Consider the following 131,118-nt stretch of genomic DNA (forward strand, 5'->3'; position numbering starts at 1 on the left):
AAGACTACATTAATGTATACCATATGCCCAATTACCATTTACATGACTAACATCCTTACACTAGGCCTACCATTAGGCAAACAGGCAGGTACATTGTACATATAGTCAGGCATATATGTATATTATTTTATCTCTACAAAACATATAAGCTCTAATCCATGATCTGTAAGAGTTATATTAGCATGAAAGTGGCACATTCTATGCGGCTTTCACAGTACCACCGTGAATAGTTACAAAGGTCGTTAATTTCCACATTTAGTCACGAGATGGCGTGAATTGTCATTAGGCCTCTAATGTACCAATTCTCGTTTTAACTGTAGCACACGTGAGATACGTCAATCATTCATTAATGTAATGTGTTACTCGTCTTGTCTTATGTAATGGTAATGATAGGGTTCTACAATGCACCTCTGCTTCCTCCTAAGCATTCATAACGGGAAGGGAGATGTAATGTTAATATTATGATACACACTTAAGAATAATCCTACTGAAACAGAACAACTCATTTTGTATATACATACTAGTGATGGTGTTGTACTTTTTTGCCAATATCTTTCCGCGAAAAAGTTCCAGTGACATTATGGAACGGCAATGGCATTGGCAAGTGGATTTTTAAAATAAATAAATAAATTTAATAATTAGTTACAATCCTTAAGCAGCGTCGCTCCCTTGTCAAATCTGACGTAACTTATATGGGTCTGACAGATGTTTGTACCAGTTTGACCGCAGCAATGCTCTACAAACTCACTTTCCTCGTGGAAATACTGGATTTATATGTGAAGTCCAGAATACCCCTACACTACTCCATGGTCTTTGCAACCATAAAGGAACCACTAAACATCATGCAGGTTACAACTGTGCAAACAGCACTGCGATAATACAAAGAACACCCAGTGTGTGAAGCAAAGAGTGCAGGGGTCAAGCTTCGTACTAAGTAAGGCTTGTTTTGTAGAGAACATTAGTATTTTATTTATTTATATACACTTTGTTGTATATAAAAACACAGTTACAAATTATAAAGTTAGAAATAAGTTGGCAATAATTAGTTACAATTTATTCCAGCAAATCTTTGATTGTACATTTTGTTACAGAAATCACATGCTGATACTGTAAAAATATATCTATTCATAGCAGAATATACATAAAAACACTACTTAATTACTTTTTGTCAGCCCTATATTTCAGATCATGATGAAAACGCGCTTCTTCTATTACAAGTCAGTCACCTTAATCAGAGAGAGAATTATCTCTGTGAAGTATTTTGTAGGTATGTTTACAAACAGATGCACATTAGTTTGACTTCTGTACGCTCTCTGGAACGACAAAGCCGAGCAAGCATGTTTAGTAGCTGACAATTGCAGAGCAAATAATCTGTTTGCTTTAGTGGTTGAGCTCAGTCTGTTTACAGTGAATGTTGAAAGATCTGATGATGGTTTGTATTATGTTTCGTGTTTCCACAGTCCGAAACTTACGTTTAATTTATTTAATTCACAGATTCTCTGACACAAGAACTGAAATGTAGACAAGAAATGGATCTTGTGTGGTGCTAATTGTGTTCCTTTTCCACTCACACTGTATCTATTGTGTTTGTAAAACTGTTTCACCGTAGTGTTCAGCCGACGGCACGGGCTGTTCTGAGCGCTGAAACAAGCGAGGCGACCGGTGTGACCGGTGTCGATCGCCCGCTGAAACGCCGAAGGCACCTTTTACCCTCATTTAGTATTTTTATTTGTTTATTCTGCATTAAGACCAAATTATTGTATACATGCTTGCATTATATATTATGTGTATGTTTTTTATGATTGTTATTATATTATCCAGTATTGGTATTTAAGTATAAAATTGATGTATAACCGTATACCTATATACAATATATTTTTATAACAGTAGGTCAAATGACAGTCACTCTAGGACGCGACTGAAAACCAGTGCCGCGTCAGGTGGGTGGATGCCACCTCATCTGTAGCGGTGTAAGCTGAGGCGCGTGCCTTTTCGGTGCTGGACAACTCACACCATTATATATATATATTTTTTAATTATTCTTAATGTTCTTTTGTTTGTTTCACTTTTAATTTTTATTTCGTTTTTAAGTTATATCTAGAGTCTAAAACTTACGTTAAATTTTTATAATTCACTGATTCCCTTACACAAAACAAGAAATATACAGAAAAGAAGGTCCTTTTGAACTGAAATTGTGATTTTTTTTTTTTGTCTCTTCCATGGATTATCGAATTGCCCAATCCATGCTAGATGTGCAATAGATCTAATTTCGGATTATCAGCTAAACAAGTTCCCTATAAAAAAATCACTCCAACTCAGCTCCATACACAAACAAATCCCAAAAACACTCCACAATCCCAGTAATAACATCAAACAAGATCTCGCTTTAATCAATTAAGCCTAAAATCTGGGATAAGGCGATTCGTACAAGTACCAATCGTAAGAGGACGCGGGAACGTGTGGTGCAAGTGACAAGAAAACAACGGTTTATCCTTAAATAGTCCCAAAGGGTTGATGGAGGTCCGAGTGGCTTGAAAACTCTTCCAGTAAGTTGTCGAGTAATTCGAACCGCGGAGTGCCTTTGCATTTAAAAGCTCTTTGATGTGGAGCTTTGCCTAGAAAAATTTCGGCACTCAAGTGGGGCAGCTGAGGATTACAAAAAGTGTTCTTAATTTAAAAGATTTTTTTTTGTTGTGTATTTAGGTCTTTATTAAGTACTTATTGATTGTTGTGCGGTGTACACAGGTAAGATTGTGTTGATGGATATTTAAGAGTAGGAATGAGCAACATAACTCTTCTCTGTCATGCATTCGATACCTGTAATGCAACTAGATGAGATAAGTATAGTTAAGTACGTAAATTGACGATTTATTTTGTTTTGTGAATGCATGTTTACCTTTAGTTTGTTTGTGCATCTAGTATGTATTCAGATATAATATTTGTAAAAGTGTTGATGTGACAAAAGTCGTGGCTCCGTAACATAAGAGAATGGACGGGAGTGGTCGGCGTAGAACAGCTGATGCGCTTGGCGAACAATAGAGAGTAGTATGCAGAACTGACCGCCAACCTCCAGTAGTGGATAGATATATAAGAAACTTCGTATTTCACCAAGCAAGTGTAGCCTCTTGTGTCTTGCGGCTAGTTGTAATCCAGGAGTAGAGCTTCTGGACGTACAGGATTGCATTTCAAGAGCTATTATCACTCGCTCGCTCAAATGCGCCGTTTTTATCTAACCTAAGAATCTTATTTTATTTCAGCATTCCCGTATACGAATGTCGGCTCAATAGCCGCCAGGTGAAATGTGGAAAAGATTCAGGGAACGTTTTTAAGTTAAATGAGAATTTTCTCATTCAGCGGCCCCCTCGAAATCTTTATGAATGCTTCTTTTAAACGGACTATTTAAGCTCGCGTTTTCAGGAATCGGGTAAGCGCATTTCAGTTTTTTTTGTCTGAAATGTTCTTATCCGCATAAAGAGTTTATTTTTCTACTTTACTAGGTACGTGCTAATTTAATAGGTATCAATTTAACATTTGACTATCGACATTATTTTAACTACATAATTGTTTTATTTTAACTACATAATTGTACCATTTTCAATTGATAAAATATTAAATCTACATTTCCTGGTATAAGAATATGTATTATGTCAATGAGAGGTCGATTATGTAGGCAGAAAAGGGCCAGCTTCTTACGTAAGTAGGTGGAGGTTAACTCTGCGATATACTGGCTTCTCAGTGAAAGTACATCGAGGTGGGAATATGCCATTACAACTCGCTGCAATAGTATGAACTTTAGGTACTCATGAATATCCTAACTAATATTATAAATGCGGAAGTAACTGTGTCTGTCTGTTACTCTTTCACGCCAAAACTACTGAACGGATTTGAATGAAATTTGGTATACATATGGTCTATATCATTGGTACTCAACCTTTTTTATATAAGGGCCACAAACACGTTCAAGTCATGCTGTCGCGGGCCGCAAGCAATTTTTTTTGAACTATTATAAAGCGATGTATACTAATATAAAAAAACACATGCATATACTATTAGACCCAAAAACAAAAAAATATTGTTATTCATCCAAATTTATATATCTATCACCTTCAATATATGCTCCTTTAGGAACGATACACATACGCCAATGAATTATCCAATCATCACAACATTTTTAAACGCTTTTTGCAGAATTGTGTTTAGTACTCGCGGCGAATTTTCCTTTTTGTTTTCTATCGATTGTTATTTAAAGTCATGTTGACTGTTTTCTTTGACTATTGTGGTGTTGTGCACTCGGAATTCTTGCCAGAAAGTCAAACGGTAGGAAAATAGTATTATTTGCGGGTTATGTAAAATTTAATACAGCAAATTCGACGAAGAATTGTGGAAATAAACCTAGAAAGATTTTGCACCACGATATCGCACCTTTCGCACAATAAAATTGTGAATGAATATTTCAACAAATACCATCGAGCATCCACCATATTAACCAGATATGGCTGCAGCTCACGGCTATAGCTTCTTTTTTTCCTAAACATAAAATACCACTTCGAGGCACTGTTTTCAATCGATAGAAGACAATAAGGTAAAATCGCCGCGAGTACTAAACACAACTCTGAAAACAGCGTTTAAAAAAATGTTGTGATGATTGGATAATTCGTTGGCGTATGAGTATCGTTTCTTAAGGAGCAAACTTTGAAGGTGATTAAATAAATTTGCATGAATAACAATATTTTTTTGTTTTTTATATGGATATAATCCCGATACTTTTTACATATAATGTTATTATCTATTATCTCTCATGGCACGCGGGCCACTGATAAAGGCCCGGCGGGCCACATGCGGCCCGCGGGCCGCAGTTTGAGTATAGCTGGTCTATATAGACCCCGAGAAAGAACATAGGCTACTTTTTATCCCGGAGTTCCCACGGGAAAACTTTTTAATGGGTCCGCGACACGATCAAGTCGACTTGACAAGTGCCGTCAAGTGAAACCGTCAAGTCAACGTAGACTTGTCAAGTCGACTTGATCGTCTCGCGGACCCACGAATGGTATAAAATGGCCGCAAATTAATAAAACTTGTCAAGTCGCGTCAAGTCGCATCAAGCGCAAGTGCCGTCAATCAATTTTTTGTCAAGTATGGTCAAGCCCGTAGATATTGACGGGACTTGTCAAGTCAACGCTGTAAACGATCAATATTCACTTCAAGCACGTAGACTTATCAAGTCGACTTGACCGTCTCGCGGACCCATAAGGCGAAGCGAAGCTCGCGGGAACAGCTAGTTATAAATAAAGGTAATGATACAAACGCGTCAACAGGAGTTTGTTATACAAATCATCAATCACAATAGGCAAATTTGTATAAAAAAAGTAAACAACGATAGCCAGATTGAAAGCCTTAAAATTTAGAGAGCAGGTTAATAACAAATTACAGGTTATTTTTCACAAAAGAAATTACGACATCAAACAGCCCTTAGGTTTTTTTTTACCCTAATACTTACGCTTTCATCTTAAATTGCTGTAAAGGAGGTCGTTTAACTTTGCTTACCTGAAAAGAGGAAAAGATAAATTAGTCTTGAATTAAGTATACTGAAATTTAAAAAAAATACACTTGAGTTCAATGTCTCTGTGTAAAAAGATTCCTAGTTTAGACAGTGAATTCAATGTCTCTATAGATTCCTAGGTATTTGTATTTGTAATTTAATGTAACAATTTTGAAAAACGTATTCTGGAGTGGAGACAGCTACTATAGAGCTTCCACTATGTTATTGTATTTTTGACGTTTCCTTATCTCTGGTAAGTAAAGTTGGTTTTCCTTTGCAGTCGTCAAATATGTATGGGATTTCGAATGTCTAAAAACCAATAATATAATGGACAGAGTATAGGCAAACATATTTGCCTTACAATTTGTCCGGCTAGATGGGGTGACGACTTCAGAAAGATGGCTGGTAATGATTGGATGCGGAAAGCTATAGATCGCATCCAGTGGCGTGCTTTGGGGGAGGCCAACGTCCAGCAGTGGACTGATATTGGCTGATGATGATGCTTTTGATAGATAGTGGCTGGAGGTGGTTCCTCTAAGGCTAGCATCACAGTCTAGCTAGGAAACTGGTGGACTTTGCCTCTTCTTAGGCGGGGATCTTGTCCTAGGTCTTCCTCACACGACAGTAAGGGGCTACGGGCGTCCCACGCTGCCTTTCTAACTAGATAAGCAAATCGTACCATTTTTTTTATTCGATGAATGTAAGAAACATATTTTAAAAGAGAGAGATATGTTCTGACCTTTTCTCGAAATTTTAAATTCATTTTCACATATTATTTCGTATTTTATAAGAGAGCGCCATAAAATCCATTTTTGTTTTCATTTCGTTAAAAGGGTGAGCGTGGGCTTTTCATTAATTTACAGCAGAAAACTTTTTTTTACAAGTAAATTGACAAAGAATCGGTCCTTTCAGCTGAAAGGTTCTGAAATCCACTAACGATAGCAGATTAAGTCGAGCCATTATTGTTTTTACTCCATTGAAAGGAAATTAATCACAACTGAATCCAGTTTATCTTTTGATCGACAGTTGATTGGAGAGTTTATTTTGTTTCATTGTGTTTTTAATACGAGTATGACGATTGTCGAGTTTTTCGATGCTATGTATTTGAACTGAATTTTCGTTTGTTTCATTACAATTCGTTGATTAAAATTCAGACTGTCCTATTTTCAGGGGTAGTTCAAAACTCGTTCAGACTTAAAGGTAGGCACCGGAAGTGATTTAAATTCACCATTAAATTTGTTTAAATTATCATAAAGAGTTACAACGACCTTACATTTGCAGCCGAATTCCGTATGTGAGTATGCTAAACACACTGTGCGGGTTCCGAAAATTGCACTATTCCGTGATTGCAGGCATTTACAGTTACCTCCTTTTCTGGCAAGCATTTCATATTTTGTTTAGGCGAATACCTATGTTTAAGAGTGCGTAGGTAGTGTAGGTACGGCACAGAATCTTACGGTAAATTTATGAAATTAATTTTTACTCTAGAGACTTGCGTCTACTTACTTATATGCCAAGTTTCGGTATCACAACCTTTCGAACGTGGGATAACATAACTGCCTCTTGTAATATTATATCTCAATATCTATCGGTAATTGGTGGTTTCCCTTCTTAAGATTTTCACATACACAAAGAACAATCTGATAAAATCGTACAAAATTAACTGTCATCATCATATACCTACAGTAATTGTGGTTGGTATTGAATGAACTAACGAATCACTTCAACATTCGACAGTCTGTCAAGACTGATTTCCAGGAACTCTTCAACAGCAGATATGTTTATAATTAAAGTGAAATCCATATCAAATACCCAGAATTTCAGTACAATTCAATCAAAGATGCCGTATCTTTGATTGAATTTTTATTGCTCCTGTTGAAGTACAATATTTAAAGGAAACAGTACTGACTGAAAACTGAACCTGAATATGTTTTACTCACATACTTTTATTACCTTAGTAATTATTGTATGGAACGAAAATATATATGTAGTTCTACATGCTACGAAAACGAAATAACTTACCTGACTCGGTACTATTCGTAAACAGGGTGTCCACTCAGAATGCCCCAAAAAATTCCCTGACTTTTCCCTGACTTTCCCTGACCGTTTCAGAAAATTTCCCTGACCAAAGATCAAAATATAAACCTAATTTAAGTAATGTGAAGACGAAATTTGGTTTTCCAGTTTTTACGTTAATTTGTTTGACACTTATTAAAACTTGACTGCGTAAAATATTTATACAGGGTTGTCCATATAAAAAGAAAATACGTTGTTCTACTTCTAAATATAATCGAATCTTCATGATTTTTTAGGATATCAACGACACAATAAATTACTACATTTATAGTTTTTTCTTCTCTCTAAATTTGCTATAGATTCAAAGTTATACGCACCTCAAGTAACGCAATTTTTGTGATCAAAACTCTGCAATTTTTTTAAGCGTTTCTTTTTTATACAAGTAATTGTATACCTACAACTCTTGAATAAATTATGCTGAAGCAATTGACCTCAAAATCAAAAAGAGACCGTGATATTTACTTGGTGAATAACGATTTCTCCCGAAAAGAGGATACACAAATCTATGGAAGCTGGGACCGGCATCAATAGAAATGAGTGATACGTCGTTGAAAAGGTATTTTTTAGCAGAATAAGAATAACGGAACCGCTTGTCCTGATTTACTGTCCAATTAGAATAATCATACCTTGAAAGTTTTTATATTATATTTCTGTAATTTTAATGTTTTTGTTATTTTTTCACATTCTTTTTTAATTTTATAACAAATGATCATCATTCATTATAATATTATATTTATTTATTATCTCTGTAAATTAAAGCAGTTGAAAGTAATTTCTCCAATTTTAATCATTCTTGTTTTACGTGTATTATATCTTAATCTCATAATTGTAAATAAATATTACGCCCTAAATGTCATCACGAGAGAGAGTGCAGTGTCGCTGAAAAATACTTGCTTCCGACGAATATATTTCAAAATGGACAACTGATATGGATTTGTCGTCATAATATTTTTTTGCTCACGTGAAAAGAGCTATCCCACGATGTATGACTCATCTTTATTGGACATAATTATGTCCCAAAACGCCCATCCTCTTTTTATCAAGAAAAGTACCTATGTCAGACAAGAGCTGCATTTATTTCTATAGCACCCGAGCCCCAGGGCATGAGCGCACAAACGATAGCAAATGTTTACCTAAATACCTATTTATCGAGGTTCCCTCTTAAGCCTTAGGAGGTCATTCTGAACAACTTTTGTTGAGCGAGTATTAAAAATTTCCGAAAAAAGACGCATCCGCCTCGCTGCTTCCTTAGTCCAAGTTGCTATTTTCCCTAGTTTTATAGTCTGACCAAAATTACACTGATTAGGAACCATCGAAGTTGAAACCGAAATAGGAATTGAAATAGAACCATTTATTTGTATGGCACTCTCCTGCCTGACAAAGATGTTAGTGGTGTAAGTATTTTTTATGAAAGTTGATAACATGCAATACAAAATAGAATAAAGTTTGTTTTGGTCTAATTAGTAAAAAAAATGTTATTGATTAATAGATGCCGCGCGGAGGCAGCGTAAGCGGTCTCGCTGACGTATAAAATAATTAGCGAATTGAGAACCTCCTCCTTTTTTTAAAGTTAATAAGTCATTTAGTGAGCGCGGCTGCAGTGCGTCTGCACCAACAAAGACACGTAATTTTTTATTACGATCTTCTAAAAGTCTTCAAAATAAATTTGTTTTGAATGGTGACATGAGTCACCCTCTTTTGCATCAACCTGTATATATATATACGGGACATAATTTTACCAGCTGAGTCTGGGATCTAGCTAATCTTTTAGAATTCCTACTATTTATTTTCTAGATTTAAAAAACTTAATCGTATCATTATTATGTAATATTAATAATCAGCCAAAAATATTCTAAATGCAAACGAAATTTTATTTTATGACTTATGTATTTCACGTAAAAAAGAAGTATTACTAGTAAAGGAAAGTGCAAAAAATTATGCTAAAAATTGTCATTTTTCCCTGACTTTCCAGGTGGCCCATCAATTTCACTGACTTTCCCTGACCGCCTAGAGCTTCCCTGACTTTTCCCTGACTTTCCCTGACTTTCCAGATAGTGGACACCCTGGTAAACTAACATCCACTTATGCCAACGTATGTGAGAAACACAACTGTTTTCGGACGATAAAAGAAATTTTGTTTACCTACGTCACGCACATTGAACACATAATTATTTATTTTACAACATTACGTCCATAGTATTGTCAAAATATCAAACATAACACCACCCACCTGTTAATACGAGTACGACAAATACCATCTTACAGCAACCAAGAATCCAATTAATCGATGCACAATCCATCAATCACACCACAAATTAGTAACACACCTCTTTCAAATTACGAAAGACTGGCCACTAAGAATCTTATACCACAAACCACATTTTGAATTAGGAACTCGGGAAAATGCCGCGAAAGATTCGTTTTTCGAACGGAGACACGCGGGCAACAATCCAAGCGCTGGGTCCAACTGAATCGAACGATAACCGGCCGATTACCGCACCGAGGCGGCGGAGCGGGCACTTTATCGATATCGATATCACGATACATTCGCTATAGCAACACGTAATGTTAGCACTTTGTCCGAGTCCACCAATCGCGTCGGTTGTTGGTCAGTCGGTTTGATATCATATTTTTGGATTTTAGTAGTATCTACTGCGATTCTTAAAGATGTAGGTATTAGTATGACATATTATTATAGTTCGTTTGGATTCGGTCAATGCCACCTGTTTAAACAGGCGGTGCTCGGAGGCGTGCCACGCTAATGAAGCTAGTATACTGTACCTTATACAGGGGGTTGCAAAAAGAATATACTAAGCCGATAGGGGGTGAGTCAAGGGGTCATTCTGAACAACTTTTGTATTACGAAATTCAAGAAAAAAATCCATAGTAACTTTGTTGGTCACGTGAATTCACGTTTCGTATCGACGCTTCGGTTTTCGGGGCTGGTTAAATGAATACGTTAAAATATAAAAACTAAAATTAACAGTAATAGCCAAATAAATCAATGGCGACATTTGTATGTAAACATTGTACGATAACTAAATTCGCTCCAACCAATGTGACAGCATATGAGACCGCGTCCTTTATTTTATGTTATCATGTCTACAAAAACATACAGTGGAGTCATCGGCCTCTAGACGTAAATATTATTATTTTACCAAAATAGTCGGACTTTTGCGACAGATAAGACCGTTGATTACCCTGGGTCATTGAACTGTGATTGCTATCACTATCACCCACATAGTAGTGTGACCTCCGAATCACTTATCACAAGTACGCGTATTCACAAACATTCAATCAATGGCCGCTTTTTTAACTGAATGATATCAGCTGATAGGATTTATGTTTATTTATTTTAAATTGAACATACAGTAGGTGTTTTTATTTATTTATCTTAACGCTAAGAGAATACGTCTCATTAGAATTTAAAATAATACGATACATTGTTTGAGAATTTTGTAAGAACAAGAACATGCATTGCTGCTTTAAAATAGTAACTCTATTTTTCAGTTTTAGGAACAATATTACAATATTCTTTCACCTTTCACGTCAATCAGATGCCAATACAGTCTGCTCATATACCTATTAGTATACTATACTATTCGTATTCAGCTTAAAATGTCCCGTATACCAAAACAGGATATAAATCCAAAGATTCTTATATCCCTTAGAACAGAGCCTAAATTGATTCACCTTAAGGGGACAGGATATACTCATCATCAGCCAATGATCATCCACTGCTGGACATAGGCCTCTCCCAAGGGGCGCCACAACACTCGGTCCTCGGCCTTCCTCATCCAACCACTACCGGCCACCCGCCTAAGGTCGTCAGTCCAGCGGGCAGGATATACTGAATGCATAGTATTGTGGATTAAGCGGAAACGGTCGTGTTATGGCGATAAGCTAATATTGACCTCGGCTAATGATGAGGATATATGTGTCATTCGTGGCATCGATATACCCCGATTAAGCTATTTGCATAACCGACTACGTCCCGAGAGAGACAAGGTAATATGTTCGCTAAATTTAAGAGCATTAAAATGGTAATGCAGTGGAACGGATCAGCATTGTCGGGTTAGGGGATTATAGTGATTTGTTAAGTAGGTAAATTATAATCTGGCCAGAGGTTTGAAATATGCCAAGATCGATGGGATTTTCAAATGAACGGAGTTCGGAGAATTACTCCGTTCATTTATGCGAAAGTTCTATATGCGAGTAGTTATATTAGGTAAATCTGTTCAGTGATATAAAAAATATGAAAAAATCGATAGATGACTCATTCGATAAAACACAACTCTTCGTGGCTCTTATCAGTATTTTAATGTTCATGCAATATAACATTTTAATTTTACTATACATACATACGTACAATTTTACATAATATCAGTTGTCTCACTTAAAGTTGGACTGCAAGCGGAGTGTAAGTTTTTACACCGTTCGAGTAGTTGAAAAAAAACGCGGAAAAATATGTATGGAGAGACAGTCGCCACTATCGCTACACCATACAAATTTGCGTCGATTTTCACTTCTCGATCGCTGAAGAAAAACCTGCACCAATCCCTCTGAAACGGGCAGGGAACGTTGTAAGAAATCCATGAGATTGTGTTCAACAAAATAACTTTCTTGCGGCACTCTGTTTCGTAATTTTGTACACGTTTTCCTATTTAATTTGCGTTAACTTTATTGGGCACTGAACCAGGCAGCTAAATGTTTGTTTAAAAAGGAAATATTACAGTGAAAATACGACGACGGACTCCTAGCTTTAATGTGCACTGGTTGGTTATAAACAAAACTAAATAATACCTGGAGTTAACTCTACTAAGCCGGATAATTTAGTACAATACTTTCTAAGTTTCAATAATTCAAGTATCTACGACTGAATTGATAGGTGCAGTAACTAGTTCTGTCAGTGATGCCGAGAGTCCCGGGTTCGATCGCGGCCGGAGCAACATATTTTATGTTCATCATCATAATCATCATCAGCCTATAGCTGTTCACTGCTGGACGTAGGCCTCTCCCAAAGCACGCCACTGGATGCGATCTTTAGCTTTCCGCTTTCCCTTTTCCTATTTTTATGTTGGTTACCGAATTTTGGATTTATACAGAGTTCGAAAGAAGAGACAGAAATTGTACTTTAGTTACTTCCGTCATTGGACGAATACTCTATTTTACTGAAAACTGAGTTTCGAAGTGATGCTGCACCATCTACGACTAATATATCCATGTATTAAGGGTCGGCAATAGGCAATCGAGGGTTGGCATTGTCATAGAATTATGTAGTAAATGATGCTCTACAGCCTTGAAAAAAATCACACAGGTAGCCGAAGAGTCTAGCTAGGTGCTGAATCATTCGAATTTAAGTAAATGCTTATGGATAGCTGTAAATTAATTACGAAAAACCAGTAAATCACACTCCCGTATTGTAACAACTGTGTCGTAATTATCAAGAATTTTCATATGATTCTTATCAAATTATAAAGATAAATGCTTGGACTAGGCGCTAAATACCTTGTTTTTTAATAAACACACACCTATTTTGTGTAAATTAATCCCAAACTTGAGCAATTTTTTTCCCTCAAATCTTCATACAAATATCTATGGCGGCTTTCTGTGTTATAAAATCATAAACACAAGCGACGTTTGACTCAGTCGGCCGGTGGCCTCCAAAGAAGGGTCACGTCGGTTTAGGCGGCACTGACAGCTCGCGATCTTATTGTGTACAGACACAAAATCACTGCACATTGGTTGTCATTGCACTTTTTCAACTTTTATGACACCAACATAATTTGATTTGAAATTGAGGAAGCATAATTCTTATACTATATTCAATAAATTAAATGATAATGTTTTTTATTAGTTAAGTCCATGGTACTTCTTGATTAAATTATAATTATTAATGCCTAACTAAAACTCACTAATATAAAATTAAAATTAAACTAAAAAGAAGATGCTGGCCAGATCGCTGCCACTGTCGGGTAGGGTACCCAAGACGCTGGCCGCGTTACCCCGCTATATAGCGATGCTTAGCCTTTGTGATAGGTAAGTGCCAGCCCTAGGGTCCCTTGGGACTTCTATTAGTCTGCTGCTGATGTCTTTAAAAAGCTGACGTGCCTCCCCACGGCCCTGGGATGAGGAGCAGGAATATAGTGAATGGATCTAAGTGATGACAATACGTAGGAAGATTAGGTTAGGATTCAAAAACACAGTCTCATGGTGCTGGTTGAGGCATGGTCTCGTGAGGATCTGATGAGGGCAGTAACACGGAGGTGACTGAATTTTATTTCAAAGATTTAATAGCTAAAAGCATCGAGTTTGGGCGCGGTGGTAGCTCAGTCGGGTAAGCGCCCGCTTCTCACGCAAGAGATGCGGATTCGAATCACGGCGCTGACATGTACCAATGAGTTCTTTTAACTTAAGTACAATGTATACCATCGCTCTAACGGTGAAGGAAAACATCGTGAGGAAACCTGCATATCTAGATTTAGCACATCTAGATATGTGAACCCACCAACCCGCAGTAGACCAGCGTGGTGGGAAATGGTTCAAGCTTAGGAAGGCAGTTTAGACCTTGGGGATATGCACAAAGGTTCCACTCGAGAGAGCCAGGTGCAGGTACTTACACCCCCACAGAGAATAGAATAGAATCGAGTTTGGGCTATTAAGTATGTTTTTCAAAGAGAGAGAGAAAGATATTTGAGGTTTCCTCTGGATTAGTTAGGTTTACTGGGTTTACTAAATTCATTCGTAACGTAAAATTGTCAATGACGGAATTTCTTCTATAGACAGTAGCCACTAATAAAAACAACGATATATGGCGTGATTTGCAAAAGTACCTATCTAGTCAACCTGCCACGGGGTGACTTCGGTGGGTAACTCAGAATAATACTAATTATATGTTATTGCATCAATAATAAAAAAATCAAGAAAATATTCAAAGTTTGCATCCTCGCTTTTCACGCACACAAATCACAAACTCATGCCTTGTTCTAGGAGCAGGGTCTACCCTGGTGCATTTCCATGACCACTTTTCATTAGCGTCCCACCGGTTTCGATGCTCAGCGGAATAGCACCATTAACCATTATTATTCTGATATATCATCACTTCTTATTCTGAGTTACCCAACATAAAATCACGCTATCTATTGAAAACATTTTTTAAATTAGGATTTGTCTATGGTGTGGTCCCCAAATTTAAGGGTAAAAGCCAAATAATTATATTTTAACCTTTTTTTATACCTATTATATTAAAAGACCTATTCAACGATACCCTACCTACACCATCAAAATAACCGGAAAAAATATCAGCCCCACTTTACTTGTATGGGAGAGGGAGTACCCCAATTTTTTTGGGTACCCCTCATATCTATGCGAAATATCAGCTTGATATCTTTACCCGTTTCTGAGAAAAAGGGCAGTGACAGACAGTCAGTCAGACAGACGGACAACAAAGAGATCTTATAACGGTTGCTTTTTTCCTTTTGAGGTACGAAACTCTAAAAATATGAAAAAATATTATTCTGCCACCAAAAAATATACTTACAAACATACATACATACAATCAAAAACATTACTCTCCTCCTTCGGCAGTTGGGTTAAAACAAGTGAGACTGATTCTGAACTTTTGTTCTACGAGTTTTAAAAATTAACCAAAAAAAACTTTATCATAGAAACTTTGTTGACACGCGTGACTTTTTACCATGGAAAACGATTTTTTTTTCTTCGCGTTTTTGCAAAACTCGTAGAACTAAAGTTGTTCAGAATGACCCCTTGAGTCATCCCCTTTCGGCTTAGTATACCCTTAGTATAACTTATTATCTACACTTTAATACCTGTAGTTACCTTTCTACAAGTAAATACCACATTTGTTTAGAAATCTAATCGGGTTCCGAGTATGGAGAAAAGTGGCACCCCTATTAATTTCTACTCTTTCCTGGTGCCTACCAGTGTAAGTAAGAATTATACTTACTTACCCTAAAATCACCCAAAATGTACTTGAACATAATTGTCAATAAAGTTGGCGAGTAAAAGTTTATCGACCCACTGTGCAAACTAACATGTGTGCGTGTCACTGCGTGTGCTGTGTGAAGAGCATTGAAAACCCAAAATTGGCGCGGCACGTCACCCTGTAAGGGCCCTTAAAGAAAGAAAGAAACATTTATTTGACACACTGAGACAGACAAATACATATTAATGCACCGCTTGCAAGAATAGAATAGAATAGAATATTGCTTTATTGAATACCACAGAAATCAGACATACAAAAAACATACTTATAGACTATAATATATATAGACTGAGGGCGATCTCTTACAGGCAACCTTATGGCCTGGGTCTCCTATTTACGCCGTAGGTCGTGTCCAGCGTCACGCAGTAGGCCGCGTCACGATGCTCACTACGCCTACGACTACGCGCCAACGTCGGCGTGTGAGGGAGACCGCATCAGTACATTTCTATAGTGAGCATCGTGACACGGCCTACGGCGTGACGCTGGACGCGACCTACGGAGTAAATAGGAGACCCGGGCCTATATATTGCAGACAAGACAGCGTCCGTTCACCGTTCAGGTGAACGGACTGTAAGCCTATTTTCCACTGTGTAGTGGGTAGTGAAATTACAATGAGGTGGAAAATAAAAATATCAGACACATTCTGATATTTTTATTTTCCACCTCATACAGTTATTAATATTTATTTATCAAAACCCTGCCTCACACAATATTTTATAACTCAAATAGGTCTAAAATGAGACCAGGGATTAAGTCCTTATAATTGTCTGGTTGAAGTATACAAGGTATTGCAAGGAAATTACATTAAAGTGGGGAGACCAAAGGTTCTACCCCTGTGTTTCACGCCACAGGGATAGAAAGATGGTATTAACCCCAGAGAAACTTCTATATTACTTCAATGGGATAGCAGTTTAACATTAAGGCCCCGTAACCGAAGGACGTTGATAGCCTAGCGCCTACAAAAGGTTCAAAGTGCAATTTAGATACTACTGCCCGTTCTAACGGGGCTCCCTACGAAGTAAAAAAAATAAAATAAAGGTTTTAACCCGCTAGAGTCCACCCGGGTTCTGCCTTTGCAATCCTACATTCAGCAGCGGCGTTAGAAGGCTGATGCCGCTGAAGATTAATGGAAATCCTAAGGAAATTCCTCAGTATCCGCTCAACGAACATACAACGGCCAACCTGGACTGTCGGACGGGGCCAGGACAGGAGCTCCGGACGGCTCGTGGCTCGCTGACGGCTCTGGTCACCAACGACACCTTCTGGAATCGCGAGAAACAGCCTTGGGTCAAGGATGGGTCGGTAAGGACAGCGAAGGCCTAGCTAACATGTCTCAAGTGACGTGTCTTGAATGGCCCCTGGGTATTTCTAACCTAAAACCTACGGTCAATCACTAATCAAACAATTATGGGAAGGTTAGAGCTTGTCTCAAAGGCGGTAGCTTTGCTGTTTAAACGTGACACTTGCAAAATAACCTAATTGACACGTGGAAGGTCATGGCGCTTACCTTGGAGGTTGGGGTCAGGTGACACGCGTCTGGCAATCGCACGCTTCACCGGGCAGGATTGAAATTGCTGTAAAAGAAATACGCGAGAGTTAGACGTTGCTACGTGTAGGGATGAAGACAAGGCAGATGGCTTTCGAAATCCAAAGTCATCGGAAATCGAATAAGAACGAAATGCTAGTTTACTCACTCGGCAATTCAGGTTAGGTACACATGGTGTGATGCTGCGTGGGTGTCTGTGGCACGTATCTGGTAACTGCAAAGAAACAACTTAGTCAGAATCTATCCCGTAGACCAATCAGATAACCTGAACCCACGATCGAAATACTCACCAGGAAATATGAAGCAAGGAACTTGGTACCAATACGGCCTGCGCCACGCGGGCGGGAAGAAAAATCTAACCACACATTTACTCCAGACGTTCTGACAGATAATGGTTTGCCTCCTTGCCAGTTCCGAAAAAGCCGTCACCGGGGATGTCAGCTCATCGTCACAAAACTACTCTGTGGCCAGTCAGCACGATCATTGTTCTGAGCGTCATGTCGCCACTGACCACTGTCCGATGACGATCTAGCACGAGTTTTCTCAAAGGACCACAGACAACAACTGAAAATCTATCCTGTGTGTCGAATTTGACAGCTGATACTTGACAAGACTAACAAAGTAAACAAACAGAATGTAAACAATAAACGAAATGTTAAGTTACAAAAATAATGGTGTTACAGTACCCCCGTCCCCACCAGAATTTTTCGAGGGTACGAGAAAAATTCAAAGATGGCCCTCCATCTTTAAATCCTAAACACCTAAAACAATCGGAATATGTGGGTCACTCATTTAAGAGAAACCTAAATCAAAGATAATAGCTGGAAAACCCAGTGAATATCAATAAGGTTAAGATCACTCACCGACTCAGTAGAGTCCCTAAGCAATGAGATAAACCCTGAAATAAATTAAATGGAAAATCCCACAAAAAAAAAAACTCCACGACGCAAAGTGAATGAGTCCTTAGCATTGTTGGCCTACTCAATAGAGTAAGTCAACACACACAAAGGTGGCCTACGAAACTATTCACTGACTTTGCAACACAACGACGCATAGTAAATGAGCCCTTGGCATTGCTGGCTTACTCAATAGAGTAAGTCAACACACACAAAGGTGGCCTACGGAACATCAATTCTACAGAGAATATCCCTGGCGTGACACTCTGTCTGGTTCCCATTGCTATCTTCAAGAATATAGACAAATCCAGACACTTGTTGAACTACTGTATACCTCTCGTAATTCGGAGTCAAACTAGCAGTCAAGTACGACTTTGAATCCATGCTTCGACGAACCCTACTGAGTTGGCAATCCTGTGAGCGACGACCACGAACTACCAAACTGGCAGTAGCGTTATCAGCCGGTACACACTTCGAAGCACTCAACTCGTTGCATGAGTTCAAATGTCTAACCTCACTTGCATACGGTTCCCTGCTTTTAGAGACTCCTCTTTTATTGAGTAGGTTCAGAACATCAGGTGCGATATTAAAAGCACGCCAGAAATCTATACCTAACAGCAATTCTGAAGAAATATCAGGAACGACATAAAATTTCACGAAAGCCGTAACATCCTCTACAGTCACCGGTAAAATCTTAAAACCAGAAACCGGAGAATGTGATCCATTAGCCGTGATAATGGATTTCTCCTCAGCTGGATACAACGTACCACAACTGGAGAGGGATTGGGCCGCCTTTCCGCCAATGACCGAAACTGTAGAACCCGAATCCAACAACCCTCTGCAACGATGGTGGTAAATCGCGACATCTAAATAAGGACGCAAGCCACTGTCCGCGTCTCCATCACCTGCCTCTTCACAGCGGCGGCGACGGCGGTGGCGGCGACGGCGACGACGACGACTACCACTGCCGGAGGATTTGGTTCCAGGCTGCTCGTTGTTCACGCTTACCCCAGCAACGGTTGGTCCAGCAGGATCTGGCTTTTGTTGTAGTTTCGGTGGCTCAGCGACTGACGGACCACACCGTGGACACGTGTGCAAGGTGGCACCCTTTAAACCACAAGAGTAACACAATTGGGTGGGTGGTGCACTACATTGCCAAAGGCCATGTCCAAGAACCCTGCAACGAACGCAAAATAAGTCCACCTCGGTGTCTACGGCGTTAACCGAAAGTCGGTTCCTAGCCTGATAGGCTAAGTCCGGCGCTACCGAATTCGCAGAAACTCGGGGCGGCTCCGCAAAAGAGTCTGCTCGGTATTTGGCGTACTCCAGCTGCCTACAGCGTTCCTTCAGCTCGTTCCAGTTCCCGACGTTTGTAAGAGCAAGCTGACTCGTGTAAAACGGTCTAAGGTTACCTTGTACTATCTCCAGCTGCTCTGACTCCGGTAACGGCACGCTGAGCCTAGAAAAATAATTCCGCATTGTGCTTAAGTACTTTATGATGGATTCATCAGCACCTTGTGTCCGCGACCGCACCTCCTGTAATAAACGCCGATTATAATCGAATGGCAGGAACTCCTCATACAAACGAGCCTTAACCTCTTTCCAACTCGAGACCTCCTCCTTGACACCCCGAAACCAAAACAAGGCGTCACCGCTAAAAATTTCTGCGACGGAATTAAATAACGTCTCCTCAGAGATACCTCGAGAATTGCAAAGCTCCTCCAGTCGCTGCACGAATGCCTGTACACTATCACTGCCGTTAAAGACAAGGTTCAGTTTTTGGATCTGTGTGTGGTCCACCTTAGGACATGGCTCTATACACCCTACGACAGGGATATCCTGTTTCTTTTCCTGCTCCTGATAAGCTTTAGAAATGTACTTCAGTTCGCTGTCCCTAGATTCGAGTTGTAAGAGCAAGTCCCCGAGCATACAAGTCTCCTCCTTACTGACGGCATTTATACGACCTAAGCGGTGATATAAATGGTTAGCCAATGATTCGCAACGCTTGATGTGTTTTAACTGCAAATTTGGTTTTGAAAGTGAGCTCTGCAAGTCTTTAATTTTGTTTTTAACTTTTTCTAACTCTGAGGTAACATCTCCCTCAAAGTAAATAACCTCGTCCGAAGGCATCCGCGTAGCTAATTCTGTTAATTGTAATCTTAATTGGTCCGCAGTGGCCTCAGGTTTGACACCTCGGACTGTGGCCTCGTATGTCAATTCATCTTTTAATAAAAGGTTGAAACATATCGGACGTTCCCCCATGATGTTACAACAATATGGATCTAATCCCTAAGGTAGCACACGTTCAAATCAATTTGTGACCCCAGGCTGTATCAACGTTCAATGTAAAGGTCGAACAATAAACACCAATATAAAAATAAATGCTTTCCCATTAAAGTGTGTTTCAGTAAGTCTAAGTACGGTATTAAGCTTAAGTAAAGTTAAGTTATAACTGACAGTTAAATGGTTATGTAAAACACGCAACGTTCAATGTAAAAGCAGAACAATAGATAACAATATCTTCAAAATAAATGCTTCCTCCTTAAAGTATGTTTCAGTAAGTCCAGGTACAATATTAAACTTAAGTAAAGTTAAGTTATAACTGACAGTTAAATGGTGTGTAACACAATATATTAACTCATAAAAGGTTGACCTTGTAAAAAAATTTGGTTATTTTTATAGAAAATTGATAAAACAAAACTGTAATTATTAAAAGTTGAGTGTTTAAGTTAAACAGACAATAACAATGTCTCAGCAAAATTGCTTAAAAACAATCACCAACTGTTCAATATTTAATTGTTCAATAATTAACTAAATAAAATTCCAGCAGAAGGTTTTCCTTTGAATAACGTTTGGAATAAGAAATTATACAAATTTAACGCAATCTCAACAAAAAATAAGGCATGTTAAGTCAATAAAATAAAATGTCTGAAATAAGAGGTTAAAAAATTTTAACACAATATCCACACGAAAAAATATAGCCTTATTAAGTTAATAAATTAAAAAAAAGGAAACCTTCTGCAGTGATTCTCTGTCAGCACGTCACGATGACACACGCAAAACACACACAAGAAATTATAATACTAATTAATTTCTAATTACCCCCCCGGGTGGACTCAGGCCTGTCTAAGCGATAGATTAGACTATAAGCTAACGGATTAAACTCTGCTCGGGCGCCAAATGTAAGCCTATTTTCCACTGTGTAGTGGGTAGTGAAATTACAATGAGGTGGAAAATAAAAATATCAGAATGTGGTACAGTTATTAATATTTATTTATCAAAACCCTGCCTCACACAATATTTTATAACTCAAATAGGTCTAAAATGAGACCAGGGATTAAGTCCTTATAATTGTCTGGTTGAAGTATACAAGGTATTGCAAGGAAATTACATTAAAGTGGGGAGACCAAAGGTTCTACCCCTGTGTTTCACGCCACAGGGATAGAAAGATGGTATTAACCCCAGAGAAACTTCTATATTACTTCAATGGGATAGCAGTTTAACATTAAGGCCCCGTAACCGAAGGACGTTGATAGCCTAGCGCCTACAAAAGGTTCAAAGTGCAATTTAGATACTACTGCCCGTTCTAACGGGGCTCCCTACGAAGTAAAAAAAATAAAATAAAGGTTTTAACCCGCTAGAGTCCACCCGGGTTCTGCCTTTGCAATCCTACATTCAGCAGCGGCGTTAGAAGGCTGATGCCGCTGAAGATTAATGGAAATCCTAAGGAAATTCCTCAGTATCCGCTCAACGAACATACAACGGCCAACCTGGACTGTCGGACGGGGCCAGGACAGGAGCTCCGGACGGCTCGTGGCTCGCTGACGGCTCTGGTCACCAACGACACCTTCTGGAATCGCGAGAAACAGCCTTGGGTCAAGGATGGGTCGGTAAGGACAGCGAAGGCCTAGCTAACATGTCTCAAGTGACGTGTCTTGAATGGCCCCTGGGTATTTCTAACCTAAAACCTACGGTCAATCACTAATCAAACAATTATGGGAAGGTTAGAGCTTGTCTCAAAGGCGGTAGCTTTGCTGTTTAAACGTGACACTTGCAAAATAACCTAATTGACACGTGGAAGGTCATGGCGCTTACCTTGGAGGTTGGGGTCAGGTGACACGCGTCTGGCAATCGCACGCTTCACCGGGCAGGATTGAAATTGCTGTAAAAGAAATACGCGAGAGTTAGACGTTGCTACGTGTAGGGATGAAGACAAGGCAGATGGCTTTCGAAATCCAAAGTCATCGGAAATCGAATAAGAACGAAATGCTAGTTTACTCACTCGGCAATTCAGGTTAGGTACACATGGTGTGATGCTGCGTGGGTGTCTGTGGCACGTATCTGGTAACTGCAAAGAAACAACTTAGTCAGAATCTATCCCGTAGACCAATCAGATAACCTGAACCCACGATCGAAATACTCACCAGGAAATATGAAGCAAGGAACTTGGTACCAATACGGCCTGCGCCACGCGGGCGGGAAGAAAAATCTAACCACACATTTACTCCAGACGTTCTGACAGATAATGGTTTGCCTCCTTGCCAGTTCCGAAAAAGCCGTCACCGGGGATGTCAGCTCATCGTCACAAAACTACTCTGTGGCCAGTCAGCACGATCATTGTTCTGAGCGTCATGTCGCCACTGACCACTGTCCGATGACGATCTAGCACGAGTTTTCTCAAAGGACCACAGACAACAACTGAAAATCTATCCTGTGTGTCGAATTTGACAGCTGATACTTGACAAGACTAACAAAGTAAACAAACAGAATGTAAACAATAAACGAAATGTTAAGTTACAAAAATAATGGTGTTACAGGACGAGACCATCATGTTAGAGTAACCCCCCTGTACTGAAGTCATTTAACCCCGAGACGTCCCCATCTGTAAACAGCGAAGCAGTTGTATTTCAATAAGTGTCGTTAGGAACCCATTTCCCCCAAACGCACACAACTTGGGGAACGACTAATGGCTGTAATGTCGCTGTGTTCAGCATGCAAATATAGACCTTGTAGCTGACATTGATGTTTTACATGGAATTTGATGTATTTTAGTTATTGCCGGTTTATTTATACAATATAAGAAAATGTTGCAATCAATAATAGGCTGCTTAAATACATATAGATTATTTATCGTGGTTATTCCCGTCCTATACTCTTGCCAATTGTTATAAATTCAAAATAACTAAGTACCTTAACCTATGTATTTGTCAAAGTCCAACCATTTTCAAACACAGTATTCTAAAGAAAGCCCACATCCCTGACCTGTTATCTCACCCTTGAGCTCTATCAATGTTAAATACTAAATGTAAAACGTCATAGTTTGACATCTTCGATAAGCTAACGGTGTTGTTTTTACAGAAACACGTTTCATATCTCAACAGGCGCCCTAACACACTGTACTTTTTTTAATTTAAACTGTATATGAAACAAAGTATTAACACCTCTTTCTATCTGTCTATCGGGTAAATTACTAACGACATTTATGAATAGTGTGTGATGGCACTCTGCCATAGCAATAAATGCATTCAGCTAGAAATACACCATTTGTTATTACAAGTTACACGGATCTATTAGACATTCTGTGCAACGATGCATATTGTAGGTCCATTTCGCATTGGTGCGTGGAAGTCCATAACCTTATAATCTGTAAAATCTGTCTATACATGGTGTAATTGTGCTACGTAAAGCAAAGTCTAAAGCAAACTATAGCGATTCTTAAATTTAATTGAAAGAAAAAAACAGTGCCTAGATTATTTAAATACATTGCTCAAGCCTGGGCCGCAATGGGTCCGCGTGGTGGACTAACTAAAACGTTTCCTTGACTGGAAGGAGACCTGTGCCCCAGTAGTCGGTAGGTGATGGGTTGTGATGATGACTTTATCTACACAAGCTATAATTTCATTATCAATGGTTGCGTTAGAGGAAAAGATCCACCTAACACGACAGGAGCAGCCCACAACGCAACTAGAGTGTGGGAACGGCGCATGCGGCATTGCGTATTGCGCAATCCAGTTGCATTGTCGCCGCGACTGCAATTAGCCATTACGAGTTGCCAGTTACACGCCACACTGCGTTACCTATTGCGTGTCACTGATACCGCGTCTTGCGTGCGCGAGTTATTGCACACACGTGCTGATAGATAGCGCTGTCGTCGCGGTAATTTAATGGTGATTAGGTGGTGCGTTGGCTGGGAGTTGACCTTTTGCGAATAATATAGAGCAGGACGGATTGAAAATGTTTTCTCAATTACTTTAGGCAATATGATAACTTAATTATATACTTTTTAGATTATTTACTTTAATGATATCCCATTCCACGGGGAAAAGACATCTGTTAAACCCTTATTACATTCGAATAATTGTAGTTTTTGTTTGTGTCATATGTCTTTCCCCGTGCAATGAGATATAAGTAGGTATATACATTTAGAAATACCTTGTTTGGGAACTGATGCTTGAAAAGTTCGGTGATCAATGCTGTCGGATACGCATATATCAAGTAATCCTATGATTCCTGCGGCTCTCTCTCCTATTATGTAGTTCTTATTGTATTTATGTAGCGTTCCAGACGCTCTTACGAAATTGTTTATGCAATACCAAATCACCTTATTTCTCAAAAGACTTCGAAAAAGACCTTGGCAATGTCTAATCAAATACCCGTCACGTATCGTATTGTATTGTTTGTACCTATCGGCCGATCGGACAAATTCTAGTTACTTTTGACGTAACAAAAGTTTCTAATTCGGGCCAGAGAAATGAGATTTCAGGTCACGTTTCGCTTATCAGATCTCTGAACTAGGTGTCCGACAACAGTGGCCTGCTAATGAGCACGTCTTTGGGTCAAGGGCAAGTCCGACCGACATCTTGAGTGATTGTATGTTTTTAAATTCTTGACTGCAGTGATCAGAACTATGAGACCCGCAAAACTCTAAATCTGAGTCGAAGAAGAAATTAAATTAATACATTCATAACAGTAGGTAACCATTTTGCTACGAAATTTTGGCACACCTACGCCTCCTAAGGCGTGCGAGTAATAATGATCACATCATCACAACCCATCTCGTCCCCACAGCTGGGGGGCAAGACTCCTTTCAATGAAGGAAGAGTTAAGCCTAGTCTACCACGAGGAATTCGGATTGGTGACCAAAACGTCCAAAACATAATGTTCTACCTCAACAAAATCTAAAATAAACAATATTCATAAATATATAAGCAATCATAAGCTCTATTCACACACCTTCCACTGCGGCAACCAACAGTTACTTAAGTAACAAACTTAAACATTAAGTCACATTCAAGAGAGCATTTCACACGCTTTTCCATACAAATAGCGTGGAGCTCGAGTGTGTAAATCTAATTTATATACTGAATAGGGCTGCAAGTACACGTCATTTCGATGCAAATCGCATTATCTGTGACGACTTTACTCAAGTGCGTAGATATTACGTTTCTATGACGCTTAAACTCTAGATAAGTTATCGTGATAGTAGACAAAGGAAATGGAAGTGTAGTTTGAATAATGTTTTAATAACTTACAATAAGTATCATCTAGCTAAGAACTAAAACTGGTCGGTTGGTTAGTGACCCTGACTGCTATTACGAAGGTCGGGTTCCATTCCCGGCTGAGGCAGATATTTGTTTAAAGACAAACATTTGTACTCGGGTCTTGGGTGTTAATAAGTATGTATATGTATATATCTATCTGTGTCAATATATCAGCCGTCCGAAGCCAATATTACAGGCTCTACCTAGTTTGGGGACGGATGGCTGTGTATGAGATGTCCCCACACATCATTATTTGTATACTTACCTACTTACACACTTTCAATAGCGTAAAAAATAGCCCTAAGCGATCTAGCAGCACACTCATAATCCTATTCGCGACTCTTTCCCCACTATCGAGAAACTAAAAACTGAATCACAACATAATTCATAACGTAACGTAATTCCAACAACAATATAAGTTATGCCACCGCTCGTTGCAACTGGAAAGCAATTTCAAAACGAATAGCAGCCAGCCCAGCCCATTAGAACAGAAAATTTTGCCTGATAGGAAAACACAAGCACTTTTAAAACTTAATAACAGTGTGACCTGAACGCCATTATTGTAGAAGGTAACGCTTAGATACAGGCTGCTCTGTCGGTGAGTGAGCAAGCGTTTTTGCAACGAATAGGGGTGTTGTTTAGTTGACAGTAGGTATTTGTCTATGGCTTTGTAGCAAAAAAAGAAAGGCTGATCAGAATAGAGATTTCTTATTGTTATTGTTACTGAGTAATGACCATGTGACAAGATGAATATTCGGCATTCATGCTTACTCTCGGCTCGATGTACCTAATAAAATGACGAATTTTACCATTAAGGCCGGTATTCGATCCCTAGTTAACTCAACCATTGGTCAAAGTCACGTGTCAAAAATGACAGGTGCATTTGAATTTTGTTGGATATTAAGTAGGTAATAGTTACCATAATTGACCAATGCTTGAGTTAACTAACTGCGGATCAAAAAACTGCCCCTTAGTATCTAGTGGTAATGTCAGTCGCCACCTTAAGACACTCGCTACATTCTGCCACCAACAGCTCGCCCTGCAAGCTATTTGCAGTGTTACGCCGTGTAACAACGCTCGACTGTCAGCTATTATCATAGCATTTTCACGCTGGAAGCGGATTAGCGGATATTAGAAAATGTAAGCTGCAAGCAGCCGCTTTGTCAAGCTGCAGACGCTAAAAAGATATAAAATGTCGTATCTCCTGTCTTTTCAAGCTGCGGCATGTCGCTGTTGTGCTGTTGGAACATGTAAAAAGAAACAAAAGGAAGTCACATAAAGTGTGCAACTGACTAAAATTTCAAAATAATGACTGTTTGGCATTTTTTTTTATTTCAATTTTATACTTGCATATAAAATAATGCTTACGAATATGTTTTGTCTTTCGTCATTTGGTATCACGTTATTAATAATAGCCTCAAGCTATTTTGAGTACAAGTTATTATTTCAAAGAAAATACAACACCTTACAGTTAAAATTTTCATATAAAAAATATAATCTTTCGCAATGAATGAATAGAGCATTTAATAAAAGCTTTCAAAATTGAGAGAGAAATATTCCTTTTAGCAGAGAATAGTTCGTTAAGATGCACCTTGTACCCTGGTGGGTACAAAATCCCTGCTTACTGTAGGTACAGATAGTAAATAGGTACACAGGGTTCAAGGCAGGTAACTGGATTAGTGACGCGCAAGAGAAAATAGAGCTTCTTCGCTATCGATAGCCGATAAAATGTTGTTTTGTTGTGTGAACAAATAATTAATTGTATCATAAGTGAAATATAAGTTCGGCTTATTTACGAATAAAATTGACATTATTTATTGGGGGTTGTGTTCTGTTGTTATTCATAGTATAATAATTCCTGTGTGAAATATTCAATGGTTGTATGAAGAAGACAAAAGTTGAGTGCGGAAGGAAGAACCTTATGTCCAGAGGTTTAAGATTGTTGACTAGTTCTGCTTCTAACCGTGTCGGTCCCAGAGTGCGCCTGACCTATATAGGGTACCTACATACCTCTACAGTTGACACTTCAACTTTACTCAAGTAGGCTTCTTTCTCACACCGCATTTGAGTAATATTGATGATCTTTTTCCTTTTTTATCTAGGGGCCACGTAAGGGGAGAGAATTTCTTTACCGATACCAGCCGTGTCCCTTCCCTACCTCGGACGGACTCCCTCGTATTTCCTGAAGGCATCAACATTGCTAAGCTGCCTTGTGCTTAGCCGACGCGGCTATGCACAGTTTTACCCATTTGCCAGAGCGAAGCACTTGTTCACGATGTTCAACTAAATTAATTGCGAATTGCAAAGCGCCTTGTTAATTATAAGACGAAACTATATTGCTTTGGTAATAATTTTAGCTGTTTTGGTATGTTTTTAAGTAGTACATTCAAGCTATTTTAGTGTTATGTTTCACAAAGTTATTCTATGGTATTTGGCGACTTCATAACCAAAGATTCGTTAAATGACGTGTGTAAAAATTACTTTGGTAGGTGGAACTATTCCAGTATAATCCAGTTCATGACTATGATACTCAACTCGGCGTAGCGTGGGACGACCTCGGGCCTACCCACCTTAGGACAGTAGCCGGTAGTGATCACAAACACATGTTCTAGCATTACGTATTAGCGAACTGAATTAGGTTCTACTCGTAACGTAGTAAATAAGCTTTCAAATTAACACTAGTATCGCAACCGCAACTACACTGCATAACTTTATCATGGAAGCAGACATTAATTAGGTATATATACGTATATATAACGTATACAATAAATCTGTTTATGTAAATAGTCAGTTTAACGAGTAAATCTTAATTGTCAAACTTCCACACATTGTGAGATAATTAAGTAAACTCGTAACCAAGTTTGTATGTAAATAGCTCAATTTCGGAGTTAACTAAGCATTTCCCTGAATAAATAATAAACTAAGCTGCTATGTAATATGTAAAGTCAGTGAATAATCATAGACGAGTTGGAGACATCAGGAGGAACTCGGATCTCAGAGGGAATATTAAAATTTGTTGAGAGAGGGTTGCTTGTAAAAGCTATTTGTAGTAATGCAAACCTTGATATTAGTACAGAATGCAATGCATTGACCGAGTCTGTGTGAAATTGTAGTAGCGATGAAACAATATAATACTACAATACACTGCAGGGGCTAAATTTGATTATGATCTAAGTAATAATGGGCTCATATACTATATATACTTGTTTAGTGTAACATAAATGGGAGTATTACCAGCCGATAAACAGCTCAGTTGTTTGGCTGATATTGTAAATATTAGTTTTTAAGAATTATTTTGCTTAAATAAATAAATACAAATACAAATATGTGTTTTAACGTAATGGCAATAGCTTTGTAGCATCATCTGGGGGAGTATAACTCTATAATCAAAGGAAAAAAATCTATATTCTGAAAGTCCAACAGTATTTAAACAGTGATTAGCTACAACAGAGACCAGCTATCTGGAAGTTTCCGGACTAATCAACGAATATTGAATCATACCTGGAAACTTATAACTTTAGTTCACGCTATGAATTGTGCCGCATCTTACATAAAAGCTCATTTTTATTTAACTCTATAAATATTGCATCTACCTACCTCATCATCAGCCAATAATCATCCACTGCTGGACATAGGCCTCTCCCAAGGAGCGCCACAACACTCGGCCCTCGGCCTTCCTCATCCAACCACTACCGGCTACCCGCCTAAGGTCGTCAGTCCATCTAGCTACCTATGCTACCTATTTTACGAATATTTTTGTTATTTTTACCTAGGTTCTAGGTGATTTTTATTCATAAACCCTCCGTATAATTTCAGTCTAAGCCTTTACCTTTTTCTTTAGCTCTTTTTGCACGTTTCTGATTTACGCCCCCATTTCGCAGTGAAGCCTGCATTTTTAAATTTAAACTTAAAATGGGTAATATTATGCACAGTGTAAATTTTAATAAAATTTGGAAACTCACTTGGCTATAGCACTAACGATGTTAAAACACGCGTTTCGAACATTAAGCTTTTGAATGAAAGCACGAATGAAACTTTCAATAGAATAAGCGTAATGAAATTTATTCACAGTTCTGAACTACACCTGCCTTGCAATTTACGGTTTAGTCATCTACCGTTCAGGGATGTTCAGTGTTATATACAGGGTGCAATTTTATGAGTGACGTACTAAATACATTGAGGACTAAAATGTATCGCGACTTCAGAGTTGGTCCCATAATGTAAGTTTCACAGTATCGGATAAATTAACTACTTAATCTGGTAAGTACTTATATAAAGCACAGTCATCTACGATGAGCTTAAAATATGTTATTGCGGATATTATGCAATAGCAATAGCTAACTCTAATTATTTATTCATCATTGGTTAAACAGAGGGAAAGAGTGAAACAGGTTAGACCAGTTTTAACTTTTTCATTAAACTTCGTTAATTATCTTTTTAGCCCCCGACTGAAAAAGAGAGGGAACTGAGGTAGTTACAGAAAAACTGTTTTGGAACACTGAAAATAATGTTTCCTCTAAAAATTTAATGAATTATGTTGATCTAATTGATTAATCTTTGGATTTTTTTTATCATTCGTGTGGCGAAAAAGCTAATTGTAAACATTTGTTTAAAATAGAATCTCGTAGGTATGTAAGTAAAATAGCTATCTATTATGACTCAAATAGTAGGTTTTAAGTGTTTAATATATCAATTACCTACAACGAGTACCTACCTTATATTAAAGGGGTGTATTCTCGTTACCAACACAAACATTGTTCGTCCCGGAAAATACGGAAACAAGCAACGGCTTGACCATTAATTTGAGTTTCAAATTTGGAACACCTGTTGACGTCCGCCGTCTAAATTACAACAAAAATAGTATCTATTGCTGTGAGATAAGAGCCACGCACAGTGCTGCCATCTAGGGGACAAATGTATGGTGTGTAATTTGTGTATTTAATGCAAATTAGGTCTTCATCCCCTTTGAGGGAAACGTGCCATCGTGTCGTTTGAATAAGGAAATATGTTTGGAAGAAAAACGTTTTCAGAATTTAAATGTCTTCTCTTTCTTGTTGGAATGAGGGGTTTTGTTTATTAAGCGAAATAGCCGGGTGTTTATCTTTAAAATTGAGTATAAGTCGTAAAGAAACTTACATAGGTACTAGATATTTAAGCTAGAAGCCATTTATTGTTTATTATAAACAGTTAGCATCTAAATCGAAGGCCGACCGACGACAGAATAACTCACTGTACAACAACTGAGATGTGCGGAAAAATCATGGATTTGTACCTATAGTGAACGGCTATCTCATACATAAATCCGATTCTGACTATCAAACTCAATGATTTATGATTATGATCAGTTAAAATAAGAACTCCTGTAAACATACAACCTGTACCAATAAGATAAGACGGAACAAGTTTACACCTACAAACCACCGTTATAGGTATATGTATAAATGTTTATCATTATTTTTCCATAGAAAAAATAAAGAAATCCTTTAAAATCCGCGCGCCAGTTATCCCTCTTCAGACTGGGTGTGAACAGAGGCAGTCCCGATCTGCAGTGACAGGGCGAAATTGGAGTCCAGTGATTCGGACAAGATGTCGGTTCGATTTCAAAGTCGAACGCGTCGGCGTCACTAGCGACTCCGGTATTGGGGATGACGAGACATCGGAATAGGACCCTTTGGCTGACAGAATTTTCTATTGTTATTTATATCCCGGCCTATTGCGACCTTAAAATTATGGAATTCAAATTGAATTAAAATTCAATACAAGGACAATATTAAAAATACCTACTAGTTTAGTATAAAGTATATTTTTAATTGTCCTTGAATTAAATTTTAATTTAAATATATGTATTTACTGTAAGTCATATTGTAGAAGAATTAGTAGAGTGCGCGCCATCACTGAAGTTCGATAGCAGCGGCGCTGTTTTCAACGTATTATTTTATCTTTGAACGAAATATCAGATACCTACTAGTATGATAGGCTAGATTACTTCTCGATGTCAGTCGTGGCACATTAAAATTACTTAGTCCGACTTTAGTTGTCCGAGTTTGCGATACTATAAAATATACCCACACAAGTGGGGTCAATAGATGCAACTAGTGAATGCTTTAAAAAACCAATACATCTGAATATTCATCAAAATTAATATTGGCGAAAAACAAATGAAAACTTACCTTATTTGTCAATTCTGTTTGCAGTTCACCCCGGGCTGAAACAAAAAGCACGAGCATGTTAATTCAACAACATCAAAAATGCAGTTTCAATTCGAAAAAACATTACCGAGCGAAATGGCGAGGCGAGAAACTCGGCATTAAATACTTTTTAGTGAGTTACAGGAGCAAGTTTGTTGAAAAGAGGTCGCATTAGGGCAGGTCATTTATCAAGGTGACAGATCATCCCGGTCTAAGCGAGCCAAATGACAAATGTTGTGGTCAGGTAAAAACCGCGCCAAATTTCACTTAACCGTCCCTGATGGCCTGGTGGCGCTCGCGAACTAAGCTTTTGAAATTCGAAAGCCTTTCATACTACCCCATCATTTGATTAGGAGCTATAAGGTAGTTATACGCCTTGATTTATGACGTCACTAACGAGTGTTTTCTTTGTAGAGGTTGATGTTCTTAACGTATTAAGTATTTAGTATAGTATTAGGTATTTAGTATAGCAATAGTTATAGAAAAATAACACATAAAATATGAAAAAAATGCATCTTTAATGCAGCAATCAGAGGATATTGCAGCTTGCAGCTATGTTACTATCACATTATGGAAGTAAATCCGAAACAAAATTGTTTGAATTTTTATTTATTATTAATATTTTCCATACTACTTCCATACATAGTTATTTTTACCTACACAGAAACGCATTGAAAAGCCACACAGGTGCATAAACTATCGTACATACATGAAGTTGGCGCAATCTTTATGGAAAGTTACCGTGGCCATATTTCCTTGGAAAATGCTAGCAATAAATAAAACACACACTAGCTTTATGAAACTGTCAATACTGGATTGAAATGTTAGTTTTATTAAAAGCCTTTCAGTAGCAGGTCTCATGTTTATACGCGGTTTTTCAAACACAGGTTATTCATTTTTCACCGTCATTGTTCCGCTTTAGCAACAGGTTTTGTCGTGAATTTATATATTCATTATTTTTAGTGGTTATTTATTGGCATAAAAATGGCTTATATATGAATATTTTTTTTTAATTATCTCAAATTTGACCTAGTACCTATGGTACATTTAAATACATATTAGGATGAGTTAGAAGTCAAAAGGGATTTTTTCTGTGTACTACTAGGTCATTAAGTGTTTATTTAAAAAATTAAATGGTAAGCAAAATGGTTAGATAATATACCTACCTACTTACATTAAAAAAACGTAACTTTTTTTCCATTTTCACCTTGACGCGTAAATATTAATAAATTATCCCGCCATAGTGACATAGGTATTATACTCGTAGGTAAAAAAAAATGTAACACACATAACATAATATCCGGTCTATCCGCCCGGGTCACTCGCCGGCAAATGGTCTGTTAGTAACTCGGCCATTGTTGTCGGTACCAGGCGATCACGAAATACAGGAAGGTACGAATACTTTTGCAATCACTTTTTATATTTGTTCCTTTAACTGTGAATTTCCCACAAAAGGCTAAGGGCTTTTGTGTCGGATGTTCCCCTTCCGTGTTTTAAGCCATTAGCTGTTTTTTTCAGGTATATTTATTTACAGGAGCCCGTATATATGTTTTATAAACTATCGTTTTAACAACTGAACATAGCGATTATTCTTATTCTCAAATTAGTATAGTAACCAGATTCATATGGGAACTGAACGGTAGTGAATTTCAGTAATTCAAATAGGTAGAACTTTATTTTTCGTAATTGTTTTAAATTACGATCTCTCGATGTTTCCAATGCCGTTGTAAAGTGACACATCTGGTTGTTTCAACAACAAATACTTAGGCAAATTGCAGTAAGCTAAATTACCTATAGATTGAAAGGAAGCGTTCTTGGCCCACATAGGCTGTGACGAAACGTGCGCCTGGGGTCACTCTATTATGGCAAAAAATAGGTTTCGGAGCGCTACTGCGCTAGCCATGACTCTATCTCGTATTAAACATGCCGATAGCATGACAGGTCTCGTTCGTTCGTTTTTCGTCAGTATAGAGTAACCCCCTGCCGCCTGCGCATTCTACGCTACGAGTGCAAGCCGTAGGGTTGCCACTCGTAGGAATATAACAAAACATTAAGGGCGGCCGCACAGAAATATGATACGACGTCGCGTCGTACCACTCACCCGCTCTACATTACAGATTATACTTAATTTAACGTAATGTACAAATGGCGGTCGCATCGCTAAGAGTGATCTCTTCCAGACAACCTTTTGATGGACGGAAAGAAGACGTTGAATATCGCATTCTGGTTTAATGTAAACAAATTTTTATGTGTGACGTCCTAAACTCCTAACACAGCCCGTAGACAATCCACTATAGGATACAGACTTCCTCCAAGACTGCAGGATCATTGTCATTATCACCATGCTTAGCAGGCGGGTTAAGGATATTACCAAAATTCAAGAACAAATCCAATCTACCCGAGAACAAATTGAATAAAGGAACTTCTTCTACACCTCTCCTTGTCACTAAATATGGTGTACCGGTACAAATTATGTGAGAATGTTTAATATAAAAACGGTAATTTCAAATCAAACTAATAAAGCCTTTCGCAACCCTACACTCACCCAGTGAACGGTATTCAAGGATGTTAATTCAAATATCTGCAATTGTTGCGCCCTCGCGGCTTGTCTGATGTTAGGGTTGTCACTGATGATTATTAGAACCAAAACTTATAAAAACAGAATATTTTAATTAAAATGAATTAATTTATACGACTTGTCCAAATAATGTATTTTACCCTTTTTACATTTCCGATCGCGCTGTAAATATTATTATTAAATTCTTTATTGCACAAAGTAAATTGGTACAAAGGCGAACTTAATGCTAGCAGCATTTTCTACCAGTTAACCTTAAATAGTTGGTTTAATTATGTGGTGCAGTTTTATTTTGTTTATTTTGTTTGAGTAACTAACAGACACTCCTGATAAAGGTGCCTTAATGTGCATCTTGATTGACTTCACACAATTCTTAATGATACTCAGTAGGTCAGTAGTATTCTTCGCTAGGAATTTCTTGAAGGCTAAATGCCTGAATGACGCTTGATGAATGTACGCAATTTATAAATATTTATTGCAAATTAATAAGTCATTAATATTTTGTCACTCAGTGCGTACTTATAATGGCTAGATTCAGCCCACTGGATACTTTATGAGAACTTTAAAACTATGACTAACAGCATCATAATGTCAAAATTACGCAAACTTGTAAACTACTTACTATGAATACTAGGGGTAGCGGGTTCGGCTATGAAAATGGAGTTTACCTAATAGTGTACTTGTGGTATAATATTGATTATTTAATTGGATAAAATATGGACTACCCCTAGTCTAAGCAGCGCTTTTAGTACCTAGTCACGATCTAAAATCACAAAATGTTTTCAGGGTCAATAGCGGCTTATGTATACGTCTCTCTATACATTTGAATACATCGCAGCAGACAACAATTTTATTATAATAAATAGAGCATCATCACTTTATTGGATAATAAAATAATATCTACAGCCAAATTTTCACATCTAATGTATGTAGGTACTTCCTCAACATAAGTAGCAAAATACAAAAAAAAAACACACACACAAAAATCTGCTTAATTCGATTGTACAGGCTTTTTCGCTGAAATTGGTGGGAGAGCCCATTAGAATGGTAATTCGTACAACCGACGTAAAAGAACCAGTAACACTTGGCCTACCGTGTAATAAGGCTTGCGCGGTTAAGCCCAATTTACATTTTAGCACTATTGTAGAGGTATTTTTTGTTGCTCACAATTCTGCTGTATTGGGGCACTATAGGAGAAAAAAATGGCAATTTAGAATGAAATAAATTACCTATATCCAGAATCACTGTTTCGCCTTAACATTTACAATCCGTAGTAGGGACTTTTAAAGGTAAGATAAAAAATAGGATGTCAAATTACAACCAAGTTGTTATTAATCCTAACTAATATTATAAATGCGAAAGTAACTGTGTCTGTCTGTCTGTCTGTTACTCTTTCACGTCAAAACTACTGAACGGATTTGAATGAAATTTGGTATACATACGGTCTAGCTAGACCCTGGGAAAGAACATAGGCTACTTTTTATCCCGGTTTTCCCACGGGAAAACTTTTTAAGGCGAAGCGAAGCGCGCGGGAACAGCTAGTTAATAATAATTGTGTAACCATCGGATGCGAAAATTGAAAAACAATTAGGAATAGTTATTAAGTATTTTGTTCTTAGCATGTCTATGAGGAACACTATAAAACTCGTTAGTATAACCTATTAACTATATTTAATTAGAATAACAATGTATATTTGTTCCTTTAATTTCCCACTCGCAAGTTTCCTAGCCCAATATTAGAGAATGCGAGAATAATTTATGATATTTCCGCATTAAATTCTCTCCGGTATTGTACGTTCTCGGTAAAGATACAAAGTTCAACAAAAGTTACACTTAGCGCAAAGATAATTAGGTATTCTTGACTTGTTGTTCATACATACGTACATAGGTACGTATGAACTTTATTATCAAAATTCATGAGAAAAATACTGGTTCAGAAGCATTAGGTGGTATTTCACCAAACGCTAAACGTATTTAGTAGCCTGTCAAACGACTGTCAGTTAATACAAAATGTATATAAAATTAGATTTAAATACAATTTTAAATACGTTTAGCGTTTAGTAAAAGTGACTCTTAGTCAGTCAGATTTCTTGTCCCTCGTTGACTGCCCAGGGAGCACCAGACCATCAGACATATGTTATGTCGATATGTCACTCAAGGGGGCTCCATTCCAATGTAATAATAATAATTTTACCTACATAAATCCTCCTCCCAAAGTAAATCATTGAACAAATAATAAATCAGACTAGCCGTATGAAGTGTAAAGGGCTCGACAAATCTCATTTGGGCTAACTGCCGGTGGTAACGCGAGTTGATGTATGAACACAGATAACGTTTTTACAGTAAATTTTGGAACGCTGACATTTATGATTAAAAATATATGTATCGCTGAACCTAGAGGGTATTTTTATGCAACTATTAACTAGACATAGACATATAGACACATAGACAGAGAATCAGATATAGAATCTATTTGAAAGTTACATATAATATTATATACACTACTATTCCATTTTTATTGAATGATGAGTATGTACCTATAGTTTATAATATATATTCCCCCAACCTTATTATATACTTTGCCAGTGACGTACATAACATTATGTATGTTGTACGAACATACGAAAAAAGTTATGAATTTGGCCCTGAGTGCTTTCATCTCGAGATTGCAAAATATAAGTTTTTTACAAGTCTTGTGTAAGTTAAGCAACATTTTACTTCCAAGATACGTAAGTACTCAAAGTTATGGGTTCGTTAGTGTTAACAAAGAAACTTACCGGATTAAATTGTTAAGTCGTTTTTTAACTAAACAAAAGCTCAACGGACGAAGAATGCAGGAGATGCGAATATTTCGACCTATTATATTATTAAAAAAAAAAACACATACTAAAATGTACTCCCTTGCGGGGTAGGCAGAGGTGCATTAAGGCACCCGCTTTTCGCCAGTGTTATGTTAGTCCCAATGTAATAGGGGGCGGGCCTATGGCCATTTTACGGGCACGTCCAAGACCCGAGAAAAAATATCTGTGTTTAAACAAATGTCTGCCCCAGCTGGGAATCGAACCCGGGACCTTCGGCTCAGTAGTCAGGGTCATTCACCTCTACGCCATTCGGTCGTCATTATTTAAAAGGATCGGTATTGCAATATTGCAATATTTCGTAAATTACAAATGATGTGGGTGGTCCCATTTTCTAAACTGCCCTGTATAAATAAGTTAACACTTTTACATTTATTTATTTCCTAAACTATACAATGTAATTAAACTGCAATAGTAGTATGGTGAAATGGTGAGTCAAATCGACATTCTTAAGATTTTTTTCTCAATGAAAATGTGAAATCGGCGTAAAAAACATACGTACGGTCAGGTGCAGAAAAACCTGACCCCCCTCTCATAGTAACAATGTATCTGAGGGGGGTCAGGTTTCTCTGCACCTTACTGTATTTTGTAATTTCTTTTTTATACATACATACACATTTAATAACATAATTATGATAACCTACTGACTAAATAATTAAAATTAAACTAAAAAGAACTTTATTGTATTATATATATTATATCTATCAACATGTATCTCCACACTATGTAAGTCACTTTTCAATGAAAATATTATATTATTTATTCGTTAATTTCAGAAAGTCGCTTAAACTAACTACTTTTGCTTTACCCCATTTTAGCTTACATACTCTTTTAACCTAACCCTGTGTGTGTGTGTGTGTGTGTGTGTGTGTGTGTGTGTGTGTGTACAGATGTAAGAACATAATAATGTGTTAGAGAAAAAGGACATCTAATCTGTAAACTGTTCCTAGCTCGTATCGCTAATGCAGGGCACTTCTTCCTCTCCTTGAGTTATTCTCTCAGATAAATTGTAAGATTTCACACTAAGTTGACTCGTATAATTCCAAGCTCCTTCTCTCTACATTTCACGACCGTTTAACAAAAAAGATAGTTTCTCTCAAGGATAAGTACCCCCGCTTGCATCCCATTTATACTCGACTTTATCTTAGTTAGTTTTGGAAGCGCGATTGGTGGACGTATTTATGTGAAATACACAAGTTCTGTAAAATACAAACAGAACCACTTTGTTAACAAACCTATTCTTATTCTTGTAAATCAGTTGAACCAGTGTTAGTAAATTTTCTTTCATATCCAGTTCAACACAGACACATAATTGACTTTATAATAAGTTAGCAGCATCGAAATAATAAACTAATAAATTTGTGGTTAGAAGAATACTAAAATACTAAGTCGTCTTTTATATTCACTGATTGAGTCATCCAAAAACTAAAAAGAAAGCTTTTAAACTGAAACGTTTCAGGGCAAGCTGAAAGAATATCACATTTAGATATGAAAAAGAATGATAATCACATTTTCTTTTCCGAATATTGTTCCCGTTAGGAAAAACGTTCGAGCTTTTGGTAGACGTAAAGTTAAAAGAATAGGCACTTGAAAACTTCAGGCCGCGCAAGAAGAATCTAAAATAATTAAATTTTCCTACATTACATTTGGAATTACTTATTTTGGAGAGTAGGAGCAACTCACTTTTATTTTACGCAGAGAAGTTTGGATTTTCATAAAGAAGCCATTTTGTTCAGGCTATTCTGTTACGGTACAATGTTACTGTTTCCTAACTAAACAAGACTTTTTATCTTTTGTTTGCACAGGTACGAAGGCAGTTTTACTTTAAAGCAGACACAATAATTACAGATGAACATATTGTACACGATATTTTTAAAGAATCGCACGAGTTTTTAAGCTAGCCAAATAATATGGGTAATTATGTGCATAAATCTTAAAAGTTTGGCATTTATGCGAGTATGTAGGTACATACCAACATTTTTCCAAATCCTTTAATTGATAAAAAAAACGAAATAAATTACATATCTATGTAAGTATTACATAAAATTTTGTACTTACCAATTTATATCCGAAATCTCTTTACAAATGAAAAGATAGATAGATAGATAGATAGAATATTCTTTATTTGTACACACACAGAAAAGCTTTGGAAAAACGTCAGTATTAATAAAAGCAACATACATACCTCTATACCTATGTTTACTGAGTACACATTTTTTTATTGTAAAATTATTATTCATTGGAAGCGGATTTAATTGCCGATATTCGAATTAATATGTACGGTGCGACAATAAACAGTGATAAATATTCCTTTATATCATTTAATATGGTGTGTAATTAATTAGGTGCGACAGTGGGTAGATTAATTTGAATTTAAATTGGGGTCAACCGAATGGGTGCTTTAATATTTAAAACACAAATTGCTATTTTTACACCCTACTACAAAAGAGGGGTTGTATAAGTTTAACGTGTTTGTGTAGTTGTGTTTTGTATGTAGCATCGTAGCTCCCAAACGGATGAATTTGATATTGATTTTGGCTTAGTTTATCTTGGGTGAAAGATAATTTTAGCCGGAGTGATCTTATAAGTGTTTCACGAAAACCATATACAATGTCCAAAGATTATCAGCTCTTTTATTGTAGAATTGCACAAATAAAATAAGTTCAGAATCGCGAGATGAGTTCGATTCCTTTTTTCAGCTTGCATCACTTTTGTAACACCGTATGTATATTTTTTTTCATTGCATTAACTCTATACCAGTGTTGCTTGTATTCCAAATTCCACCGTTGGAACAACGTTGGACTAACGTTAGAATCAACTCTCTTGCCCGCGAACTGGACGAGTGATCAAAGCAATCTAATTATTAACAGTCGAACAAAGCCCAAAGTTGATTACTTCTGTATTTAGCTATCCGCCTATTTGCGAATATTTTGGTGGTTTTCCGAGTTATGTTCTTTGGACCGTTCGTTTTGGTCTGGTACAGATTGTTTTAAGCAAACTGTTGCCACTTGTTTTCTCTCTCTTTAGTTTTAAACGAGTTGAATGTTTATCGTTATAAATATATGATAATAATTATAAATTACCTACTTTGATAGTCATAAACGATATTACCAAAATACTACACAAACGTCAAACATATATTTATGTCTGATAAACAACTTATTCATCCATAAAATACCTATCGTTTCAAATAAGTTGTTAACCTCTGTTGTTAACTTTAAACCTCTGTGGTTTTGAAAATAAAGCTGTGTTTGTTATTTTTATTTAGACTTATTAAGCACAATTTCAAATAAAATTATGTGGACTTAATGCTAAAGCATTTTCTAATATTAACGTTCGAAGTTACATACTTCGATTTTTGGTTCTTATTCCTAATAGTAATTAGTAGGTACTACAAGTAAACCCTCATGCATAAAACGAAACTATTGTACCTACACATGGCAACTACTACTTAGTTGGAAATCCGTACTTGGTTATGAAGGCATAAGTAACTAAGTTGTGCTAAGTACTTTTAAGAGGGTATTGTCCCCTGAGATCACTATCAAAGTCACGATGTTAAGCTGCGTTTACATGGTGCCTGAATGTTTAAGAACAAACAATTGAGAAATAAAGATAAAGAAACATTTATTTGACACACTGACAACATCAAACATAGAAAATCATACAATACAAAACAGCAACAACAACAACAAAAAAATACTTCCTTAACCGGTCGAGCAGTGAAAATCGTCTAAAATTTGTGTGGCTCGAAGGTAGCGCGTCTCCCATCATCATCATCATCATCATCAGCAGCCTATAGTAGTCCACTGGTGGACGTAGGCCTCTCCCAAAGCACCCCACTGGATGCGATCTATAGCTTTCCGCATCCAATCATAACCAGCCACCTTTTGCAAGTCGTCACCCAGACTAGCCGGAGGGCGTCCCACACTACTTTTGTCTAGTCGCGGTCTCCACTCCAGAACACGTTTGAGTGTCCCCCGCGCCATACCAATAGGGAATATGCATGTATTTTTTATATTCTTATTCGATATATTTACATTGCTTTATTAAGTACAGTAAAAATAAATTCAACTCCAAAAAAAGCAATTCAAGGTATTTTTAAGAAAGTTCAAAATTTATAACCAACACGACCACTTAAAACACACAACTGTTGTTTGTACTTTTCAACAATCATTTACTCGATCAAAAATAAATTTAAATCAAAAATATTGATGGAGGCATAATTTTGAAATAACCAAGTTTTAAAAAAATTATATTTGACTATTTATTTTAATAACACGCATATTCTCTATTCGCTTTTACTCGTCACAACTCAAACGGACTATAAATTCGCATTCCCCATGATCTTTTTCAATTCGGTTATTAAGTAATTTTATGGTGATTGTTTTTATAATTTTAAATTGAAGTAAGTCGGAATTTGAGACACTAATTTGAATATTTTTTATTTTCCTGCTATCGTTAATTTAATATAAAAAATTTAAGATCGGCTCTTCTGACGATTTTATGACGTCGTTCGCTACTGCTAGCCGCTGACGTCATCAAGATCGTAACTTTTTTTTTTTGTAAGGGTTTTGGCTTGGCCACTGGGCCTTTAGGCCATGTCTATATTTTCACATTTCACAGCACAGTTGCACTTTCACTTCTTCACTATATTTTTAATATAATAGTATATAGCATTAAAGCACACTTTTAATTTTAGTAGCATAATGAGGCGGCGGGAGGGATTATCTTAAGATCGTAACTCAGTGAATATTTACATTTTACATGGAGTTGCTCTGTGGAACTTTCTACCAGTCTTCATTTCAATTCTGAATATGAAGAAATCTCAGAAGAATGGCAAAAATGCATTATATGTCAGTTGTCAAAGGATCAGAAGTGACATTGAAAATTTGTAATCTCTATGTTTGAAACTTTAACCTTGCGTCATGAAGGACAAATTATATTTAAATTTTTCAAAAAATAATCGGAATCTTGAATATTTTATATTTTTAAGAATGGGGCACTTATTAGGAAGATAATATCTCAAAACGGTTTTGGAATTAGCATCTAAAAATTTTACTTAACATACCGAATTATATTCTGTCTATATTTCCTCAAGCCTCCCTGTTTGAAAGATATTCACGCAATAGAAATTGTAAAAATAAAACGTAATATCTGTCCTAGAATTCAGCACCATGTGAACTGTGCTTTACCTGCATGGTCTTTGTCCATATTGAATGAGCCTAGCCTCACTTCAAGTTCAAGGTTCGGGCAATAGCTAAATAGAATTCAGGGGAATATAGCCGCTATAATACGTTATTTAAGACTTAATCAACGTTGTTAGATTACAAAGCCTGTTGAAAAGTTAGTGTACATTACATAAGTGTTTAATTGTAAGGTATTTGGTTATTTCTGATGATTGTGTAGTTATTATACATATAGGTACTTACAGTTATTATACGTATAATGCAAGTCATTGTGATCATCATCATACGTAGGTTAAGTGAATTATAAATTAGTTCTTATAAGAAATAAATATCTAAAACCTTATACGTACCTATACAAAAAAACGCACAAATATACATACATATAAATAAGTGGACTTAATGCTAAATCATGTTCTACCAGTCAACCCACGGAAAGTACAGAAGAGAATATAATGTTATACGGTATATTAATATGTAGGGTAGGTATAAGGACATTATTTATTGTGTAACAATCGTAAGGTGCGTATGGATTGCGCGTACCCGGTTTACGCGTAGTTGGCAAACACATCCCAAGAGTGAACGCGTAGCTGCAGGTATGGACTAGGCGTTCCGGGTACGCGTAAACTGAGTACGCGTACCAGGGTACGCGCAATCCGTACGCACCTCTATAATACTCGTATGAGTATCTATAAATATTATTATTACACAATAAATTTTGATGAAATAGGTATTTCTCGGAAAAAGATTTCATGAAATAAATTTTATCACCTGACTGATTTTAAGTCCGCGCTGTTCAAACGGCTATGTTAAAATCCGCTAAATATTTGGACGTTTTGTGACGCTTGTTCAATCAATGTTCGGCCTAGTCATACAACTGAATAGCGTCATTCAGTGAACGAGCTAGTGATTCATTCAAAAAGGAGATTCAACCAGATGCCGGCGACATATACATACATAATATAAGATCATTGTATGAGTATCTATAACTATTATTATTGCACAAAAAATAAGTTCTATAAATAACAATAAAGTACTCGACTTTTTATATTTTACGACGGTAACGCATAAAACAGAGTTTAACACCAACCTTAGACTACGAACACCCTTTCATTTTTTTTATATTTAGAGGAAAAGGCGGGAAAAGGGCTCTAGGATGTAAAACCTATAATTTTTCCTATAAAAATACAAACTGCTAAAATACAACAGAGCTTTTTTATGGCGGCTAAAGCCTTAGTTTTATGCTTCTATGGTTTTTTATCTACAGGACAATATAAATCCATCTGTATAAGCTATTTCAGTATAAATAAGTACTCTATTATAAAAGTCAGAACCAACTTTCTGAGTATTATATTATTAAGAAGCCCAACCGAAAATAAACCAGTCTTATTTATTTCTAATAAGTTGCTATGCTTGCTACCACTGGGCTAGGCCAGACAAAAAGTAAGCAAGCTAACTATATTTCTGGAGATAAGTTTTTTTTACAGGCTTTATGTTTGTCCTGATTTATAACATATTTTTTTTTTTACTCTGATTTTTTTTCTAAAAGAATTATCTGTAGGTACTTAGACAACGTGATTGTTTTTTTTTGCTGAGCAGACAATGTTCAGCCTGATTACCATTCCTGACACACCCCCCTTATTAAATCAGCCCTCCTATAGTGAACTTGTTTTGACAACGTTTACTTCGAAAATTTTACTTCGTTTTGACTTCGCGATAACCCCAGATACTGATACCCTACAGATTCGCAGGCTATGGCTGCCTCGATTTCTATTTTAGATCATCATGGAAAGTCCCTGAATGATTAATTAAATCTGCTTCCTACATTTAAGCGGCTGCTTATCATTCCAAAACCGCACTTTACCGCAAGACACAAAGTTTACAATTCCATAGAGAAACGTTGGTCCTCAGAGCTTTCCATAGACTATCTAAAATGTCAGACTGCAATGTCAGATTGTTCTCTTGTAACTAAGTTAATGAGCCGTGTGACAGACAGCGGGCATTGTTAACGAAAGGTTAACTTTATGAAATAGTTGCACTGATCAATGGATTCTTGTGCGCAAGAATCTATGGTTTTGATTGGATGTAGCAATGTTGGTGTTCGCTTCATAGATGTTGTGTTATGAAACTACTATACAAAGTTGACTGTCGAATGGTATTCATCATTTGCTTTGCTGCACTATACTTGATTTAATTTAGCTGCTAACAGTTTAAGAAATTTGTAGAATTACAGAAAGTTCCTAAATAATACATTATTTCAATTGCAATGGGACTATAGTGAGGGATGGATGCCTTTATTGTTAAGCCAAGCTTAACTTCCCTTCATAAAAACACACGCATTTGCTTCTTCTTCCTAGCCCTTCACCACGGTGCCAAACCCTAGTCTACCCTTGTGTTTATCACTGACACGGTAAGAAGTACGTACCTACGTTTATGTAAGTGTAGTCAAATGAAGTAGCTAGTTTACTTTGCAATACACTGTACACTTCTTGCCATAAAAACAAACACCGCTCTCCGTGCCAGCACTGACCAGCCCAGGCAGGAGGCGTACTCTACCTTGACAAAAAACGAACAAACGAGAGCAATCAGCACGTTGAAAGCAAAGATACAGAGTCGTGGTTAAAATTTCGTACATGGTAAGGTAGAGTGACCTCCCAACTGAAGATCACGACTCCGGAGGTCACCTCGTGTCGTCACGATATCATCAGACCAGCACTACCAGTATCTGACCAGTGACTATCTCACAAAACGTTAGTGTGTATTGTGATGGCCAATGGTGAGACTGTATGGTCGATTGTGGTTTTTTTTTTACAACACTTCTTACATAAATGATGTTAGGGCGATACTTCGGACTTGCAATACCAAAAATCAAGTAAGTAATATTGTCTCTTCCATGCCTAGGTTGTTTGGTAGAGATTGATTTAAGCAATATGGCCGCTATAGGACTCCTCGAGCATATTTTCAACGATATATATATCTATGTATCTATGTCCACATAAAATTTTCTACTGATCTGACAATGACTAATTAGAGTAAACAGCCAAATTATGAAAACAACTCGACTCCTCAGTGTCGGAACTGCACAAACACGCGACGGGAAGAAAACGCCCCATTTCCGCCTCTTTACGGAAAGACGTGCTAAAAAGGTACAAAGAAACTGCACGAGTGCACTTATCGCCGCTTGTAATGATATGCAAACACCTCGCCGACAAAGTGGACGGCGTCTGACGGCACTTTACGAATTGACTAGGCATTTTGTAGAGCGGCGACGCCGTTTTGTGATGGGCCGGCGAAATGCGAATGTTTGGAGTTGCGAAGTGGAGTGATTGTGTGGTAACAATGATAAATCATTTTAGCAGTCTGGGATAAGAGAAAAGGCATTCTATGACTGATCCTAGCCTCTCCTTTGTAAGGAAAATCTAAACACATTGTGAATGAGTAGGTACTTATATAATTTATATCTTCCACGATAACAACAAAAACGAAACCCTATAACAGAACAAACAAACTTAAAGGCGGTAACCTCATTTTGTAACCAAAATTAATGGAGCTTTTAATTCTACGTGACGCGAGTGAACTCTTCTCTACTACTTCCCACATGTGGGGGGTCACAAAACAGCGGTTTTCGTGAATTATTTTAGTTCCAGCTTTCTGCCTCAATGCGGTTAAGAAGCGATAAACGGAGGTCATAAGTTACGCGAAGAATATGGAACGAAGCCAAAGGATAAGAATTTTACTAGTTTAGTTGAGAAAAACATTGTTGGTATTCGCGAAGGGATTGTGTTTGAACTAGATAATACACTATTTTATATTATGTGAGTCCGTTAAAGACATTGAACACCAAAATATGACTGCGGTGTCATACATAATTGAGAGGCCTATACCCAAAAAAGTGGGCGATAGATTGCTGATGATGATCATTATAATTATTAGCCTTCCAAAACTGGCAGTGACTCGGAAGTTCAGAACTCTACTTCGAGGCTCGTACAGCACATCATCAGGGTTACTCTATATTAACAAAAAACGAACAAACATGAGCTGTCGCAATCTACACTTTTAATACAATTAGATAGGAGTCGTGGCTCGCGCAGCAGCACTCCGATAGTGAATTTTTAGTCATATAGAGTGACCCCCTGGGCCTGCCTCAACGCTGCGCGGATAGTGCAAGGGCATCGCTCCAGCGGCCACATGGCGGCTAAGATTAAGCACTTGGCACAGATGTGACAGTGTGCTCAATTAGTTGCGCTCAAGATGCTGGGTTTTCATGTGGGCTTATGTGGGTTTGTTCGCTAGCGATTGGCTTCTGAATACCTATTCGGATGTTACATGCTGCCGTGAGCATAATAGACTACTTATCTGACCAATCTCTGCTACAATCTGGCAAGTCCATTTACAAAAACATTATGTTCTTAGTGATAAACATATAAAGTAATAGACTAGATTCACAAATAAAATAACCACCTTATCGCGGTGTCTGTTCTTATAAATTATCTAATGCTTAATATAAAACAGTATTACAGTAGCAGTTGTAGTATTTACACTTGTACCTATAATTATGATAACCGAATATCATGATTTATGTCTCTGTCTTTTGTTTTTATTAGATACAAGTTTCACATATAAGTCTGAACACAAGTTAGTACATAAGACATATTACCTAGTTACAATAAGCTACTTAAGTTAATTATAGGCTCGTACTATGAGTAATATGACTTCTCTGACGTGTAATTACACGCATATTGGTTCAGATCTCCGCCCACAATGTAAATCTAATAACATAATTAATGATACTGAAACTAATTCTAGTATATCTGTTTGTGATAGAACTTAGAACAAAGTCTCCGATCTCAATTTGACGAAATTATCCGCATAAACAAGTCCATCTTAATTTGACGTTCTAAGTTGTAAAAACCCTTTTACAAAGTTCAGTATTTACTACTCCCCTAAAACAGAGAATAGTAGATTTTTACATACATAGTGGAATTCAAATTTTTTATGTAGGTAGATACTTTCATTGGGACATGCCAGAGCTGCAGAGGTCAACCCATATTTACGCCACAGCCCCATCATCAGCCGTCATCGCGGCAAAGTAACCTATCTGTGTTTAAACAATCTATGACAGAGTCTTGACCCCAAGCGTGACCAGGCCCGAGCGTTGCCACTGAACTCAATTGGATGCACTGTCTGTCCGTACTACTTGTATGTGTATTGTATTAGTTGCGTACAGTATAAACAATGTTGTTCTTGGTAGCAGTTGCACGACCTACCCGTGGGATTGCATCCTGACTACTGTTTCATTGTTTTAGAGAGTGAAAGAGATGGATGTAGTTAGGGAGGTTGTAGGTTTATTGACATATCACATCATATATTCCATCCCGCAATATCATAAAGTTTGTGAGTGGGTGTTTATGTTTGTTACTTCTTCAAGGCAAAACGGCTGAACCGATTTGAATGAAATTTGGTATGGAGTTAGCTGACACCCTGGATTAACATAGGCTACTTTATTATTTTATAAGAATTCCTACGGGAATGCGAAGCTAGCTACAAATTATTATAAAGACAATATTTTGTAGGTGTTTGTATTATTTGATACTTTTAACAGATGAACGGGAAAACCGTTGAACATTTTTTTTCTAGTATACGAACTACGGGACATCCTGTATACTCTTTATAGGCAAGGCGAAGCTCTAGTGGGACAGAGATCTGCTATAAAATAACTATGTTATTGGTACAGGGTGCATAAGTTTTAGAGATAATATTATTATGATAGAGAATTCCCGGGATTATTTATTCCGCGAGACAACAAAGAAAGTAAATCCTTGCCAAGTCGCAGCCGGCTCGGCAAAGGAAACTTTGTTCTATATAGGTATGCAACGTTAGAACAATCTTTATATAAGAGATATACAACTATGATATTAACCTGATAAGTGTACGAGAAATTTATATTAATTATCGTTATCCATAATAAAGTATGTGATCGGACAAGGTGGACAACAGGCCTATGGTCAACAGTGGACGTCCTATGGCTGAGATTATGATTGAAAATAACTATTTCATTATAGCGAAATTTACAAAGTGATGGGTATAATAGGTAAGTATAGTTGTTTAGAACGAGCTCATGAGTCACCCCTTTCGGCTTACTATACCACTTCTGCAACACCCTGTATTTGCAAAGTCAAAGCTGAAAATTGAGTAGAAGGTTTGTACTGTACTTAGATTAACGTTATACAAACTTAAATTATTAGATGTACCTATGTACGAACTTATTAAATTACCTTCGGTACTTACTGCCTTTCAGTCACATTTCACAATTCACCTATTCTTCCTATCCGCTTAAAATATACGACAAAGTAGCGAGTCACGGTAGCAAATATTGTAAAATATACGAGTCGTGAAATTCAAGAAACGGAACTAATACAAGCCAGCTTCCTGCAAATCCTGCAACTTTGTTTGTAACCAGTGAAATTGGGAGATTTTCCACGACATTGAACGAAAATACGACGGAGGTTTATTAGGTATATGTGAACTTGAGTACCAATCATGTTAAAATAGGAAGCCATGACTTTGTTGTTCAGATTCTATCCTTAATTCTTCAAAAATGGCATTTAAATGCGCATATTATGTTTAGCCTCATTACATGGTATCGTATGGAGTTATCCTGCGAGGATTATGTAGGTAGTATCTTTAAACTTGTTTTTTATGTGTTAATTATTACCTATAATTCAATAAATAAATAATAAAAATGTCTATGGGTCACTTTGCATCCAGAAATTGGTAGTAAGGGCCCAGGGTTCAATGACATTCGGGGCAGAGATCCAATTGAAAAAAAAAACATTTGAACTCGGGTGTTTCATGTTTAATATTTGTATTGTGTTGTATTTTCAACCAGCCTCCAGGGTTATGATATTAATATATATAATAATATAATATCTTTATTAAGTAAAACACATTACACAGTTACTAATAACTAAACTATACTAAGGCTAAAGTAGGTGTCTCATAAAAGTTATTGTTTAGCCTCCACTGCCGAACTAGGTAAAAACCTGTATTTCAGCAAGTAGCGCCTCATTATGACCATCCATTCTTGGAGGAGGCCGATGTAGGTACTGCAGTAGAGTAAGTATTAATAATTTCAACTGTAAAGTAACCAATATCAAGCGAGAGTAGGCGGTAACCCTTTCCATGGCATTGTTATCAAACACTCGACTTAGACAAGGTTGTACTACATTCCTACATTACCTCATGTACCCGGTAGTTTGTAGGCAAATTTATCGGTAATAAAATCTTTGGCACCTTGTTAAACTCGAACTTTTAATGCAAATTATCCCTTTTGGGACCGCAACCGAACGAAATAGTTTGTGCAGTCCATACATGGCATCTTAAGATTGTGATTCATATTTTCTAAAATAAAATGTGGTAAGGCAGACGCGCAAAATATTGCTAAATCACTATTCGGAATATGGAGAATGGAGTATATGGAGTCTATGAAGAAAATAAAATAAACTGACACCCACGACTCTCAACCGTACTGATGGAGAAAAAGGATTATGATATAGGTACTTAATAAATTTTTTATTCATTCAACGCAGAGACCAAGACTGAAGATATCAAATCCTGAAGATGTCCAGCCCATTTGAATCAGATTATAAACCTACATAAGGTAAGGTAAGGTATGATCGAGGTCTTGAACACAAGCACCGTGAGCTCCTGACAATCCAAAGTGAACAAACTACAGCTGTAACAACTATTCTCATTCCACAGACCACAAAAGGGTTAATTATGCCTTATGCTCACAGACTACAAACAAAGGAGCGAGGTCGGTTACAACACAAAACTTCGATAATTCCACGTAATCCACAGTTGCCTTGAATCACTCGGTAAGAAAACTCAAAATTCTCATGAAATTGTTAACTCTAACTAAATTTCGATGAATTTATCAAGACTCGGTCAATTCTTCTAATTCTGATTGTCTGAAACCCATGTATTGAAATTTGTCCATAGATTACTCTATACTTATTGTACTTACAGATATTATATCCGTTATAAATACCATACTGAATCGAAGAGGCGAAGGGTGTTTGTTTATAGGTAAGCCAATTTAAAAATATATACCAACCAATCATGAAATATCGTGACTATCGTGAGGTGCTTACCAAATCGGTCAATACAAAATCTTAAATCCGTCAAAACTCTTTCAAACTCAAACCTCTTCTTTTGTCAGGGGTTAAAAAGGGATGCCAATGGGAATCGAATTGTATGGATCCTTCGCCACTGCTGAACTACTGTTTACAAAGAATTATAATTAGGTATTAGGAAAATAAGATCAAGATTTAGTGAAACTCGCGAGTAAGATTAACCTCAAAAACTCGGGATGAATTGAGCTTTTCAAAAGACAAAGCAAAAGAAATAAAGAGATACAACACAAAAGGCTTCTGTAAAATAATGGACTCTCGCATTACAGCTTCATACTTCATACTTTAGCTCGCGAGTTGCTTGAAATTATAGTCATTTTCTTATGCATTGTACTTTAACGAACGTATGACACCCTTAATGGAAACGTTAATAAATACATGAATTTACACTCACTAGAAATGAAAAGGTTCCATTGAAATATGGAATGGAAAAGAAAATGGCGGGTGGAACTTTTTCATTGCTTGCGAGGGTATGAGACTTAAATCAGGAGAATTAATAAATAAAAATAATAAGGAAATTGTTTAGTATAAAAATGCATAATTATTTAGACAATTTAGACGCACAAAAGAATATACATTCATTACAAACATACATTCAATTCATTCATGACAATAAAGTGTAATATAGTCATAAGCGTAAAAGACAATTCATAAAACAATGACATAGGTACACTAGGTACTAAATATTTACGATGAAAGCTTCCGTCTCCCGGAGCTATAAATTAAGACATAAACTTTATATCTACGGAGTTAAATTACCGTTTGACATTATCCAGATACGAGTACGTTATAATATCTATGAGAAGAAAGGAAAAATATTGAATATTTCAACAATTCCAACTGAATTTTTAAGATGTGGGCTAATTTTAAATCTAGGTGTGGGAACCAGCCGTAAGGGGGTGACTTCAGGGTCATTGTAAACAATTTCTGCTCAACGATTAAAAAATTCGCGAAAAAAATGCTGCTCCATAGAAACGTTTCTTTTGCGTAACCTATAGCGACCTGCATCCTCTCAAAATAAATTATGTGTACAGCAACAAAACATAGAGGTTTTGTACAACGACTAGCCTTCAGTACGTTTAGCGCAGCTTTTCCAAACGTAATAAAAAATACCGAAAGTTTAAACAGAGCCAAACCTAAGCAGAACCCCAGAAAAACTAGACCCGACTCGACCACGTTGCCACAAAACGTTGAACAGTAGTTTATAGACTTTAAAGTTGGTCTAACATGCTCCCAGGCAGTTTCAATGGATGTTCAACGTATGTACCTACGGCCAGTCGGATCGAACTGCGCCTAGGAGTTGTAATTTAATTAGAATATCATGACAGTGATACGACTGGATGGTGCAGTGGTTAGTTACTCTGCTGTGCCGTAGGTCTCAGGTTCGATTCCCGGCCGGCCGGGGTATACAGGATGTTAAAAGAGATTGATTAAGTGTAGTAAGCCGAAAGTATTACACCTTGTATATTATTGGTCCTGGTTATGTGCGTAGGCAGTAGTCTCGCAATGTGCTTATAAAACATAAATAACTCTGCCGAAAAGTGCGTCTGCACCTACAATAATATACATACCTATAGGTAAGTATACCCTTAGTACATACTAAACTTATTTAGATCGTAATCATCAGCACCCGCGATTACTAAAATACGTCCTCAAAGTCAATTGTCGCGCTATTCGCACGTAGGTGTTCTCAAACAAAGAACTTGATTCATAAATCACATTGTGCAACACTCCAGAAGACAACATCTGGTAGCTTGCACCAACTAGTGGCAACTGCAGGGAGCGTGTTGCAAGTATTTGCAACTGATCCGCATTTCGCCGGCTAAGTTTGATAAATTAATCATTGTCTTACCGTGCGCAAGATGGATTGGCTTTAGGTTATTATTAAGTTGGTGCTTTTGTAAGTTTAAAGCACAGACCTGTATGACACTAGATTTCCCAAGTGTACGTACTACGTGTGTCAGAAAACATATGATCAACTTTCGGGTAATAGATTTAGTTCCGTCCAGTTGTCGTTCATTATCAATGTCAAAAATAATAATTCCTACACAAATTTTGCCACGCGCGGTTTTCATAGAGATGAGTGCATTTGTGGCATCTAGTGATTTATTTATCATTTATCAACATAAATTTTATATAGCCAACCATTATTAGTGTTTAATGCACAACTTCTGACTGCACTTGCCACACATAAACCCTGCGTGGTTTAAGCGGCAGGTTTTTGTTGTAAACTCTTATGTACCTATTATAAAATGCTTTTGGAAAATAAACGAAATATAAAATAATATATATATATATATATATATAGTGTCATATAATGTCTGCGTTCTACCCCGAATATGACTTGCACCAAATATTTTAAATAAAAATAAATCTATTGCTCTCTTGCTTTGACAGTATACTGACTTAGCAGGACAGCAATAGATTAAATATCATTTAAATCTCTGGTGCACACCCCTAATCTACACTACACCCAATAGAGTACTTACGCAACTAACAAAACTACTTACAGTCAGACCTTAAACAGGAACAAACTGTACTAATAAATTGTGCCGTGGGTTGTCCGGTCTAGTCTCTAGATTGAACAGATTTATTCTATACGTATTTCTGTAAATGTTGCAATAAATACTAGGTACAGGATTACGACCCTAGGTGATCATAAGATGCATTCATTTGGAGTTTTCTATGGGAAGGGTGGAAAGTAATGGTTAGCTAAACTTAGATCGTTCCTGGTTCGAAGAATATCCCAAGCTTAAGTATCTTTAAGCCAGGAAATATAGTAGTTAATACAGGAGTATTTATAGTTTTGTTTCAGTTCATTAATTATTTATTGGTTTTTATTTATATTTTCAAAGCTGAGGACACAAGAATGACATCCGTGGAACTATTTTTATAGTATAGTACTAACATCTCTCGCTCATATTATTTCAATAACAACACAGCAAAAGGCATAAATCCATAAGAACAATCTTCAATCCGCCAAAGGTTGTCTGACAGAGATCGCTTTAAGTGCTGAGACCGTCTTTTGTACCCTAATTAAGTTACAACTTGTTAATTCTATCTATCATTTAACGATAAGGCCGCCTGTTATACGATACAATTGAATACCCCTATAATAAAGTACCTAATATCGGTATAGAAAACACAAATCGATATTCACAGTACGCAGTTGATTATGCCACATGCACGTCGCCGTCACACCGTCGGCGCCGCGTGTACCGCCGTATTTATTATGTACTGCCCGTCTGTGACAATACATAACGATAGGTATATAAGAGCTATGTGCTGCATGCGTTGCGTAATCGAGTCGGCGACCGCTGGATGCACTCGAGACTCGAGACGTTTGTGAAGGTAGAAGTATGTATAATATTGACGCCCAACTAAAGTAAGAATTCTAATCCTAACTTCCTAACTAATATTTTAAATGCGAAAGTAACTTTGTCTGTCTTTCACGCCAAAACTACTGAACGGATTTGAATGAAATTTGGTATACATATGATCTAGACCCTGAGAAAGAACATAGTCTTCTTTTTATCCCGGAATTCCCACGGGAAAACTTTATAAGGCGAAGCGAAGATCGCGGGAACAGCTATATAATATAATACTACTTCTTCAACGAGATGATCGTAACTGATCGTTGTTAGACGGTTCACACACTTCATCGCCTCACGTGATAGATCGCGAGCCGTATCGCCGTTTTTGAATGAGTACAACAAATCAAAAATGTAAGCGAGTAGGTACTAAGGTCCTGAAGAGTCGCACACAAACACACCATTTTAGCCGAAGACCAATCAGTTTATACACTTTATACCCCCAAACGCGAGCTTTAAGCGCTTCGCAAGCTGAAATGGCATACCCGTCAAACCAAATAGACAAAGGTGCTTAGCAGCAGAAGGGTTACTCTATACTGACGAAAAACGAACGAACTAGAGCGGTCGTGCAATCGGCACGATTAATACAACGAGATAGAGTCATAGCACGAGCAGCAGCGCTCCGTAACTTCGTTATTCCCCGTAAAGAGTGACCCCCCCCCCCCGTCGCAACTGGACAAAGTGGACAAACATCGCATGCATCGTGACGGCGAACATCGCATCGACTGCGAAGCTCACAGGTCGTCACTCCGCAATCACCGATTCAAACGATACCAGCAGAGACTGGGGGGTCATTCTCAAAAACGACGGGCGATCAAACGAGAATTGTCGTGTAATCGGCGCGCCTAATACAGCGAGACAGAGCCGTTGTTTGTACGTAGGTTTAGAGAGTGACCCCCTGTGACGTCACCTCCTATTAGCTGCAGCGGCATTATGAGCGTACGTGACTCATAGGGCCGTCTCCACAGGCGGGAAAATCGGGACGATACTATCGTCGTGCCACGCATTTCTTCTCTAGAAGGTGTCTCCATACGGCGATATTATAGCCGAGTGGTTGAGCGAAACGTCAATTAGTCGGGATGCTCTGGCCTGTGGATATGGCCACATAGGGTTGGATACTTTGTACAGTGAACACAGGGGTGTCACAAAAATGAAGTTTCGGAACGTTTCTGCGCTCGCTATGACTATCTAGTTTTACCCATTGACATATATATTACTAGCGTAAGGACAGGGCCTCCCACTCAAAAAAATGGCACCCGCGCGTTGGCCCTAAAATCGTAATTTTAGGGCCAACGCTCCTCAGTCGACAGTTGTCTGTGGCCGAGCGATGGTCTTGTGAATCTTGTGATAAATATGGAGTTGTGTTGTGAAAGGCTGCAAAAACCATTATACGAAGGTCAAAAAGAAACATCGAATATCGTATCATCGGTAATTACCATTAAATTAAGTAATAAACACATTATAAAGTGATAATTATTTTACTACCAAAGTCTATAATGGCCGCGCGCTGTAACTTTGTGCGGACGTCATTTTTTGTTGACTATCCTCCGAGAACATTTTCTTGTTGCACACACTTACGATTTGGAGCGTGATTTTTAGTCCATTTGTACGGGACGCTCTACAGGTCTACAGCCCAAAACAGTTTTAATTTTAGTAGTTGGATTTGTCTTAAATTATTGATATGGCGCCTGCAAATAATAAAACAATGTCCGGGATAGTAAATTATTAACGCACGTACAAGGTTACGTCGTCAAGATAGTTGCTAGGCGCTAGGCACTGACATAGTTCAAACAAATTATGACAGATAACAGTTATTTTGCTTGTATGAAGAAGGTTTGAGTAAAATGTTCTGAAGGGCCTATCCTTCCTTTTGAAATCATTGGTTTTACCTATGAATGGCTATGAACAGCTTTCCTTCGTTCGTTTTGTTGACTAGCTGGAGAAAAAACCTGTGCAGCCAACAAAGCATAGAAGAGAGGTATTGAAATAAAAGCTTATTAGGTACATTACCCTTTTAATTTTGGAGTATAATAAACATAGATAGGTACAGAAAGAATTAGTCGAAATAGCCGCTACTAAAATCGACAAGTCGAAAGCACCCCGTCCCTAGCGATTCACCCGGGCACGTGAGATGAATTGTTTCTTTATGAATTGTGTTGTCATGAGAGTCATGTCTCGGCTCTATGGAGTCAATAGTCATGATCGTGATTGATAGTTTATGCTCTGTGTCTACACAAAGCCTACAATGTAATTTACTGCACTTGTGTTGTGCAAACCTAGGCTTTCTGTGGCCTAGGTGTTATGCGTAGGGGTCAATTGGTATAATGGGGGCTTGGAAATTATGTATTAAAGCTATCGACATCGGACAAAACCGACGCATCGCATTCAGTATTATTAGTATTGAAATTCACACAAGGCATTGCTATAGGTGGACACTTACCTTAATGGTATAGTGGGAATCAGAAAGGATTATACGTTACGTTCAACACTCTATTCACTGCATTATGAAAGTTTAGTAAGCTTTTGTGACTATAATTATCGCATAAATTTTATGTTATTACAGCATTAAAAATGTTCCGGAAAATATTTATCCTGCAAAGCCGGCTATTTTGCAACAACACAATAAAGATTAAACTGATTCAAATTTTACGTTCGATCGATTTGCATAAATTGCCGGTTGTCGGGAGATGATTATGATCAAATACAATTCCATTATCCACTACATTGTTGAGGCACAAAACGTGAATTGTTTAATTTATTCTGTTATTCTGTTAATACATAAAGGATTATTTATTAATTGTTAAACAAATTATTAAGCAGAATAAGCGTACATTAAATAGCGTTGTTTGCACAAAAATATGATTGTTATCTGGATAGGTGAGTATCCGATTTAATTTATAAATATTCATGAGAACTATACACCTGACGAGCAAATTTTTAGTACAAGCAATATTTCACGATCATGCTTAATGAAGCACACGCCAAAACAAAGCAAAAGTTTTCTTCTCGCTCGCCCTCGAGTCTTATCACATGCGCCCCGTGCTAGGTATGCAGGCGATATAGCTCACGTGAGAGCAGATCCAAATAATCTCAAGATTACAAGAACACAGCACTAATTGGCTGGCGGGGCCACTTGAGTCACAATCGCAGAGATAGCTCACTACAACCCAGTCATCGAAAGCTGGCACCTTGTAGGTACGATCCACACATTGATACGCTTGCTATGCTTGTGATGTGTCACTTATGTCTATGAATGAGCTCGTGTCGTATGACGTAGAACTTTTGCTACTGTTTTTATAAACAAATACAGCGTGATATTTTTTTGGTATTCATCCGTTTGTGACAGCTTAGACTATTATTAGTCTGTATAGTGTGAGTACTGTGAACGTGCCAGCTTTAGTAAACTGGCCTATACAAGCACAGTGAATCAGTGAATCAGCGGTAACTCCGCACGCCACTCTTGACATATCCCGCTAGAGGTGCAAGTTCGATGTTTGAGTGGGACGCTTTCAGAGCTACGCGGGTTATTAGGATTAATTGAAAGGTATGCATTTATTGACACAAGTGACATAAAATGCCTTTACAGACGAATCCATAAATATCTATTCACTTAGTAATCATATTAGTATCTCAAAATATGTGAAGTTTCGTTTTGACAAAGTACAGAAGTGTAAGAATACATACAATGCACGAAGTCAACTGTAGTGGGCACACTGGTATAAAATTACATTTTGTAAAAAATACAGACCTATCATTTTTACAACAGCGCAGAAACCATTGAGCACTTCAACTATTTTTCATGACATTATGTGTAAGAACACGCGTGATAAAAAAGTGTATAAAAGTTACGTTTACAAAGCTACATTCTGTATCCGTAGCAAACTGAAGGCAGCCTAACACGGCTTGCGATAATGGACATAGCTCCATTAGTTGGATGTTCCTCGTTCTACCACGCCGCCTAATTCCGAGAGGAAATCCTAGGTTAGATCTAGACTGAGTCTAAGCTAACTCAAATTTCATTGAGGGCATTACTTGAGATTTGCTTGGCATTAGCATTTAGCGGAATCGCTTATGTCTTCGGAAATGTACCAATATCTGTAGAGGTAGGTAGGTAAGTATAATTTGAATTTATTATCTAATTGTTGTAGGTAAAGCCAAGCTAACTTCCTTACTTATAATATTATAAATGCGAAAGTAACTGTGCCTGTCTGTCTGTCAGTTACTCTTTCACGCCAAAACTACTGAACGGATTTGTATTAAATTTGGTATACAGATGGTCTAGACCCTGACAAAGAACATAGGCTGCTTTTTATCCCGGGATTCCCGCGGGAAAACTTTTTAAGGCGAAGCGAAGCTCGCGGGATCATCTAGTTTATTATAATTACTTATTTGCTTTCACAATCAAATCATCATTTTATTCTGTAGTCTGCAATCCTCATGCATCTAAACAGCTGATCTTACAACGTTTCCCCCACAGAGGAGTCCCTATAGTGTCGTACAGAACTCTCTTTTACAACTGGGAAACTTGTGATCCTGAAAACCACATTCATTCCCGAAGGACCTCGATAGGTATAGGTAAAGGAGGGTTACTCTAGTTTAACAAAAACAAACGAAAGAGAGAGCAGTCAAGCAATCTGTACCTATATACAGTGCTCCAAAATTGATAATGCGCATAGAATCTTTGATAGATCGGTTGTTTTCGATTATGTGACACATGATATTGACTCCTATTTCTTTTGAACAAGGTGCAAAATGCAAGTGTTTTTTTTTAAGGCTCTTACGATTTAATGATTCGGGTGTGAAGTTCTGCATGTGCATTATTAATTTTGGACAAGTGTACTCGTTTATAATATTTGTGGACTTTGTATGGGAAGAAAAGTATAGCTTATGAGGGAGCACAGCTATACAACAAATTACCTAAAGACGTCAAAAATTTAAAATCACTTATATTTATATTTTATATTTTATGTTATATTTTTAATAATGTCACCATTATAAATTAGTAATATAGCTGGTTAGTAATTATTATTTGTTTAGCTACGTAACTTACACAATACAATACAAAATATGTAACTATAACTACAACTATTGTATAATTTTAATAACTTGCATGCGAAAAAAAATTAAATATTATTATTTAAGGACTAAAATAGATACTTAAGTTAACATCTTCATTCATTAATTCATTAATATCATTTTAAGTGAACAAATGTATATTATGTTCTTATGAGAATAAACATTTAAACCTAATATTAGTAGCTAAATTATTGTTAAAAAAAACGATCGATACAAACAATCCAATAGCAGAATGGGGGCGATTGGCCAAGCGCTATCGATATATGAAAATAGAGTGGAAACATGTGGCAGCCATGAAGACTGAAATATTACAGTCAGTTTCCTTTGTTGACTTTAGCGAAGGAAATGACATAGATCAACAGCAATAACCCGCTACATCGGCCGTCATCGTGTTTTCTTAGATTTAGACCGGTTTCCGAACTCATATTCTAAAATTAAGCATAAGTTATAAAAAAAACTAGCTGTTCCCGCGCGCTTCGCTTCGCCTTAAAAAGTTTTCCCGTGGGAATTCCGGGATAAAAAGTAGCCTATGTTCTTTCCCAGGGTCTAGACCATATGTATACCAAATTTCATTCAAATCCGTTCAGTAGTTTTGGCGTGAAAGAGTAACAGACAGACAGACAGACAGACAGACACAGTTACTTTCGCATTTATAATATTAGTTAGGATGCTGGTAGTGTTACGGATAAGGTCTCGGCTATCAATCGTGAGGCCGTGGCTTTGAATCTTCTCTTTTATACCAATGAAAATATTGTGAGGAAATCTGCACATTTAGATTCTAAGTGTATTGTATTCATTTAAAAACGGCGATACTGCTCGCGACTGATCACGTGAGTACAAATGTATAGCCTTCCCCTTTGGAGATAAATGTGGTGATCATATTATGTATTTATAAAATGTAAGGAGCAAATGTTTTCCTAGTTGGTGCTTTTAGATTCAGTTGACAACTCCTACGCTGTATTACGCAAGCTCGATTGGTCACCCATCGTATCATTTCACTTCGATATTTTAGCGTAGGTTGAGATCAATTACCTACTTAGTTTGTGAAATGGAAAATTTATCTGGAATAGGGTTCCTTGTATCGTTAGACTAGCTGGATAAATCAACTTGACGCAAAATTATGAATATAATTGCGAAATCCAACAGCTACAAAAGATTTACGGCACTGAGGGACAACACTAAGTAAGGACGTTTTAGAAGTAAATATTTCCTATAGAGACTAAGTAACTGAAAAAAATATATTCATGTATTTAGTGTACCTATACCCTCGATAGGCACGAAGATAGGCGTGAAAACATGGCAAATGCTGGGAATACGAAGAACTAGAATAGTTCAGTTTTTGAACACTACGGAATATCTTCTATCATAGAATAACGAGTATGTACTTGTTATTCTATGCTTCTATTTATACTTATAACCATTCAGAATCATGTCATAAATGCAAAGGTACGTCAGCTGTTACCACCGAGCCAAATACCTACGTACAACCTAGGTATTGTATGAGAAAGAGCCAAGCGACACCGTAAGCGCGAGGAAGTGATTATTCTGAGGCAACAGCTGTCAGCTCGCGTGCGCGCGCGCCGGTCCGTGACGTCACCGAGATACCAACACGCGCACTTTCCTTGCGCAGCGTAATCACCGGCGCTAAGCCGAGTGCGGTAAGAGGTGTCACTCTATCTTACGATAACGTAGCCAACGTTAGACACGTTCTACACTAACTAAAAGTCGCATGACATTTGAAATATGGAAAGGACACTAGGGGTGACATTACCCAAAAGACCCATGATTTAAAAAAAACAATCAAAAATCGGTTCGGCCGTTTGATAGCTACGCTACACACATAGATACAATGATTATTCTGAGGCAACAGCTGTCAGCGCTCGCGTGCGCGCGCGCAGACCGGTCCGTGACGTCATCACCGCGATACCAACACGCGCACTTTCCTTGCGCAGCGTAATCACCGGCGCTAAGCCGAGTGCGGTAAGCGGTGGCACTCTAGCTTACGATTAAACTAAACAGCGTTAAAAACACTCGGCATTCAACAGTAAAAGTCGCATAAATTTTGGACGGCTAAGTCGATTTCATAAAATATGGGTAACAACACTTGGGGTAACATAACCCATGACCCAAAATAACAAATGAAAAATCTGTCCAGGTAGTTTGGGAGCTATGCTACCACAAACAGATATAAACACACATAGAAACAAATACTTTTTAAACTCATAACATGCCTCTTTTTTCATTGGGGGTTAAAAACACAGTTTAGGAGCGTGCGGGACGACTCTGTCTTGTTGTAGATTCCACTGAATGACTGAAGTCTGACGCCTCTCATCCATCCATCCGACATTAAGGAAGTTCTATAGTGCCACAAACTTATCTGTTCCGGTGACAGCTCAAATAAATCTCTAATATTTCTTAATTCTATAAGATTTTAAGTTTGCTCGTATTATTATTTCGCTCTTGCGGTGTTAATAAACCCATCTAATGTTTTAAAATATACAATTCATTAGTAAGTAATGCGATATGGATCAATGTAGTTCGCTGTCACCGGAACAGATAAGTTTGTGGCACTATAGTTATGAGCGAAGCCAAAGAGTAATTAATACTACTAGTGGCGCGGACTCTACATTCATAAACGTACCGATTGGTTGAGCTATCGTTCGTAAATTTTTAGTCAAGGTAAAGTAACCCCGCTGGTATGTGGCTTAGCGTAGCCATGGTTACCGCCTGCCTTCGAGGTAGCGGAGCTTAGGTTTGTAGTTTAGATTAGCTACCTCTGATGTAACAATAGAGTTTGTTGTTATGTTTATAATTTTTCGGCTTACTCTACCTGTTTTACAACACTCTGTATATGTGCACTCAAAGTTGCGCTTCTGTTCATTACACGCGTAGAGGTTTACTAAATCTATTAACTACAGTCTAGAACAGGGGTCGGCAAGTAGTTTTAGGTAGAGTCCGGATATTGGTCGAAAAGTTTTTAAAGGTCCAGAAAAAGAAAACTGATATAATAAGTAAGCTATTTATTACTAAAATTAGTGAGAAAAATTGTATCGGCGGTCTTAAGCCAGGTTTTTATAGTTTGGTTCTCGTGAAGAACAGCTAATTCGAAGAGTGTCTTCTTAGTGAGCGTCTGTTAATCTCAAACAATATTTGTTTTTCAAATAATTCTGAAAATTTTAAAAAGGTGTTTCGCATATTTATGTCGAACCAAAAATATTCTTCTTGACATGTTTGACCAAAAATCCTTTAGTTGACATATTTTTATATATTTGCAAAGACACATCTTCTTGCAGATCGATTATTTGCATTTGAAGTGACGCCTTTGGTAGATTAAATAACTTGGCAGCAAGGACTTTTGCTTGGCAGCCACATCTGTCCATTCGACGGCTGCATCAACTTAAAAGGGTGAGGAGATAGCTTGCCCATCTCTGCAAAGTCTCGGAACCTTGTGGCCAGTTGTGGCGAATTCATTGCTAAGATCGGCCAAAAATACATAGGTACACTGGTACATACATAATTATGCACTCACGACTGTAATCCCCGAAGGGGTAGTCAGAGGTGGCTCACAAGCGAGCCACCCACTTTTCGCAGAACATTTGTAGGTACTCACGTGATAGGTTGCGAACCATATCGCCGTTTTAGGATAAGTACAATGCACTTAGGATACACATCTAGAATCTAGATGTGCAGGTTTCCTCACGATGTTTTCCATCACCGTAACCGTGGTATAGCTCAAATAAATCTCTAATATTTCTTAATTCTATAAGATTTTAAGTTTGCTCGTATTATTATTTCGCTCTTGCGGTGTTAATAAACCCATCTAATGTTTTAAAATATACAATTCATTAGTAAGTAATGCGATATGGATCAATGTAGTTCGCTGTCACCGGAACAGATAAGTTTGTGGCACTATAGTTATGAGCGAAGCCAAAGAGTAATTAATACTACTAGTGGCGCGGACTCTACATTCATAAACGTACCGATTGGTTGAGCTATCGTTCGTAAATTTTTAGTCAAGGTAAAGTAACCCCGCTGGTATGTGGCTTAGCGTAGCCATGGTTACCGCCTGCCTTCGAGGAAGCGGAGCTTAGGTTTGTAGTTTAGATTAGCTACCTCTGATGTAACAATAGAGTTTGTTGTTATGTTTATAATTTTTCGGCTTACTCTACCTGTTTTACAACACTCTGTATATGTGCACTCAAAGTTGCGCTTCTGTTCATTACACGCGTAGAGGTTTACTAAATCTATTAACTACAGTCTAGAACAGGGGTCGGCAAGTAGTTTTAGGTAGAGTCCGGATATTGGTCGAAAAGTTTTTAAAGGTCCAGAAAAAGAAAACTGATATAATAAGTAAGCTATTTATTACTAAAATTAGTGAGAAAAATTGTATCGGCGGTCTTAAGCCAGGTTTTTATAGTTTGGTTCTCGTGAAGAACAGCTAATTCGAAGAGTGTCTTCTTAGTGAGCGTCTGTTAATCTCAAACAATATTTGTTTTTCAAATAATTCTGAAAATTTTAAAAAGGTGTTTCGCATATTTATGTCGAACCAAAAATATTCTTCTTGACATGTTTGACCAAAAATCCTTTAGTTGACATATTTTTATATATTTGCAAAGACACATCTTCTTGCAGATCGATTATTTGCATTTGAAGTGACGCCTTTGGTAGATTAAATAACTTGGCAGCAAGGACTTTTGCTTGGCAGCCACATCTGTCCATTCGACGGCTGCATCAACTTAAAAGGGTGAGGAGATAGCTTGCCCATCTCTGCAAAGTCTCGGAACCTTGTGGCCAGTTGTGGCGAATTCATTGCTAAGATCGGCCAAAAATACATAGGTACACTGGTACATACATAATTATGCACTCACGACTGTAATCCCCGAAGGGGTAGTCAGAGGTGGCTCACAAGCGAGCCACCCACTTTTCGCAGAACATTTGTAGGTACTCACGTGATAGGTTGCGAACCATATCGCCGTTTTAGGATAAGTACAATGCACTTAGGATACACATCTAGAATCTAGATGTGCAGGTTTCCTCACGATGTTTTCCATCACCGTAACCGTGGTATAGCTCAAATAAATCTCTAATATTTCTTAATTCTATAAGATTTTAAGTTTGCTCGTATTATTATTTCGCTCTTGCGGTGTTAATAAACCCATCTAATGTTTTAAAATATACAATTCATTAGTAAGTAATGCGATATGGATCAATGTAGTTCGCTGTCACCGGAACAGATAAGTTTGTGGCACTATAGTTATGAGCGAAGCCAAAGAGTAATTAATACTACTAGTGGCGCGGACTCTACATTCATAAACGTACCGATTGGTTGAGCTATCGTTCGTAAATTTTTAGTCAAGGTAAAGTAACCCTGCTGGTATGTGGCTTAGCGTTGCCATGGTTACCGCCTGCCTTCGAGGAAGCGGAGCTCAGGTTTGTAGTTCTGTTTAGCTACCTCTGATGTAACAATACTATGTTGTTATGTTCATAACATAGGAGTTAATGCATAGTTGAAGAATAAAAAAAAATATACAGACGTCCATCTTAAACACTACACTACACTACCCTTTTAGAAGTACCTACATACCTGTACATTGTGTTGCAAATCATAGCTATTCAGAATGACCCCTGAATGACCCCTTTCGGCTTACTATACCTATTTTACAACACTCTGTATATGTGCACTCAAAGTTGCGCTTCTGTTCATTACACGCGTAGAGGTTTACTAAATCTATTAACTATAGTCTAGAATACTCTAGAAGCAAAAGTTAAATATGTTACAGGAAAGTTACAGACTCCAGGCTCACTTAATTCCTGCAACTTACTTACATGTACATAATGTAATTAGGACATACCCTTCAAGTAACCGAGGATATGTACTAACGTTCTGAAACCTAATATATTTAGCTTTGACATCAGCTGCACTCGTTAACCACTGTGTAATGCAATAACCATTATATGTATGGATGTAGTGTGTATAGTGTGCCAAGTGTGAGTTTAGTTAGGTATACTGTACTGCTCAACGAATGGAATATGCTTATATACATGTTTCAAGCAAAATTGTGTGTTATATTTAAAAAAAATGTATAAATAGCAATATTGTTACACCTATATATATCAGTAAAGTAAAAAATAATTATATATAGACAACCGAATGGCGTAGTGGTTAGTATCCTGAATACTGAGCCGAAGGTCTCGGGCACTCCCGGGTTCGATTCCCGGCTGGGGCAGATATTTGTTTAAACACAGATATTTGTTCTCGGGTCTTGGTGCCCGTAAAATGGCAATAGGCCCGCCCTCTATTACATTGGGACTAACATAACACTCTGGCGAAAAGTGGGTGCAGCAATGCACCTCTGCCTACCCCGCAAAGGAGTACATTAGTACAAGGCGTGAGTGTGTGTATGTATGTTAAACAATAATTAAAATAATACAAAAACACATGGATAATCCACGCTTCGGCAATAATAAATAAACTAGAGGTGAGTAATCCTCAGTAACCGTGTCCTTTACTTCCTTACACAACTAAACCTAAAACTTTATAGTACTTATTTAACGAGATTATACTACAAAATTACAACTGTTCAATCACAATAGACCCACAACTAAACAAACCATCCACAAACAACTTTTCCCGCTTTCAAACTCGGAGGTGTTACTGCAATCCGAATCCTAATGCGTCAGGACGAATCGAATCTCTATAACGTCTCTAGACGACCTAGAGCTAGAGCTAGACCTAGAGCTGGAGTCTACAGATGTTCGTCCACATGTCCTCAAAGAATCCTGTGCAATTCCATTCGTACCCCCCTAGGGAAAGGGGAATGCAATCCGACTTCGTGTAACTGAAATGCCCGGTCTCTAAGGGGAATTTTGAGACTGCGCACTTGTCGACGTAGCTGCTTAGAGACTGACGTAAGCTGCAAGATGTGATGGCTTTACGTAGTAAATACAATTTAATCATGGAAAAGGATTTCTGTTTACGCAGCGCCGTATCAAGAATGTGGTATCGGGAAGGGTCTTATCACAAACTTACAACATTGTTTAATATATGGCGCTGTCAAATTTGAATTCAGTTTTAAATGCCTACTGAAGACAGCCAAAACGCATGCTTATGACTTAGTACCACCTTATTACCTTAATAGACAGATATAGGCAATGGTTGGAAGGTGGAAAGCTGAGGACAGAGTATTGTGGAAAAGGCTATGTGCAGCAGTGGACAACAAAGCGTTTCTAATAACTTCAGTATACATAATCCTGACTGCATTTCCAACATGAGAATCATCCTTCAGGTTTATGTAATGTTATATGTATTACGACGGAGACACAGCTGTAGAGAAGGGGGTAAGTAGACCGTATCACGTTACGTGAAGGCTCAAGGTCGAATGCGCTACGCGTCGCTGCCTCCGGTTCTTTGCCGCTCGATATCTTTCACAGTAATGGCCGCTACTGATAAGAATTTCAATGCCAACTGTGGTGGTTGGATTATAAATAGGGTAAGTGGGACTTGTAAGTGGGGAAAAGTTAGTTTTCAAAAATAAAAACGTCTTTCATTTTTACGGACTACAGGGCTAGCACGGGGCGCAAGATGCGCGGGACAAGACGTCACGAGAGTAGGCTAAGGTTGTGCGCGATGCGAATCTTTTACCACGTCTTGTCGTTTGGCCGTGTATTTCCTGAGTTATGTCACCTAAAATTTATGTACTGAAGTCGTGGCATGGTCCTCTCTGAATCACGCTACAGCTAATCTATGCATTAATAAAACGATGGTCAGAAATTCAGTAGGTTTTTTGACGAGAGGTTAAACCAAATAAAGGAACAACTGTTTATATTTTACCTTTATTTTTCCAAACCTTCACGAAGATAAATAAACTAGATTACGATTTTGTGAATATTTTGTGTGAGTAAAAATAACACCTAGGGATTACTGTCAATCACAGCCGGCCTAAGCACACCCTGACTAACACCAAAAAATATTACTATTCAATGTTGAAGGTAGCCTTCAGAATTGGATTATTCAACAAGAATGAAAAATTGTGACTGTGAATATGAATTCAATAACAATTTACAAAAGTATAATTCGGAGTATTATTACTGAAAATCTGCCGACCATTTTGTCAACACACGGCAGACAAAAAACGATGTGGGACGCAAAACGAAGATATAAAGCGGATCATTTCTGCACCTCATTTGCACATGAAAAGGAGGTCAGAATCTGCCGTCCGAAGTATTGTGATTGTGAGGGTCGAAAAATAAGGTCTTTTGTCACTGGGACATAGTTATACATTCATGGCACCCGGTCGATCTATTTTCAGCGAACCTTTTTCTTGACAACCGACTTCCCTTACAGTACGTGGGAGGAATAGCCCTGCTGTATTACCGCTGGAATGACTTAAATGTTCCGCTGTCGAGTTTAAATTTCACGAATCATTAATAAGATATTTTATTTGTTCCAATTGTGCGCGCGGGACTGCGAATTTGAGTTATTTATGAAAGGGGAAGAACTGCTTAAGCGATTTAGGTACTGAATGGATTTGTGTCGCTTCAAGTTACACAAACTGTCGTAATGATGATTCGTAAATTTTGTATTAGGTATACTTACTTAGAAATAATTATGCTCCCGTTGCATACGAGACCGAAAGGTGGACGCTTACTGTAATTAGGTACATAATATTATAACGATTTATTTATGTCTCTCTCTCTCCACTATAGCTCTGCCAATCTGTCAATTGCATCGCACACTGGTAGTGTGGTTAAATCTCTTTCATACAACAACTATAGTGCAATACCGGTAGGTGCTCTGACATAGGAGCGTCACTCTAGCTTTACAAAAAAAATACTAACAAGTTTTTTTTTATGGGGACATCTCACTTCTCCATCCGACCCCAAGCTAGGCCGAGCCTATAATAATATGGGTATCGCACAGCTGATAATATATGTCTACACAGATACATTGATACATAAATATTATCACTCAAGACCCGAATACAAATATCGGCATTTTAAACCATCATCTGCCCCGGCCTGGGACCTTCGTTATAGCAGTCAGGCTCACTACACCATTCAGTCCTCGTCGCAGTTATGCGAATAGCAACGAGCTAGAATCGTTCTTAGTACCACAGCGCTCCGTAACTCGTTATACTCTTAATTTTTCGTAAGCTAGAGTGGCCTTTATGATACCTGTTGCAGGCTGCGTGTGGCTTGAAACATTGCCACAAAACGAGGGTGTCGCCTGTACACAGCTTTATGTCACGGACACGGCAACACTGGCGGCTAACTGGGGCCTGGATCTCGCCACTTTTAAACACTTTTTTGAACACTTACATTTTATACACTCACGAGCCATGATGAAGTTCCAGTGTTAGCACCAAATTACTTCTAAACGAAAAGACTAGCTTAACGACGCCGTCTGCAATATTGAAGTACATTTAATTGAACTTACTAGGTTACTCGATATTATTCTTCATTGTAAAACTTACCTGTAAACAATAGAAAAAACCCAGTTAATTACTGCTAGGGATTTTAAACAGACATATTACATATTTCAGTGTTTACTTAATTTGCATACAACCTCTCCACAAACTGTGATTTTATTTATCTCTAGTCAAATGCACCATAATTGACTAATAATATTCTATCTTATAATATGGTATCTACCAGATACGCACCTACTAATTTTGATAGATCTCTCACATTATCGGTAGTTGTATACTGGATTAATTAATGGAAGTAAGATACCACTGTTCACAGAGTTCAACATGGAATGCCTCAGGGCTACACACAAGGTGTCTGTCAAGTTTTAGATATTATAAACTATCGCTTGTAAGACTTTGAGATTATTCCTGCGTTGGTATCCCGGTTTTGGCAACCCTACTCGGATATGTTATAATAATACGAAATATGGGGTGCAAGGAATTAGCCTTCACCAGTGACGTATCTTACTGTATACCTTTACAGCCTCATGGCCAATTAGCGACTGACAACCGAATGCTCTCACCAGTTCACAAATCCTAATATCCTAGCATGGAAGTAGAAAAAAGACGGAAGGAATCTCGCTAACTAAAAAATGAGGCACAGCAATGGCGGCGACATGAGAGTGTGTGGGTGCGTAGGTGCGACGTGATTGGCGCGCGGCGGCGGATAGACTTTGAGTTTGAATGTGTGTGTGGCGGGCTCGTTGTAACAATGAAACTGACTTACTTTGAGTTCCTGACTTTTTAGTTAGCGAGATTCCTTCGGTCTTTTTTTCTACTTCCATGTATCGTAGCATAATTATAACGAAGTAATCAAGCCGCAGTTAAAATTGCAATATCTACAATAATGCATAAAAGCATTGATTGGGAAGTAGACAAGAGATATTTATGAACAAACCCACATCATGAGTAACTAAATCTGATAAATTGTCTTCTCAGAAATACGTCTGCCGTTCAAATTACACCAATTTACAACGGATTCTGTCTTCATAAAAGTCAATAATAAAACCTACCAATTCCCAGAACAATCTTCTGAATGTATTCATGACAAGTTATTATTTATTTTCCCTGGTGGAAAAAAAGATTGTCAGCCGAAAGGAAATAAAATGTATCCTTTACCTACTCTACCTTATTTGCATGACATCTGAAGGGTATGTGTATAACACCTCCAGCACAAATAGATAAAAAGATAAGTAGTATATTTGGTAATTTATAAAGCTTCAAATATCTCTTTTAAATATTCAATTTTGGTTAAAAAAAACCCCCTATATCTCAGAGGTGGTTGAGCTTTCTAGGGTTCCATCGACTGCAAATACCTTCATCTATCAAACATTTAAAGGAATACATCAACGACTGAGCTTTTGATGAATTTCTTAGAAATAAAATGAACTATAATTATGCTTGATAAGGCTGTATAGTGAAGCAAATATTGTAATTTGTTAATTCAGCTCAATGACCATATATTCGTTACTCACTGAAACCGTTTGTAAAACTATTTTCCTCGAACTACTTAACAATGTACTGTAAGTAGGTACGTGGTACGTACTTGTTCCTAAGTATCGGTAAACAAACTCAAGACAGTTAACTTTGGTATAGTTTTACTAGTGAAGATAAAAGTTGGGATAGGTTGCTGTTATCTCTACTCGGGGCTTTTGGTCGATTCTGGTAAATTGATGTATTTTCCACTGCGGCCGAGACTCAGGTACCGTGTTTTGCATATCAAAAACCATAAAACAGACGTTTTTAACATATTTTCAAACATAATCCTTAATAAAGTTTGCCGCTCATTACAGCCACCCAAATCCAACTCCGCTCTGTGAAAAAGGAAATGGGCCAGGCGGGGATGTCTTGGGCGGATGTCTCTGAGCTGGCCCAAGATCGTAAAGAATGGCGGCGCTTCACTTCGGCCCTTTGCTCCCCAGCGGAGATTGGGAATAAGTAAGTAAGTAAGTAACTCCAACTTCGTACCGCCTCGCATCGTGCGGTTAATTTTCTTTATATGAAACTAGCTGTTCCCGCGAGCTCCGCTTCGCCTTAAAAAGTTTTCCCGTGGGAATTCCGGGATAAAAAGTAGCCTATGTTCTTTCTCAGGGTCTAGACCATATGTATACCAAATTTCATTCAAATCCGTTCAGTAGTTTTGGCGTGAAAGAGTAACAGACAGACCGACAGACAGACAGACAGACAGACAGACAGACACAGTTACTTTCGCATTTATAATATTAGTTAGGATTAGGATTGTATAGGTATGCGCTCAATACATCAACTACGTAGCATCGCCGCATCGCCTCAGTCGCATGTCCTCCGCGCGCGGACTTGGTGTTTTACTTTAACGTCATTCAAAATTGCACCAGAATTGACCTGCTTGAGTGTATAATACATATATTGACAAGGCTGGAAAGAAGAATTAACTGAAATGTCCATAAATAAAGTTAATTATTTATTAATTTTAGAGATATTATGCGGCACACCATTGAGGATGCATATAAATAGCAGAATCATGACTTAGCTATTGCGGACTAGTTTTATCGCCACTCTTTTAATGGCCCGTCTATCTAGTTCAGTTTTACGAACAGCCAGTAAAATTGGTAAGTTCTAAGTAGAATAGATGGCAAGCTGTTTTAAATATGCAATATAATTTATTTACTATCTGATTCTTTCGCATTGTTTAGTAGTAGGCAAATGATATCTGTTTTTAACGGTTTAATTCGTAATATGTCAAGTATAATTCTCAGGGTTTGAGCAGTGAAAATTAAACGCAAAAATTTATATTTTATGCAATGTTAAGTGGCGAAAAAAACCTCTTCTCGAACGACAAACTCGCACTAGGTCCCCTAATCATTGGTGCCTAAGGGCAATGTTTTACTCACATACCTAAATATACCCAAACGATTGTTTACTTCCTAAGGTTAAGCTCTTTATCGGCCAAATAAACAGGGTGAAAATTGATTTGTGAACGGCCTAGCCCATGAAAATATTGCATTTCTTGTATTTACTGGCGAAAATTGTGTGTCGTAAATAGAGAATTTCATCAAATAACTCAACGTTACCAAAAATAAGGACGCTTACTAGATACCCTTAATTTGGGATTATTATAGTGTTCATCTTTAGTGTTTTTTCGTTCTAGCTTTTTTTAAATTTGATTAACCACGTTTCGGCTCAAGCACTGATTAAATTCCACTCCCAATAATATGTACATAGGACAGGCGCGGCAAAATAAACAACGACAGGTTTACTTCCGATCCGAGCCAACGCTCTTCGACCTATATAGTTCCTACAGGTTTACAACAATATTTCTAAATTACAGGAGTTCACCCTGTAGTACGATTAGCTAGTGACAAAAGTACCAAAAAATTGAAAACGAGAGCTTATTTGACTTCTCAAAAAACTTCGCCGCACTTAATTTATTAAGCAATAGCAGACATACACATTTGCACTTCACAGACTTATAGGTCAAACTTATAGCACCCCCTTCTTGGAATCCTATAATTATGACCCCCGAGTGGTTATATGAGTGTGGCAAAGGGCAGGCACAAATAAATAAAGGATGTTAAAAAAGTTTATTTGTGTGAATTTTCATTACGGGGTGTAGGTAGGTGTAATATTTTTATTACGAATTTCTTAAGAGCCCCCGAATTACCCACTTTCGCAACACCCTGATAAGGCCCTAATGGTACAGAATGTAGGTACGGTCAGCTGCATAAGTAGCTAATACACTTTTGTACCTTGACAAACTGACTACATAACAAACCGTCAATGTTTGAATAGGAACTTTGTGAGTTTGTGAAAAGTGTACAGCTACTTATGCAGCTGACTGTACGTTAAAATCATCCGCACTCATTCCTCTTGACAACACTCGATGAAGTGTGGACTTGTGAATTGAAGCTTCCGGCCACTTCGAGATGAAGATATTAGTCATGATTACACACATCTGTATCATCACATAACTCTCCGATACAACAACAGCTGTCACGATACTGTTTGTGATGTCATCTCTGATGGACTCAATGATGTATATCGCAAATGGTATTATATCAACTACATTAAAGTGCCACAAACTTATCTGTTCCGGTGACAGCTCACGTAAATGTCTAATATTTCTTCAATCTATAAGATTTTAAGTTTGCCAGTAGTGGTAATTCGCTCTTGTGGTTTTAATAAACCCGTCTAATCTATATCAATATATAATTAATGAGTAAATAATGAGATATGGATCAATTTAGTTCGCTCTCATCGGAACAGATAAGTTTGTCGCGCTGTACACACCATTCTGGCCGTGTCCACGACGCCAGCGGGCGGTACGGTGGCACTCGTAGCACTAAATGTTTGATACTATGATAGGCAGGTTAGTTCCCGATTTTGCCGTAAGTCTTCCCTCGTAGAGCGCACTCTAGATGTCCATCATTAAATTGACAGTCAACCAATCACAAGAGTACATATTTTCCATTAACACCTATGCATTTGTTTACCTCCCCTGTAGGCAGCTATAGTTACGTATACTGTTGTCCACAGCAAACGACCCATCAGACAAATTAAAATGATCTCGCATCCAAATCTATGTCAAGCTATTAAAAGCGCAGCGATGCTGTGTTTACTGGTGTTCATTGGAGTTCATTGGGCGGAAATGCTTTAGAATTAGTTTCTCAATTGAGTGAAGTAAGTGATCAAACGGATAATTGAGCGGCACGTGTCGAGAGGATCACTCCATCTTGCCACCAATTAGATGATCAAGTCATACATACATACAATTTCAATCTAGACCGACATCTAAAACATTTTCGACGATGTAACCGAATTTGAAGGCCTCTAAATTCTTTCGAATCGGCCAGAACAACTTCAGATATGTTTGTTTGCATGGAAACAAACCATTTCGTTTTCCTTTTTTGCCGTAATCACATTATTTCAGCAAAGGATATAATAATAAAGAGGCGGCCACATTGGTTTTGGAATAGCACATAAACATAATTGGAGTGAGCCCGGAACAAGATATTTTGCGTAAGATATTGTTTGAATTAAGTTGTACATTGTGCAGGGCGAAATTTTGATACTGAATTGCATGGTTTATACATATAATACTTGTAGTTTGAAATTTGGGCAGGCCGTTTTGTTATAATAATGCAAATTTAGGGCCAATACCCACTTGGGTAGTGGCCATCCGCTTTTTCATGGTATATAACTACGGCGTTAGTGGGCAATGGTCGAAGCTTTCGATGGCACAAAAAGCACACCGTGATAATAAGTCATAGTTACTTATATTTCAAACTACACATTAATTATTCCCATTTTGTTTAATATGTGTGTGCATGCTGCTGGTATCTCTCAACGCAAATAACAGAATTTTCAGTCATGAAAAACTGCAGCTCTATTTGTCATACATGTACCGAACAGCCATAGATACACAGCGGGAGCGTGCTTCGCGTCAATAACACGGGGAAGCAACTAAATGCCCACAGGCACGTACATCGTGTTTTTTTCACATACCTACCGACACTTCAGTACATGCACATTGCTACTGGACACTCAAAGAACTAACGCCAAAAACGCGTTTAAAGCAAACACCGTTCCATCCAACCGCTGAAAAAAAAACAAGCGCTGTCGATAGCTTTGCAGGTTTGTATCACTGAAAAAGTATTCGGCGTCGAATATCGATGAGTATGGTTTGATAAGATAATTCGATTCCGCTTTCATAAAGAAATATGTAGATATACGTATATTCAAAATTAACATGAGATTTTTTGCGCTGAGCGAGATACAGAAGTTATTAAATTTAACTGACTATATTTTATTACTAAATCGGAATAACCCTGTTTCGTTACTTTTCGGTATTTCGTACAAACAGCCCCAGTCCTGGGGACCTACTCTTGCTGAACGAAATACGAAGTTCCAAAGAGCTGTCATTCAATCGGCACGTTTAGTCCAACGATATTAGAGTCGTGGTTAGCGTAGCAGAGCTCCGAAATATCGTTTACGTGAAGCTATATAGCTTGCTAAAGTTAGCCTCCTGAACTCTTTGTGCCGAACAGTAGACATTCGACAGGCGTCACCGTGATCCCGAGATAATTGGAGGCGCCATACTCTGAACCCTCTGACAAGTACTGCGGGGTCACTCTCTAGGTAGACGAACGAACGAACAAGAATTGTGACGCAATCGGCACGCTAAATATAACGAGGTTTGCTTTTCCTAATGGGTCGATTACACCTAACGAGTACAGTGGCGAGTCAGTGTCCTCGCTCGCTCACTCGGTCACTTGCTAGCCGTTCATTGGTCGAGGATCGGCCGAGGATACTGTCTCACCAGTGTACTCGTTAGGTGTAATCGACCCATAAGCTTCGGAGCGCTACGCGAACCACGGCTCAGTCTCGTAGTATTAAGCGTGCCGATGGCATAACAATTCTCCTTCGTTCGTGGATTTAGAGAGTGACCCCACTCTGAGAACATTCACGGTGCGGACAGACAGCTCGCTCAAATTACACAAGCTGTTGCTATCTCACCGCGACACTGGTTCTCAGTGAGTGACTGACAACTGAGTGCAACTGCAATGTGAGTAAACGATTGCGAAATGCGAATTCTAGTTCGCAAAATCTGAATTTTCAATCGAGGGTGGGTTATCGTTACACTAATACGGCAAAGGTGAAATGAATGTTTAGTCTGGCATATAGTAATTTCTTTAAAGGTTTTGTCATGAATTCCATGAACTTTTTTTTCAAAACTCTTAGAAACAACGTTCTTTCTACAGAACTAAATGTTAGCCATACTGCAAAAAACACATACAAACAGGCTATATTCGCTACAATGATTTAATTCTTCAATGAAGGACTCGAGTGTCCATAATTAATTAGTACGCAGTATTCAATATGGTGATCGGAACAAAGACACGGGCGGGTTGAAACCCGAAGGTACCTCTAACCCAATATAAATAAAATAAGGGCGTTTCTTAACCGGACTTTTTTATTTATATTAGAATTCAGTTATAGATTGCGATCACAGGAGACGAACTACGCCGCCGACTGAGTTAGAAGCGTATCGGTTTGGTATGCCGAATATTCACAATAAGTACCTCCCAAGTAACATTTCATTCGAGCTTAGGTTGTAAGAAATGCCTTTTGGTTTTATAAGGGTTGTGAAAAGGTTAATGCTTTGCTATCTGGTCATATTGAGTACTTGAGAATGATTAATAAGTCCTAAAACCAATTGTTTATTAATACAACCTTGGAGCTGCTGATAAGAGTTTAAATTAACGTTATTTTAACTTGTTTTTCAAGAGCATATAGTTCTAGGATCTTATAGTTGTCGTAGACTCCTGATAAGGTTCTAGAAAAGCTAGCATTTATGCTAAAGTGAGAGCTTAAGGTTAAATTTTTAACCTCAATACAACCATAAAGTTATGGAATGTTGAAATCACTTATAAGTAATTTTTAAAACCTATCTTAAACCTTTAGGCTGATGAGAGTTGTCTAGGCAAACAAATTAGGACTACTTGGTGAAAACCAAAAGCATTAAGCACTGGCTTTGAGCTAAAAGCATGATTTAAGTCTTTCAAGAATATTTTAAAGCTTTAGAGGCATCCTCAAAATATGTTTAATGCTTTTTAGTAATTTCCTAACGGCCGCCATATTTTTTCACTGAAATAAAAAAAAAAACTTAGCAAAAAGATACATTTTAATTAAGTAGGGGAAAATTCAGTAGCGTGTGCTATACTAATCCAAATATATGTTTTTTTATATAGACTGTACTGGTATTTCTTATATAACTTTACACCAAACATATTTTTTTCATTTTTTTTAAATTAAAATATCTTCAAATTTATTATTTACAAAAGGCCCGTCACGTATACAGAACTATTATTCAAAAGTACCACGATAAAGTGCTAGTCGCACAAGTTATTCATATTTCCTGACTTCAGCCTAACTACTTACTATATTTTGTATTAATACAACACTTACAAGTTAGCCATTTTGAATCTTGGAAAGTGTCAGGTAATGGCGCCATTTATTATAATTATTATAAAATCTTACACAGAAACATTTTAAAACCCGAGAGTCCTGGAAAGGCATTACAAATATCCATCAAATATGTTTCAAGTTATAGAAGAGTTACATCCAGGACTAATTTAGAACTTAAAAGCTGTCTTCCCAGGTTATGTTACCGTTAAATTAAGGTTGTGCAGGTTATATTTAGGTTCTGTGTAAGTAGTTCAAAAGGTTCTGGGTTTGAGCTATAGGTTTTGCTGTAGCTCTCAGAAAGGTTCTAAAACGTGGGCCCTTTTTGCACTCAGGAGGTTAATATAAGGTTAATATAAGGTTATCGAGACTTCTAAGTCTCACGAGTTGATTTCCATACAAAGGTTCTAGAACCTTTTCAAAACCTTTCTAAAACCAAAAATGTTACTTGGGCTACTTACTTTTGTGCTCACTCTAAAACCTTGATTACACCTACCGAGTAGAGTGAACGAGACAGTACCCTCGGCCGAGCACTCGGTCAATTGCTAGCCGTTCATTGGTCGAGGATCGGCCGAGGATAATGTCTCACCACTGTAGGTACTCGTTAGCAATTTGAGTTGAAACGCGCGCCTAGTAAGGAGTGATCAGTTTGCCTACTGGGAACGAATCCTAAATCCTAACCGGATGCCACCTTGTCGAAGTTGCTTCTGCTTAGTCGAATAATAGCCTGCCCGAGGTAGACAAGAGTGCGATACACAACAAATTTTAATTAACACAGCAACATTAACTGAATTAGACCAACATGTCCGTTTGTTTGTTAATCATGTAAATGTACCGCCTATAATAGTCTGATCATCGTGTTCTTAATTAAACATTAATTCATGCTAATCCCTAATTGATTGGTAATACGACCGCGCAAGATACAAGTAGGTACGTTTTACAATTACTTACGTGTGCGTTGTTTACAAGCTTTACTTCCTCTACCAGAGTGTTAGATAGATTAATATGTTGTAAACCTATTTAAATACCTAATAATAAATAAACTACAGTCACGAGCAATGAAAAAGTTCCAGTGACAATAGCACCGAATCACTGATAAAAGTTACGCCGTCTGCAATATTGAAGTACTGAATATTTAACAGCGCATCAGAATACGAGTATTACCAACTAAAACGTAAATATTATGACCAAATGGTAAATAATTTTTTTTTTAAATGGGCAATTGCTCGTGAGTGTAAAATGACTAAGAAAAGAAAAGATCTATAAATCATAGGTGTATTATAAGCTTAGTTACCTACCAGTGTAGTGTCGCTAAAAGTAATATTCGGATAAGAATAGACCATTAACAAACGCGCTACTGCTACGTACATAGACGTGGAACAATAGCCCCGATTCGTTAGCGATACGACAAACAATGAAGTATTCGAGTGTTGCCATACGCCGCCGCTAGACGGAAATGTAGCAATAAGTAATGATACTAATGATAAAGAAAAAAACATAGCCCTAAAAAGTCAAAACTATTGAATGGCAAAGCAGGGGGGTCACTCTGTAACACGAAAAAAGAAGTTTTGGAGGGTCGCTCGCGCCGACTCTATCTCGTTGTATTAAACGTGCCGGTTGCAAGACAGCACTCGTTCGTTCGTTTATCGTCAGTATAATAAATAATAAATCAATTTATTTTCAGATTATCAAATCCATACAATGTGTAAGTAACAATGTGTCCTTAGCCTATGTTAGTAAACAATATAGCCACAAACAAAATTCTGTAAAATAATAACCAAAATTAAATAAGATGCATACTAAACATTGAAATAAAATGACAGGAAAAAATAATAATAATAATAATAATCAAATAATACAATAAGATTTATATAAATTTAAAATGTCATTCATAAAAAGCATGTCATACACACTAGAAAATCTGTGTAGTATAGAGTAACAGTGTAAGTTTCGTGGTTTAAAGTTTTCGTCACGCTACGTTTGCCTGTTAGTGGTCTCCACTCGAGAACACGGTGTTGTTAGTTATCTATTATGGTTCTCGATTTCCGTACGATAATCGATAACAATACATATTTACTTTTAAACCAAGAACAACAAATAAGAAGAAATTAAAGTATATTAAGCATGTATTCTTCGACGGCTCAAAAGTAAGGCTTAAAGCTACTCAAGTACTCAGTACACTCAGTGCAAAGTCTATCTGAAATAGGTCTTAGGTAGTTCTGAGCTCACTTGAAAGGTGGAGCTGTTCCTTGAGCTTACATTATGTCGGCGATAATAATGCTCTGCAATGTTATTTTGCACATTGCTCGACTGAGCAAGAGGGCGTCCCACACCAGCAGTGGGCATTTTACAAATTTAAGTATACCTACGTTCGAGTATATTCTACAAAACAATGAATTCGTAGGTTGGCGCAGCATGTGAGCTTAGTCATCGGGGTCATAGACGGGTGATAAGAGCGCGCGTATTATGACAACAGGAAATGAGCGATGTTTATCGCGAAATATTTACGCACTACGCCCGCTTTGTGCCGTGCTTTGTGAATCAAACGTTGGGCAACGTTGTGAAAAACTGCACCGCGTAGGTATTTTAAACTATTCGTATATTCATATTATGACAGCCTATTAACAATTAAGGAAGTTTTGTTTATATCGTATTTTTCCTGTTATAACAATATTAACATCATACAGTAAGTACCATATAAGGCGAACTTGCATTGACGACGATTTTCGGATACGGCTCCTGGCGTCTAAACGATAAATTCCTGTATTTTGCTAAGAGAGCGAAGAATTAATTTTTTTCTTAAATATGGGGTATTTAAGACAAAAAGGAAGTTCTGTATAAATCTAAGCCAATGCTCAACTAAAGCCTGGTGTCTAACGGCTCAAGGCAAAACGGTTCGATATCGATATCACATTTATAAACTGTGATTAACTGCGCTTAGGCGTTACTTCGAAAGGAGGTCATATTCCTCCACCCCGCACATTAGCTAGCTATATTATGTCGATTTGTCGACAGAAATAAAGACAATCAAAGAAAAAAAATCATAGTAGAAAGTTCCAGAAGAAATGCGACCCTTTTTCGATTACGTAAAAGGACTAAAGCGAAGCGTAATCTTCCACAAAGGGTCTAATAAAACTGGACACTGCCGGCAGGGTTGACTGCTCGTGGATACATCGGGAATGTCTATATCCAATCACACGTTAAGGGAACTAGGGTATGAAATATTGTTCACGGGGAGTGCGAAAGATTCAGGATTTAGGTTAAGTCCAGGAGTAACCAAGTGTAAGCATGAAACGGCTTACTCTGGAAGTAGTGAGAGATGCAAATACAGGTCCCTATCGCGAGGTCAAATAATAATAACATTCACGAAGTAATTAATGTCAAATTCAATACATTTTGAATCGGAAAATTGTTGTCAAAACAAAGTTCGCGATAGGTACACAGTGCACCATTTGGTCGTATTGTATCTATTAGATAATTTATTATTATTCGTTAGTCTACCACAACTATAATAGGTAAATGTCTCGACTCATAACTAATAGTGCTAATTATCAAATGATTTATCTATACGTATGACTTCAGGCTTGCCTGACAGGGGTTTTCAATGTTGAGCTATTTTAGTCTACCTACATTCGAAGGTTATTAAATATTGATCGTGAAATTCGTGAAGATGAATACATAAAGGCTGCCACACACGATCAATCTTGCGTCAAGCCACCAGACCGTAAAGGCTGTTAAATTTTATGGATGTCAATTGGATGTAAACACTGGAAAATGACATATTTGACAGTTATTTGGTAGGCAAATATGGATTTCCCTCGTGTTTAAATTCTTTAACACATTTGTAAAATATAGGAAACCTAGGATAGTGTTGCCAGTTTACCCACTTTTATTACTTTACAAAATGGCAATAATGGTGCGTAATACATTTTAGAACATATTTTTTTGTCTTTTTCAAAGTTTACACGTGAGTAAAATATATTACAAAATTAAAATAAAGTAGACGACGACGTAACAAAATTTTATGAAATTTGACATATTTTAAGTGAAGTGACAACCCTGTTTCATTGGATTGTGTTTCGCAACAATTTCACTCGACAACGACATGAAAGGAACGAATTTGTTCTCGGCTCCTGCCACGTGTAGCGGTTAAAGCGTCCAGTCTATTGTAATAAAGACTGGATTTCAAATTATGACATTTAGATACATTTTGTATTTTGTGTAATGACATTTATATTATGAGGAAGAATGCTAGGGCTTATTCAAGAGAGTTTACAAACAAGACTAAATTAGTTGAGTAGAACCACATTTAAGGTACTACCTACATACTATTTCATCGGGCCAGGCTTGCAGAGAGCCTTGTGTAGGCTAGGCTTTTTTAATAGATGGAGCATATAAAAATCTCGTAGTATTCGTTTGGCGCGAAGTTAGTGCAGGGCGTGTACCGCTAGGTGGCGACTCACCCATACAAATTCGATTACTCACCTCAATTAGTTATAAGCCTATAAGTTTACTTCTTGTAAACTACGAAAAACAATTCTAAGGTGCATGGCATAGAGAGGTACGGTGCAAAGAAACCTGGCCCCCCTCTCATACTAACAATGCTTCTGAGGGGGGTCAGGTTTATCTGCACCTTACTGTACCTTTAAATACATGGCATATTTAAAAATAAGAGGCAGTAGGTAACAGAAACGTCTGAGATCCTTTTAGTATCGTAGAGTTTTATTGCCAATAAAATGCACGACTCCACTTAGCAAAGGGCAATAAGGGTCAGGAGGGTTACTTTATACTGACGAAAAACGAACGAACGAGAGCTGTCGGTGTCGTATACTATCGGTACGTTTAATACAACGAGGTAGAGTCGTGGCTCGTGTAGCAGCGCACCGAACTTTGTTTTTCGTCTTATAGAGCGACCCCCCAGTTTAACTTGCGGAAAAAAGAAAGAGAAGTGAATAAAGTTCAAAGTTTTCACAAGTGGTGCTCTGCTTCTAGTGCAGTTACCGAAGTTCGCCACTAGATGGCGTGGTTAAAAGGAAAAGGTGATTACGATTTTCGATCGAACTATTTCATTCATAGTTTATCTCCTGTGTAAAAGGAATAGCTGGTATTTTTCGTATTTATCATAAATAAAGATGAAGATATTAAACAAGATGAAAGAAAGAAGAAATTAATAAATACTTTTAAAACGTATAATTTGCAGATATACCCCCTTATTCATAGAAAAGTTACAATACGTTTTAACTAATAAACTGTTTTGTCCCTCTCTGTCAAAGAACAAATTGTACTTAGTCGGAGAGGGACAAAACAGTTTATTAGTTAAAACGTTTTGTAACTTCTCTATGAATAAGGGGTTTAGAATGTGTTGCATAAGACGTGGTTATGGTTTCCATAGTAAAAAGTGATTAACAAAGTTATTATGGAGCTTTTTTTCTCCTAAAGCCAGAAGAACAATAGAATGGACAATGTTAATGTAATAAAGGACCTCAATTACTTGAAAGAATTAACGTACAAGTGCTGTCGAATGGCCAACACTTAGCACAACGAAATAAAAGCTTTTCGTGCTACGAACGACCCCGACCGAGTGAGACCACATTTTATTTTACACTTAATCTATCTACACTGTTAGTTTAGTATAAGTAGACAAGGTACCTATATTTAAACCCCCCTATTGAATATTATTAAATAACTTATTTAAATTATTCTACAGTTTTAAATGCACGAAGGAAGAATATTTGGAGAATGGACAGAAGTGGTGGATGATTATTGGCTGATGATGATGAAGTATTATGTAGGTATATTCAGTTCAATAAAAAATACCATTCCACCAAACGATCAATTACATGTAATATAGATATATAGATATTGCGCAATATTGACAATTGTGTAATATTATTCATCGTCTAGGGTTAATATTGAAGATTGCGCAAACGTCATTTGGATTAAAAACTTATTGCACAATATTATTATAGGTCTAGACTAGAATATTGAAGATTGCGCAAACTTCATTTGGATTAAAAACTTATTGCACAATATTATTGTATGTCAAGGGTTCGCCTTACATGATACTACAAAGACGACAACATATTTATGGCTCTTTGAATTCTTCGAACAGCGGTCATCGACGCAACTGACAATATGGCGGAAATAAGTAGAGCATCTGAGGATAATGAAATGGATGGATCAAAGCCAAGCCGCTATCTGAGTGACAGTCGTGAGATGGTCAAAGGCAGATAGACCAAAACCCCTTGGACTGAAGAGAAATATAAAAACATACGAAAACACATTTGAATTTTACACCCCATACGCTGTGTTACCATTTTGTTTCATACTGTACATAGGTAATACCAGAAAATAATTATGATTCTGAGGAGGTGACTTGGAAACATTCCACCAGCTTTTTGATTAGTAAGGGTATAACTATAGCACAGTTATGAGTACATCTAGAATCAATGTATTCAGGTTTAACTATGACCCTATAAATTTTACCAACCTATTTAGTGGTATGAGATCAAATTTTGCACCTTTTTCGTACGAAGTGGAATGTTTACCGACTGATGTTACGCCACCTCCCTCGATTTTTGCTTTACCGTATAAAAAAACGATATATTACTTATTGATAAACTGTATCGAAACACGCGAGAGGTCCAATATTGCCGGGATCCAATATCCATATAGATCCAGAATAGCCTGCCAGTAAATGATAATGTGCGCCAGTATCCCTCGCAGATAGAAAAATGTTCATTACCTTCTACTCGATAGGTAGTAGAAGAGAACAGTTTAAGTAAATACTCTTAAATTAGAAAAACGATTGCGTATTTGTTTTAGTTTCTTGCCAAATCATGACGCGGCTCTGTGAGTTTCAAAATCAAAAGTTTTAAATAGTTTATTATATTCATTGTATACATTTAAATTTTTATTTTATGGACGTCAATGTTTTTTAATTACCGATCGGAAAGACCTTTTTTTCAATGAAATCACATGGGAAGGAAAGACGAATGATGACAGGATGGTCAAGTGGTTCGCGCCTCCGCGCCGGGAGGTGTGAATCCCGACCGGGGCAGATATACAGGGTGTCCCAAAAGTCAACGTTATCCCTTATAAGGCTAATAGGCCAGCTCAGGAGTGGCCAGCAGAATATCATAATATGACCCTAGTAAAAATTCGATAATTTTCGAGTATAATTTATTTATTTAATACTTTATTGCACAAATATAACATAAGTGTACAAAAGGTGGACTTAATGCTAAAAGCATTTTCTACCACCCAACCTACAGATACATAACATAATAGTATTAGTATTCCTTTTTGTGGCGTTTATAAATACAATAATAATACCAATGGCCCACCTGAAAGGGATCCTACCGAGTTATTTTAAATGCTACAAGTTCTAGTCTTTGATCTTTCACCTTCCAGTTTAGCACATGGTTTCCCCATAAAAATATATTTTGTCGAAGATGAAAATAATATTTTGGCAGTGAAATTCGACATACCTACTAGTTTTATATTGGATTAGTTAGTTTTCTGCCGTGGTAAATGTTCAGTTTTATTATATTTGAACGCAACCTATCGAAAAACATTTGTGAGATGAAATGTAAATTCGTTTTTATTTTCAAAATATAATTTTCGGCTGGAATTGAATTTGTGTTGTTCTGTACAAAGAGTTTTTGTTTGAAGCACTGAAACTGAAAACGAGAACAATTTATATTTTACTTCATTTTTTATTAAAAAATAACATGCTTTGATAATATAATTGGTTACTGATTGAACATTGTCTCGTGACTTTTAAGTATGTGGAATAATTTTAATCATTCACGAATTTCCAAAGTGTTTTTTTTACAAACGAACCCTTGATACATGTACCTATTAATTTCTACCTTTAGATACTTAAATTAATTATTTCTTATTAATTTACTCACCTGTATATCGATCACGGAGTAAGTATGTCTGAAGATCGAGTGTTGCAGGCATCAATTGATTTCTGCGTTCCTGCAAAATAAAATATAACATGATGTTAATCATTTTATCTTCAATAATAACTATAAAGACCATCGCCATACAGCGTGGTATTGCGGCCCTTTTTATTTATTTACTAATTAATAATATTAATATACACTCACGAGAGTCACAAGTAATGAAAAAGATCCAGTGACAATAGCACCAAATTAAGGTACTCCTAAACTGATATTATGCTAGCTTAATGACTCTGTCTGCAATTTAGAATATTACAAACTAGAAACGTAAATATTTTGATCAAATTCAAATGAAATGTTTTAAAAAATTGGAGTTATTTGGTGACGATTTTTTGTAAGTGGAACTTTTTTATTGATCGTGAGTGTATTATCTGGTCGGGTAGATAACCGACTACGGAGAAATTGGGGCTAAGTATAACAACTTCAATAATAATGGCTACAAATACTACCATAACTAGTAAAACGTAACCAACGTTAAAAACCCCCGACATTCAACACTAAAAGTCGCATAAATTTTGACCCGATTTCCACATAACATGGCTAAGAGCACTCGGGGTAGCATTACGACGCTAAAAAAATAAAATCAGTTCAGCCGTTTGGGAGCTACATTACGGCGTAAACACAGATACACACGTTATACCTATACCTAGCACCCTTCTTTTTTCTGTCGGGGATTAAAAATCAAGAAAAGCTCAACCGCTGTTCCGAATCGAAAATGCCCTGCAAAAAAACAAAGAGTATTAATCAACTGACAAACCCAATACCAATTCATTTTACAACCGTTTATTTACGTCAATAGCTCAGACCAGTTACTGAGTCTAGCTCGCTAGAAACATTTAGGTGCCAAATCATCCCTATCGTCCTGGCCAGAAGCCGAAATGCATTCGTAGATCATATGTGTTCCGCGGAACCCTGGGGTTCCATGATAAGCCCTCAGAGGTTTCATGAAAATTGATTCATTCATTGAAACCAAAACGTTAATAGCTTCTATGAATTAGACAATTGTAGCGCAAATTATTTTATATTATTATGTTACGGGTAGATAACCGACTACGGAGAAATTGGGGCTAAGTATAACAACTTCAATAATAATGGCTAAAATACTACCATAACTAGTAAAACGTAACCAACGTTAAAAACTCCGACATTCAACACTAAAAGTCGCATAAATTTTGAACCGATTTTCACATAACATGGCTAAGAGCACTCGGGGTAGCATTACGACCCTAAAAAAAATTAAATCAGTTCAGCCGTTTGGGAGCTACATTACGGCGCAAACACAGATACACACGTTATACCTATACCTAGCATCCTTCTTTTTTCTGTCGGGGGTTAAAAATCAAGAAAAGCTCAACCGCTGTTCCGAATCGAAAATGCTCTGCAAAAAAAAAAGAGTATTAATCAACTGACAAACCCAATAGCAATTCATTTTACAACCGTTTATTTACGTCAATAGCTCAGACCAGTTACTGAGTCTAGCTCGCTAGAAACATTTAGGTGCCAAATCATCCCTATCGTCCTGGCCAGAAGCCGAAATGCATTCGTAGATCATATGTGTTCCGCGGAACCCTGGGGTTCCATGATAAGCCCTCAGAGGTTTCATGAAAATTGATTCATTCATTGAAACCAAAACGTTAATAGCTTCTATGAATTAGACAATTGTAGCGCAAATTATTATATATTATTATGTTAATAGTTAATAGGTTGATAGCCTAAGCTAGAGTTGCGCTAAAAAAACGGCGGACAGAAAAGGGTTCCGTAGAGAAAAGTGTTCGGGAACCGCTGTCGTAGACACCCCTCCTTCCTCCGTCCGTCTTTGCTAAATGGTTCCGTAGAACAATTTCAGAACCTGTCTCTTTGCCAGTAAGTTTTAATTTTCATTTTCCCGTAGTTGGTTGAGCGTGAACGTTCCCCGTCCTCTTTTTATTCAGCTCCTTTGTTTCCAATTTTCCAGGCTTTACGGGAAATTCGGTATCAGCATTGCTTATTCTTGCATCGGTCGTGTTGTTTTCGACGTTTTAGTTTGGATGGACGCTGCGGAAATTCTGTGTTCGAATTTTAAAGTTGCAATTTTTTAATTGCAACAGTATCGTGGGGTTTTTCATCGCCATGATAATCATTATTTTGAATATCATTATTAAGGGTCTGTTTCGCAATGTCTGCACAATCGCTACCCGTCGTGGCATAAAAGTGCTAAGCACATCAGTTTCATAGACAAAATACCTACTCCTTTGTCTTTATGCTTAAACGGAGATAACAAAACTACACAGGTAATACGACTAATTCAATTCAGAAGCAATACACAAATCCAGTAAGAAGTAGCTCATAATTAGTAAGAATAAACACGTCAGGTTAATTATCCAGAAACCGCTAGTTAACTCGATAAAAAAACCGCAACAGGTTTAGTCAAAGTCTCCCCAAGTTCCCAGTGCATTTCCTCCAAACACGGGTCACGTCCGTCCAAACTGAATTCAGTAGCATCCATCCGGTTGCAATTTCTAACAGCTGTTGTTGAGCTAATACTTTTGTAGTTTTGTTCCGATCCGAAAACTCTTGCACGGTGCTGCTCGCCTGGTACTCTGCTCTAAATATCGGGCTTAGGTATAGTACTGCGGATTGTCGGAAAAAGTGTGCGCCTGGTGACAAAAGCGCATTTTTTTTCAATATGCTTGACTTGGGGACAATAAGGAGATGAGGCCAGCTTTATTTGACCCCTAACAGAATATAAATAGTGTAAGAAACTAGGGCTAACAACTATAGGCACCAGAATCATCACCACATAGCTACAGGCTACGGGGAAACATTATTTAGACAGTAATTTAATGTAAACTACAATTGTTAAAAAAAAAACTTGCTTTCACCATGCTCCTTGCGCACCATCACAACGAAAATACAAATTTCGAAGCTCTACTATTAGGAATCGGAATGGAAACAACGCTTTTATTTGAAATGTTCGAGAAATAAGGCCGTCTTTCGCTCTCCGTCGTACAAAGGAGGCACGTCGCGACCGGTACATTATGAAATTAAACTGCATTCATTCATTGGTCTTTTGTGTTTACGGCAACGACTAGGATAATTATCTAGATCACGCTTCCGTTGAACCTTGGCAATTAACAAGGAAATACATTATATAATTAAATTGCACATTGCTGTGAGCTAATACGGATTTCGGCGAACAAGGAAAATGACTTCGTGGAATAGAAACAAGCCATTTCAGTGACCTCAACTGTGGGTTTTTAAATATAAAAAAAAAACGCTACAAAACGCTACAAGCTGAACCTCCCAGAATCCCATGGTTTGCTGAGTGTAAATTAAGTAGATATGAGATTGTTTTGTCCCATAGATTAAGATCAGGTCATTTGCCATTAAATAAGTTTAAATATATGATGAAAGTTGTAGGCTCACCGGATTGTTCAGCATGTTCAGTAGTAGAGGACTTATATCATTTTTTGGTAGAATGTAAACAATATAATTCGGACAGAGCAATGTTATTTCGAAAACTTCGAGTCAATCTAATTGACGTTGGTGCATTTCAGACTATCCTTTCAAATCCATGTTCTATTGAGGCCAAAATATTGTATAGTTATGTAAAATATTGTTTAGACTTAAGACAACCCTAGTTTAGCATTTATTTAAATAGTGTATGTCTCGATGAGACTGACATGGTCACAGTTTATTGTAAGTGACCTAAGTCTCTTTAATAAATAAAGATTAAAAAAAAAATAAAGGTGTTTCTAACTGTGAGAGTGAAATGAAGCAGGTGAGGTAGTTGGCAGGGCAGAAGTAATAAGAACAACGATAGACTTCTCCCGGGAGGCTCGAAACATTCGCAATGAGGTTGTGACCACAGTTTATTTTTGGGACAAAAGAAAAACTTCACCTTCATTTAATTTCTTTACCCTCCATTGTTGCGTAACTAGATTCCGGCAGGAGCGACGGAAATTGTTTCGTGGAATCACTAAAAATTTTACGAAAGTAGCTGATGAGATATTTAACAAAGTGCGTCAGAAGAACTCATTCTTGTAATTGTAAGTCGCAACTCAAATTCGTTTCCGAAACCGTCTCAAGTTTCCTTTCACAGCGACAATGCCGTTTAGCATACAATACTAGATTTATCAGAGTTTAATTCAAACGTTGGCAAGTCTCCAAAGGCCATCTATCAGGACAAATTAATACCCGGCGATGACTTAACGAACTTTATTTCGTTACAAAAGCAATTTCTGACAGTCCTGTTACAATTTAATTCCAAGAATGAAAAACGTCCCAACTCGGCCATGAGAAATTTGCTGCATGCGGGGTTTGAGACCATATTTCAGGATTTGTTCTGAAATGATGACAGTTATTCAAGAGCATCACGTACAGTTGATTTACGAGTCAGCGCCGCGGCATCATGGAACGAACCGTTTAAAAAGTACAGAAACTGTTGCTCGCAGAAGCGGCCAGATTTAATTCAGTTTGCTCATTTCCATACGTGCTTTAAACTTCCACAAATGCCTGTACTTTGAGCACATTAATTCTCGGAGTCTCCTTTAAAATGCTCAAACGAAATTTACTTTGAGCGGGAGGTTCGCCGGTCCTCTGGCGTCGCGCGGAGGGCGAAGTTTTCTACTTTTTAAGCTTATTACGAGCCATTTCGACGCCGCCCGAATGATGCACTTTGAAACAGATCGCCGAGGTCAAACCGCTTGAACGAGACTGTTTCAGCGGTTAACCGCCTCGCGAAATGAGATGTCTTTGTTAGATACACTTTTTACACTTCGGCGTAAAGCCGTGTCGTTTGTTTAACAACTTCGTACTTACGCGCTATTCCATTGGGTGTGCTACGCCTCCTTTATGTGATAGCATCGATAAAGAAAAGCTCTCACACGAACAACCCAACTTGTTATAAGTTTTTCGGGAAAATACAGCATCGTATTGAATAGCCTAAATATACACACGTTATAACTTTACATTATTATGGATAAGTATAATTATAATATAATATGTAATATAATATGTGGGGACATCTCACACACGGCCATCCGACCCCAAGCTAGGTAGAACCTGTGTTATGGGTGTCAGACAGCTGATATATCTACACAAATACATAGATAGATAAATACTAAATATAAATATCAACACCCAAGACCCGAGAACAAATATCTGTGTTTAAACAAATATCTGCCCCAGCCGGGAATCGAACCCGGGACCTTCGGCTCAGTAGTCAGGGTCACTAACCACTACGCCATTCGGTCGTCAATTATGAACTTTGGTAACAATGTTTGTATATTCATACACATAAACTTTATTATATCTACTTCACGAAGATAAATAAACATGTCTAATTAGGTTATTTTAGTTTATGCGTGCATATGGGAAGATTCTGTATGGGAATAGGATATATGCCTTATTTTTCACTAAACAAAGCTCACGTCAAGATCTAACAAACGAAAGAGTAATAAACCAAACATCACAGCGAAACTCGATACAAACTCACGCGAAGGAAATAAAGAAAAACGAGACTTAACAAGTTGAGAGAGAAAAGTGTACCAGGAGTGTAGAAGTCTCACGGCGATTACTTAATCCTCCTTAGAGGAACATTGATCTCAGCTCCGTAAGTGAGTTAGCGCAATTTGTTAAACTTCACGAGGTGTCTGCTGCCCGGGGAATCAGACTTGTAATCCTCTAATGGCGCTGTCATCGTCATACACTGTTTAAAATATAGTAAAATATAATTCCCTCGGCCAGGTAGGAGACCTTGCCAAGACTTCGTTTTTAAAACTAACCTGTAGACGGTCAGCGTTTCATGGAATTGGTAACAGGGGTTGGGGCTCAAAAAGCTTCGGATCGGCACGCTTTTGCTATTGAGGTATAAAAGATTGATGAAATGTCGAATAGTTACATTACAAAGTTTCTTTAACTAAATACCTACACAGTCTACTATAGTCTACAAGAACACAGTGCAGAAAAAGCCAACTTAACGTAACACAGTTTCAATTAACTCCCTAAGCAGCCTGTCGCGTGATATACAAAATTCATAATCCCGACTCGGGAGAAAAATCCTCATTTCATGGCGAGTCAAATGTAATTCGTGTCTTCGTAAATTAGCCCGCGGGCGCCATCGATCTTCGCTGCGAGAGCGTCGAGAAGAGACTGGCGGGTTACTCTAGCATAGCAAAAACAAACGAGACATGACATGCGGAGCCAGTTGAGTTTGACAGCTGCTAGTTGAGTTTCCACAGAGCCCTACTACACAAGTTTCCTTGTTACTAAAAAAAACTACTATCAGTCTCTCAGAATGTTATGGTTGAGTAAGCCAACATAAAATCTCTGAGCCACATTTCTCTATGACGAAAACGCCATTTATTTCTCCATTAATTAATTATTATTTTTTTAACACAAGCCTCATACGAGATATCACAGGTAACTGAATAAAAGTGGTTACTACGTAACAGATAATATCGCCGTGTGGAGACAACTTCAATGATAGTATATAGAAATGCGTGGCACGATTTCCTCTCCTGTGGAAACGGTGCCATAGCGTCGTGGCTCGCTCTCCGAAACTTCGTTTTCATAATCTAAAGTGACCCCACGGAAAATAAGCCATTCCGCGAACTGAGCGACGTAACGAGCCACATTTCGGCGCGTTCACCGGCTGATTGGTAATTTGTCGACTGAGGAATGCGGGAAACACCTGACGTTACGGCAGACGTGATATCCGCGGTGTCTTGAAAACCTCGTTATAGGTGTTTTTGGCGTTCTTTATGCCATCGCCTGGTTGGAGGAAAACTCACGATCCTGATGGAAAAAGTACCACTTACAAAGTGCCAACAGCAATAGTCCATCTTTTTTGAACATCTCATTAAACAATTGAAAACAATATTTACGTTGTTAATTGGTATTATTCTGATGCGTTGATGGGTTACTTCTAACTTGCAAACGGCGTCTTTCAGCTATACTTTTCCGTTTATAGAAGTAAATTTGTGCTATTGTTACTGGAACATTTTGATTGGTTGTAAGTAGGTTTATTTTATGATGAATGATTCATTGAGTTTTTACAGCAGTCATTAAGAATTACGCAACTATTTCCCCTCATAAAAAAGCAAAGCCATGACCAAGGCGTTTCTCAGCGGAAATGGGAATTCCTCACAAAACAGTTTTTTCCCCCCAAAACGGGCAAATTAAACCAGTGCGGAAAAAGCGTGAAAAAGCATTCTTTGACGAGCGAGATATATTTCGGCCATTTGTCCGGGGCCGTCAACAGCACATTTAAAGAATTAAGGCCCGGATAAAACACGAGACCCCTGATTCAACACGATAAATAGACGGCGAGTAATTAATTTGAATAATCGAGAAAGTCATTATGAGAATATTACTTTGTTAGTCATTAAGAATATTAATTTTAGATGTTGTTATTTGAAGTAGAAATGATAAACGATGTGTGTAGGTATATACTGAAAGTTTTTGTTCGGCTATAATAATGATATAAATAAGTATTACGTTCGCTACCTAATACATTATGTTGGTACACGCGCACCCGAAAACTATTTGCATTTATACTACCTATTCAATAATAATCGTATAAGTCAATTAGTTTTTTGTATACAATTTCAATGATAATAATGTCCTCCTAGCCGAATTTCGACCACGGCGGCCAATCTCAATTGAGATCAGCCATCTACGCAGTAGTAGATTATAGTGCCCAAGTGTGTGCGCAGTACACAGGAGCACTCTCTGTTCCATCACTCTCATAGCCCAATGGGACGGATTGACCGACACGACTGGAGAGAGCTAGGCGCAGGACCGACTGCTTTACATGCCCATGCTGTCAATGATACACAATATAGGTAATATACGTTGATATATACCTACACCTGTACCTAGTAAATAAAACATGTCGTAAGTGAATCATTATTTGTAAAGAACATATTCTTAAAAACGCAATTAATATAATAACAATGAAAGCAGTTATAAATTGCTTTCATCATCAGACGAAACAAACCGTATTTTTTAAACTATGAAACTGTTGAAGAATCTCTTTCAAAGAATATAATGGCTGCCGCAGTACTCATCAAAGTTGGTCCAGTTTTCTATTATGCAGAAGAGCCGCCGTGGGGTAGTTGAAAATATAGTTTTAATCCAGGAACAAAGGCTGCATAATACACGCTAGACTGGACTTAAGTTGCTTGAGTTATTAGCAGGGTTGCTGAGTTATACTCACGTTACGTGCTCTTGCTCTAGACTAGTCTCGAGACGTTACTCTTGCCAAGATCACGCCTCCCTTGAAAGCACTGCGTGGTTTTACTAGGTATTCCTACCTAAGTGCTTGTAAACTCTTGCTTATCAATGTTATGTTATAGTACCTATAATTAAATTAAATCTGGAGAAGAACTGTGGGAGGCCCTATGCTCCTCGTGGAGTTAAAGGAAAATAATCATCATCATTAAATTGAGAACATTTTGAACTCCATAATTATGCAAAATATATAGAGTAGAGTTGTAGATAAAGTATTGTATTATTGTTAACAGAATTCTCCTTTCAGAATTGTAAAAAAATCTGACTTAATATAAAACTCCTCAAGCTTTTAAACCTGCATCAACCGTTAACATCTAAATAATGTAAATGTAGGTAAAATACACGCAGAATAAAAAGGGGGAGACCCGTGTTCTATTAACTGTAGCAGTTGTCAGCAAATAACCGGCGAGTGTGGAATAAACTGGGAAAGTACTAGGACATTATGACATGTGAGCAAGTAGTTAAGGACCTTACGACCCACACCGAGGACCAAAGTACGGTGTCGCGATAAGCTCTACATTAGAACACTGTAAAAAAGAAGATGTTCTGGAGCTGCTAATGATAAATCAGTATTCAGGTAAGTATTATGTAATACCTATGTATGTACCTTCGTCACTTCACCTTTATGTTATTGTTCTTGAAACCGGATTGGCTCAAAAATCGCATTGCTGCCGTCGTACTTGTAATGAATGTCAGGCGATTATCTCTACTAGCCTACTAACTATAAGGAAATTAAATAAAAAAAACACTCAGAGTTAATTATTCCTCGTTGAGATAGCCATGTACTGTACGCACTCCTTAATTAATTACAGTGCAAAACGAAGTTCATCATCCAAAAAAATGGCCGCAGTATTTCCTTTTCTCTACTATCTCACGAAACCCACAGCGCCATCCATCAAAACACTTTTCCGCCAAGCCAGTTCACGCAACCAATGTTTAATTGCCAAGAAATTAATTTGCACAGGCGTTAAGTAAGAAATCCTGGAGGCGCCAGGGGGGTCACTCTATACTGACGAGAGACAAATGAACGAAAGCTGTCGAGCAATCGGCACGCTTAATACAACTAGGTAGAGTCGTGGTTCGTTCAGCGCTCTGAAGCTTTGGAAGAACAAAACTGCCTCGCTAACCACGGCTCTATGTCATTGTATTAAACGTGCCATTTGAGCGACAATTCTTGTTCGTTCGAGAGTGGCCCCCCAGGCGCCTACTCCGGTATCCGATAATGTAGATAAAATATCGCAGTTGTCTGCCTCCGCCGAAATAAATGCGAAGGGTGCTTAAGCGGAGCTCAGACGCTCGCAGTCTCTCAGCGCCCCCTATCTGTGCGGGTCGCTCCTAACTGATGCACCAACATTTATTACTTGGTGCTTCTTTTATTTACATTTGTTTAGGTGTTTTTGGAGAAAGACTAGATTTTTAGTTTGGCGTGTGTGTCTGTGTTGGTTGCAGCGGATTGTTAAGACTCATCGAAATCGATGCAGTCTTTGTAATTCACTCGTTTTTTTAATTGTATACATACAATACCTACATAGTTATAAGGCGGTTATGTATGTGGTGTATGTACATATTCAACATACAAATCTAATTAGTATAAAATATGAAACCCAAAAAGGCTGCCTTAAATGCGATACTTTTAAAAAACATAAAACCTTAGTGAAGTTTTGAAAACATCAGGCATATAATGAGTCCAACACTACAACTGTATAATGCAAAAACTGAATTATGAATGTGCAGACTGTCCTGCATAATGTGACACCTCAAAATTTAATGAGGTTATTTCTTTGAATCCACTAACGAGCTCACAACACTTTCTCTTGTAAGACCAAGGTGAGGTTATTATTAAAAGATCAGAGACCATACTATGAAGTAAATTTTTCACTGAAATACACTATGGCTAAGACTTAGTCACCGTAGTGAAAGGATTAGTGCCAATTTCTCCATTGTCGGTTATCTAACCGACAGGGATTGATTTATAAATTAAACGTCATCTGCATATAAAATTCATGACAGATGTGTCAAAAATCAACCACTAATACCTGGTTATTCTCTAACCGACTATGGAGAAATTGGCACTAGCCAATCAAATTAATTGTTAGTCACTGACTGGTGACTGCCCAGGTTGGACCGAATGTACATTTGACAGTATGGTATAGTGACGTCACTCGTCAACTTACATTTTTACGTGACACTTGGTGTCCAGAATTGGGCACCAAAGATGATGCCACTGCTTCAAGGTCAGTGCGTCAATGTAAGATAACATTTTCGATATATCATTCAATGCTGAAAGAAAAACCGGTCAGATGTGAAATCGTAAATCACACAAGCGTTTAAAAGCTCAGCGATCATTCGTATAAATTATACCTAAGCTAAAGGTGTTTCATATTGATCGAAGACATTTAATCTTACTGTTAGCTAGGTACGCACAGAATTATCGTATTTTGTATTGTTCAAGAGGAAACACAAGTATACCTACTTATGAAAGGATGACCAATTTGCGTTATTTAAAAATTTCCGAAACAAAACTTCTTTATAGAAACTTAATTGGACACATAATTTTTCACTAGTTTTTTCTACAAGACGGTTCTAGAAGCTGTTGCCTATTTCTGCTGAATCAAAATCAAGCGTTGCTGAGGCCTTTGTGCTTATTTCAGCCAATTAGTTTTAATTGTAGAGGGCGGAAGAGGTGTCGGAACTGAAGGTAAAGCCGACATTGGGCTATGTATCTAGTCTAGAGTAGTACTTGTTTATGTATGTATATTATGATAAAGAAAATTTTCATCCGTAAACTGAAATCGTCAGAAACGGTTATACGTTGGAATGTAGGTTAATAAGTCTAAGGGCCTGTTTCACAATGTCTGGATAATGGCTACCTGTACCATAAAAGACATGCTGTCAGTCTCTGTAATTATGTTTTAAGACAGTGTCTCTTATCCCACAGGTAGCCAGTATCCAAACATTGTGAAACAGGCCCTAAGTTTGTCTACTGGAAAGTAAAAGATGATTAAGTATGGTATAGCTAGGTATAAATCCGTAATCTCAATCCATTCGTGGTTTAAATTCACATAAAATTCCAACTCCAATTTCACTTAACTTGCAATATTAAACTGCCAAGATATTCAAAGGAGGATATCAATCAGAATGGCCCCATAAAGCTTCATGGAAACAGTTTTGTAATAATTTAGCGGACGTCAACGCAGCTATTGTTGTAATTAATTTGATCGCCCTTTGATCAAACCTGGATAGCAACTGACGCCATCGCCGGCGGTAATACGTATCTACCTACTACGTAGAACACAAGAAATGGGGGAGGATTATTTATTTATTTCATTGTTTATTGCCTAAATGGCCGAAAGAAGCACAGGATCGGGAACGGTGGTCAATTTCTAAGGAGGCCTTTGCCCAGCAGTGGGACACTATCCAGGCCCTGTAGCACAGGGCGATATTAAGACATGACAAGAGTTCTTCGTCGCGCTCGCTCTTGAAGCTGCGCGATCCGAGTGAGCGCGATGCAAAACTCTTGTCGCGTCTTAAATGCGCACCCGTACTAGCCCTGCGAGCTACATAAAAAAAAGTTTATTGCACTAATATAATGTATGAGTGTACAAAAGGTGAATTTAATGCTAAAAGCATTTTGTACCAGCCAATCTGCTGGAAGTGCAGGAAAACCATAACCAGTAAGAAAGTGTAAAAAATACATAAATAGTACCTACAGAGAACTAAATAATTAAAATTCAAATGATTTATTGCATACTAAGTGTGTACATGGTGTTATATTCTTAATACTAGGCACTTACAACTTAGTGACCTTTTTCAGGTGTAGCAATACATACTTTACTAGTCACTTGATATTAAACATAATAAAAATACATAAAATTAAACATAAATTACACATGTATACATACAATACAAATGTAAAACTTACAGCAGCTCCTTCTCATTCGAGGGCACTTAAAAGGCTCGTAACGAAATCGATCTTTCAATTCGCCTAATACCTTTAACCCTTCTACAAATGTGACGTGCACAATAGACCGTATTCACTTTACTCTACAAAGGGTTCTATAATGATATTGCACTGGCTTATAAAATCTAGATGAATTGCCGTGCCACTTCCGAGCCGTATGAGAATACGTGAAAGGAATAATTTGAATGGAGGTTGCAGTTTTTTTAAATATCTCGATTAATACTTATATTTTTTTTACATTTTGTTTTTCATATTTTTATAACCTATAAGTTTTGCATAAAGTTTGAATGTGCGAACTATTTTTCATTGGCGCTGTAAAATAGTTTTTTATATTTATATTATGACTGACGTTCGCACATGATTAATTGTCTAGTTTATAAATTTAGGTGCCAACCCTAATTGTTTCGCAAAACGTAACCTCTTACAAAACACGCGCCCCGCGAATCCGGCAGGGTTGCCACTATCAATCATTTTGCCTCGCGTAACACACGGAAGACGCTTGTGGAAAACTTCAGACCTGCTTAGTGGTAACCGATTCGGGACACCCAGGCGATAGCGATGCGTAGATAGTATGCTTCAGTAAGTTATATATTACTAGCTGTTCCCACAAGCTTCGCTTCGCCTTAAAAAGTTTTTCCGTGGGAATGCCGGAATAAAAAGTAACCTATGTTCTTTCTCAGGGTCTAGACCATATGTATACCAAATTTCATTCAAATCCGTTCAGTAGTTTTTGCGTGAAAGAGTAACAGACAGGCAGAGACAGTTACTTTCGCATTTATAATATTAGTTAGGATTAGGATTTAATTTGCAGTTCATTGGAACTACTAAAATAATTGCTCTATTTAGTAGATCAATTGAAAAACATATCACCTATTCTACCTATATAATATAGGTACCTTTTTTACATGTTGCGTTTTGGCTGCGACAGTAACACGACATAGTATGAATCAAGGATTAATCAGTTTAATAAATAATTATATGAATTATTAGAAAATCGTATTTTATTGTGCACTGTTTTAATTCGAACGATGGTATAGTTATTCTAAACCAGCCTGAACTACAAGATTCGTAACAATTATTTATCAAATTCGTAACAAGATTATTTTCCTCTTAAGAATAACAAAAGCCGTCAGTTCTTGTAATACCGACCTAATCATGTGAAATAGACGACGATTGAACAACGTCACATCAGTAAAGTATGCGTGTTCAAACAGCGCTCTTGGCTCGAAGAGTTACGTTTGAAATTCGTATGACATTTCTTTCATCAGTTTGAAAGGAGATAGGGAAGGAACGAGTAGGTTTTGAATTATTGTGTCTTCTTGTAAGTAGTTTCAGTTTCTGAGATTCGTGTATGTTTTGTTTTCGTTAGTTATCTTGTTTAGATTTGTGTTTTGTTGCTACACGTGGAATCTTCGGGCAGACCTTTTGGTTTTTATAAGGCTAATTAAGTACAATTTTGTAAAAAAAAAAACTAAGAGAACAATTCTTTTTGCAGTCATTGAAATACATACTTAATTATTTTAACTCTTTTATTCAACAATCCGTGTAAATATGAAAGGCAATTGGCAATGTTGATTCAATTTAATATTGAAAATGGCCATTATTTGGACACACTCATTAATGTGAAAAATTATGGTCGGTGCAGATTTATTCACGGATTATTAATTGAGGTTTTTAATTGGTTATTATTCAAATTTATTCGCTCGTGGTAGGGGTCTCGTAGTCTCTTGGATTATATATTATATAGATTTACTTATTAATGCCGCTTATCCATACCAATAATATTATGTATTCAAAATATAGATTTAGATTTAAAAACTAATATTTAAAACCTACTTTCTTTGAGAATGTCTTACCATGTTCCATCAAAATCGATTCAACCATCCAATATTAGCATGCACCCTGATCAACTGATCATTGCATCTCAGGGGTACCACCGAACCTTCGGCTAGCTCACTTTCATACCATAGTCGTAAAACTGTCCCGCGGTTTTTTTGGAATAGGTGATATATGTGCGTTCGTTGAGCTATACGGGATGGTATGAATATTTTATGGTCTCGACCAAATGCAATTTCTCTGCCGGTGATGCTGATGCGCTAACCGAGTTAGGCCGCCGTGGAACTTTTTTGTCATTTGGAAGATGCGGCCCTATTTGACGATCATTGGGGCATTTTTAATGCATGGTTATTTTATTTTATTGAGGGAGGTATATTTACTGACTTCTAAAGAAAGATTTTCAACCATAGACAACAACCATAGACAAAAACCGATTATAGATTGCGCTAGTAAAACTTCATACTCCACAGCACGGCATTTTTTTTAGCTGGCATGGATTCTAGTCCTTTCAGCCAATACAAACACCCAATGGATGTGAACTCAACCATATGCGATAACTAGCTGTTATATTATGCATAATATTAAGTGTTAACTAGTTTAAAATAGCTTTGTACCATTTATGACGTCTTCCGTTCGCTCTGAAAAATGCTGCTGATAAAAAACGACAGGCCGGATGCCATCTATCGGACGATTTTGGAACTTTTAAACTGTCAACGAAAACCTCCTATTGGTAATAAGGAGTAGGTATTTAGTTATGCATTTGAATATTTCCCTAAAATAATATAATAACTCTACAGTCAACCCACTGGTCCACTGCATTTTTGGCACACTTATAAACTGTAATAGTGCATTGAGAAAGACGCCACTAGTTGTCAGTCAACGGCTGAATACTGTGCGCCTGTGTGGAAGAACAGCACACACGTCTCGATGGTGGATGTCCAGCTGAACCACTCAATGAGGCTTATATCAGGCTGCCTAATGCCCACCCCTGCATATTGGCTCCCGGCCCTGAGCCACATTGCCCCACCCCATATTCGCCGTGAAGCCTGCCTCAACCGTGAGATGGTTAAGATCCTAGGAAACCCTACCCTGCCAATCAACGAGGATCTTGAGCCCTTAAAAAAGACACGGCTTAAGTCACGTGACCCTCCTGCCAAGAGCTTCCACACATACAACCCTTCGTGGAAAGCTGGCGATGCGTGGAGAAGTGAATGGAGCGAAAACCCACCATCTCGCAAACTATTTGTACCAAGCACAACCCAACGCCCAGCTGGCTTCTGTGAACCGCGGAGTGTCTGGTGCCGACTTAACCGCCTGCGAACAGGAGTAGGTAACTGTGCATACCTCTGGCATAAGTGGGGGTGGAGCGATTCAGCAGCTTGCGAATGCGGACACCCACAGCAGACCATAGACCACATTGTCTTCGAGTGTCCTATCACAAAATATGCCGGATCTGCCGATGACTTCACCAACCTCACCAGCAGCGCTACTGCATATTTAAATAATTGTAGTTTTTAGTGACCTGTATAAATTCTTATTTTATTTTAATATTGTTTTGTGTAGCCAGTGGAGCCATACGATAAATAAATAAGTTGTCAGTCACCAACTCGCTGAAAGCAACAGCAGGCAGCAAGACTCGTAAACAGAATTTAATTACAAGCAGCCAGCTCCAGTTTTGGAAATGGCGCATTTCGCAACTGAATAGAAACGAGCTCAAAGCCAAGGCCTATATCCGGTTCTGGTTCCCCAATTATCAGCAGAGGAAAAGTTCTGGAGGGCTACTCTATACTGACTAAAAACGACAGCTCTCGTGCTATTGGCACATTTAATGCAACGAGATAGAGTCGTTTCTCGCGCACTTTGTTTTTCTTCATATTACTCCCCCTGGAGCGTGAATGTAGCATACGGAAAACGAAATTTCGGAGCACTGCTGCGCTCATCACCACTTTATATCGTTGTATTCTATTCTATTCTCTGTGGGGGTGTAAGTACCTGTACCTGGCTCTCTCGAGTGGAACCTTTGTGCATATCCCCAAAGTCTAAACAGCCTTCCTAAGCTTGGACCATTTCCCACCACGCTGGTCCACTGCGAGTTGGTGGGTTCACATATCTAGATGTGCTAAATCTAGATAATTATGCAGGTTTCCTCACGATGTTTTCCTTCACCGTACGAGCGATGGTAATGATGGTATACATTGTACCTACTTAAGTTAAAATAACTTATTGGTACATGTCAGCGCCGGGATTCGAACGCACTCTATATCGTTGTATTAATTGTTCCGATTGAATGGTCTCGTTCGTTCGTTAATTTTTTGTCATGGTAGAGTAGCCCCTGCGCCGCGACAAAGTTGCCTCGTTGTACAATTGAACTATTCAATTGAAGTTCGATGCAATTAAACCTAGAATATACCTGTAAGTTCTAATTGTCCAGGTAGAATAGGCAGTGGGCCGAGGTGGAGTTAGTGAGACGTTTTAAATTAAATATAAATGTGAAGTTTTTTTTTATAAAGTAGGCTATTTTTTTTCTCTATCTAAGTCTTACATACATAGTTTTAGGGTTCCGTAGCCAAAATGGCAAAAACGGAACCCTTATAGTTTCGTCATGTCCGTCTGTCCGTCTGTCCGTCTGTCCGTCTGCCACAGCCGATTTACTCGGAAACTATAAGTACTACAGTGATGAAATTTGATGGGAATATGTGTTGTATGAACCGCTACAAAAATATGACACTAAATAGTAAAAAAAAGAATTGGGGGTGGGGCCCCCCATACATGTAACTGAGGGATGAAATATTTTTTTTCGATGTACATACCCGTGTGGGGTATCAATGGAAAGGTCTTTTAAAATGATATAAAGTTTTCTAAAAAACATTTTTCTTAAAGTGAACGGTTTTTGAGATATCAGCTCTCAAAGTCGTAAAAAGTATGTCCCCCCCCCCCCCTCTATTTTTATAACTACGGGGTATAAAATTCTAAAAAAAATAGAGGTGATGCATGCTAATTAACTCTTTCAACGATTTTTGGTTTGATCAAAGTATCTCTTATAGTTTTTGAGATAGGTTGATTTAACTGTAATATTATATTTGCTGCTACGGAACCCTTTGTGCGCGAGCCCGACTCGCACTTGGCCGGTTTTTTAATCCTAGTTGCTATCAGATTAATAATTTATAACTGTTGTCTGGAAGAAATCGCTTTAAGCGATAAAACCGCCATTTGTACCTACATATGTGTTAGATTAAGTTTTGTATTGTTGTCCATATTTTTGTGTGCAAATAAAGAATATCGTATCTTATCTTATCTTATCTTATAACCTAACCTACGTACGTTAAGAACCCCAGACATTCAACACTTAATGTCGCATAGCTACGCTACCATAGACAGATACACAAACACACCGACACTTTAAGCCCTCTTTTAAGTGAAGAGTTTACAAAATTTTAGATTTTTTTGCACTTTTATTCCATACGTTTGACACCTTTTCAATGTTACCGCGCTTCTTTTGGTCTCCATACTATTTTAAATCCTGATCCATCACATGGTCTCACACTATCGTTCCGTAGCTGACAAAAAAACAACCATATCTAACAAAATGGGGCGCTAATTGTATTCTGTGTTTCTTGTAAATGAAGTCAATTTTCCGGTACACTCAACCTTAAATTACAAGTGAAATTTACTTTCATGTGCATTACTCGGTAGCGCCTTAAGCGTCCCTTTTAATTTGGCCCCAACCTCCATTACCGTGGATTCTGGGAATATTTCCTTAAGCCCACGGGCCATCATATCTACGGTAAAGAGAAACATAAATACGTGTATTAGGTACATGCGAAATTGTGTAAAGAAGGCATTTTTAACCGACTTCAAAAAAAGGAGGATGTTCACAATTCATCCGTTTGTATGTACACCGATATTTTTGCCATGTAATGACCGATTTTGATAATAATTTTTTGATGTATTGCGTTATTTACGGGGTGACCCCAATGAAATTTCAGGTAAATAGGGTAACGTCTACTGGGAATGCAACCTAATTATCAGTTAATACGTCACTCGTGGAGGCTCCTTTCGCATTTCAGGTAAGCACACTTATGTAAGTTGGCGCAAATAGACGGATGGGCCGACAACAGGAGAACAAAGTCACACAAAACTCGGGAACATTTCCTGAAGAATACCTACCCTTGGCGGATTCTTGTAAGTAAGAATGTGCAGTGTTCGGTAAGTTTATTTTAAAGTTTAACATACTCTGTAAGTTATCCGACGTCGTGGGCGAGCATTCAATGTTTGTATTGGATTTAGTTTAAGTGCGGCGAGCACGTAGACAGAAGGTAAAGAAGGAAATCCTAATCCTAACTAATATTATAAATGCGAAAGTAACTGTGTCTGTCTACCTGTTACTCTTTCACGCCAAAACTACTGAACGGATTTGAATGAAATTTGGTATACAGATGGTCTAGACCCTGAGAAAGAACATAGGCTACTTTTTATCCCGGAATTCCCACGGGAAATCCTTTTAAGGCGAAGCGAGGCTCGCGGGAACAGCATAAAATACATCTCATAGTACAGTCAACAAAAGAGATAGGTGAGTTTCGGCATTCTATATTTTCAGTAGACAAGTTAAAAACACACACCCTCGCTCACAGCCATAGCTAATGAAAAGTTGCACAACCCTTATTGACAAGTGGAAACGGATTATTGTAAATAGGATAGATTTGTTTTCATGTAAGCAGGTATGTTTGTATACAAATAACAATTAATTTAGTCTATGGCCAATCAATAATGGTGGCAATATTACTAAATTCTATACATAGAGATTCCATACTAATTTATGGCAACTTACAGTATTTTTTATTCGAAACTATAAATTTCGGGAATTTGAAACCTTACATTTAGGTAATTTACTTAGGTACTATGCGTATGATTTTTTAATAGAGACACATTGAAAACAGTCACGTTACTAACTTCCATCCTAACGGATTTTAAATGTCCTTCACTATTATAATGGTAAATATTAATTGGCGTCTAAAGGGACACACTTTAAAGGCGAACCTTCCGTGGAAAACTTAGTGTTATAATTATTATGATGATAATTGTAGTTTCTATTTCCGGAGCTGATTCACATAGAACGGCATAATATCAAAGGGGATGCCGTCAGTGGAATACTGCAGTACTGTTCCTTTATAATTATCACACTCGTAGGTATGTTTCGCGCACAAACATCTGCAATGTATGCCATGTTAATTTAGGTTACATTTTATTATTAGGTATTAATTTTCTTTTCATACTTATTTTCATAGTAATACATAGCCATATATCTCTGATGTAGGTATTCAATGTGTTTCAATGTTGTAATGTTTTGTTTGCATGCAAGTAGGTACACCTAAATTAAAATAACTGTGCGATTTTTTTCCGTCATCCGATTTTGATGAAAGATCTGTGTTCCATATATACCTTTAATATTACTCTAAGCCTAGCTTACTTCCATAACTTTTTTTTCATCTTGAACTAGTTCTAAACCCCTTGCTCTAACAGGCTATCTTACTCTTTGTACCAGGCGCCCATAAGAGATAAAGCGTAAACACAACACAAAGGACCAAGCCATATCGCGACATCCGCAATGCGCAGTATTAATTTTATAACTTTGTTAATTCTACAATGGCACAGCCAGATCGAGGCATGGTCCGAGGGCATTGACCCCACCTTCCGCAATGGAGTAACTAGACTGACCTTTGTTTGCTATGCATGTAGATATACGCTTGTACATGGTGAGAGTAATGGTTGGGAATCTCGCGTGGCGTGCTTTACATTGCTGGTTGACAGGCAAGTTTAATGGTTCGCAATACTGTGATTGCCGCGATGGATTGGGTGCGGACGTTACTGTTCGGTTGTTAATTGTTACCAATACAAATTATGAGAGATGCAAATTTGTCGAGTAACATGGCACTGGCTGCCGAATTAACCTTACATAAATAAATACATAGAAAGCAGTACGCAAACGGAAGTTGCGACACGTCGTCGTCTGCACATCACATACTACGACGTAACTACCATGTGGCTACAAATTTGCACCGATTATCCTAGGATTTACTAAATATTTTCATTATAATCAACCCATTACTGGACATCTTAGACAGAACCCTCCCAAGCAGTGCCACAACACTCTGTCCTCGGCCTTCCCGGGCAACTAGGTATCTAAGGACATCAGTGCAGCGTCTAAATATTTTAACATAAGCAAAAATATAAGAGAATAGGAAATCGGAAGTACTCACATTCACGATGCTTTTATAGGAAATCCTATTTTACAAAGGTGCTCTTAACAACTCGGTTCATGAGGAAATTGTACAAGAACATGTTAACGTCCACTTAAACAAGCTTTACTGCGACTTAATGCAAAATAGAATGGCTCACGATATTGGTCTAGGCCAGGCAAAAAATCCAGGTCGACTAATTCACAGCAAGCTAAAATACTAAGGTAGGAACATTAGATTAGTCCTTGGCGCTAGAAACCTACTCGTTAGGGTATTACTGTGGCCATACCTACCCAGTTAAGGGCTAGTTTAATCTTTGCTCTAGAATGATATCATGGTAAAAGGCACCAGAAATTAGGTAATGCTTCAGACAGCTGATGCTACTGTAACAGTGCCAGTCAGTTTCTGTCGATAAAAGTTACCCATGATACGGTAGGCGAGGTCTAGAGTGAAGATCGCGAACAGTGAATGGTACACCCTTAAATAAGGTCTAGTAGAACTTATAGTGGAAGGATGAGGAAGGCTGAAAGCAGATTGTTGCAGTGCTACTTTCTTGATCTTAGATCCAAGTCATAGGGCCAAGGAGTAAGAAGGTAATTGAACACCAGTAAATATCATTTTATATAGAAAACCCCCTCATTCACTAGAAAAGGGCTGATAATCTTCAACGGCTGAACTGATTTTATAAAATATGGCATTCAAGAACACTCGGGGTAACATAACCTACCTATCATCCTAAAAACAAAACGAAAATCGGTTCAGCCGTTTATGAGCTAAGTTACCAGAGTCAGATAAAACATCCCTCTTTTTGTCAAGGGTTAAAAAAGCATACAAACGAAAAACCGTGCCCCATTTATTTGCTTTGGCAGCGGAGTACATCCCCTTAACGTGGTAAATATCATCAAACATTCACCGGTAGGCGCGAGCGGTCGTGAGGAAATATTTCGTAACTACCCACAATTGTGTTCGTTTAGTGCACCTGGTTTACTGACGTAGTGCCTAGCCACTTCAATATTATATGCGGCTTTTGTAGTGCGTCTTTATGGTTTAACCTTCCCGAATATGCTATCGGTTAATATTACCTTATTCGACATCAACATCGACATTATGAAGAAAAATCTGTCGAGTAAATTAAAAGTGATTGTCAAAAACAAAGTTATAACAAGTCGTTAAAAAATTATGTGATTAAAACTATTTATGTTCAAGTAAACATTGGGTGAGTAGGTACAGTAGGTAGGTGAGTAATTTATAACGTAGAAAAGGAGGTTTGTGTAAACTCAAAAACTATTTTTTTTACCCTTCTGCGTAGAAAAAGTAAAGTACGATATGAAAGCTCCGCATTCCAGTGCATCTAGATACTAAAACATAAACCCTATTTTACAAATTGTTTGGTTGGCACAACTCCCAATCCTTGAACGAAGGTTGTATCTTATATCCTTGTTGTCGTATTACATTCGCCATTTTGTAAAGTTAATTTCCTAGCCTTTGGCGCTACTTCGCAATGACGGAAATCTGACCTACATTGAGAAAAACCACAATCACCGACAAAAAAAAACAAAAAGGAAGTCACGTTTTTTTTCTAGACTATAACTTCCTCAAGTTAAGACGCTACGTCTACAGTAAGGCTTCAAGATGTTGTAATATCCTGAGATTTGAGGTACCAAGGTGTTGGTTTAATCAGTAATCACAAGAGATACGGCTAAGTCAATATTTTACGTCGTAATTACCTACTGATGACTCTTGCGATGCAATTCTTAGCCGTAAGGCAGCTTTTTGTTAGGGCTCCATTCTAATGTAATAGGTATTTATTAATAATTTTGTATTTTTTAACGAAACTTGTACAATACCTACTTGGTATTCTTACATGTACATTAATTACTACAGGAGGGATTCGAACCCGCTTTGCTGAAGAAGAAACAGTAATAGGCGCGTCACCAGAAACCCCCATTAAAATATAACTAAAATATATATTATACACATATTAATAATTACAAATCAAAAACAGAAATTTATTTTAAAGTAACGGCTAAACCTGCAATTGCCAAAAATAACTGTAGATAACTAACTAGGTACTTCCTGTGATACGAATAACTCTAAATATTCCATTCAGTCTAACACATGAAGGTGACTCAAACGATTCCATACAAAACCGTGACAATATTATACGTGCAACCAATTAAATGTTATTATTTATTTCAATTGAATTATACCTACTTACAGTGCTCCAAAATTGATAATGCGCATAGAAATCTTTGACAGATCGGTTGTTTTCGATTATGTGACACATGATATTGACTCCTATTTCTTTCGAACAAGGTGCAAAATGCAAGTGTTATTTTTAAGGCTCTTACGATTTAATGATTCGGGTGTGATGATCTGCATGTGCATTATTAATTTTGGACAAGTGTATAAATACGAGCACTAATAAAGTCCGGGTGCTAGCTAGACCTAGAGTACATCAATAGAGCCTGTTATTTCCTCTAATACACTCACGTGCAAAGAAACAGTTCCACTTACGAAATGCAGACTCCAAATGGCCCCAACTTTTTTAACATTGAATAGGAACTTTGAACAAAATATTAACGTTGTTCGTTGGTAATATTCTGATGCACTATTAAATAAAGTTAAGGGTCAATTCAGACGTACCACAACCACACCACAGCCACAACCACACCACAACCACGCGGTGTGGTCGGGCGTATATTTTGTATTGACAATGAATAATCCAATTCACACGTGCCACATTTTGCCGTTGTTATCGACCACCTGTGTAATACGACCACATCGCAACCACAACGCAACCACATCGCAACGGCAACGCCGCCACGCGGCGCCGGCACCGCGGCAACCTGTTCTCCGTATAAAACTGCACACGACGACGTGGTTACCACATCGCAATGACAGCGACAACGCAACCACATCGATATTTTGTCGCTGCCACAACGCAACTGCAAAAAGCCGCTGTCAGACAATTCACACATAACCACAGCTTGACCACATTATGTCGCTGCGACGTGGTGTGGTTGTGGTACGTGTGAATTGACGCTTAATATTACAGATGGTGTCATAAAGTTACTTTTTTCCGTATAGGCGTATTTTGATCTTTTTCTCAATGGAACTTTTTCATTGCCCGTGAGTGTATTATTTCTAGCTCATAAGTTCGTAATAATTGGCACAAATATTTTATCTTGCTATGATGAGGCAAGAGTCACAATCGTGTCTGTGCAATGGTGCGATGCAACTGTATGCTGCAAAGTTGCAAGTACGAAGGTATATAGGTAAGTATATAGTATGTAACATGATGAGAAAGTGACTTCATCATAGTAACAATGTTATAGTGCAATAATTGGTTGCGTTATGTAAATTTCTATCTATCTAGATCATGTTGTACATTGCAATCCAGTATGTTCACATATGGTTTCATAGAGGTAAGTATAGTACTTAGCAAGGTAGCTCATCTATCATAGGTACATTCCTGCAATAGGATGTGTAATTATAAGTAGGTACATAGTTAATAAACATGTAGAGGACTATTTTTATCCCGGAAAATCATGCGGGAAGTCTGACAAGAAAGGTAATATGAACATGGCAGGTTCCTATCTACTGTAATTATCAAGGAGGCTTGAATGGATGAGATAAGATTATGTTAAATTTGATGATGTCTAGACAGGAAGTATCTACTTACTCAGATATTTATAATTTTGTGTTTCCTTCTATTTTATTTACTTTTGTGTTTTGTGATAGGTGCTACACGGCACTGAATAAAAGTTTTCTTTCTTCTTACTTTAAATACCTACCTACCTAATCTAGATAGATTACCTAACCTTACTACTTACCTACTAGCATAGGATAACAAGTACTAGTACGTGTTATTCTATGCTACTAGGTAGGAGATAGGTATATAAGTGTTGTTGATGACCTTTGATCCTGTCCAGCTAAAGGTTAAACCTACCACCAAGGTACCTAGTTCCCCTAGGCCCATATTACCTAGCCGAATCTCTGCGATTCTATCCTGAAAAGATGATGAGGTAGATAAAGCCTCTCTCTACCTTCATACATTAGGTGTGGAAGTACTTAGGTAGGTCACTAAGTACCTAGGTACCTATATTGCGATTCGACATAAATACGGACGGAGCTGTGATTGGCGCAACGCACATTTCCCAGAGCATTGTGAATATTGTGATGTCTCAACAAGTGGGACTCCTTAGTTCACCAAACAAAGCAACCCTGCCGCTGACATTACAGCTCAAGCCTAGAGAAACCTACCTAGATTATGTTCGCAAATGTACCTAGATAGTTTATTATAATACCTAGTCTAGTCAGGAAATACGAGAGCGTGCCGGGTTGATAGCGCAAGAAAACATTACGTCATGCATTCACTCGCATCGCCCGGCTGCGGGACAAACACAGCTGTTTATCTGCAACTCGGGAAGTTGCCGACTTATCTCCCATCATTTGGGTTATTACAGAGATTCCCAGTAGGCTGTAGGTACAGTCAAAAACAAATATTAATAATGTAAGTCCACTCACCCCAGGCAGCCGCGGCGATCGATAAAACACGTGCTCACCTGACAACCACACCTCTCGACCGGCGCCGGGAAAAAACCAACAGAAACAAAACAAAAACACACAAAAATCGTCACTCAAACAATATTTCAGACGTCTGCGACCGTCACTGAACCAAAACACTGAACGTCACTGCGTATTATCACAACTTAACATGCAACCGGCGTTTTGCCGGCAAAATAAACGAGTGAAAACAACAAAAACAAACCGAAAACAAAATAACGTGAGTAGATAACCAAGAGTTCTGTTCACAGGTGGTCCGTGGGCTGTTTTAAATGGGAGATTTCATGAGAAGAGGTTGATTTATTGGGTTAATTCGTAGCGTATTTATCGTTTTCGCAATGCGAAGCGCGTAGAGCGTGTCCAACGCCGCGGTGGCGCGAGTAAGACTGAGAGAAAAAAAAAACAAACTAGCCGGCCGAGAAATGTAGCGGCAGGGCGCTTCAGCAGGAACGGCTGGAAAACCTCTATCTTTCTCTTTCTGTCCTTAGACATTGCCTATTACGCTTTTCCTCTTTCCTCGCGCGGCCGGTGGTTGGTGCTGGCTTGCGGGTTGCGGCGTTTTCGGGAACTAATGTCACACATTGGCGCCATTCTGCTATTTTATTAATTAACACTTTTATGCCTACATGAACACGTACATCACTTTAGGACTGGCTTAATTTATAATGTACTGTATCCTGGCCATTCCTGGCAAAAATAGTAGACATTAAAAAAGGATATATTTGGTAATTTTTCAACAACTTTTTGTTATTATAATTATATACTTACATAATATATCTAGGTACCTACCTAAACATATATGTATATCGAGTGATGATGCATTATCGTACTTGTTATTATATTATTATAATAAAGAGAATTTCTCACCTAATACAATAAAAAAAACTAGATAAACTAATTATTGAGTTTGCATTTACGTTTTTTAATCTTATTTTATTTGCCAAGCTGTTTTTTATTTGCTACGGGAAATGTTAGGGGTAAAAATATTCTTAATAACACGTATCTAGCCGGAAGAATCTTTCAATACCTATTATGTTAGGATATTAATGTTTTTATTTTATGAATACAAAAGTTGATAATTACCTAAGCCATAATACGAGTAGTTAACACCTAACTAGGTACTTATCTATCACCTGGTTGAATTTATAATTATTTTTTCTCATGAGTAGGTAGCTACCTACCTAACTACCTGAGGTACTTAATATTAACTACTAGCTGCCTAGTAATTATAATTATTTATATGAGTAAATTTATAATAACAAACCGGTATTTAATATATTTTTTATAATATATATACTTGTCGTTACTTAAGTACCTAATAAATATGTAACTTAGGTACACCGCTCCTGATCAATTTGTCCTAGCATAATCTCACAAAAGTAAGACTTCTCGTACTTATTGATGAGGAAGGCACTTCATATTTAGATAAAATTTAATGTTTAACCAACAACGGAAAATGAGGGGTTATATAGGACATGTTTGACAGGATATATCTCGACTTCGGCCAAGTAAGGTTGTGCAGTGTCACAGCAACGTAATCAGTATTTTAACCAATAACTCAAGAAATAAATAATAAGTACCTATATAAAACCACACATAAGTATTACATTTTTTTAAGCAACCCGCAATTTGCAATTAATTGTAACTTCTAATTGTGTTTTTTGTGCCAAGAAAATATAAACATTATTATTATTTTATTAGGGACGAGGACGACATAAGAAACGATACCCTTCAAACTTAGCTTTTGAAAGCTTTCTGTTTACAAGAAACTGTTTAGTGTTTACCTAAAAAACATGTTATTTTCCCGTTAATTATTGTTTTTCCAAAGGTCATGTTTAAGCTGTTGTTCGTAAGTTTTCGTAGCTTCAGTTTTACTTGTTTTAATATATCTTATTCTTATATAATGTACATACCTACTTTATACATAACAAATTAGCTTTATCCAGTTCACTGCCGTGGCAGCCGTAGCCGTAGCTTATTCGCCAGCATAATAAACTCCAAATTCAGCCTGATTTATTTCCCTTCCACGTCTACGGAACCTATCAAATTTGACATGCTAATTTCATGGCTTAATCAATGAGAAAATTATAGCTGAAGCCAGGGCCAGAGCCAGGCCAAAGCTCATACTGTTGGACAAACAGTGCGGCCACGTAGGATATCGAAAACTGTGGTTTTGCTCCTGCATTGCATTAAGCACTTTCCTATCTGATCACGATTGCTAGAAAAGGTTCTGATTTGTGCATTTTGAGGTATCTTCAGACAGCCCAGCCAGTTGGATCTCAGATTACTTAACAAATATTGTCAAATAATACCTTCGCTTTTCTAGTCGTGATAAAGAAAGATGACTTAATAAATTATATTTCATCTCTCTCTATGTACATATGAAATAAAACACATATTTTTTATTAAATTTAGATTTAATGATACTCTTGTGAGCAATGAAAAAGTTCAAGTGTTATTCCACCAAATTACTTCTAAACGGATAAGGAATCCAATGACGCCGTCTGCAATAACATTTAATATCCCAACAGAATATTACCAACTAAAAACCTAAATACCTACTGTGTCTACAGTTTGTTTTATTAAAATGTTGGCTTTTATTGCTCGCGAGTTTAATATTATTTACATTACCGGGATCAGCTGGGAATCGCCTGAAATTGCGCTGGATTTGGCGATAAAGCGACATTTACATGCATATTGGTGGGTTTAGTTGGCTATTAAGCGATTATTCCACTATTTTGTCCTTTAGATAAACGAAGGCTGTGACTGATGCGCGCGGGATTGTTCCTTTGATTTCGCACAACAGCCTGAAATGGACATTTATGGAGGCTTTATGTACTCGCGAAATATCAAAGTACATTCGTTAATTATTTAACATGCTATAGTGTTGCAATAGTGATAAATATAGTTAGCCGAAAGAGGGTGACAGGGTATAATGTTGAACAACTTTTGTTATATGTACCTACTCCCATACAAAAAAGACGCGATTGCTGATCGCGTTTCTAAGGGCAACCCACAAAAAAACCACCAAAGTGTACAGGATCTGTCTGATTGGCTCCTTTTCGGCCTCTTTACTTTACCACTTTTACAATACGGCATATACACCGAATTCAGAGAGCTTAAAAGTAGGTTTACAATAAAAAAATATATTTATACTGGAATGAACTGGAACAACGTTGCGATATACGATTTTTGTCATTATTGCAAACGTTCACAAAACTTAAAATACGGTCTATCTATTTGGGAATATGCAATAGGTATGTATGTACCTACCTACTGTATACTATGTAGAGATGCAGCGGGGGTAAGGATGGTTACCTCCATAATAATGGCCTCGTGGGAACCGACTGCTGGACCCTGATTAACGAACTAATCCCTTATTTTACTTTTGCCTGCTAAGAAGCAATTGCTTATGGCCCTCATTTTCTCATCCAATTTGTTTGGCAGTGGCATTAGTGGCATTACACAGAGGTTAGAGGAAATACATACCAAAAAATCCTAGATAGTAACTATACTAAGTTTTACATAAAAAGTCCTTGCATGTTCACACATATTAAAAAGGTAATAATTACCACATTTACCAATACGATATACTTACATAAAAAGGTAGGAATTACGACTCCATGTCTCAAATAAATTTGTCATGTGAATGCAGGGGTAACAATTTAATCAACACGCAAAGAAAGTGGAAAATGAAAATAAAGAAACGTAGTTACGGTGGCCTGCGCCTAAAAGTATGTATACAGGCGGAGTTTTTAATATAGCGATCTCAAGCTCACATGCTGCTCAAGCTCATCCACATAAACACCACTGCTACACACATCACACACAACACGTCTCCGGATTTATAACAGACTAGCTGTTCCCACGAGCTTCGCTTCGCCTTAAAAAGTTTTCCCGTGGAAATTCCGGGATAAAAAGTAGCCTATGTTCTTTCTCAGGGTCTAGACCATATGTATACCAAATTTCTCTCTCAGTAGTTTTGGCGTGAAAGAGTAACAGACACACAGACAGGCAGACAGACAGACAGACACAGTTACTTTCGTATTTATAATATTAGTTAGGATAGTTAGGATGTAGCTGGTTTCTTCATCATCAGGGATCGCTATTTTAAAAACTCCGCCTGTATACTTTTAGGCACAGGCTACCGTACATAACCGACGATTTTAGCAAGAACCAGAAAACATCTACCCATCAACCCCAGTATGTATTAAATATCAATGTTTCAGAGCACGGCAAGAAAGTAGGTACTTATAGTTTTTTTTCCTGTTGCTGGAATATTTTCGGAAGCGGGAAAAGGACAACTCATCACTAAGCGTGACTCAGCGGTTTTTCCGAGTTTTCCGTCTCCCTATGACTAATAATAAATACTTATTCGCAGCAGGTTTAGTAGTATTTTTCGTAGGGCTTTAGGTAAAAAAAAGAGTGTGACTCATAGTAAATGTACCTGTGGTATCACGAATAATTTTAACAGTTGTCAAAGGAGTGTTCGATGGGTGGTTCAATTAAATTTCAATAAGTTTAATTTCAATTAAGTACCTATCGAAATATCAAAAAAATTCGATAGTAAGAGATCAGATTTTCTTGTCCAGTGCCTAGTTTTTAAAGACTAGCAACAACGCAAGGCCGCGTTACGAATATTCCTTAATACTGTAACAACACAGTTCACAAACACAGTAAAATACTCTGTTAAATGTAGGTACTTCAATATTGCAGACGGGGCGCCATTGAGCTAATTTTTTACCGTAACTGTTTAATTGCTCGCGAGTGTAAATGCAACAGGATGCACGAATGAAAATTTTCATTTCAAATATCGAACTGTTAAGCGGTTTCTATCATTTATCTTTTTGAAAAGCACGCAGCCAGGGTCTGTATCGCTTCTGGCAGACCTGTCGTGAGCACACGAGTCTTCACTAAGCATGGCAGACACCTGTAGGTACAGGGGGCAGGGTGAAATGCTTGCGCAAGACACACTGACATACCGACACACCACATCGCTGTGGTTTTGGTATTATCGCCAGCGTGCTAGACAAAGAGAAAGGGTGCAGGATTCATACCCCTTAGCATGAATTTTCATCGTGAACGTGAAGTAGAATTCTTCGAGTAATTTTGTATGAAAATATGACCAGCGCCCCTGGCGGTCGGTAGCAGAACTAAAATTTTCCTACAAAATTAATCGATTAATTTTACTTCCCTTGAAAATTCATGCTAAGGGGTCAGTACACACTGACAAGACAATAGAAACGGGCATCTTCAATGGAATTGCCGAAGAAGTAAACGTACTTGTGTGTGTGATTTTTGTATAGAAATAATGCTAAATGCGCATTGCGTCCGTTGCGTACGATACCGAAACGAGGACACAAATCTTAAAAATGACACTTTTTTTTATTAAAACCTAACATAAACCTACATTATATTGAAATAATATTTCCCATAAGCCTAGGTTTGAGTATAGTATGTTGTATTGATCCTACTGACGGGTTTCCCTGGCGCCGGTGATTCATGAATGAAAATAAACGTTACTCGTATAATGGCAAATTAATCAATTTAATCATAAGCTCCAGGTAGGTTGGCTGTAGTGACTCATTTTGGATTAATCTATAAAATATCTTCCACCCTAAGGTTGTCTTGAAAAAATCGCTTTAAGCGATATATAAGACCGCCATTTTCGTACATATTTGTTAGTATTTAAGTTATGTAAGTTTCTTTTATGTGTGTGTACAAATAAAGAATATTCTATCTATCTATTATGAATAAGTAAAAATTATGGATATGGAATATTAATTTTAAACAGATTTCATATTGCACCTACCTGCCACGACTGTAAATCTAGAACTGCATTCTTTTTACTAGTACAAACACCAATTTAATATACACATTAGGTAGGACGATTCATTTACTTTCAACATCGCAATAAAAAGTTAATAAAGCTACAGCAATTAATAGAATTCCTTTGAAATCTCCGCTACCTATGATATTAATTAAACGTTTAACATAACAAAGTGTTTCGGTGGAATGCGAAAGTTTCCAAATTAAAAGCGTAATATAAATTAGGGAAAACGAATTATTGTTGCTGACAAGAAAACTGTTTTAGCGGAGGAGACTAAAGCTGTTTAGGGCCGATTCACACTGGTTGCTACACCTGCAGCGAATTACTTTAAAGTCGGTAGCTATGTGGATCTCATGATTTTTTACCGATACTTATGTGAAACTTAGGAGATAGCGAAAGGCTACGGTGGTGGCGAAACAATATAAAAAGCCCCTATGCTATCTATGTAAAGATCGATTAAAAAACCCGGGTCACTCATAGAGAGATATTATCAGTATAATTTGTACTGAAATTCCATATTTCTATTGTATGATTTGGTACAGGGCAGGATTCGAAGACACGGCTTCACGAATGAGAGCCGAGACCTTATACGTTACGCCACGCCCCACTACGAATCGCAGACGTACCTATAACCTATAATATTAAATACCTATTTATGGTTTGGAATAAACCTTTAAGGCCTACCCATGGCCTTTGGACAACGACAGTGGAACAGTAAGTAATATGGCTACATAAAAAAATTCGACGACCGAATGGCGTAGTGGTTAGTGACCCTGACTACTGAGCCGATGGTCCCGGGTTCGATTCCCGGCTGGGGCAGATATTTGTTTAAACACAGATATTTGTTCTCAGGTCTTGGATGTGCCCGTAAAATGGCAATAGGCCCGCCCCCTATTACATTGGACTAACATAACACTCTGGCGAAAAGTGGGTGCAGCAATGCACCTCTGCCTACCCCGCAAGGGAGTACATTAGTACAAGGCGTGAGTGCGTGTTTAAAAAAAATTAAGGTTGTAATCGCGATTCGTAGCTCCTCGAGTGTGATCGTACCTTTGCCGGCTCCCATCGAAACCGCAGCCACAACACCTTAGAGAGGACTTGTAAATAATACAATTACCAAATTTACATTTTGATTGAAAGTTACTACGGGCCGCGATGTTCTGAATGATAACCTTGGCTTAGGCTCTACTTGGAGATGAATTGACAATTTAATTGTTTTGTTTGAAGTATTTATTAGAGTCAGGTAGCTGTTTAGGCTGTTTAGCTAAAGATCGCATCCAGTGGCGTGCTTTGGGAGAGGCCTACGTCCAGCAGTGGACTGCTATAGGATGATGATAAGCTGTAAATGAATGCGCTCGCTTTTAGAAAATAAAAAGTAGGTTTGATCCAGTGAAGCACATTTTATTTTAGGTGAATGAATTATATTTACTTACGGCTGTATATTAGGGCAAAAAGAATAAACAAAGTTTAACAGGCGCTTAACATGTTGTTTGCAAGGATAAGGAGACATAAACAGCGCTTTCCAGTCACAGTTGTACACTGTAAATATATAATATAAACACTCACACCTTGTACTTATGTACTCCCTTGCGGGGTAGGCAGAGGTGCATTGCTGCACCCACTTTTCGCCAGTGTTTATGTTAGTCCCAATGTAATAGGGGGCGGGCCTATTGCCATTTTACGGGCTCATCCAAAACCCGAGAAGAAATATCTGTGTTTAAACAATTATTTGCCCCAGCCGGGAATCGAACCCGGGACCTTCGGCTCAGTAGTCAGGGTCACCTAACCACTACGCCATTCGGTCGTCTACACTGTACAGTATTAATTTACAATATTAATACCAACTGACGATTCTTAGCTTAATTATAATCAATAATTCAACTAGAAAAACATGAAAACTTCAACTAATCAAGTAGTTATTATACCTACGCAACTCGATTCATGACCCGTGAAACCACCGGAAATAGATTTTCGTGAAAATGGCGCCCGTTTCCGGCTGGAACTGATCCCGCGACTTCCGGTTCCGATAGCGGGGCTGTGTAGCGTTTCCGGTAGCTTAGCCTGGGCTTACTAAAAGGTCCTGAATAATAAATAAAGCTCTGTACTTCATAGTTTATTGTCTGTTATCCGTTTTGATAAACTGTGAACTGTCGGGGTACCTATTGGATGACTGAGTTGCACAAAGGAACCTTAAGCTAATGTCGGAATTAAATATATTTCTGCCTTGCTTTGAGAGTATACGGACAGAAAGAGACAGACATAGATTTGATGCCGACATTAGCTCAATGTTCCTTTCTGCAACTCGGGAACTGCATTTTTTTTACTTAGTGCATCTACCAATATACACATTAGGTAGGACGATTCATTTACTTTCAACATCGCAATAAAAAGTTAATAAAGCTACAGCAATTAATAGAATTCCTTTGAAATCTCCGCTACCTATGATATTAATTAAACGTTTAACATAACAAAGTGTTTCGGTGGAATGCGAAAGTTTCCAAATTAAAAGCGTAATATAAATTAGGGAAAACGAATTATTGTTGCTGACAAGAAAACTGTTTTAGCGGAGGAGACTAAAGCTGTTTAGGGCCGATTCACACTGGTTGCTACACCTGCAGCGAATTACTTTAAAGTCGGTAGCTATGTGGATCTCATGATTTTTTACCGATACTTATGTGAAACTTAGGAGATAGCGAAAGGCTACGGTGGTGGCGAAACAATATAAAAAGCCCCTATGCTATCTATGTAAAGATCGATTAAAAAACCCGGGTCACTCATAGAGAGATATTATCAGTATAATTTGTACTGAAATTCCATATTTCTATTGTATGATTTGGTACAGGGCAGGATTCGAAGACACGGCTTCACGAATGAGAGCCGAGACCTTATACGTTACGCCACGCCCCACTACGAATCGCAGACGTACCTATAACCTATAATATTAAATACCTATTTATGGTTTGGAATAAACCTTTAAGGCCTACCCATGGCCTTTGGACAACGACAGTGGAACAGTAAGTAATATGGCTACATAAAAAAATTCGACGACCGAATGGCGTAGTGGTTAGTGACCCTGACTACTGAGCCGATGGTCCCGGGTTCGATTCCCGGCTGGGGCAGATATTTGTTTAAACACAGATATTTGTTCTCAGGTCTTGGATGTGCCCGTAAAATGGCAATAGGCCCGCCCCCTATTACATTGGACTAACATAACACTCTGGCGAAAAGTGGGTGCAGCAATGCACCTCTGCCTACCCCGCAAGGGAGTACATTAGTACAAGGCGTGAGTGCGTGTTTAAAAAAAATTAAGGTTGTAATCGCGATTCGTAGCTCCTCGAGTGTGATCGTACCTTTGCCGGCTCCCATCGAAACCGCAGCCACAACACCTTAGAGAGGACTTGTAAATAATACAATTACCAAATTTACATTTTGATTGAAAGTTACTACGGGCCGCGATGTTCTGAATGATAACCTTGGCTTAGGCTCTACTTGGAGATGAATTGACAATTTAATTGTTTTGTTTGAAGTATTTATTAGAGTCAGGTAGCTGTTTAGGCTGTTTAGCTAAAGATCGCATCCAGTGGCGTGCTTTGGGAGAGGCCTACGTCCAGCAGTGGACTGCTATAGGATGATGATAAGCTGTAAATGAATGCGCTCGCTTTTAGAAAATAAAAAGTAGGTTTGATCCAGTGAAGCACATTTTATTTTAGGTGAATGAATTATATTTACTTACGGCTGTATATTAGGGCAAAAAGAATAAACAAAGTTTAACAGGCGCTTAACATGTTGTTTGCAAGGATAAGGAGACATAAACAGCGCTTTCCAGTCACAGTTGTACACTGTAAATATATAATATAAACACTCACACCTTGTACTTATGTACTCCCTTGCGGGGTAGGCAGAGGTGCATTGCTGCACCCACTTTTCGCCAGTGTTTATGTTAGTCCCAATGTAATAGGGGGCGGGCCTATTGCCATTTTACGGGCTCATCCAAAACCCGAGAAGAAATATCTGTGTTTAAACAATTATTTGCCCCAGCCGGGAATCGAACCCGGGACCTTCGGCTCAGTAGTCAGGGTCACCTAACCACTACGCCATTCGGTCGTCTACACTGTACAGTATTAATTTACAATATTAATACCAACTGACGATTCTTAGCTTAATTATAATCAATAATTCAACTAGAAAAACATGAAAACTTCAACTAATCAAGTAGTTATTATACCTACGCAACTCGATTCATGACCCGTGAAACCACCGGAAATAGATTTTCGTGAAAATGGCGCCCGTTTCCGGCTGGAACTGATCCCGCGACTTCCGGTTCCGATAGCGGGGCTGTGTAGCGTTTCCGGTAGCTTAGCCTGGGCTTACTAAAAGGTCCTGAATAATAAATAAAGCTCTGTACTTCATAGTTTATTGTCTGTTATCCGTTTTGATAAACTGTGAACTGTCGGGGTACCTATTGGATGACTGAGTTGCACAAAGGAACCTTAAGCTAATGTCGGAATTAAATATATTTCTGCCTTGCTTTGAGAGTATACGGACAGAAAGAGACAGACATAGATTTGATGCCGACATTAGCTCAATGTTCCTTTCTGCAACTCGGCATTAGACTTCAAAGCTTATCATGTGGAGAGGAGACGTACTATTATGTATATTGTAGAGCTATTATCTAACTGGCTTTCACCAGGCGACATACCCTAAACCCTATAGCATTACACGGGCATGATCAGAAGAAGAAGAAGACTAATCACACCGTTCAGTCATCATCGAGATAGGAGCTCGATATATACTCGTCTATATGCCCACCGATTATTTACGGATTATGCTAAACTGTTCGTCAATGGCCGGATATACACCGGGCGCACGGACTCACGAGCCGAGAACGCGATCCAATGCTCGGACTTGGTCCCCGAGGACATGTCCAGACGTCCATACAGAGGGTCTAATACAGAGCCTCTAGGTCTTTGTAGTGCAGGATAAGTAGTTTGTCGAAAACTATAAAAGTTTACGTATTTTTGCAACTTTTTGAACTTGAAACTTTTGACAGATAATTATTTTTTTGTTTACGTAAATTATTGAAAACCTACTAGAGGCTCGTAACTCGTAACTATGTCCAAGCAGAACGAGCAATTGATCGCGTTTTCGCGGCCCCGTGCGTCCAGTGTATACCTAGTATACCTACTCGGCTAATCTGAAACCCTCGATTGAGACATCACTTCCCCGCGCCGCCGCCAGAGGTCGCTTTATCTTCCCGCGCCACTTCAGATCCAGTGTTTACAGCTACAAACGACTTTCCAGCCTATTAACAAAACACTTAAACGTCACGGGGCTACGGCAGCCATTTTGTAAAGAAAGCGAATCTCCGAGGGTTGTTACCGTGAAGAAATTGAAGATCTGTAAGGGTGCACTTCACTTAAGTCGCGCTCAAATATTAACGCGAGGTGAGATACACTGTTTTGTTAAACTTTGTGTTTTTCCTGAAGGCGTGCTTATTTGCAATGAGAACCAGTATATTTTTGGGTTATGTAAATTTGACAAATGGATATAAGTAAATATTAACAAAGGGTGGATTTCGTCAGAATGTATAAAAATCTAACTTCATCAGGACACCAATACTTTAAATCCTATATTTTTATTACCGTTTCTGTGGACGCACACATCAGATACTTATACATATTATTTATACTCGTAGGTAAGTAAACAATACGAAAACTTTCATTTTCCATTCTATTGCACCAGTCATTACGAACAGCTGAAACAAACCGTTTTGTAGCTGCACATTCAACAGAAAATAAAATTTTCAACCATACATCTTCATGGCATTCTGACAAGAGAATTCTTGGGAGGTAAGTACTTCAGTCTTAAAAGATACACCTACACTCGCGTACGTGCGCTGAATTGTGTATGTAGAATGCATCTGCGACTTGGTAGCCACACGATTCGTGTCTTAGATAACTACGGAAGTATACTAGTACCAATTGTTTATTAAGTAGTCAGGTACTGAAATAAAGTAACGAGGTGATAAAGAAACAAGAAAAAAAATTACAAAGTACATAATGGCAGGGGTCGCTCTATACTACTCTATAGCTTATGGAAACGAAATTATTGTTTGGATAACCACTTTAAAACAGATAACAAAGATATTATGCTCACGTATATTATCCCCGAAGGGGTAGTCAGAGGACTCAGAGGTAACTCGCAAGCGATCCACCCGCTTTTCGCTGTACATTTATAGAGGTTGCCGATATGCAAATGTTTTCCTTCACCGTAAGAGTAGGTGGTGTAATTATTGTATGTAAACTCTTTATTTCTAAAGAATTGATTGGTAGGTATTTTATATGCCAGGATTCCAACCCACGGCGTCACGAATGAGAGCTGACCTTATACGTTACGCCCCCACGACTCAACTTAAACTTATGCAATTTTATTAAATCATCATCATCATCAGCCTATAGCAGTCCACTGCTGGACGGAGGCCCCTCCCAAAGCACGCCACCGGATGGGATCTAGCTTTCCGCATCCAATCATTACCAGCGACCTTTTGAAAGGTGGAAATTTTGTTACGTTCGGATTTAAGTAAACAATAGTTACACATCTAATAATTAATTTGCGCAGCGACTAACTGAAATTCATTATTAAAATTTCAAATTGAAAATGTAACCGCACGCCCGCGTCCAAAAGTGAATCTAATTTATCCGAATATGTGGGACTACGTAATTCAGCAGCTAATGAAAATGAATATTCCGAAAACTAATCACAAATTCAATCTACCTTAGTAACAAAGAGTTGGTTTAACGCGTCACAAAAGGCCGCTATTCTGGCGTACAGCGGTCGCCGCCGGTCGTAAGTCTCAACGTGCTGACGGCATGGTAGTCGAAATTCGAGTGAAGCTCCACGAAGCATGAATATCATCGGGCGAATCTTTTGAACGCGTTCGCTCGGCTGGAAAAAGCGCGACATTGCATTTTCAACACATATTTACGACTACGACTGACTGGGGGTAGATTCTTGGAGTTTTATACAATTTTTACTTCCGAAAATAACGTAAGGTGTCATAGCTTCACTTGAGTACCTATTTGTGTTTCAATCTGACAGCGTATAGCTCGTAAAGGGGACAAATGGTAGAAGCTGTTGTAGCTCTTTCATAAAGTAAATTTAGCCGTCCAGTGATTGAGCGTGCGTTTTTTTAACTTCAAGATGGGAAGGCATGCAAAAGAAGATAACTCTATCTTTGTTTCATAGCTGATGATTCTGTTAGGCAATTTATTACTATCATTGATAATATCATTGATAAAACGTTACTATCTAACGTTAGTTTATGTTGGTTATGGTCGTTTATTGGTAGTGGTATTTATGAGTACTATCGATAGCCAATAGCTACAATATCCACGTATCGTACAAATTGGGTGGAACAACGCCAAGTTTAAAGAATAACCCCCCTGCCGAAAGCTTCGAGTATTACTGGTAAAATCTATAATAAAACGAAATTGGAGCAGCTTGCCTACTATATATCGCTTTTTGCTTAATATTTTCACTTGCGAGAGTAAGTAATATATTGAGAAGGTATCTGACTAACGTGATTATTCGTCTGCTGTTTGATACAACAAACTATATGGATTTCAATCACAAACGTTATAAAGCCATCAGTGATAAACGCCACCATCATCACCACAAGCCATCACGTTACCACGCTCGAGTCACCTTCCAATCATAAATGAAGGGTTTAGGCCTAGTCCTCCACGCTGGCCTAGTGCGGGTTGGTGTGAATATATAGTTGTGTACAGCTACACGTATTGCAAAAGTTATGTAGAAAGCCGAAAGTGTGTGATTCATGTCAGCGTCTAATTCGAAACCACCTTTGTTCTACAACATGAAAAATTCAAATATCGTACACATCTACGCATCTTTACCGGACATCTCTGTTGAAAACAAAGCCTTATATACTGTAGTATGTAATAATAATTAATTATAAAGCACATAACGATGATATAAGTCCATGTATGATGACACGGAATGTTACAGGAGTGTTTTCATCAAAGTGTTGTTAACTAGTTGCACAAAGCTGCGGCTGTGACTAACTCGCAATAAAGGGAAAGGCCGGCCGTAGAGCTGCATTTATAAATCGAAACGTTTTTTTTTTATGTCACTATAGGTAAAAGACCTATGTCTGATTCTGAGCTGGTTTATACACAAATATACATTTAACGCCCAATGTTGTTGAAACAGAGCACAGTTTTATTCTGCCCGAGTATTGTTTAGTTAAAGTGCATAACTGCAACAGTTTATTTTAATAAATAACTTGGCTATATTACAGGTTTTATAAGTCAACTTCCCCGCTTACCCGACAACTCTCTTAACACAAGCTTGCACGTGTTGGGGTCTACCAACCCGCACTAGGCCAGCGTGGGGGACTATTAGGACTATAGGCCTTAACCCATTCCTTGACTGGAAGGAGACCTGTGCCCCAGCAGTGGAGACGTTATGGGTTATGATGAGGATATTCGCAACAAAAACGCAGATGTGCGGGCCCCCTAAGCCGAGTGCATCACAGCAGCGCCGACTTATTTTATTATTCAAGTTGCAATTTCTGAGCGTTCCGCCGCCGCCGCCGCCGCCGCGCCGTGGCGGGATTACTCACGAAAGCTTGAACAAACAACGACAAGCCCTGAGCCACCCGGGATATTGTTTTAGTTATATTGCAGAAAATCTGTGTCACTTACATAATATAATGTGAGTAGTAAACTATATTTCGGGTTAGGTGTTGAGTTTAACTTGTACTTATAAAAGTTTTATTTATATTGTTACTTAATCCAATATTGAGATTATAGAGGGAACAAGAGCAAGAGGAAGACTATGAAAAAAATTATAAACACCTACTGAAGAGCCGCTTTTTTGTAATACTTACTGATAGTGTTTAGGTCCAATGAGTACAAACACTATTTTAGGTCTACTTCACTTCAATAGTAAAATACGCACCGCCTCAATCTAGATTCTAGACCCACAACCAACCAACCATTTTCCAAGCCATCACATTTCCGGACTCTATTTTTCAATAAAAGCACTTTCTTGATTCTTTCAGGTTTTATGCACTTTTCAACAGTCGGATAATACTGTGACTTTCTAGTGACAAAGGGAAACGGAATAAGAATTCGCTTTTGACTACAAAGTTATTTTAAAATCAAAATAAGAAACGCCTTTGACCAGCACAAAGGCCTGGGTTTCTTGCAGAAGTTTCAGAGGCAGTTACAAAATACACTCATGAGCAATGAAAATGTGCCACTCACAAAATACCGAGACCAAACGACCCCATTTTTTTCATTCAAACATTAAATTTATAATTTGAACTAAATATTTACCATTTTAGTTAATAGTATTCTGATGAGCTGTCAAATGTACTTCAATATTGCAGACGGTGTGATTAACGGTGTGCTAGACTTTTCCGTTTAGGAGTAATTTGGTGCTATTTTCATTGGAAAAAATACATAAGTATACAATGTGGTGGAGTATTAGAATGGAATAGTAGAAGTTTCTTTCCTAGATTCTACAATTCAAATAAAAACTAAGCAACAAGGCCAACAACACGATATATCACAAAAAACAGGAGAAACGCGGAATTATTAACAAAAAGGAGTTCGTCTTTCCTATAGAGTTGCTACATATACCTATACAGGATGTTCCAAAAATGGTAAGGCAAAAGGGGGTGACTCAATGTCATTCTGAACATTAAATTTGAAATTTGCGAAAATAATTCAGCTTAAAGTTTAAAGGTTAAAGTTTTTCAGCTCAACCTTAGAGTCACCCCCTTTTGTCTCATTCTATACCATATTTGCAACACCCTGTACATCGTGTGTGCTGCTGGCTATTCCTAGGCACATCGCGTCTCAATGCTTCCAGCCGTGTATCTCCCTATTTTATTATTCAGTGGTCCGTAAAACTGTAACATGTTTTGTACAGACGGAAAAAATGCAGCTGCGATGGTACATATTTATCTCCTTGTAGAATGTAGATATACCACAGCGTTGTTTTAATTTTAATTGAAATAAAATTGACAGTACATTTGCTGAACACAGTAGGTTTGCTGTATACAGGGTGTTGTAAAAAGGGTATTTTAAACAACATTTGTTCTACTTTTCCATAGAAACTTTGTTGGTCACGTGACTTTTACTATGGCTAACAAATATTTTTTTCGCGAATTTCCAAAACTCGTAGAACAAAAGTTTTTCGGAGCGACCCCCTTAGTCACCAAGAAGTCGGCTTCGAATGTATAGGGGCTTTGATTACCTGCGTGAAGTTAGCAGCCTAAAGTTAGCAGCCTTTGAATAGCCGACCAAATTAAGATGGTCACTTCAGTCATTGCATACTTTATCAATTAAAACACGTAAAAAGCCCCAAAAACATTGGAATAGCAATGATAGGTATTCATATAAACACTATAATATGTTCTAAAATAAATAAATACAAAAAAATACGACGTTTACTTACTGACGCCCTTGTTGGTTAATGGATATTTTGTATGGGGGCACCAAGATGCCATAGACCTGCCAGCATCTCACCTGGTTAATTATGTGTGTTGACTCATTATAAAACACTGACAGAAGTTTCATCAACATTGAAACGGTATAGCAGGTGTCCAGGAGCCACTTTCTGACAGATTTTGGGTGAAAAATAGACAATATTTCACGAATATTCAAGTTTGCAGGTGGAACCTGAAGGAATTCAGCTGCAAATGATAGTTTATATGAAAGGTATTATTTATACCTAGAAACTGTATTCAGCAATTTCAGATTAAATGACTTTTGGTGAATATTCAAAGGGAAGATCAGAAAATAAAAGTTAGCAGCCCAAGATTAACATTTTGTATGGGGGCACCAAGATGCCATAGACCTACCAGCATCTCACCTGGTTTATAATGTGTGTTGACTCATTATAAAACACTGACAGAAGTTTCATCAACATTGAAATGGTATAGCAGGTGTCCAGGAGCCACTTTCTGACAGATTTTGGGTAAAAATTCACAATATTTCACGAACATTCAAGTTTGCAGGTGGAACCTGAAGGAATTCAGCTGCAAATGATAGTTCATATGAAAGGTATAATTTATACCTAGAAACGGTTTTCAGAAATTTCAGATTAAATGACTTTTGGTGAATATTCAAGGGGAAAATCAGAAAATAAAAGTTAGCAGCCCAAGATTAACATTTTGTATGGGGGCACCAAGATGCCATAGACCTGCCAGCATCTCACCTGGTTTATTATGTGTGTTGACTCATTATAAAACACTGACAGAAGTTTCATCAACATTGAAACGGTATAGCAGGTGTCCAGGAGCCACTTTCTGACAGATTTTGGGTGAAAAATAGACAATATTTCACGAATATTCAAGTTTGCAGGTGGAACCTGAAGGAATTCAGCTGCAAATGATAGTTTATATGAAAGGTATTATTTATACCTAGAAACTGTATTCAGCAATTTCAGATTAAATGACTTTTGGTGAATATTCAAAGGGAAGATCAGAAAATAAAAGTTAGCAGCCCAAGATTAACATTTTGTATGGGGGCACCAAGATGCCATAGACCTACCAGCATCTCACCTGGTTTATAATGTGTGTTGACTCATTATAAAACACTGACAGAAGTTTCATCAACATTGAAATGGTATAGCAGGTGTCCAGGAGCCACTTTCTGACAGATTTTGGGTAAAAATTCACAATATTTCACGAACATTCAAGTTTGCAGGTGGAACCTGAAGGAATTCAGCTGCAAATGATAGTTCATATGAAAGGTATAATTTATACCTAGAAACGGTTTTCAGAAATTTCAGATTAAATGACTTTTGGTGAATATTCAAGGGGAAAATCAGAAAATAAAAGTTAGCAGCCCAAGATTAACATTTTGTATGGGGGCACCAAGATGCCATAGACCTGCCAGCATCTCACCTGGTTTATTATGTGTGTTGACTCATTATAAAACACTGAAAGAAGTTTCATCAACATTGAAACGGTATAGCAGATGTCCAGGAGCCACTTTCTGACAGATTTTGGGTAAAAATTCACAATATTTCATGAATAATCAAGTTTGCAGGTGGAACCTGAAGGAATTCAGCTGCAAATGATAGTTTATATGAAAGGTATTATTTATACCTAGAAACGGTTTTCAGCAATTTCAGATTAAATGACTTTTGGTGAATATTCAAGGGGAAAATCAGAAAATAAAAGTTAGCAGCCCAAGATTAACATTTTGTATGGGGGCACCAAGATGCCATAGACCTGCCAGCATCTCACCTGGTTTATTATGTGTGTTGACTCATTATAAAACAGTGACAGAAGTTTCATCAACATTGAAATGGTATAGCAGGTGTCCAGGAGCCACTTTCTGACAGATTTTGGGTAAAAATTCACAATATTTCACGAACATTCAAGTTTGCAGGTGGAACCTGAAGGAATTCAGCTGCAAGTGATAGTTCATATGAAAGGTATTATTTATACCTAAAAACGATTTTCAGCAATTTCAGATTAAATGACTTTTGGTGAATATTCAAGGGGAAAATCAGAAAATAAAAGTTAGCAGCCCAAGATTAACATTTTGTATGGGGGCACCAAGATGCCATAGACCTGCCAGCATCTCACCTGGTTTATTATGTGTGTTGACTCATTATAAAACACTGACAGAAGTTTCATCAACATTGAAACGGTATAGCAGGTGTCCAGGAGCCACTTTCTGACAGATTTTGGGTAAAAATTCACAATATTTCACGAACATTCAAGTTTGCAGGTGGAATCTGAAGGAATTCAGCTGCAAATGATAGTTCATATGAAAGGTATTATTTATACCTAGAAACGGTTTTCAGCAATTTCAGATTAAATGACTTTTGGTGAATATTCAAGGGGAAAATCAGAAAATAAAAGTTAGCAGCCCAAGATTAACATTTTGTATGGGGGCACCAAGATGCCATAGACCTGCCAGCATCTCACCTGGTTTATTATGTGTGTTGACTCATTATAAAACACTGACAGAAGTTTCATCAACATTGAAACGGTATAGCAGGTGTCCAGGAGCCACTTTCTGACAGATTTTGGGTAAAAATTCACAATATTTCACGAACATTCAAGTTTGCAGGTGGAACCTGAAGGAATTCAGCTGCAAGTGATAGTTCATATGAAAGGTATTATTTATACCTAGAAACGATTTTCAGCAATTTCAGATTAAATGACTTTTGGTGAATATTCAAGGGGAAAATCAGAAAATAAAAGTTAGCAGCCCAAGATTAACATTTTGTATGGGGGCACCAAGATGCCATAGACCTGCCAGCATCTCACCTGGTTTATTATGTGTGTTGACTCATTATAAAACACTGACAGAAGTTTCAAACTTGAATGTTCGTGAAATATTGTGAATTTTTACCCAAAATCTGTCAGAAAGTGGCTCCTGGACACCTGCTATACCGTTTCAATGTTGATGAAACTTCTGTCACTGTTTTATAATGAGTCAACACACATAATAAACCAGGTGAGATGCTGGCAGGTCTATGGCATCTTGGTGCCCCCATACAAAATGTTAATCTTGGGCTGCTAACTTTTATTTTCTGATTTTCCCCTTGAATATTCACCAAAAGTCATTTAATCTAAAATTGCTGAAAACCGTTTCTAGGTATAAATAATACTTTTCATATAAACTATCATTTGCAGCTGAATTCCTTCAGGTTCCACCTGCAAACTTGATTATTCATGAAATATTGTGAATTTTTACCCAAAATCTGTCAGAAAGTGGCTCCTGGACACCTGCTATACCGTTTCAATGTTGATGAAACTTCTGTCAGTGTTTTATAATGAGTCAACACACATAATAAACCAGGTGAGATGCTGGCAGGTCTATGGCATCTTGGTGCCCCCATACAAAATGTTAATCTTGGGCTGCTAACTTTTATTTTCTGATTTTCCCCTTGAATATTCACCAAAAGTCATTTAATCTGAAATTGCTGAAAACCAATTCTAGGTATAAATAATACCTTTCATATAAACTGTCATTCGCAGCTGATTTTCTGCAGGTTCCACCTGCAAACATGATTATTCATAAAATATTGTGAATTTTTACCCAAAATCTGTCAGAAAGTGGCTCCTGGACACCTGCTATACCGTTTCAATGTTGATGAAACTTCTGTCAGTGTTTTATAATGAGTCAACACACATAATAAACCAGGTGAGATGCTGGCAGGTCTATGGCATCTTGGTGCCCCCATACAAAATGTTAATCTTGGGCTGCTAACTTTTATTTTCTGATTTTCCCCTTGAATATTCACCAAAAGTAATTTAATCTGAAATTTCTGAAAACCGTTTCTAGGTATAAATAATACCTTTCATATGAACTATCATTTGCAGCTGAATTGCTTCAGGTTCCACCTGCAAACTTGATTATTCATGAAATATTGTGAATTTTTACCCAAAATCTGTCAGAAAGTGACTCCTGGACACCTGCTATACCGTTTCAATGTTGATGTAACTTCTGTCAGTGTTTTATAATGAGTCAACACACATGATAAACCAGGTGAGATGCTGGCAGGTCTATGGCATCTTGGTGCCCCCATACAAAATGTTAATCTTGGGCTGCTAACTTTTATTTTCTGATTTTCCCCTTGAATATTCACCAAAAGTCATTTAATCTGTAATTTCTGAAAACCGTTTCTAGGTATAAATAATACCTTTCATATGAACTATCATTTGCAGCTGAATTCTTTCAGGTTCCACCTGCAAACTTGAATGTTCGTGAAATATTGTGAATTTTTACCCAAAATCTGTCAGAAAGTGGCTCCTGGACACCTGCTATACCGTTTCAATGTTGATGAAACTTCTGTCAGTGTTTTATAATGAGTCAACACACATAATAAACCAGGTGAGATGCTGGCAGGTCTATGGCATCTTGGTGCCCCCATACAAAATGTTAATCTTAGGCTGCTAACTTTTATTTTCTGATTTTCCCCTTGAATATTCACCAAAAGTCATTTAATCTGAAATTGCTGAAAATCGTTTTTAGGTATAAATAATAACTTTCATATGAACTATCACTTGCAGCTGAATTCCTTCAGGTTCCACCTGCAAACTTGAATGTTCGTGAAATATTGTGAATTTTTACCCAAAATCTGTCAGAAAGTGGCTCCTGGACACCTGCTATACCGTTTCAATGTTGATGAAACTTCTGTCAGTGTTTTATAATGAGTCAACACACATAATAAATCAGGTGAGATGCTGGCAGGTCTATGGCATCTTGGTGCCCCCATACAAAATGTTAATCTTGGGCTGCTAACTTTTATTTTCTGATTTTCCCCTTGAATATTCACCAAAAGTCATTTAATCTGAAATTGCTGAAAACCGTTTCTAGGTATAAATAATACTTTTCATATAAACTATCATTTGCAGCTGAATTCCTTCAGGTTCCACCTGCAAACTTGATTATTCATGAAATATTGTGAATTTTTACCCAAAATCTGTCAGAAAGTGGCTCCTGGACACCTGCTATTGTAACACCATTATTTTTGTAACTTAACATTTCGTTTATTGTTTACATTCTGTTTGTTTACTTTGTTAGTCTTGTCAAGTATCAGCTGTCAAATTCGACACACAGGATAGATTTTCAGTTGTTGTCTGTGGTCCTTTGAGAAAACTCGTGCCAGATCGTCATCGGACAGTGGTCAGTAGCGACATGACGCTCAGAACAATGATCGTGCTGACTAGCCACAGAGTAGTTTTGTGACGATGAGCTGACATCCCCGGTGACGGCTTTTTTCGGAACTGGCAAGGAGGCAAACCATTCTCTGTCAAAACGTCTCGAGTGGTGTGTGGTTGTTTTTTTTCTTCCCGCCCGCGTGGCGCAGGCCGTATTGGTACCAAGTTCCTTGCTTCATATTTCCTGGTGAGTATTTCGATCGTGGGTTCAGGTTATCTGATTGGTCTACGAGATAGATTCTGACTAAGTTGTTTCTTTGCAGTTACCAG

At 37.8% G+C, this 131,118-nt stretch overlaps 1 protein-coding gene and 2 long non-coding RNA genes across 3 annotated transcripts; all 3 read right to left on the minus strand.

The window, feature by feature from the left end:
- Positions 1-5,032: 5,032 nt before the first annotated feature.
- LOC125489439 lies at positions 5,033-109,673 on the minus strand. The gene is made up of 4 exons (XR_007266993.1): positions 109,262-109,673; positions 84,371-84,440; positions 31,774-31,808; positions 5,033-5,544 (listed from the first exon to the last, which is right to left on the minus strand). It is a non-coding gene; the product is annotated as an uncharacterized LOC125489439 (long non-coding RNA).
- LOC125489437 lies at positions 16,288-20,477 on the minus strand. Its single transcript, XM_048625305.1, has 4 exons — positions 17,457-20,477; positions 17,315-17,380; positions 17,128-17,194; positions 16,288-16,882 (listed from the first exon to the last, which is right to left on the minus strand). Exon 1 carries the CDS (start codon positions 20,322-20,324, stop codon positions 18,285-18,287), a length of 2,040 nt encoding a protein of 679 aa, XP_048481262.1. The 5' UTR covers positions 20,325-20,477; the 3' UTR covers positions 16,288-16,882; positions 17,128-17,194; positions 17,315-17,380; positions 17,457-18,284.
- Positions 21,313-22,877, minus strand: LOC125489438. The gene is made up of 4 exons (XR_007266992.1): positions 22,487-22,877; positions 22,345-22,410; positions 22,158-22,224; positions 21,313-21,912 (listed from the first exon to the last, which is right to left on the minus strand). It is a non-coding gene; the product is annotated as an uncharacterized LOC125489438 (long non-coding RNA).
- Positions 109,674-131,118: the final 21,445 nt, after the last annotated feature.

The sequence above is a fragment of the Plutella xylostella genome, chromosome 14 (genome assembly GCF_932276165.1).
Source record: "Plutella xylostella chromosome 14, ilPluXylo3.1, whole genome shotgun sequence".
Taxonomy (NCBI): domain Eukaryota; kingdom Metazoa; phylum Arthropoda; class Insecta; order Lepidoptera; family Plutellidae; genus Plutella; species Plutella xylostella.

What these genes read in the sequence shown, in the direction of transcription:
- LOC125489437 (XM_048625305.1), bottom strand. Translation starts at nt 20,324, where the DNA reads ATGGGGGAACGTCCGATATGTTTCAACCTTTTATTAAAAGATGAATTG.